At 44.0% G+C, this 121,971-nt stretch overlaps 6 protein-coding genes across 9 annotated transcripts; 2 read left to right on the forward strand and 4 right to left on the reverse strand.

The window, feature by feature from the left end:
* Nucleotides 1-10,107: 10,107 nt before the first annotated feature.
* Nucleotides 10,108-16,769, reverse strand: Atp5mg (ATP synthase membrane subunit g). Its single transcript, XM_038324437.1, has 3 exons — nt 16,615-16,769; nt 11,527-11,687; nt 10,108-10,304 (listed from the first exon to the last, which is right to left on the reverse strand). The coding sequence occupies exons 1-3, from the start codon at nt 16,664-16,666 to the stop codon at nt 10,206-10,208; spliced, it is 312 nt and encodes a 103-aa protein (XP_038180365.1). The 5' UTR covers nt 16,667-16,769; the 3' UTR covers nt 10,108-10,205.
* On the forward strand, nt 16,637-53,816 carry LOC119810784 (phosphatidylinositol N-acetylglucosaminyltransferase subunit A-like). 2 transcript variants are annotated; one of them, XM_038324435.1, is made up of 2 exons: nt 16,637-16,756; nt 51,035-53,816. In XM_038324435.1, exon 2 carries the CDS (start codon nt 51,243-51,245, stop codon nt 52,701-52,703), a length of 1,461 nt encoding a protein of 486 aa, XP_038180363.1. In that variant the 5' UTR covers nt 16,637-16,756; nt 51,035-51,242; the 3' UTR covers nt 52,704-53,816. The 2 variants fall into 2 exon arrangements, with proteins under 2 accessions (XP_038180363.1, XP_038180364.1); XM_038324436.1 differs by having other exon boundaries at nt 16,652-16,756; nt 51,041-53,816.
* Nucleotides 19,121-62,746, reverse strand: Ube4a (ubiquitination factor E4A). The gene is made up of 20 exons (XM_038324434.1): nt 62,627-62,746; nt 55,802-55,963; nt 48,141-48,314; nt 47,205-47,317; nt 45,382-45,534; nt 44,377-44,536; nt 43,622-43,824; nt 41,868-42,059; nt 40,094-40,427; nt 38,948-39,068; nt 36,608-36,912; nt 35,042-35,174; nt 33,719-33,906; nt 32,792-32,892; nt 32,581-32,694; nt 30,136-30,310; nt 27,966-28,146; nt 26,908-27,055; nt 25,200-25,357; nt 19,121-21,918 (listed from the first exon to the last, which is right to left on the reverse strand). The coding sequence occupies exons 2-20, from the start codon at nt 55,920-55,922 to the stop codon at nt 21,792-21,794; spliced, it is 3,201 nt and encodes a 1,066-aa protein (XP_038180362.1). The 5' UTR covers nt 55,923-55,963; nt 62,627-62,746; the 3' UTR covers nt 19,121-21,791.
* A 6,535-nt stretch (nt 62,747-69,281) lies between these two features.
* Nucleotides 69,282-82,109, reverse strand: Cd3g (CD3g molecule). The gene is made up of 7 exons (XM_038323038.1): nt 82,011-82,109; nt 77,427-77,450; nt 76,510-76,737; nt 75,804-75,935; nt 73,513-73,556; nt 72,885-72,967; nt 69,282-72,018 (listed from the first exon to the last, which is right to left on the reverse strand). Exons 1-6 carry the CDS (start codon nt 82,063-82,065, stop codon nt 72,902-72,904), a joined length of 549 nt encoding a protein of 182 aa, XP_038178966.1. The 5' UTR covers nt 82,066-82,109; the 3' UTR covers nt 69,282-72,018; nt 72,885-72,901.
* Nucleotides 82,110-83,499: 1,390 nt separating this feature from the next.
* Cd3d (CD3d molecule) lies at nt 83,500-88,248 on the forward strand. Of its 2 annotated transcripts, XM_038323039.2 has the most exons (5): nt 83,500-83,621; nt 86,903-87,121; nt 87,534-87,665; nt 87,865-87,908; nt 88,094-88,248. In XM_038323039.2, exons 1-5 carry the CDS (start codon nt 83,567-83,569, stop codon nt 88,157-88,159), a joined length of 516 nt encoding a protein of 171 aa, XP_038178967.1. In that variant the 5' UTR covers nt 83,500-83,566; the 3' UTR covers nt 88,160-88,248. The 2 variants fall into 2 exon arrangements, with proteins under 2 accessions (XP_038178967.1, XP_038178968.1); XM_038323040.2 differs by lacking the exon at nt 87,534-87,665.
* Nucleotides 88,249-94,852: 6,604 nt separating this feature from the next.
* On the reverse strand, nt 94,853-106,342 carry Cd3e (CD3e molecule). Of its 2 annotated transcripts, none has more exons than XM_038323392.1 (9): nt 106,265-106,342; nt 106,051-106,153; nt 103,865-103,882; nt 102,263-102,277; nt 98,766-98,783; nt 98,113-98,325; nt 96,959-97,126; nt 96,372-96,418; nt 94,853-95,462 (listed from the first exon to the last, which is right to left on the reverse strand). In XM_038323392.1, exons 2-9 carry the CDS (start codon nt 106,097-106,099, stop codon nt 95,406-95,408), a joined length of 585 nt encoding a protein of 194 aa, XP_038179320.1. In that variant the 5' UTR covers nt 106,100-106,153; nt 106,265-106,342; the 3' UTR covers nt 94,853-95,405. The 2 variants fall into 2 exon arrangements, with proteins under 2 accessions (XP_038179320.1, XP_038179321.1); XM_038323393.1 differs by having other exon boundaries at nt 106,051-106,150; nt 106,265-106,305.
* Between the last annotated feature and the right edge of the window lie 15,629 nt (nt 106,343-121,971).

Raw genomic sequence — 121,971 nt, forward strand, 5'->3', positions numbered from 1 at the left:
ATGAAGGTTGAAGGACCACGCCTGGGTCTGTGGTCCTACTGCAGCTGGCATCTATGTCGATGACTGTGGCCTGTGTTGCCACCAAAGACCACACGGATGTCTGAGGTCTAAGCTGCCATGGCCTGTGTTGCCACCAAAGACCACACGGATGTCTGAGGTCTAAGCTGCCATGTGTGGCCATGTTGATGTCTGAGGGTCATGCCACCACAGGGCCCACGCAGATCTAAGTGGTCTGAGCTGCCTGCCACTTGGGGCCGTGGTGAACATCCAGGCTCAAGCTGCTGTCAAGGATCATGTCTGGGTCCGTGGTTCTGCGGCAGCTGGGGTTTGTGTTGATCTCTTCTGTGACCCATGTTACCACAGAGGGCCACAGGAACCATGTGTGTTGAAATCCGAGGGGCATGCTGAGCTGGCACTGCCCTTTGCTGGCCCTGGGAAAGCTGACCTTCCCCTTCACTGGTGGCTACAGCAGAGGAGCTGGCCCCACACTCAGGATGGGCAAGAAGGGCAGCCCCAGTGGCCCAGACTGACCAAATCAGCTACCGCTCAGACCCACATAACAGGAGGATAGTCAAGAGGCGTTTCATTGAGGGTTCAGTGATGATGGTGTATCAGAAATTGGAGCCCTCCAACCAGGCAGCAACTCATCGCCGTGTTTGCGAGTAAAGCTGAGTGGACGGAAAGGTAGAGCAGGACACATGGAGCTTCAGTGCCACTAAGAGGAATGGAGAGATGTTGGAGTGGAGGGAAAGACAGATCATCAAAATGTTTTGTTTGTTTGTTTGTTTTGTTTTTAATTAATATATTTAGAATTTTGGGGGGATGCTATGGGGATAAGGGTGGATATGCAGGGCCTGGGAAATGGGCAGGATTGGGGTGCATGATGTGAAAGTCCCAAAGAATCAATACAAAATTATGTTTTGAAAAAAGCTGTGTGGGGGGAGATATGGGGGCATGAGGAAAGGGGAAAGGGGGGAAATGGGATTGATATGTAAAACGAAAAATTTTTAACTAAAAAAAAAAACAACTGAGTGTGAGCTGGGCAGTGACAGAAGACACCACATCTTTAATCCTAGCATTTGGGAGGCAAAGGCAGGTGAATTTCTTTGAGTTCAAGGCCAGCCTGGTCTACAGAGTGAGTTCCAGGACAGCCAGTGCTACACAGAGAAACCCTGTCTCTAAAATCAATGCTGGGCATGGTGGCACATGGCTTTAATTCCAGTAGCACTTGGGAGGCAGAGCCAGGCAGATCTCTGTGGGTTCGAGGCCAGCCTGGTCTACGAAATGAGTTCCAGGACAGCCAAAGATACACAGATATAAAGATACCTGTCTCAAAACCTGTCCCCTCCAAAAAAAAACCAAAACAAAAAACAAACAAACAAAAGGCTGCGTGCGTGCAGTGGCACGACCTCGTAAACTCAGCATGTATGAAGCAGAGGCAGGAGAGTCACTGTAAGCTGGAGGCCGGCTTGAGCTACATAAAGAGCTATAGCTTGAGATAGAGTGAGACCCTGTCTCAAAAAACTGAAATAAATATTTTTTTCTTTTAAAAAGTAAATCTAAATTGAAAGGTTGCGGAGCTAGCTCAGTGGGTAACTATGCAAGCGCGAGACCCCCAGAATCCATGTAAAAAGCTGGGCATGTTCTCATACACCTGTAACCTCAACTCTGGGAGAAGAGGGCATAGAAGAAGAGTCAGAGACGGGGGTTGCTGGAGCCTGCTGGCTGCCAGGCTAGCTCCAGGTACAAGGAGAAAGCCTGTCTGAAGAAAATAAAGTAGGGAATGACAGCGCTCTAATGTTCTGGGTTCTTCAGATGACCATAGGTGCACATCCCCACACACATGAGGATGTGCACTTATTCACATACGCATATACCACACTCAAACACATTAATACATACATGATAATAATAAATAAATGTAAAAAATTAAAGTGGCCGGGCAGTGGTGGTGCATGCCTTTAATCCCAGCACTCGGGAGGCAGAGGCAGGCAGATCTCTGTGAGTTTGAAGCCAGCCTGGTCTACAGAGTGAGTTCCAGGACAGGCTCCAAAGCTACAGAGAAACCCTGTCTCGAAAAAAAAAAGTTCAAGCAAAAAGTTTTTACAAGTAAAAAATTAAGCCAGGCAGTGGTGACACACACCATTTTAATCCTTGCTCTTTAGAGGCAAAAGCAGAGGCAGGGGGATCTCTGTAAAGTCGAGGCCAGCATGGTTGAACATAGTGAGTTCCAGGACAGCCCGGGCTATACAGAGAAACCCTGTCTTGAAAAACAAAATAAACAAAAAACAGGAATAAAATTAGTTTGCCATTGTAGGCTGTGGTAGTCACTTGGATATCCTATAACAAACCGACGTATACAAGGTAGACGAAACTTCAATAAGGCGCAAGTGAACCCCCACTCTTAATGTTTACTTGATTCCTGGTGCTTTCATTTTCCCCACGAGTCCTGCATTACATGACTTTCGCTCCATGACTCCGAGTGTCACTAGACTTGGTAGTCACTCTCCCACGGTGTTCTCATTGATGGTAGATTAGAACACTTAACTGGTTTTCTTTATGTGAAGCGGGATCTACTGTTAGCCTAGAACTCTGTTGATGGCTGGAATTGAATGTAGAGCTATCTTTTTGTCTCTGCTTTAAGAGTGCTGGCATTAGAGGTGCACACTACCATATTTGGCTTAATGAACTTGCTTTATTGAGTTCCCTACCCTCTTGAGACCCAGAGTGAGATGACATCAGGGTAAAAGTGCGGGCTGTCCTTAGGGGAAATGGTAGATAGTTTAACATGTAAGCTATAATTCCAAACCACACAACAGTGTTTTAATTGCTTTTGAATTTGACAACACGGGCACTGGAGTTTCTGAAGACAACCTTTCTTGCTTCTCACAAGAGGACCAAGGTATAATTCTCATCCATGCCCATCCGTAGGGTGCATGTTGAAAATCCTATAAAGAAAAGTATGTTACTCATGGTGTTCTCTCAGTGGCACCAAGGATGTACCCTGAAATGCAGGCTTGGCAAAGAAAGAGTTCAGATGGTAGGTTTCGGAGGCATTCCAGGGATTTTTTAGGAGTCTATTGTGTAAGTCCTCCGTCAAGGCTCTTCAGCTGCCCACCTCCTGGCTCCTCCTTCCTAGGCCGCAGGCAGAGGCATCCCTGTGTGAACAGCCAGGCAAGAAACACCGTGAACCAGCATCCAAATCGGTTTGAACGCAGGAGATTGAGATTTGGGAGTGACTCAGCTGGCACCGGCTCTGGAGCAGGCTTAGCCTGCAGGCCTTCAGGAAGTGAGTCCCCCGGGGCCTGCATCTCCCCCTGTGGCAGGCTGCCACCAAACCCTGCTGTTTATCAGCCCAGGACCAAACACAGCAAGTGGAGTCTGCTTTTCTCATCGCTTGAAACCCTACTGTATACAGGCCAGATAATGTGATAGGCTAGGATTGCAAAGAGACTTGGATACCATGTCTTCCTTAAGAAGCTTACAGCTTAGCGAGGGACATAAAGGTAAATACAGCACTGGAGTGCAATGATGTGGGCTGTACAAGGCATCATGGGCAGGCAAGGGGGCAGCTTGGAAAAATCTGAAGAGACTTCTCAAAAGAGGTGATGAACTGAAGATGGGGGACCTGTGATGTGCCAGGTAGAAGGGGCAGGTCCTGGGGCGGAGGGGGAGTGTTTATAAAGCATGGATCCTGAAGGGGTACATTCATTCTGTCCATCACAATGTGGACTGGTGAGTTCTGTGTGCTTGGAGCTTGCAATCTGCAGCTCCTAGTTCAGGCAAAGTGTTCCACTTGCTGTGTTTGGTCCTGGGCTGATAAACAGCAGGGTTTGGTGGCAGCCTGCCACAGGGGGAGATGCAGGCCCTGGGGGACTCACTTCCCGAAGGCCTGCAGGCTGAGCCTGCTCCAGAGCCGGTGCCAGCTGACTCACTCCTGCATCTATATTTATATGGGTGCAAATAGTGGTAGGTGTGTAGATGATGTCTCGGAAGTGGAAGCTCTCCAACTGCTTACATTTTCTTAGTCAAGTGGGAAGCAAGATCATCTGTCGATGGAAATAATCGTGGCCTAAGGAAAAGAAGTACAACATGACTGGCAGGTCTTATGAAGTGCTGTCTTGAGGGTCTGATTGTGGGTATGAAATGAAACCAGTCATCTCAGTTGCTTCCTCCAGCTTCACATAGCTTCATGGGTGAAGCATTGAGTAGTTAAGGCAGTTGGATTAAACCAAGGATGTGGTTTTGGCAGATGAGTTCCATGGTGAGAGGCAAGGAAATTGAGGGTGTGTTCTAAAGAATGATAACCACAGACTATAGACCATAAATACATTTGGAAAATGAGGGAAAAGTCGGGTTCTGAGGATGAGTTTGCTCATGGTCAAAGTGTATTCAGATAAATGCAGTTGAGCATTTGCAGGAATGGGCTGGCAGGTGGTTAGACAGGGATGCTGTGTTTTAAGGCCATGGGAAGCAGTGCTAACGGAAGGCGAAAGGCTAACTGTTGGGGAGTTTGGAGAGGAGCTGAGAGCTCAGGCTGTTGGATCATTTATGTGGATTTTTCTCAAAGTTAAGCATGCTTTAGAATTACTTTAGAATGGCTTTAGAATGGAAAGCCAACAAAACGCAGACTGCAAGTTTCTACTTCCAGGTTCTCTGGGATAGAACCTGGGAACTTTCATTTCTAAGATCCTTGGTGAGGGCTGGCAAGATGGCTCAGCATGTAAGGGTGCTTGCCTCCAATCTGAAGACCTGAGATTGATCTCTGGAAACCACCTTTTGGGAGAGAATTAGCTCCTACATGTTATCCTCTCTTCACCACAAGTGTTCCACAAACATATAAAATAATTTTAAAATTTATTACGTATACAATATTCTGTCTGTGTGTATGTCTGCAGGCCAGAAGAGGGCACCAGTCCCCATTACAGATGGTTGTGAGCCACCATGTGGTTGCTGGGAATTGAACTCAGGACCTTTGGAAGAGCAGGCAATGCTCTTAACCTCTGAGCCATCTCTCCAGCCCCTTAAAAATATTCTTGGTAAAAGTGATGCTGCTGTGGTCCAGGGACCATTGTTTGGAAACCAATGACCCACATCTATGTTGAAATTGCCAAGTAGCATAGCAGTGGTTCTTAACCTGTGGGTCGTGACCCCTCATGGGAGGTGTGTCACATATCAGACATCCTACATATCAGATATTTACATTACGATTCGTGACAGTAGTAAAATTACAGTTATGAAATAGCAACCAAGTAATTTTATGGCTGAGAGTCACCACGACATGAGGGACTGTATTGAAGGATCGCAGTGTTAGGAAGGCTCAGAACCACTGTTATAGAGTGATAATGAACCAGGAGACAAAATGGTCAAGAGAAAAAAGGGTGATCTGGTGATCTGGAGGTAACTATAGGCAGTAGTAGACAATCACATGACTTAATATTTAAAAGTTTGTTTTTATGAGAACTGATTAGAAACTATGAGACCAAACAATATTTGGTAGCTGAAAATGGGATTAAGGCAAAGTCAAAGATAGATTGTCAAGGGCCATACGTGCCAGTGTGCTAATTAGTATGGGAGGCTTCTGTGTGGGTACAGGAAAGTGCACTGCTATGGCGTGTCCCTGGTGCACTGTGCTGGTACTCATCACCAGAGGGCACAGTCAGGGCAATTCGTGTCCTTGTAGAAATGAAAATCAAGCTAATTAAGGGATAAAAAGTCCCACAAAGCTATATGGCATTTAAGGTTAGGAAGACTGCTGCCTAAGAGGCAATAAATCTTGGCGTAGCTTGAGAGTGGCTCAAAACAGACTTGAGGCAGTGGGAAAGCAGGATGATCTATGGAAATACACCTCAGGGGCATCAGTCTAGCAGGGATCGTGAGTGCAGCTGGGACAGACTGCAGCAGAGCACTGCTGCATGGACCCCATTCGTGCTTCCCTACTCACTACCCACAAGTTCTAGCCAGTCTTCACTGTTGCCCCTGCTCAGAGCTTGACCTTTGATCTGTTAGGAGGGTAAATTCTAAATGTAATGTGTCTTAAAGAAAGTGGAGGGTTAAATGAGACAGTCAGTACAAGTGTTTTAAAAATATAAACAGCTAGTTGGGTGGTGGTGGCACACAACTTTAAACCCAGTACTTGGGAGGCAGAGGCAGAGGCTGAGGCAGGAGGATCTCTGAGAGTTCCACATCAGCTCATCTACCATTAGTGAGCTCAATGCCAGTTACACACGCGTGTGCGCTCTCTCTCTCTCTCTCTCTCTCTCTCTCTCTCTCTCTCTCTCTCTCTCTCTCTCTTTCTCTCTCTTTTTTCTCCTGTCTCTTTTGGCAGCACTGGTGATCAAAACCAGGGCCTTGTTCATATGAGGCAGGTGCGCTACCCCTAGGGGTTGCTTTCCCGGGAGTCTCTGTTTTGTAGCCCTAGCTGGCCTCTGCCTCTGAAGTGCTGGGATTCCGTGTGCGCAGGACCATGTTTGCCTTCACATTACTCTTAAAATAATGAAAGAGTCCGAGGCTGGAGAGAGGACAAGCAGTTAAGAGCATTTGTTGATTTCGAACAGGACCTGGAATTGGTTCCCAGCACCATTTTTCACCCCAGTTCCAGGAAATCCAACACTCTCTTTTAGACCTCCTTGAGCACCAGACACACATTTGGTGCACATAAGTACTTGAAGGCAAAACATTCCTACACATAAAATGTCTGCAAAAAAGCAAAGCAAGACTCAACAGAAAGTCTTTGCTGTTTACTGACATTATTATTATTTTTTTTTCTGAGACAGAATTTCTCTGTAGCTTTGGAGTCTGCCCCGGAACTAGCTCTGTAGACCAGTTTGCCTTCAAATTCAGATATCTTTTTCCCTCAACCTCTCAAGTGCTGGGATTATAGGCCACGTGTCACAGGCCTGGTTTAGGCAATGCTGAGAATTGAGCCCAAGGCCTTGTGTGTGCCAGGCAAGAAATCTGCCAACTGAGCTGCACATCTCCAGTCCCAATCAAATCCTTTTCCTAAAAAGAAATTGTATTGGCAGACAGGTATGGCTGGGCACATGTGAAGGTCAGCGGACACCTCGCAGGAGTTGCTTCTCTCCTTAACCATGTGTGTTCCAGGGATTTGAAGTATCAGGTTTGGTGGCAAGTAGCTTTACCCACTGAGTCATCTTTCTGGCTCCACGGAATATCCAGGCTGGCCTCATGATCCTTCTGCTTAAGGATCTCAGCATATCCTGCTGCTGGACACAACCAGGCAGAGCAATTCTTAATATGGCATAAAAGGTGTTTCATGGTCTCATCAACATTCTGGCTTTACCCCATACTCCTGCCCCCTGTCCACTACTTCAGACATACTATTTTTCCAGAGTGCCCACTGTGCCAGAAATTTCAGGTGTGCTACTTTTTCTGTTCTTTTCTGATACATGGTTTCTGTGTTTAACAGCTCTGGCTGTCCTGGAACTCACTCTGTAGACTAGTCTGGCTTCAAACTCAGAGATCTACCTGCCAGCCTGGTCTACAAAGTGAGCTCCAGGATGGCCAGTGCTGTGACACAGAAAAAGCCTGTCTAAAGAACAAATTTGTCTATCTATGTATCTGTAATTTTTTTGTGTATGGATGTTTCACCTACATTGCATGTTATGTCTGCTCACTATGTGTATGCCTGGTGCCCAGAGGCCAGAAGTGGGCACTGGATCCCCTGGACCTGCAGTTAAGAGATGGTTGTTAGCAGCAATAAGGGTGCTGGGATTTGAACCTGGGTTTTCTTGGAAGAGAGCAGCCAGTGCTCCAGATGAGCCTTCAGGCCCTGACCTTGACCTTTTGATTGTCCTGTTCGATTTTCCCTGTTGGTATTACAGGTGCACACCTGTTTTTCGCCACAGACTAGCTTTGTGGTTGTCCCATACCTTATTCCCTTCTTCTTATATTCTCCTGGTTTGAGACAGGGGCTCTAAGTAGCCTAGTCTAGCCTTGTACTCTTGAACCTCTTGCCTCAGTCTTGAGTGATGTAATTGAGAGCAAGTGTGCCTCCCTGGATTTAGGTTATCTCCAGACCTCTCTTGGCCCAACTTCTCAAAGTAGTCAGGTTATCTCCAGACCTCTCTTGGCCCAACTTCTCAAAGTAGTCTGGGTTAGCCGCTTTCAAGTGCATCTTCCTCTGTTCTCATCTAAAAACCAGAATGGAGTCCCGGAAGAGGGAAGAGTCTTGAACAGGTTTCTATGTCTAGGAAGTACTCAGAACTTAGATGGTACACATAAACAACTGAACTACAACAAAAAGCACTCAGCATTCACAACTTTCATGAAACCCATACAGTTCTCTGCTAGGAGGTAAGGTATGTGGAGGCTTCGAAGGCAAGCAGCCTGGTGAAATCCAGCAATAACTACAGCAGCCCACTGCTATTCTAATCTAAGGGACTCTAGACACACATTGTTAGTCAGACAGAGGTGTGCTGTAGGGTAAAGGAGGAAGTAGTGGAGTAGAAACTGAGGGACTTCTGGTGTGACTGTTGCTTAAAAAACGGAGCATTACGTAGCACGAACTTTTGTGAGCTACAGCAGGCACTGACTGACTTCACAGCTTTGTTATGTGTTTCTCCTGGTTAATTTTACTAGTCATGTACTACATGGAAGACAAATTCCCCATAACCACCACAGAAGTCCTCGGCAGTCCTTCACTTTGATGCAACCTATACGACGGATACTTCTGGAAACAGGGTGGTTTCAGTTTTGATTACTTGTGTTCCTTCGTAAGTTGTTGAACACCACTTCATATTTTGGAAGAGTAGCAGTCTCCACAGTGACCTTGTTATCTCTAGAGAAGTTGTGCTGTTTCTTCATTAGGGTACAGGAGCACTATTCCAAATGCAGGATACAAATGTAGGATTAAGAGGACAAAAGCTGAACACTATGATCAATATTGTACTGTAGACCATATGCTTTTATAAGAAATGTACAACAACCTTGCTTATCAGCAGCTGTAATGATTAAGAATGGGTTAGAAACACCCCTCAGCCAAGCAGAGACTGTCAGGCTGCAGCAGAAGGCAATGCTGATCAGAACCTCCTCTTACATCCACAGACAAACTGATGCTAATCACTGCTTACTTCAGGCTATATATAATCCACCACTTACTCTTGGATGACACTGTCCTAATTGTTATCTACTGCATCTTGCAAAGCTACCAAAGTCATAAAACCAGATGAATATGATACGTACCAGTTAGATTTTTTCTTTTATAAGGGAGAGAGATAGGGCCTATCTACATAGTCCTGGCTGTTCTAGCACTAGGTACGCAGACCAGGAAAGCTTTGAACTCAAAGATCTGCCTGCTTCTGCCTCATAAGAGCTTGGATAAGAGGAGTATGCCACCACACCACACCATCCCATTACACAGCTCTTCCACCTTGCTTTACTGTCAAAGTTATTATAAACATATGTCTAAGAATACTACCCCCTACTAGTCTTTCTTGAGGCAAATATTCAAATTGACAAGTACCCCCAACACTTTTACAGAATAGTTAAGACAAATAATCCAATTTTTTTTGTAATTATTTTTGAGATGAGGTCTCATATAGCCCAAGTTGACCTTAAACTCCTGTCCCTCCCCCATATCTGCTTTTTAGATAAGGTCTCATCATATGATATGATCAGGTCTTGAACTCTTTGATTCAAGTGATCTTACTTCAGTTTTTTCAGTCGCTAGTGTATGCCACTACATCTGCTTAAATTTTTGGTGTCTCTTTTTAAAGATAAGAGTTTCATTGTATAACTATGGCTGCCTGGAACTATGTAGACAAACTTGTCTTTGAATCTGTTGCGATCTCCCAACTCTACCTCCCAATGGCTAAGTCTACAGATGTGGGCGACTATGCTTGCATAATGTTTTAAACCTCTGAATTAAAATTGTATCCTCATGTATTATGTACCGTGTGTGTGTGTGTGTGTGTGTGTGTGTATATATATATATATATATATATTCACATTCATCTTTTCTAACTGCAGGTTAAACAGACACACACTCAAACCTGTACCAATGTAACAAGGCCAAAGACAACACAACTTACTATCAGAAAAGGAAAACTGTGACCATCTATGCAGTACTTGACAGAGAAACACTGCTATTTGACAGTTGGTATTTTATTCAGATAGCAGTCTCATTACATGTGGTCCAAGAATATTCAAAGAACTCAAATAAAATCAGATGTGAAGGTCAGTCTTCACACATCATAGCCAACGATGCCACGTTTGCCTATGATCTCTCCGACATAAAACCACATCCACACCTCAGTGGCCACCAAACCATTCAGCACAGCTTCCTGGAAAAGAGAAAGCACAAATTTTAAGATACTTTTAAAAAATAAACAAACAAATAAAAAAACCCAACACATATTTGAAACTATTCTCTCAGATTGACAGAGAACATAAGGATGCTATTCAAAATTACAGAAGAGTTATAGCCAAAGTCAGGAATTACTGATGTTCAACTTCTGAGAACCTTGAACTTTCAATTTTGTAAGCCAAATGGGTCTGAGCTTATAAATTCTTTCAAAGGAATTTTTAAAGACCTGAACTGACTTAACCCTTTCATTATTACTTTATGAGACACTTTATGGGCCCTAAAACAACCCACATCCTGGAAGTGGTTCAAACATCAGACAGGGCACTCATAGGAAGGCTTGTCTCTGAATAGACACTTTGTCCATCAAAGATGAATTCTGTCTTCTTCCCTTTTACACCTCATTTTCTTCATTTTTATTTACTATTATTTGGTTTAATTCTTTCTAAGTATTCAATATTCATTTTATGTTCTAAGCCCTTGAAGAGAGAGGGGGAAAAAAAGCCCACACATGGTTCTAGAAAGCACTGTTTCATTCAAACACAAACTTGGATCTAGAAACTCTACTTGGAAAAAAAATAATTAAGATGCCTTTACTACTATCAATAGAGGCATTTCTGGAGGTCATTTTTCCCTTCGGTTATGCCAGAGGGCACTAGAAGCCTCCTATCACCCACTCCCCGGGTGAGGGCTCCAGCCCCAGCAGTTACTAAAACTGGAACTTAAAAGTCAAGTTCCAATTCTTGTGGCCTTTAACATACATGCAATTTGAAAACCCAGATTTTAGTATTTTTGTTCTGCATAGTAATTCTAGTGGTTTTTTTTTTTTTTTTAGCTGAAATGGGGATAATTCTAGGACCAAACCAAACCAAACCAAACCAAACTAACAACAACAACAACAACACCCAGTAAAGGCAGCCATCAGATTATACTATACTAGCTAATATTAGGAAGGAAATCAAGGCTGCCAGTTATTCAAGATGCTCACCTTTATGCTCTAAGATCAAAACTAGACCAAGACAAAGAATTAGCTGAATTATTTCTATCAGATTACAAAATTTCTTAGCAGCCAAAAAGATTATCTCTCATTATGTTGGATTCTACTTTATTGGGAAATAGATATATTAACCAAAAGAATTGGAAAAATTCCCCAATAAAGACACTTTCTATCACAAGCATACTTTTTCACAGCCCATAGTTACCTTAACTGTAAGATGTTTGAAGCTACCAGTTTTAGCACTTTGAATTATTTTTTTCGCACTCTGAATAGCTGCAGGGAGTTCAGCAGGGGTTGGGGGAACCAGCTCAACCTTGGCGTATTGCCAAAATGTGGCCAATCGAGGCTTTGAGTAAGTCACAGCAGCTGGAAAACAAAACATAACAAAACAAAAAACCCAGGATGAACTCACTAGAGATCGAAAGAAGCAGATGTGTGGGCTGGACACAAATATTTATTCATGTATCACATCCACTCACTGCTTGGGCCGAATGTGCAGTGGGTGTGAAAAGTCAGAGCTGCTGCTCCCTGGTAACAAGAAGCTTTTCAAGATGCAGAACACCTGTGTCACGGGGCCACTCAACGGACAGGAAGCTCTAAGCAGTCAATTATGCTAGGATTCATAGTGGCCAGCTAGTATTTACTCACCTCTGAATGGCAAATCTAATTAACTGTAAAGTTACTGGTCCCTAATTTGAAAACAAAGTCAAAGCAATTTATTCATTTTTCTTTGTAGAAGCACCATATTTGAAGAGAAGAAGTCCAGAAGGGTAAGAAGCTACATAGAACAGCATCCTTTAATAGTAAGATTGAAGATCACGATATTGGCCACAAGTCCTGATGGAATTATATCAATTAGTATCCATTTTTGGTACCCTTAGCAATATGTGCTGGATTAAATCTCTTTCACCAGCGCACAGCTGCACCCCCTTTCAAAACTGCACTCATAATAAAAATAAAATGTATTTGTATTGGTAACAGCAATTGAAACTAGACTATACCGGGTGGTGGTGGAGCATACCTTTGGTCTCAGCACTTGAGAGGCAGAGGCAAGGAGATCTGTGAGTTCAATGCCAGCCTGGTCTACAAAGTGAGTTCCAGGACAGCCACGGCTACACAGAGAAACCCTGTCTTGAAAGACCAAAACCAATCAACCAACCAAACCCCCAAATCTGCTAGAAATTCCCTAGAATCAGAAGCCAAAATTCCTTGATGTGTTCACTGTTTCACATCAATGAATTCAGTAGGAGAAGTAATGACGAAATCAGCAGTGTGTGGAGATGTAGCTCAGTGGTGGAGCACATGCAAATTCTGGACTGAATTTGTGGCAAAGAGAGACAGAGACACACAAACTGAGGAGAGAAACACATATAGAAACTGTAAAGACAGCTGGGCGGTGGTAGCACATGCCTTTCACAGTACTTTGGAGTCAGAGATAATCTCTGAGTTTGAGGCCAGCCTGATCTACATAGTGAGTTCCAGGACAGCCAGAGCTACACAGAGAAACCCTGTCTGGAAAAACAAAAAACAGGGCTGGAGAGATGGCTCAGAGGTTAAGAAGAGCACTGGTTGCTCTTCCAGAGGTCTTGAGTTCAATTCCCAGCACCCACATGGTGGGGCATAACTAACTATAATGAGATATGGTGCCCTCTTCTGGCCTGCATAGATAAATGCAGACAGAACACCGTATACATAATAAAATAATAAATAAAAAAGAAAAACAAACGAACAAAAAGGAAGCTGCAAGAGCAAGAAATGCTCTTAACTACTGAGCCGCCTCTATCACCATTTATTTATCTTTACAGACTAACATGCAAATATAAGCATGTGTCTGAATATCTGTTGTGTTGGCTAGTTTTGTGTCAACTTGACACAAGCTACAGTCATTTGGTAAGAAGGAAAATGCCCCTACTAGTTTGGCCCATGGGGCATTTTCTTGATTGGTGATTGGTGTGAGAGGGTTCAGCTCACTCAGGATGGTGCCATCCCTGGGCTGGAGGTCTGGGTGCTGTAAAAAGGCAGTCTGAGTAGGGTGGTGGTGGCAAACACCTCTAATTCCAACACTTGGGAGGCAGAGTGAGTTCGAGGCCAGCTTGGTTGATGGAGTGAGTTCCAGGACAGCCAGAGCAACACAGAGGAAACCCTGTTTCAGAAACAAACAAAAAACCAACCAAAAAACCAAAACAAGTAGGTTGAACAAGCCATGGGGAGCAAGTAGTAAGCAGCACTCCTCCATGGTCTCTGCCTCAGAAGCTGGCTCTAGTTTCCTGCCCTGATTTCCCTGGATGATGGATTCCACACTGTAAAGATGAAACACACCCTTTCCTCCCCAAATGCTTTTGGCTATAGTGTTTACCACAGCAAATGAAACTGTCCACTGTCAACTTTAAAAATTGACTCTAGGCAGAAAGAAAAAAAGCCCAGTACCTAGACGGTAATTTGTAATTCCATTGTTTAATAAAAGGAACTAAGGCTTCTTGAAGAAACGGCCAATTCTAAGGCTTGGCCGAGAAAATAAAAAGATTCATCATCATGTAGAACCAAAAAGATGAGGCATGTTAAGGGGCAGAAGAGATGGCTCAGCGGTTAAGAGCATTGCCTGCTCTTCCAAAGGTTCTGAGTTCAATTCCCAGCAACCACATGGTGGCTCACAACCACCTGTAATAAGGTCTGGTGCCCTCTTCTGGCCTGCAGGCATACATGTAGACAGAATATTGTATACGTAATAAATAAATTAAAAAAGATTGTATACGTAATAAATAAATTAAAAAAGGGGGGGCAGAGGTGTCAACTTAAAAGATTTACAGATGGCCACGGCTGGCACAATCTCAGCAATAAATGACACATATATGAGAAGCATGGAATAAATTTAAATGAGCCAGTGCAATGTGCAACTGAAAAAATAAATGGGGGAAAAAAGAGAAATGGAGACAGATCTTTCTCACAGAATTCCACCTGATCTACGTGGAAGATGGATCCACCCACCACTCTAACAGAAAACCCTCCTGCTCTGGTTACTAGCTTCTAAAGAATGGTATAGGGGCTGGAGAGATGGCTCAGAGGTTAAGAGCACTGACTGCTCTTCCAGAGGTTCTGAGTTCAATTCCCAGCAACCAAATGATGGCTCACAACCATCTGTAATGAGATCTGGCGCCCTCTTCTGGTGTATGGGCATACATGTAGTGTTGTATACATAATAAATAAATCTTAAAAAAAAAAAAAGAATGGGTATAGACACAAAAGAAGACATAAGGCTGGTCACCACCATTATATCATTGTAAAATAACATTTTTGGGGGGAGGGGTGAATGTAGGAGGTGGACTTGCTGAGAAGAGGTCTAGGAGAGGGAGGGGGAATGGTGTGTGTATGAAAAGGACTAAAATTCATTATATAAATGTATGAAACTGTCAAAAATAAAAACGGAATAAAAACGGGCAGAAGTGAAAACAACTGGTTAGCAGTAGAGGATCTTATTAGATCAGGAGATGGATATGAGTTCGAGGTCAGCCTGGTCTACAGAGCCAGTTCCAGGACAGCCAACCTATACAGGGAAACCCTGTCTTGAAAAACCAAAAGAGAGATGGGTCTGAGTATCATGAGCCTCCTGATATGTGATCAGGGCAACTCATCTCTGTTGTTCTTCTCAAAATCCCTATTTCCAGACTATTCAGCAGAGAAACTCAAGATGACCAGTTTGGGGAACATTCTTCAGGATATCTAGACAGATACCTCAAAGTTGCTGAATCAAGATCAGACCTAAGAAAAGGGAGACTGGAGAGACCGACAACTAATCGTAAGATAATACCCTGGACTGGGACCTAGAAGTGAAAGACATTAATGGAAAAACTGGTGAAACCCAAATAAGATCCCCAGCTTAGTTAAGGGGAGAGAAAACAGATGCTGACCTGCCTGGGGAGATCTGATGATAGAGCTACATAGCCTGGGGAATGGGAGATTAGCCACATTTAACACAGCAGCCTATGCTGTAGAGCAAAATCCACCTGGTACTCCGGCCCCATCAGAGCCCCCTGTCAGTACTTCTGGAGAACAAATTACCTTTCAATTACTCACAATAGTAGAAAGAGGTATGTGTTATATGACAAAAGATAACACTGGTAATGGGTTTTATTTTTGATTCTATCAATAAAACCAGTTTTAAATTCCTGAATACAAGCTACCTAAATGATGCAAAAATCATCTGTTAGGAAAAAAATTCCATGTGCAATATTAAAAATCGCACCTCAAACCACCAAAGTCCAAGCGTCAAGCCTTCTGGGTGTATTGATGTAAAAATCCTAACGGTTTGCAACAGATAGCGTGACTATCATAGTAAAGGGAAAGTTGAAAACAAGAAATGGTTTGGGAAAATGTGGAAAACGGCTTACTAGCCCACTAGTGTTCTGTAGGAGGGAGGCCAGTATTTAGAGAGTCTGGCACTCTACGGTCCTCAATAGCTCATTATTGTTTGGCTGCTGCTGAAGGGGAGGAGGAAACGAATTACTAAGCGTCCAAACATAGCAAAATAAGCTCAAAAGCACGTTTTTAAAATTCGCTTTCTATTCATATTTTATCTGAACATTTAGAAATTTAACTATTTGAAAATCTGATCTTCAACCACGTGTGGTACAATACAGAAGAGAAAAAAAAAGTAAATTTCACCTCCCGTTTCAGAAATACAACGAATAATCTGCTGCTCAGAAGAGAACGGTACTGACAGAATATATTACTCAGGCGTGTGACTATTCAGTGTTCATCTGCGATACGGCGGTCTACCAGGCTTTCCAAACACAGCAAACCCACGGAAGCCAAGCCACCACGACCAAGACGACTGCCTACAGGCACCGCTTATCTATGCGGACTGGGGCAGGGACATTGATCCCTGCGTTCCAACTTCCCTTCGCCGGACGCACGCTTCTCTAGGATCCGACCAAGACGGTAAGCAAACATAACTTTCAAAGGTCCTACCGGTCTTGAGAAATTTCTGATGACTTCCAGATGCTTCGCCAGACCACCTAAGGAGGCCTGACGTGCGACTTTTCCCTGTTTCCGCCGTTCCCTTCCCAGATCTCCAGGGCACGGTAAGGGGGCCTCATGGCGTTCGCGGCGGAGGGAAGCCGGGCTTCTTCACACGACCCTCTTCCCGGGAGCGGTTAGGGCCCGAAGAAGCCGGGAGCAGGCCGGGAGAAGCTGCAGCCTCACGGGGGCCTCCGGACGGCCCTGCCGACGCCCGCGGGCCTCTGGTTGCCCACCCCCCCCCCCCACCCCCGCGAGCCTCCCCCCCGGCCGCGCTCACCGGATATTAGCCCCGGGGCCTTCTCCGCGAAGTTACGGACGAACTTGGCCATGGTTTAGGGTGGAAGGTCCGTCTCCTCGAACCGCCGGCTGAATGTCACCCTCGGAAGGACCCGTGGCAGGCCCCCTGCCCCACTTCCAAGGTCAGGCTGCCCCTCTCTGTGCCTGTTCAAAATATGTAGACATCCCTCCTGTGTTTGTGGACTCTAATAAGCCAGTTAATTTTGTTTAGCACAAATAAAATGTAGATATGAATAGATGAGGCAAGAGAACATGTAGCGAATAATGACTTTTCTCGGGAAACAGGCATTTGCTTGGGGCAGCCATTCATGGCGGCCCGGAAGACAGTTGAGGTGAGGAAAGGCGCATGCGTTGTTGATTTTCTTAGCTTGATCTCCACTTTGCTTGCGGCAGTTTCGTAGTTTTTCAGAGAACATGGAAATTGAGGCTGGAGGACGTCGTGAGATGCTTGTGGGCTGATATGTTTGTTTTAGAGACATAGCAGGTCTAAGGCTGAAAAGGAGCTTTAAGGGGCCGTGTAGGCGTCACATAACCCGTCACCAGATTCACCCAATCAATGAACCACTTCTTTAATTGGGCTTCCCCACCCCTCTGTGTAGCTTTGTGCCTGTCCTGGAGCTCGCTCTGTAGACCAGGCTGGCCTCGAACTCCCAGAGATCCTCCTGCCTCTTGTCTCCCGAGTACTGGGATTAAAGGCATGCGTCACCACTGCCCTGCTAATTGACCTTTTATAGTCCCATTTTCCTCCGCAACCAGTATCAAAATTGGAACCCAACCCCGGTTTTCAAAACAAGCCACATGGAGCTATGTGGACAGGAGGAAGACGGTCATAAGTACAGTATGCCATGCATTTTGTAATTCAGTAAACGCTTTGGGTATTGTTCCCTTAAAGGCAGAGATTCCTAAATGGTCATATAAGGCGTCTCATTAGAGTTGTAAGATAAGCACAGAGAGGAACATAAGATTAGGTAGGCATGGTGCTGATCTTGAAGACCTAGAGAGCCTTGAAGTATAAAAACACATACACATTCCAGAGGGCTGGAACTTTGATATGACAGAAAAAAAAAAAGGTGTAGGAAAGTGAGATTTTATTAGAACGAGCAAAGTTTTGGAGAAGCCTAAATGTTAGAAGTAAAACGGATAAGACCGTTAGGTAGAAAGATCAGAAGTGAGATTAAGGAGTCAAGAGCATGTCAATGAGAGGGACAAACTGTCTAAGATACTGATGTCAAATTAAGGCAGGAAAGATAATTTGGGTGGTGAAACCCATGTTATTCCAGCATACAGAAGCCTGGAGATTGGGAGTTTCAGGCCGGTCTGGACTATAGGGTAAGACTATGTATTTTGGGGAAAGAAAAAACAAGCTAATTATCAGTATGAATATCTGTGACGTTAACTAGAAAGAATTCCAAAAATCTCAGAAACCAGATTGCATCAACAAAGAAATATGGAAGAGAATAGAAGTTAGACAACCCAAGGGGAATGTGGAACTCAGGGTAAACTGAAGCTTGAGAAGGGGAATTGTCAAGAACTTCAAGACAGCAAAAAAGAGAGAGGAATTAGTTTGAGAGTGGTGGAACTTTTCCTTGACTGGGCTGATGGGAGAAAAGTGAGGAATCTGACGGATCCCGCCTGAGAGTAAAAGGTAAATGGGAGGAGAGAGAATTCTAGGTGAGGGGCTAAGCTTTAGATAGAATACCTCAAAGACACATTGAAGAGTTACTGGGCAGTAGCAGAACCCACAGGTTTGTGGTTGCAGCAATCTAAACATCCAACAGTTGCCTGTACTTTAGATATTGAAGCAGAGGATAATGTTAAATGAAACCAGGCTGAGATCCTGCATGTCACAGGCATAGAAACAGGGGATGAGGACATGGTAGCAAATTATTAAAGGATCTGGTGTTTAGGCTAGATAAAGTAAAGCCATAGGGTGCAATTTAGAAAAGAAAAAAAAAAAGATTCCTTGAGACTGTTCTTCTGAGAACAGTCCCAGGGTCTCTCTAGAGGTCTGTGTGAGGCAGATTAGGCCAGCCAGGTTACACACATTTGCTAGTAGCTTGCTTAGAGAGAGTGGCAAAATCCTCTAGGTTTTCAGAGGGACTTTTGAATGTCACTAGCTTTTTCTTTCTGTGGTGGTGGTATTGGGCTTGAATTTAGCAATGTGTATGTTAGGCAAGCTCTCTACCATTGAGCTACATCCCTTTTAAATTTTAATTTGAGCCAGGCAGTGGTGGAGCACCCCAGGCAGTTTGAGGCCAGCCTGGTCTACAAAGCAAGTTCCAGGGTTGCCAGGGATACATAGAAAACCCTGTCCTGAAAAGCCAAAAGAATAAAAACTTAAGTTGGGCTGGCCTTGAACTTACTAGGTAGCCCTAGCAGGCCTTGTCCTCCATCCCTCCCACCAGTTTGTAGCTGGGATTACAGGCATACACTATCACACTAGGCTGTTGCCAGCTTTTAATACTGTAATAAAGGGATAGTAAAGGTGGTAAGTCAGGTGCTCATTTATTAAATACAAGTTTTGAACAAACACCCCCAGGCAAGTTTGACAAGAAGTAACCTTCCCGGAATGTTTCAAATATAGTTATATTGATTGAATTTGATTTCAGTCAACTTTTTTGCTGTTTTATTCTCCATTTTTCTGTCTGTAAGTTCTCTTCCAGTTTAGCAATTAGATCCTGTGTACTATTTCCTCACATGGCATGGTACAGCATCAGCCTGGCTTGTAAAGGTACCTAGCAGTCTTAGGCTTTGCCCAATGGCAGCTCAGCAACCACAATCAAAAAAAAAAAAGTAATGAAACTTGTGTAGAGTGTGGTAGTAACAGCAACTGGCACCATCAGACTTCTTGTCAAGTTTCCTTCAATTTTCACATACCCACAGAAAGCCATATTAAACAAACAAACAACTGCTCGAACCCTAAATAATTTTTCAAGTTTAGTATTAGCTTCTTGGTGAGTTAGGGGCAATGCCAGAGCTGACCGAAGTCTTCACTTTCTTTTTGTACTCCAGCAAAGTCATCACGTAAAACTCGGCATGTCAGGAAGTCTTAACAGGTTTACAGCTGCTGCTGAGTTCCAGACAAGACACCCCTTTACCTCTGCAAGTGCGTGTATGCGTCCTGTTGCACAGGACGGTAGTCTCCGGAGTTCCTTTTTCTGGATGTCTTTAAATGAGTTCACAGAAAGGAAGAAGGCACAGAGGACACTTGGTTTCCTCACCAATAGTGGCCTTAAGCTACACACGTGCTTTTGTGATCAAAGGATTCAGCAGCATCAGTGGTGCACAGCCATTCATAGAAAAGTATCAGAAGAGCACAGAAACAAACAGAACACAAACTCACCAAAAAAGGCTTACACTCTGAAGGTTCAGTTCAGAAGTAGAATACAGAAGTAGAATACAGATAGACATAGAGGCGGCATAGAGGTGGCCAGCTGGGAAGCTGCTGGAGCAGCTGTCTTCTGAGGTCATGTATCCATTTCCATCCAGTTTTCACCCGAAGAACTCCAGCCTTTCCTCTTTTTCAAACAAAAACATCCTCCCACATTAGCTTTGGAAAAATAAATGCAGTAGGTAGGAGCTTGTTTCAAATGCAGGTCATTCCCAGAGCGGAAGGAGAACAGCACACAAAAATGGAGCCTGGCTAAAGAAGAGCAGCGCTGTCAGCGGGGCGCATGACCTAACGACCTGGCGGTTCCGAATGCGTCCCAGGCGTCTCTGTTCAGACAAGACGGCAACAGCTGACACTTACTTCTCAGCCAGAGTGAGAGCGCCTCTCTGATCAGAGGTTTGCCAGTTGACACCACCAGAAAATACACAAAGGACTGCTTATAGCTACGTGTATTTGAATACTGAAACACTGCTTCTGTATATGAAAGGTTGTGGCTAATAGTAATGCTCCTTAAAGGAAGCCACAATCCCATTTCCTTGTCCTTTCACCTCTGCGCTGAGATTGATATTGATATAAAAACATCCCACCCAGGACTGAGCCTCTCATGGCATGGCACGCAAAATGGTTAAAGAAGTGGGATCAAACCACTTATTAACTACCCAGAGCTACCTGAATATTTAAAATGACTTGTGGACAAGACTTTGCTCCAATCTCTATTTTGTTAGTTGGTAAACTAAGGCTAGATTAGAAGCAGCTCTTAGGAGCCGTGTCACAGCCCAAACATTAGCTATATACATTTTATAGTCTTACAATATTACTTGACTAGAATGAATATATGAGAAGACATTGCCACATACCACATACATTTTATCATGGAGGACACAATATAATGTGGTACTCAATTCATATGAGACCAATAAAGACACAGTATCTGTGTGTATAACACATACACACTGAGATATACTGCATTCGCATCTTTATAGATACACTATATTTATTGCCTATTTTACCCAGGCCTAGTTCTTGGGGCACAAAATAAAAAAGGGCACCAACAGCTTTTTACTTCCCCCTTCCTGGACGCTCCACCACTTTTGTTACTCTTCAAGACTGTGCAGTTGAGTTTTTGGTGGTGACAACCTCATGGGAGTGCCTGTGATGGTATCTTTAAGTTACAAGATAATACAAAATTAGGAGATACCAACAGAAGCTGTATAAGGTCCCCCGTCTTATTCATCAGCCAAAAGCCTATGCGCACTAAGGTATTTGTACTTATCTGGAAAGCTGCTCTGTGATACTGCAGAACTGCGACAGGACAGGAGCTAGTAGACACAGCTGTCACTGAAGCAGCTGACGTCACAGACTTAAACGCAGTTCTCACCAAAAAATATCCAAACAGTTCTTGGGAAGGAAAAGAATAAAGTGGCAGGACATTTTTGTAGTTGGATGTATTATAATTTAGGTTAGAAAACGAAATGAGGAATAGGAAAATCAAGGCTGAAGATTAGTGATGATTTATGAAGATGCTGTGAGATTTCATGAAAGCCAGGGAGACAAGGTCTTAAGAATCTTAATTATCATAATTTGCACAAGAACAATTTTCTAATTTAGTAAAGGAAAAACAACAAAGAATAAGATAAACCAAAACCAAAAACCAAAACAAAACTAAAGAAAGAAAGAAAAAGGAAAGGATCAGAGCCAGAAAGGGAGACCACCCCAAACAACTGTTTACGCCCTGGTGCTAGTTTGGGTTGTCTACTTCACAGTATTTATTCAAGTTGCTCCTTTTGTTGTTTCCTCTCTGCGAGCCACCGCTGGATTTTTTCTTTGAGTTCTGTGTTTGGCCGGATCTGGTCCATGGTAAGGGGACTACGGTTAAAAGGATCTGTTTGGTCACTAGGACAAGAAAAGAATGGAAATGAGTTACTGTGGAAAGTTCTAACACAGAATATCTAAGCATCTCCTTGCCTTGAGTCTCGAGCCATGGTGCACTGTGACACTGGGTCAGATGCTGACTCGGGTCAGAAAGAAGGAAATGAGAAAAGGGTGACTCTCAAATCTTCAGCCACCCCATCGCTCTGCCTCATAATAAACTTTATCCATCACTACCATTCAGATATTGATTTTAGTGATAAGAGCACTGAGTGCTCTTCCAGAGGACCTGGATTCAATTTCCAGTACCTATATGGAGTTTCATGACCATCTGTAATGCCAGTTCCGAGGGAGTCAATGTCTTTTTCTGACCTCTGTGGGCACCAGGCACACACATGATACACCTACATACATATAAGCAAAATACTCATACACATAAGATATAAGCAAAATACTCATATACAAAAGTAGAATAAATAAATTTAAAAAACCTTTAAATGCTGTCTTTGTCATAAGCCTTTAGATTTCAGGTCAGAGATCTTAGTCACTGGTGTCATCATAAAGCAGCGTTTGTAGGTTTTTGTTGTTCTTGTTTTTCCAGATAGAGTTTCTCTGTATGTAGCGCTGGCTGTCCTAGAACTCACTCTGTAGACCAGGCTGGCCTCAAACTCACAGAAACCTGCCTGCCTCTATCTCTCAAGTGCTGGGTTAATAAAGGCATGAGCCATCACCACCTGGCTTTTTTCTTTTCTTTTTGAAATGGGGTTTTGTTATATTGCCCAAGTTGACTTCAAATTCCTGGGTACCAGGAACCTCCCTGTCTACATCTCCCAGGTAGTTGGGACTACAGATGCACATCGCTGAGCCAGGTTCACTACCTGTGATTTTAGTGACAGTTTCTTGGAACAGTATAAACTGTTAAGGAAAAGACCCCTGTAATCGACATTTGATTAAATAAGCTGGCTGCTATGCAAGTAAATGCAGATTATGGTTCAGTGCTGAGAGTATAGATCAGTGGCAGAATGCTAACTTAGAATGCACAAGGTTCTAGGTTTGATTCTGTGCACTTCAAAAAACAAAGCTGGGACCAGCAATATGGCTCATTGTGTAATAATAATACTTGTTGCCAATGCTGACGATCCAAGTTTGATCCCCAGACCCACATGGTTTGAAGAAGAGAACTAACTCCTGCAAATTGTCTTCTTACCTTCACACTTGCTAACACACCACACCCACACACCCACACACACCCACCAAAAAAAAAACCCAAACAAATAAATATATATAACTTAAAAAGTACAGCAAAACAAAGAAAGCCCCAAGATTGGCTGGCGATGTAGGCAGCTAGGAGAGTGCTTTCTAGTATGCACATAGCCCTAAGCTAGACCTTCAGTATCACATAAACCATGCATGATGGTACACATGTGAATTCAGCATTTAAAAGGGGAGACAGGATGATCAAAAGCTGAGTCATCCTCACCTACACAGCAAGTTCAAGCCTGGGATACACGAATTCTTGATTCCAAAACAAAACAAGATTCACGATATTTTCACAGGTATCACTTAGTGTATCATCATATAGCAAAAAGCATAAGAATACCAAATGAGGGGCTGGAGAGATGGCTCAGAGGTTAAGAGCACTGACTGCTCTTCCAGAGGTCCTGAGTTCAATTCCCAGCAACCACATGGTGGCTCACAGCCATCTATAATGAGATCTGGTGCCCTCTTCTGGCATGCAAGCGTACATGGAAGGAATGTTGTATACATAATAAACAAACAAACAAACAAAATACCAAATGAAACAGATAATTCATTTTTAATATCATATTCTTTAAACTTGAGTCAACTTAACTTACATAACAGCATTTTAAATAGGCTTCATGGTCTTTCAGTACCTCTTCCTATCTAACATTGCAGTTAGAAAAGGTAAGGGTCAAGCCAAGCAGTGGTGGCACTTGCCTATAATCCTAGCACTTGACCTGCAGGAGGATCATGATTTCAAGGTCATTTCAGCTACAAAGTAATTTTGAGGACAACCTGGGCTACATGACATGCTGTCTTAAAGGGGGAGGGGGAGCAGGGTGGATACAGTGATGTTTACCTCTGGTTCTAGTTATTCAGGAAGCTGAGGCAAGGAGATTGCTTGAGCTCAGGAGTTTGAGGCTAGCCTGGACAACATAGATAAATAAATAAAAGAGCTGGGGAAAATAGTTAGGTCAGCAGCTGGGAATACATGCTGCTCTTACAAGGAACCCGGGTTTGGTTCCCAACCTACATGGTGACTCACAACCATCCATAACTCCAGTTGCAGGGGATCCAACACCTTCTGATTTCTGTAGACACTACACATACATGTGCTGCACATATATACATATAGGCAAGACACTCAAACATAAACACATAAAAGATAAAACAAGACAGCTAGCAGCAGGGAGTCACAGCATAAACTCCAGTTACTAGCCTCCTCCTTCCCTGTAGTGTACTCTCCTAAAGAGGCACTGGCTCTTCAGAAGAGTAAAGGGATGTGTGGGTACTGACTGCCTTCAATTTATTTTTGCCTTCCTGTCTTTCCTATGGACATCTGCAGGGTGACTGTCCAAACAGCACTCAACCTGGTCAAATTTATGCTACCACAAGCTACCACACCCAAGTACAAATACAGCAACCGAAGGGAGTATAAATCCCGAGTTAAAAACAATCCCACCTTTTTTGGACATTTTTACAATTTAAATAAAATTAAAACAATTTCAGGCTATAATATATTTCATGTTGACATATTTCATAATGTGGATAAAATCATTTTCTTTTGTATTTTGAGATAGGGTCTCACTATGTAGCTCTGGCTGGCCTATATAAATTGCTAGGCAGACCATACTTCAAAGTTATAGCAAATAGTCAGGCAGTGGTTGTGCACACCTATAATCCCAGCACTCAGGAGGCAGAGACAGGTGGATCTCTGTGAGTCCAGGGCCAGCCTGGTCTACAGAGCTAGTTCCAGGACAGGTTCCAAAGCTACAGAGAAACGCTGTCTCGAAAAACAAACAGAAAAAAAAAAAAAAACCCCAAAAAACAAAGTTATGGCAATCCTCCTGCTTCTGTCTCCAAGTGCTGGAATTCCAGGCTCCTGCCACACCTGGCTAAGATTATCTTATAAATCTATAAAATCTTAAACAGGTGATATCAAAGTGCCACACCACCGAGTCTTCAATCTGTATGGTGCAAAGTGCCATGTTAAGCGACTGGGTGAGCACACACAGGAAGCTAACACAGCCACATTCCTGAGGCAATGCTGTGGATAGGCATACCTGAGTAAATGCCTGGCGATGGTGGACCTGTCCACAGTGACTCTGGAAGAGGGAAGCACCACAGGGTCAGACATCAGTGTACTCATGATGGGGTCCAGGAACTCATCACAGGCATCTGCGTATGTCTCCTCTTCCTGTTGCTGGAGGTCTGCGAGAGACTAAAGGAACAACATCTGGTTTCTATAGTGAACTCAGTGTAGCTCCCAGACTGCTGAGTAGCTACACCTTATGGTAGACATCAGCAACCCTTCCCAGACACGACAGATCTCTACTTTGTTTTTTTTTTCAAGAACAAGCCCAAGGCACATGTTTTAGAAGCAGAGGTAGTTCTGCTGCAGGTTGGCTTAGCTGCTGGGGGGTCATGGCTGGAAGTGGACGCAAGTGTCAGCAGGAGAAAGAACACATCTTTCTGGCAGCATTCTGCTGTGAATGCTGGGATGGGAAAGGGGGGAAAGGCTGTTAGCTGCATAATTACCGAGCCACTCACACAGCCTGTGTTTGAAGAGTAGTTTCTGATATAAGCAGGCACAGAAATTTAAGAATGCCTGTGCAACATTTGATCCTGTAACTCACTTCCTCAGGGCTGTGTGTCTGGCTGTGCTCTAGGCCAACATCAAGCTCAGCTCAAATAAATAAATAAATAAATAAATAAATAAATAAATAAATAAATAAATAAATAGAAAGAAACTCACTGAGGAAAGGCAGACACCAGTAAAGAATCTTTTCTTTTCTTTCTTTTTTCTTTTTTGGTCTTTGGAGACAGGGTTTCTCTGTAGCCCTGGCTGTCTTAGAACTGTATCTGTAGATCAGGCTGGCCTCAAACTCAAGAGATCCGCCTGCCTCTGCCTTCCAAGAGCTGGGATTAAAGGTGTGATCCACCAATGCACACCCTGGAAGATTCTGTGCCATATATTTTTCCTTTCTCCCATTTCTAATGAAGCTCTACTACTGTCCAGCTGGAAGGGTTAGCTGAGCATAACAGAGTATTTTAATCTCCAAAATGCATTTCAGTATAAACCAGCTACCAGTAGGAATGTAGAGAACAGAGAAAAGCAATATAAACCAGTGTCTGTGAACAACTCATCTTTGCTCAGTTTTGATTTATTTTGAGTTAGGATCTCATTATATTGCTCAAACTAGCCTTGAACTTGCAACCTTCCTGTTTTAGTTCAGCTGGGGAAGTGCAAGGTTATAGCCATGTCTCAGCAACCCTGCCCTTCTTCCTGAATTTTATTCCGAAAAGTTCTTTTGCACTAATACTAGGTTTTTAAATCTTTTCTAACACTGGGACATAAAAGTTAGTCTAAAGAGGGACTTAAGCAATACACTCTCTTTTCACTTGGCAGACGCATCTTTAGTTCTGCTCTCACTCTCCCGTGGAAGGCGTACAGTTAGTAAGATGGCTGCTCCCAGTTATTGTTTTTAAGATTTATTCGCTGATTATGTATACAGTGTTCTGTCTACATGTGTGTCTGCACTAGATCTTATTATCATTGGTGGTTGTGAGAACTGAACTCAGGGTCTCTGGAAGAACAGTCAGTGCTATTAACCGCTGAGCCTGCTCTCCAGTCCTGTTCCCAGTTACTGACTGACCTGTTTCCAATGCCTCTAGGCAGTACCCCTTTTCTCCCTGAAATAGGGCAAAAGTGGCAGAGCTGAGGTGACAGTGTGGCATTTCTTATGAGAAACATAATGTCCTTGTCCTTACCTTGATTCTCTCTGCCAAGTTACTGAAAGCTACGATCATATTCCCAGGCTTATTGATTTTCTTCAGAACTCGGACTGTCTGTGCAAAGAGAGTAGGGGAATAGGAACGTCCATCCTTGGGCACAGTAGCACAGAAATTCTCCTCATCCCTAAGAGGTAAGCATTAGAAAGGAACAGAGCGTCAGAGCATAGGTCAATGTGGAGACAGCAGATGGGCTACAGAACAATCATCCAACCCTTATAAGCCCACGTGCTCTTCTGAACTAGAAAGACATTCTATTTATTCTGTGTGCATGTGTATCTCTGTATGTGGTGTATGTATAAGCATGTGCATGTATAAGTGTGTCTGTATGTGTACAAAGGCCAGAAGGTCAATGTTGGGTGTCTTCCTCAATTACTCTCCAGACTGTATTCTTTGAGACATGGCTTCTCATTAATCCTAGAATTCATCAGTTTGCCCAGGCTAGATGGCCTGTGAGCTCCAGGGAGCCTCCTGTTTTCACTTTCCCGTTATTGGAATTACAGGTGCATGCTACCACATGTAGCTTTTTAGCTGGGTGCTGGAGATCTGAACTCAGTTGCTCATGTTTGTGTGGCAAGCATTTTACTTTTTTTTTTTTTTTTTTTTTTGAGACAGGGTTTCTCTGTGTAGGGCTGTCTGTCCTGGAACTTGTTCTATAGATCTGACTAGATCAAACTCAGAGATCTGCCTGCCTCTGTCTCCCGAGTGCTGGGATCTACCACCACATCTAATTTTCTACAAGGATATCTCTACAAAGTGTTCTATGGCCCTAAAAAATGCTTTAACAAACAGCAGTATAACTGGTAAAGTTTATCTTTGCATAGATCAAGGCAGAATGTTGGAGATCCTGAACAATGTCCATGGATCAGATAAAACTCTCTCTAAAGCTATGGAGGATTCCCTTATCTAACAGCTAGGAATGAGCCTTCCTTCCCCAACTATATTTCCACACACTAGCTAGCCAGACATTCTGTTTTCACAACATTAGCACCCCCCCTCCACCCCATCATGGCTTGCTCAGTGCCAATCTCAGATACCCAAGATTTAAGTAGATAGTGCAGATGTCTGAGACAAGCTGCTGAGGCTTGAAGTCAAATTCACTGAAGTCCTTGACTTTGAGAGCACCCATCTTGGGGCCAACCAGGTGCTGCAGGAAGTAGTTCAACATGGAGATAATGCGCTCAGCCAGGAAGGGGTGCACAAACAGTGACTTGATCTCTGGAAAAAAGCCAAAGTCTCAAAACTCAACCCATCAATAATTTTTCCCCCTCATATCTAATACATTTTCAGTGGAGAAAATATAGACAAACAGAACCAAAATCAAACAAACAAAAAGGAAACAAAAACTACTAACCACACATGAACATTGTTAAAACATTTTGTGTGCACCTGAATGTGTTACAGCGAGTGTGTGCAAGTCAGAGGACAGCTGTGGGATCCGTGCTCTCCTGCCAACGTGGGTCCCAGGGGTCCACCCAGGTCGTCAGGCGTGGCGGCTGATGCCCGCATCCAGGAACACTACACTTTACTTGTATTTCAGACTTCCTGAATCCACCATCCATTTTCTCATCCTTCCTCTTCTAATCATCTTTTTCTTTCTGCTCCATTTTAATGGGGGAATTTCTTGAGTTTATTGTTTTTAACCCTTTCATTGAATATTTAAAATTTATTTATTTTAATGTATATTGGTGTTTTGCCTACATGTATGCCTGTGTCAGAGTGTCAGAAGCCCTGGAATTGGAGTTACAGACAGTTGTGAGCTGCCATGTGGGTGCTGGGATTTGAACCCAGGTCCTCTGGAAGAACAGCCAGTGCTCTTAATCACTAAGTCATCTCTCCAGTACCTATTAAACTTTTAAAGTCACATTTTCAATATTCAAAATCTTTTTCCCTGTCCTTTGGGGCTTTTGTTCTTGGTTTTTGGCTGCCTTATCTTCTTTGATTTCCCTGACCTGATAAAAGTTTTTAAAAGAAGCTTTAAAAATATTTAAAATTGTAGTCAGGTGTGGTGGCAAATGCCTTAATCTCAGTACTAGGGAGGCAGAGGCAGGTGGATCTGTGAGTGTGAGACCAACCCGGTCTGTAGAGTGAGCTCCAGGACATCCAGATCTACACAGAGAAACTCCGTCTTGAAAAAAACAAAACCAAACAACAACAAAGTCTTTAAAACCTATTTCTGTGTCTCTCATTAGAGTTTCCGTTCACTCCTGCTCACTGGCTGTCACATCACACTAAATTTCATCACTGGATGAAAACTATTATTCTCCTTCCTCCCTCAATGGTTATTTGCCATAGGCTGTCACTAGTAGCTCAAGCTGTCCTGGGACTCAGAGTCCTGTCTCCATCTCCCAAGAGATTGCCACACTATACGTAGATTTATGTTTTTATAACACACACATACACAAAATCTCATAGTACGCATTTTACAAATATAGCACACTTTAATTTTGACTACCCATATCGTAAATGTTTAACAGCTACCTGTGGCGGGTCGTTACTGCAAAGGGCACCGTTGCTCTAATGAGAGTGGAAATAGTGTCTTTTTGAAATTTACTTCATTTAACCAGGATGGATATATTTTCCAGAATAAATGTACACATACATGAACATATATAATGTACAGTGTATATGGCACATGCATGTATGGGTGTATGTGCGCGCGCGCGCGCGCGCGCGCGCACACACACACACACACAGACATACACACACATGAGTTAATGGCAAACTCATCCTCACAAAGATTTTTTGAGATTGAATTTAGGGCTTTGTGCTGACTAAGCATGTACTCTTTCACTAAGCTACACTTGCAGCTCCATCAAGGGAACAACTGTGTTACCACCTTATATTTTCTGGCATGGCAGTAATGGACCCCATCATTCTTTTTCAAGTTTCCCTGATTTGTTTACTCTCAGATGTGGAAGTTACAGTCACCAGAAGTCCAACTTTCTTTTGGACAGGGTCTTGTGCATCCCAAATTGTCCTGGAACTTACTATGTAGATGAGGGTGACCTTGAATTTCTGATCCTCCTGCCTCAACATCCAAAGTGCTGGGATTACAGGTATGTGAGCTTCATGCAGGCTAGGCAAGCACTCTTTTATCTGAGCTGCTTCCCCAGTTCCAGAGTCTAACTCTTTTAACTTGTAGTTGGGCTGATCCCGTAAGTGATTCCTACATTTTTTGGGGAAAGCAGACTGTCATGTTCTTACCTGATGTCAGGAAGGAAAGGGTACCAATTGTTTCATTGGACATGATGTTATGGAAACGTGCCAGCTGTCCAAACATCTGCAGGCCAGCCTCTTTCTCTCGGCGGGCTTCTGGTGTCAGACTCTCCCATTCTCCTCGGTCTTTCTCGATCTGCTGAATCTTTATCTTGCTCAAATACTATGGAAACCAGAAACGTGATACGTCAGATAAGAGAAATGTAATTGAAGGATCATGACATTTAAGAGGGCTTAATTAAAATCCAGTCAACTGGGTTTAGAGAGGTGGCTCAATGGTCACAAACTCTTGCTGCTCTTGGAGGATCAGGATTTGATTCCCAGCACTAACACTGTGGCTCATAGTCACCTGCAACTCTAGTTCCAGGGGATCTGACGCCTTCTTCTGGCCTTCATGGGCACTGTATGCATTTGCATACATTCAAGAAAAACACTAATACACTTAAAAAAAAAATTCCAGAGCAGGAGAAGTGGCTCAAAGGTTAAGAACACTTAGCACTTATTCTTGCACATGGCAGCCACATCCACCTGTAACTTAGCTCCAGGAGATGCAATGGCCTCTTCTAGCCTCCCCAGGCACCTGGATGCATATGGTGCACTTACATACATGTGAACAAAATACTCACACACATAAATCTTAAAATAAAACCCAGTCAACTAAGCTGGGAAAATCATATAAAGGTCCTAAGTCTTTGTCAATATAGGGCTATAGCTTAAGAACTTCAGCAGGGGTCAGTGTGTTCTAGCACTTGTTACCAAGGATGGTTGATGACCTGAGTTTGAACCCCAGAACCCTCTTGGTGAAAGGAGAAAACAGCCTCCCACAAGATGTCCTTTGACCGCCATGTGTGCACTATAGCAAGTGTACACACATGTATACACACGTGCGCGCGTGCACACACACACACACACAGAGACGTAAAATTAAATCTTAAAGAACTTTAGGAAAGAAAAAATAGTGTCCTCATATAGATTTGTCTTGGTTTGAGTAAACTGGTAGGCAATTGCCTGGGACCAGGATACTGTCAGGAGAGCAAGGAGGTCCAGTAGAGCATGGAGTCCAAGCAAAAACACCAGGCTCCCAAGAAAAATGAATCCTCCCTAAAATGAAAACCAAAAAAAGAAAACAACACAAAATCTTCAAAACTTGCACACCAAAAACCAAAGTTCTATAAACATGCCTGGTGTCTAAAATTACTTAGAATGTCATAATTATTAAAGTCCTCATCTCTCATCATCCTACTACAGCAGCAAACAGTGTCACCCGATTTCCCGAGGATGCCATCTGCTTCACTCTCTGGATCATACTGTCCCTACGCATGATCTGTTTCTCACAGGAACTGCTCTCATTTCCTCAGAGAACCCACCTTAAGTCTCAGAGTGAAGGATGATGAAAAGAGCAGGTCTGGTCCCTCTCATAAACCAAGCCAAAGTTACTTAGTGGATTATCAATGAACACTCCTGACTGTCCAGTATGCTACCCTCACACTAAAGCTGTATCCTCTTCCTGGAGGTCACTGCCTGGTCATACTGATGCTCCTGCCTCCACCAGGAGATCCTGTTTAGCTGCAGACTCAACAGAGAGCACACAGCTAAGCCTGGACTAAAATCTCCAAAACTATGAGCAAAAACAATCCTTCCTACTTTAGGTTGTTCCTCTCAGGTACTTTGTCATGGCTGAAAATCTGACAGTGACTGACCAAAATTAAGATCCTATGATTTCTTTTAACAATACTAGCCTGCTGGTGGTACACCTTCGTTTGACTTTACCACATTTTAAAAAACAATTTATGTGTATGTATGTGCACCACAGGCATGCAGAAGTCTGTGGGTCAGAAGATGGATCCCCTGAACTGGAGTTACGAGTAGCTGTGAGCTGTATGTGGGTGATGGGAACTGAACCCAGGTCTTCTGGAAGAGCAGCCAGTGCTTTTAACCACTGAGCCATTTCTCAGGCCCCAATACTACTTTTTAAATTATCAACCAAAGAACCACCCAAGCCCATGAAGCTTCAACAAAGATCCTTGATCTTGTCTCTAATGAAATGATAAACCTAGAAAGCTGTACGATGGCAAGCACGGGGCATACTATTACACATAAACTTTTGGTGTGCGAGAATGTTCTAGAGTGAGGATTACTCTATTATAATTAAACGTGCAAAAGAATATATACTCTCTGTCAGGTGGTCAGGTGTACTGGTTCATGTGTGTAATCCCAAAACTCTGGGAGGCTAAGGTGGAAGGATTCCTGTGGGTTTGAGGTCAGCTTAGGATAAAGAGAGAAAGAAAACTAAACACACACACACACACATACACACACACACCCCAAATCAAAACTACCACCATCACCCCACTGCCACTAATGTTGAAGATTTGAAGCCTTTCTCACTGACACCACAGTTGGTATAGGAACACATACAATTCTTTCTTTTACCTGTATAGCTTCATCCAAAAGGAAGATAGCATCATTCATTAATAGGTTAAGAAATCGGAGGAACAGTGGGGGATTCATAGCTTCTAAATTCTTAGAGGCATAGTCAGCCAAATCCTGTAAGACCCAGCCCAAGAAGAAGATATTTTAGTACCAAATCACAATTTTACTGAGGCTGACCTGAAGCAACTGGTTTCACAAAAACCTCTCTTACCTTGATGCTCTCCCTATAGCTCTCTGTCGCCCACATGTACCTTAGGATGGGATACATAGGGCGGCGGTAATTAAACTTCTGTTCAAATTGATGGGGGTCCCCTGGAGTAAGGCAAGAATGAGAAACCAGCAAGGGTAGTCTATTAGAGAATGAGCAGGCGCTTATGCATGTGTATTTTATTTACTGAATATCAAAGCTGCTGCCAAAATCTTCCCTGGGGTCCCCCCAGCCCATACCCTTTGTGGTGCCAGGGATAAAACATAAACTGTAGGTACAATATTTGCATAAGATCACATCAACTATACTAGTCAACATTCCAACAGGCAGCACTAACTGGCTTAGTGGGTTGTGAGTAAGAAGAGGGGAAAGAGGAAAGGGAACATATAGGAGAACCAGGAGGAAGTGGTAAGGGAAGTTGGGGGTAGATACAACCAAACATCTTTTACATGTATGAAATTGTTAAAGGATAAATAAAGATATCCTATTAAAACACACACAACATACAAAACATAGGCCTTGCACATGTTAGGTAAGTGTGCTACCACTAAGCGACATCCCTAGACCTGGGTCCTAAGGCTCCATCTCAGGTCCTCATGTTTGCTGTGCTTGCCAACTGTATGTAGGTGGTATTTTCCCCCCGTTTTTGTTGCTTTTTTTCTGAGATAGAGCTGGTTCTACCTCTTTTAGTTGTATGATACAGACAAATAACTAAAACTTTTTGAGCTTCTATCTTCTCACATATAAAATGAGAACAATGTAGATAAACTTTCAGATAGACAAGTTAATGATATAGGAAAAATAAAGCACTCTGCATCAATACACAGTAAGTATTCAAGAAATGCTGGTTGACATTTCTGTGACATTCAAAAGTGATCAAGCTATGAAACTTAATTCTTAGCTCTAGAGTTGGTCACATGACTTCTTTACCTGTAAATTCGATGTCCACAAAAACCTTGATTAGGGCTTCTGAAAGTTGGGGAGCATATGGAAAGTTGCAGAACACACGTTTCCGGTGAAACACACTGGACACCAAGGGATTTGGGGTCTGATCCAAGTGAGGCATCACTGCTTCCAAGACCTCTGCTAGTTTGGCCCTTAGGTGGGGATTCTTCATTCTGTAGAGAGCAAAAAGCAAGATGAGCAAGAGAACTTAATTTACCCAATGTATTCTATTCTACACAAGGAGCCAGGATGTCCTATATCACTACTAAATATATAAAAGTGTTTCAACTCAGCTGATGCAGGGTATGCCATTTAACATGTTGTTTTGAGATGGTTTTATTATTGTTATGTAGTCTGGCTGTTCTGGAACTCCCTATGCAGACCGGGCTGGCCTTGAACTTGTGGCAATCTTCCTGTCTTTGTCTCCTGAGTGCTGGGATTACAGAAGTGTTCTAGTGTGCCTGCCCATTTGATTCTTGAGGTGACAGCTTACCACGTACAAGGGAGCACTTCAGTGTCCATGTAAAGCACAGACATTCAATTTTCTTCTCTATATCAATGTACTATCTACTATGTACTCTTCTTTGACAGGTTCATCTTAAAATAAGTTTGCCGTCCGAAGCTTATTTGGGCAAAGGTTAGGTTATAATCATCTGATACCACCCATACTGCCTGCCTGTGTGTCTAATCAATGCTTGTTGGCTTCTCACTTTCCTTTGGGTTTGCTTAGCTCAGTGAAAGCTTCTATATATTTTTCTATATATGGCATATATATATATATATATATATATATATATATATATATGTATACACACACACACACACACACACACACACATATGGCTTCTATATATTTTTCATTGATGTGCCTTAGAGAATTGTGGGCTTTTCTTTTTATTTTGCAGCAAATGTGCCCTTTTGTACATAAAAATTGTTCCCTTTGGCTTAAATACATAACCCCCTCCCCCAAATCAGGAAAACAATTGTAAAACCCATACATAGTACCTGTTTCAGAGAGAAGGCTAGAAGTAACTTGAACCTACGTTTACCACCTATAGAACTCAAGGTGCAGGAGCAAGCTTTGTTCACATAATGAGTAAAAGAATTTAGCACTTGGATGCCATCGGTACAGCCTCTGGTATTCTCGTTAACTATTTTAACCAGGGACTAGCAGTGGAATTCCCGCTAGGCACTTTATATTCAGGTTCAAATTCTCTGTGGGCAGAGTCCTCTGCGTATTAAGTCTCACACAGCGGACAGGATGTTTTGTAGCTCTAACAGGGATGGGGCGAGCTTCCAGCACATCACCTCTCTATGCTCCCAGTGAAGATGGTGATAAAGTTAAGGACATGCTCCAGGGAGTCTGCTGACGTCTCCAAGATGTCCTCAGCAAAGCGCCGGAGGAAAATGAGGAAATCACCCAGGTTATCTGCAAAAAATTCTGAAAAAGATTTGCTGGAATTAGCCAAATATGTGTTCACTGGTCCCAAATGACATCCCAGTCCCTCCCTTCACATTAATTAACGAAGGTTAAAAAAAAAATCCAAGTCTTTTGTACCAAACTTTTATTACCATCTGAGTACCAGAGATGGTGATGAGTTACTAACGGGGATCTCTTACGTGTGTATCAAGCTTTATTTTTATCTGAGTAGATACATAAATAGAAGTGACACACATTATTGCTAACACTAGCATGCTGTGCCCCCAAAGGCCAGTCACAATTTTTTTTTAAAATATTTATTTATTTATTATGTATACAATATTGTGTCTGTGTGTATGTCTGAAGGCCAGAAGAGGGCATCAGACCCCATTACAGATGGTTGTGAGCCACCATGTGGTTGCTGGGAATTGAACTCAGGACCTTTGGAAGAGCAGGCAATGCTCTTAACCGCTGAGCCATCTCTCCAGCCCCGGCCAGTCACAATTTAAGCCATGCTTTAGGTGTGGCCAGTTCCATGAGGTGGCTGCAGCAAGGAGCTCCAGGATGGTCTTCCAAGCATCCTTCCCTTCTGGCACTTATACCTTGGCAAAGTCCTTTCTGCATTATTCTAGGCTAGGTGATACCCTGATGTGTACAGTAGAGTACATCATTTTCAAGGCTAGTTATCAAAGTTTGCAGCTTTCATTCTGATCACTTGTGCTGCCACACCATGAGTGGCAACAAGAGATGTGTGGGGCTACTGGCAAGCAGCTGACACCTGCTCACACCACATGACTGGGCTGGAAGTGGATCTTCCAGCTCTTGTTGAGTCCTCAGAATCCTGTGGCTCTGACTGACAGCTGGCCACAAGTGGTCCTGGATTTCTGATGCAGAGAGCTATGTGTGATAACGTTTGTTGTTTTAAACTGCTATGTTTGGGGGCTAAATTGTTACATAACCATATGAGACCAGTACAGTATTCAAGAACATATAATTTGATAAGCGAACAACATCTACTGACCCCTCGCTGACACACACACACAAGTTCCCTTCTGAGTCAACACACAAGAGGTACTTTGTTTTTTTCTAAAAAAGCTCAGGGAGAGTTAGACAGACCAATTATAAGTCGAAAGACAAACAATATTAATGACAGAAACTGAAAGCTATGAAACCCTGACTCCAGCTTCTCTTCTGAAGGCTGTTTCTACCGTCACAGCAGCGGAGACACAGACCTGAAGGCTGTTTCTACCGTCATAGCAGTGAGACACAGACCAGAAGCAACCATTAGTGCCCCATGCTTTGGCCAGGAGATGATATTTGTAAGTTTGAGTGCTTTCTCGAACAACAATGGAATGATAACTAAGGATGGGTACTTTGAGGATTAAGCTTCCAAGGTGACCCAGTTAAACTTAGGTGGCTATTAATAGGATGTTCCCAAGGGACAGGCTGCTTACCTGGCACATAAGCCAAAGAGCTGTAGCCATCTGGCAAAGGAAAACTTAGCTCTATTGTCTGTGAGCCCTCATTGCCTATGGCCAGTTGAACCAGCAGAACAGCCATGGACACCTGCAAATTCAGGCAGTTTTGCAGCATCTGTGGCTCAGTCATAGCAGTCTTGGTAGAAAGATAGATGGTCATCAGGCGTTCGAACTGCTCACGGAGATTGTCAGCAGCAGGGCTAGAACTCTGCTGAGCATCCCGCCAGGCAACCTGCAGCCGATGCAGATTTTGGTTGATTTTTACCATCTGATCATGCAACCTGCCCCCAAGAAAGCAGAAGAGACCAGGTCAGGGATGCTCGTGTGGGGCAGTGTAGTACAGACTACACTGGAAAGCAAATTCTTGTCTGGTTATTCTAGTATTCTAAGGTTGTAGAAAGTTGTAGGTACAATGACACAGAGGCACTCACAAAAGTCACTGACTGGACGAAGCAAGGTGCAGTGCTCCAGGAAAATGCTACCATGTACTCAACAAGTGTGAAGCTAATTAGGAAGAGTTAGTTAGCAGCGTCTGAATGAGCAGGGTGCAGGGTGAGTAGTTATTACTGAAGACAGTCACTTTAAAGAGACAGTATGAACAGCCCAGTACAAGCTTTAGAGGACACAGGTGGGGCCAGCGGATGATCTCTGCACAGTTAGAAAACTGAGCAGACAAAAAAAAAAAAAAAAAAAAAAAAAAAAAAGAAAAAAAAAAAGGCTTGATTAAAACGACCATACATAAAGCAGCCATCACATGAAAGGAAGACCTAGAACTAAAAGCTACTGCTAATTATTTCTGCATCTACAATCCTAAATCACTCCCTTGGTTCTTTTGTAGCTGTTTATTTAATTTTGATTTTTCAAGACAAGATTTTTTCTGTGTATCTCTGGCCATTCTGAAACTCACTCTGTAGACCAGGCTGGCCTCAAATTTAGAGATCTGCCTGCTTCTGCCTCCCAAGCGCTGGTATTAAAGGTATGTGTCCCCCACCCCACAACTTTGTTCTTGTGTACAGTGACTGGGGTTACTGACGGGGAACCTGGATGCCAGGCATCTAGTCTGAATCTGGATGGTCGAGCAGATCAAGCACATGCTGAACTTCTTCCACCACATTTAAAATGTCAACAACAGATTAACAAAACTGTCTAGCAAGGACATAGTTTCAATTTTTTTCCCAGTAATTTGCTGCTGGAGTTTTGAAAAAAAAAAAAAAGCCTTACATTAAGTATCCTGAGAAGGCATTAAAAAAAAAATCGGTATTCCAGGCCAGGCATGTGATGTAGGCCTTTAATCCCAGCACCTGGAAGGCAGAGGCAGGTGGATCTCTTTGAGTTTAAGGACAGCCTGGTCTACAGAGTGAGTTCCAGAATGGCCAGGGCTACATAGAGAAACTTTGTCATGAAAATCAAACATACATACAAACAAAAATCAGTATTACTGAGATCTAGAGATCAGTAGGTAAAGGGCTTGTACTGCAAGCAGGAGGACCTGAACTTAGATCCCCAGGACCCATGCACACACTGGGTCAGGTGGTGTCCTAATGCTGGGGACACAGAGACAGGAGGATCCCTGAAGTCTTGCTGAGTCAGGGAGCTCCAGGGCCAGTGAAAGATTGCTTTTCAAAAGAGATGGTGGGGAGCGACGAGACAGTCACCTGACACCGACCTCTGACTTTTACACCACATAGTAGCATGTGTATCCTGTCCCCCCCACAAGTAAAACAAAATCAGTATTCATAATACTCTTTCTATAGATCAAAAATATGAGTGAGTTATTATCCCTCCTCCCTTATACTGGCAACCATTCTCAGCTAAATAAGAAGGGAAAGACAGTAGCTGGCTTTCTAGAAATGGACCCTTTTGGAACTTCTACACCCAGATTCTCAACCTTCCCATTTTTTAGGATCCTTTCTCTTAGGCTCACAGCTCTCTTGTGGTCATATTGGTCTTACTGGAATCCCTTCTCATCATTCTCAATTTTTTTCAGTTTTGTCTATTGGTCTTTTGGCATCAGAAGTAATTAGAATTCAAGAGTAAAGAGTGAAATGTAAAATGAAAATGATTTTATCAAAAAGATAGGGATTGAAAATTTGGCAAGATGTGGAGGAAAATATTAGCATGTTGTTGATTTTAAAAATAGATAAAAACTTAAGTAATCTGTACAAAGTGGCCTCATGTAAATGTAAACAATGCACGAGTTCTTTCCTTATGATATCCTAATGTGAGTCTTTAGACTCACTTTCAACCTTTGAGCCGTCAACACAACTAACTCGTTCTTCACAAACCCTTCTTTCCCAATGCCATCAAAGGAGTTACCTGTGAAATCCCAAGTACAAGGTATACTCTGTCAGGGCCAGGTTCTCCGTCACAAGGTTATAGCTCTGGGGGAACACGGGTTCCTGCACAGCCGGGATCAAGCAGGTCTCTTTGTCCAAACCTTGAAGAAGTGAAACGAATGGTGATGGCTTGACACAGACACCTGCCTTGGTCTCCAGGCTCCTTCACTCTTGCTCAGCCTCCACAGTGCTACAACGCTGTCTTCCTTACAGCACATCCCCAACTATTTCCCTGTCTGAAAACACTTTCTGGCTTCTTGCTATCAACAGAAATCGTTAATCTCTGTTGAACCAATGAAATCAGCAAAAACTGAAATGAGAGATAATATTGTAATTTTTCCCAATTGATAGGCAGTTATTCTGTTTTCTGGGTTCAAGCTGAGTTATTTTTGTGCAGATATTGGTTTTATAATTGTAAGAGGATTTAAAAAAACCTAGAAGGAAATCCATGAAAACTGAGGAGAGTTTTGTTCTGACAGAGTCAGGGCTGATTCACTGTCTTCCTTTCCACTTCTCTGTGTTATTCAAGTTCTTTCAGTCTGGTGTCAACTTTCTTCCCCCACCTCTTACTCTTCATCCCCTTGCTCTAACTACACGGGACTTCTTACTGTTCCTCAATAAAGACCTTCCAGCTTTTTTTTTTTTCTAGACAGCCTCAAATTCAGAGACCCACTTGCCTCTGCTTCTCAAGTGCTCAGACCAAAGGCGTGTGCTATCATGGCCCACCGCTCCTTCCACAGACACTCCTGCTACTTGTCTTTCAAGACTCAGCCACGAAGAAGACCCCAGCTTCTGCAGAGCTGGTCCCTCACTCCTTCCTCACTGCTGCCACTATGTCAACTTGCCTGCCCTTTTCTGACCTGAGTTAAAAAACGACGGCAGCAGAGCTCTACTGGATTTCTATAAAAGATGAGGGAATATCCAAGGTTGTCAAACCAGACAGGAGGTCTCACCAAGGCCTAACATTTAAAAGATAATGGTTGTTTTTGAAAATCCACATTTCAAATCATTCTCCATTGTGCCTCGTCTGTTTTGATCAAGAGGCACTTTCTCAAAGGCTGAGGGAGCAAATGCTTTAGAGGTGACCCACACATTCACTGTTTTGAAAGCCCAGTTCCCCGCCTACCTCTCATGTGTACATTTTTAATTTTTCGTTCTTCATCATTCAACTCCTTCAGGACACAGTATGAGGGATTAAAAGTGAGGAGCCGGGAGGATCTGGGTTTGCAGAATGGCTGGCACAGCTTCAGAAGAGCAGCACCCAGATTCAGAAAGAAGGCATCTGAGGCATACATTTGGAAGAAGATTTCGGGCATTTGATTGGCCCAGATCTTGGTGCGGCCTGCATTTGCATGCAAACAGTTTCCAAGCCAGAACAAGATACAGTGCTTGGTTTCTGGAGAGAGCTGGAGCAAGTTCTTCAGCATCTGGTAGATCTTTTCATGGAACTGAGCCATGAACTGTTTAACCAGAAAACACAACACAGGACATTCCAATTTCACAATCCTGGTATTTTCTTTTTTCTTTTTTAACTCCTAAACCCTGGCAAATACAAGTTTTTAAAAATATGCTAATCTTAATCTCTCCCTTCACTTTTTTTGCACCTTATTCCCTGATTCTGATTATTAAAAATACACATATTTCTGGGTACTTATGAGACATTTTCTGGTCAGCTGCCAAATTGTAGAGAGTTTAATAGGTTTTACAGTCGGGATTTCTCTGTAAGTGTTCAGGATAAATTCTCTGGCTCTGTTTGTCACAGTTCTCATGGCGGTTACTCAACTCTACCACTGTAAAATGAAACTGAGCCATAAACAAAACAAATAGACATGGGTGCAGTCAATAAATACTTTTGAATTTTTACATTTATTTAGTGTTAAGGTATTTAGTATGTGGGAGGGAAAAGCTATCAAGCATCATGTGTGAGGGTATCTGGAAACAGGTTCTCTGTTTCTACTATGTGGGCCCTGGGGACCATACTCAAATCATCAGGCTGGATGACAAGCATTTTTACCATTTCATTGGCCCCAGTGAATCTTTCTTTACAAAAAACAAAACAAAAAATCATGGGCAGTAGGATTTGGCTACTGCTGGAGTCTGCTAACAATGTTTGACAGCATTGTGATGATTAAATAGTAAATGGGACACTTAAGCTTGTGCCCTTGTTAGTCACCTAATGCCCCACAGTTGGGTTTTAGGTTTTATGTTAAGGGGCCTATACATTAAGAGAAGGATAAGGGACAAAGAGATTTATAAGGTGGCATTTAGTCAGAAGGTTTCATGAGCTAAGTGACAATAAGTATCTTGGCAAGAAGGGCAAGGACTGAGGGGGATGTGACAGTGTTGTTACACAGAGCAGGTTCTATATAATCTACAAGTTTATTCTCACCCAACACCAAAGTCCATCCTCTCCTCATAGTGAAGGATATGAAGAGGGTGATTTCTTTTTCTGTTTTTGTTTTTTGTGACATGGTTTCTCTGTGTAACAGCTCTGGCTATCCTAGAACTCACTCTGTAGACCAGGCTGGCCTTAAAATCACAGAGGCCTACCTGCCTCTGCCTCCCAAGTGCTGGGATTAAAGGCATGCACCGGGGGCAATTTCTTTGCTTCCTTCCTTTATTTTGAGATAGGCTCTCCTATAGTGCAAGCTTGTCTGGTACTGGCTATTTAGTGCAGGGTGGCCCTGAACTCCTAGTCCCAACTCTGTTTCATAAGTGCTAGGATTACACGCCACCCCATCCCTCCCAATAAGAGGGCAATTTCATTGTGTTATTACAACAAAAGCCAATCAGACCAATTTGGTTTCCCAAAGAGGTTGAAGCAGCTTTTCCCTACATGGTTCCTGAGGAAATGCTCATCTCAAATCAGGGGGCTGTGACACCCTGGAAAACAGTTCCACCTGATGAATGTTGGCCTCCTGAACTTTGATCTCCTGAGGACTGGAACGAGATGGATTCAGAAAGTAGCCATGATTTTCTACCACACCCGGCGTCTTTAACAAGCACGAGATATTCAGAATTACTCCTAGCAGGGTCTTCTGATACATCTGCCCATTGCTAGGGTCCTTGGGCTGAATGTATTCTAAAAAAACCTGTAGAAAAGGATAAAAACTACTTATTTATCTGTATAGTGAAATAAAGGGGATGAGATGCAATGCACACCCTACATATACACAATAGAACACACACACACACACACCTACATATACACAATAGAAAACACACACACACCTACATATACACAATAGAACACACACACACACCTACATATACACAATAGAACACACACACACACACACACACCTACATATACACAATAGAACACACACACACCTACATATACACAATAGAACACACACACACACACACCTACATATACACAATAGAACACACACACACACCTACATATACACAATAGAACACACACACACCTACATATACACAATAGAACACACACACACACACCTACATATACACAATAGAACACACACACACACACACACCTACATATACACAATAGAACACACACACACACACACACCTACATATACACAATAGAACACACACACACACACCTACATATACACAATAGAACACACACACACACACCTACATATACACAATAGAACACACACACACACACACCTCTTTCTTTAAAGATTTGTCTTTTATGTATATGAGTATCCTATTTGCATGTATGCATGAGTGACAGGAGACCATCAGATCCCACTGTCGATGGTTGTGATCCTCCATGTGGTTGCTGGGAATTGAACTCAGGACCTCTAGAAGAGCAACCTGTGCACTTAACTGCAGAGCCACCTCTCCAGTCCCTCTTTTTTCTTCTGGTTTGTTTTTTTCAAGTTAGGGTTTCTCTGTGTAGCCGTGGTTGCCCAGGAACTTGATCTATAGACCAGGCTGGCCTCAAACTTAGAGATCGACCTGCTTCTGTCTCTTGAGTGCTGAGATTAAAGGGATGTGCCACCACCATCTGGCTTTTTTTTCCTTTTCCTTTTCTTTCTTTTTCTTCTTTTTTAAAAAAGATTTATTTATTTACTTATTTATGCATACAATATTCTGTTAACATGTACACACCAGAAGAGGGCACCAGATCTCATTATCAATGGTTGTGAGCCACCATGTGGTTGCTGGGAATTGAACTCAGGACCTCTAGAAGAGCAGTTGGTGCTCTTAACCTCTGAGCCATCTCTGCAGTCCTTTTTTAAGGCCAGGTTTTATAAAATCCAGGCCAGCCTCAAATTATAAGAAAACAATTTAAACTTTTATTTACTTGTGTGTCTATGTGTGCATCCCATGGACACGGCGTGGAGGTGAGAGGACAACTGTGTGTTGGGTTGGTTCTCTCCTATTCTTCTTCTACCATGTGGGTTCTGGGAATCAAATTTAGGTCTTCAGGCTTTGTAGCAAGCAACTTTACCCACTGAGCCATTTCACCAGCCCCATCCTCAGGGCCCCAAGTTCACAGAGTAGCTAAGGATAACGTTGATCCTCCTGCCTCCACTTTCCAAGTGCTACGATTCTAGGCACATGACACCATACCTGGCTTTCTACAGGCAATGCTATAGTGTCATCAGGGCAGGAAGCATCAAGTACTAAGTAGTCAGTACCATGAGCATATGGTGCCTTTGAGACCTACCTTGGCCATATCCTTCTGCCTGGTGAAATAGAGAAGAATATCCAGATGCGCATACAGCAGGATCTGGCAGAGCTCCAGATCTTTTATTCGGCCTAGTAAAATATCAAACACTGGAATCATGACTTCAGGAAACGTTCGAACTTCCTCATCCAACAGCAAGGCTTCAATGACCTCTTCTAAAAACTCAGTTACATCTTCAAAATCTAACAGAAGACAGACGAGAAAGGAAGGAGACCATGTCAATTTTTATGTCTTCACACGTTTCATGTTCTCTCTGTCAGTTTATCTGTGTTGTGGTAGGAACTGAATCAAAGACCCGGTGAATGCTGGACGCTGTTCGACCAGTGTGTGACCAATGAGCTATGTGCCCACTTCAAACATCGGCTCTTTATGAGTTATTTACTTTTATTTACATGTGTGGGTGTTTTGCCTGCATGTATGCCTGTGTACCAAGTGCATGCAGTGCTCACGGAGGCCAGAAGAGGACCGTGGATCTGCCTGGAACTAGGGCTAACATATAATTGTGAGCCACCAGGTGGGTGCTGGGAATTGAAGCAGGGTCCTTTGGAAAAGCAGCTAGAAGTGCTCTTAACTTCTGAGCCATCTCTCCAGAATTCTGCTGGTACTGAGGCCTAAAGATCAAGATATAAGCTATCTTTCTTAATTTCTATCAGAATCAAATAGCTCTGAGACTCTCTAAAACCACTAGAGAAGTTTCAAATGTAGATGTTTAAAGACCTTGCTTCTATACTTACGGGCTCCCTGAATGGCTTCTAACATCAAATCTACCAGCTGTTCATGGATGTTTTGGTCAACATAGATCTCTGGAGTGAGGAGAACTGTTCGCGTGTTGGACACAGTGAGGTTCCTGCACTGCACTGCAAAGGGGAGCAGGTTTTCTGGAACTTTGGTAATCTATAACAAAGGGAGAAAAGCACAGTTTTATAACATGCAGCAAGGGTGGGTACAGTAAATAGGGTGGAAAAACATCACATCCCCAAAAGAAACCAGTATTGGTTTCGTTTCTTCTCTCTCTCTCAGACAGGGTTTCTCTGTGTAGCCCCGCTGTCCTGGAACTCACTCTGTAGTCAGGCTGGCCTCAAACTCAGAGACCCGCTTGACTCTGCCTGCCTGGGATTAAAGGCATGCACCACTACTGCCTGGCAGTATTGGTTTCTTGAGGACTGAAAATTCATGATTCATGACAGACTTTGTTCTTTGGGTTAAAAGGTCACTTGCTAAAATTCTAATCCTGACGATGTCAAGCTCAGCCCAAGTCAGTATTTTCATCTCACTGGATACGCTGTTAACAGATGGGGGTTTGCTTGGTTTATGTTGTTTTATTTTGGTCTCACTATGTAGTGTAGGCTGGCCTGGAACTCACTGTGTAGTCATGGAGACCTGGCTGGTTTTGAACTTGCAGCAATCTTTGTGCTGTGCTAAGGCTCATGAGTGCTGGAATTACAGGCATGTGCCACCACACCTGACTGATCTGGTGTTTAGTTTTCTAAGTGTGTCATTTCTGAAGAGGTAGATATAGAGAAGAAGGGATTGGCTTAACTGGGAAGAGAGATGGACCTCAAGTCACAGAGAGGAGACTAAGGTTTTCTGGCAGTCTCAGTGTTACAAACACTAAGCTGGAGACACACCATGAGATATACATGTGTACTATGACATGAAAGACACTGACCCAACTCCCACTTACATGCCAAAGCTACTCAAGAGGATGATCTAAAACTCCATAGGGCTTATTCCTTTACCTCTTCCTTGGCTCTTTGGAAACAGGAGTAAAGGTAACAAAAGATGTGCCTCTCCCCAGCATCTCTATCAGCAGAGAGATTTAACGTTGAAGAAGAAGTCATGCTGATCAAGTGGTTTCCTGGATCTTGAAGCAATAACCGAGCAAAGATGGCCTATTAACAAAAATAAACAAAAATACTAATCTATTGCAATGTTAATCCTAGAACACTAAGATATAAAAAGTTTGATACATGCTTTGGCAAGAATCAGATGTAGTTCAGAATAAAGGGGGAGGGTAGGTTTCAATATCTGATTACCTTAAAAATGTTAGGACCTAATTATATACATAGTTATTATAAAGTAGGTATCAAGTGTCTGAGATAGTTACAGCCAAAAGTCACTTGTTGAATGGTGTTAAGAATCAGTGTTGAGGGGCTAGAGACATGGCTCAGTGGTTAAGAACATTGACTGTTCTTCCAGAGGACCAGTGTTCAGCACGTACATATGTGGGAGCTCACAACTGACTCCACAGTTCCAAAGGACCTGACTGACACCCTTACACAGGTCAGACACCGATGCACATAAAAATAATTAAATTTTAAAAACTAATCACTGACGAAATATGAAATCTACTTTTCTGTGTGATTGTTGGGCTTAAAGACACTTTAAATGTGAAAGTTAAGTGCCAAGTTATCAGTTTTTCCTCTATTTTTTTTTGTTTTTTGTTTTTTTTTTTTTTTTTTTGAGACAGGGTTTCTCTGTGTAGCCTCTCTGAGAACAGACTTGCTCTGCAGACCACTCAATTTTTAAAAAAATTTTTTTTAAATTATGTGTATGTGTTATGTGTCTGTATGGGTATGTGCACATGCCTATAGGTGCTCATGGCAGTCAGAGGCATTGGTTCCCCCGGAACTGGAGTTACAGGTGGCTAAGAGCCATATGACGTGGGTGCTAGGAATTGAACTTAGGTTCTCTGTAGCAGGATATGCTCTTAATAGCTGAGCCCTCTCTCTAGGCTCCTTATTTCGTTTTTCAAAACAGGGTTTCTCAAGTAACCCTGGCTGTCCTGGAACTCATTATGTAGACCAGGCTGGTTGTGAATTCAGAGCTCTGCTTGCCTCTGACTCCCAATGCTGGGATTAAAAGTATCTGCCACCATGCACAGCTGGTAGTCAGATTTTCAAAGGTGCAGTACACTTATTAGGGCTCTGGCACCGTGGGAAACAGTTATGGCTTTCTGTCCTTGATCTCCTGAGGGCTGGAAAGAGGCCAGAGGACACTGGGTGTCCTCTCTCTCTGTCACTCCCCTCCTACTCCTCCGAGCTCACTAAACCTGGGGCTCACCACTCTTCAGCTCGCTGAAGGTCAGCCAGGCCCAGACCCTCTTCTCTCTACTCCCTCTCATTTGTTGTCCCACATGGCCACAGCTAACTTCATGTGGGGCTGGGGAACCAAACTTGCTGGTGAGCCATCTCCCAGCCTGATTTTCATTTTTTTTTTTTGAAAGTATGTGAGAAAGAGATGGGCTTGTCTTAGGAACTTAAGAGTCTAATAGGAGTGATAGGGGAGGTTCAATAACAAGCCATCAGAGACAGTGACAGTTCCCATAAGAAGTCTAAGAAGTGGATAAGGATCTCAGAGGAGGGAATGAACAACTCTTTTCTGGCAACTTTGATGGCATTTTAACTGGTTCTTAAACAATGGGTGGATTTGGATGTGTGGGCAGAGAGGAATACCACACACAATAGGAAGAGGTGGAAGCAAGTCAAGTAGTGTCTGGAAAATGAACAGGGTTTAGCAGCCTGGCTGCGGTTTGCTGAGGGCACACAACCAGAAACGGTACCTGCTCGACATTGCTCATATCAAGCCAGTCTTGATCTTCCAGCTCTACTGCCATTTCTTCCAAGTACACACAACGGCTGGGGATACCATTCCCGCTTTTCAAGTTTGGGTCACCTGTGAAACAGTTTTAATCTGATGGGTTAAGGATAATGTTCCTGTCCTCATGACACTGTTTTTGTTTTGTTTTGCCTCTTTGAGACAGGGTCTTGCTAGTTGCCTAGGCTGGTCCTTAACTTTTAGGCTCAAGTAGTCCCTCCTGTCTCAGCCTCTCCAGTAGTGGAGACTAAAGGCATGTACAGCTGTGCTCAGCTTCCAGCAACTGACCTCACTAGCAAGTCTCCTGAATTCACTACAGTGATCTCGATACACAAAGGAGCTACACAGCATACTGTTATGGACCCTCAGTATGACATTTAGGAAGAAAATTCCAGATACTAGCATTAACTTTAGGGTTGAATTATAGACAGGGCACAGAGGTAAAACATCTGGACTTCTCAGCATCCATGGAAGAAAACGGGGTTAGCTACTCTTTCTACTTCCTTTTAAAGGTAGTACAGACATGTAGTCACACAGCCCAGTAAGCACCAAAATGGCAACAGAAGTTAGATCTGTAGAAATACTGTTTGTTTGTTTTTTGAGACAGGGCTTCCTTGTGTAGCTCTGGCTGTCCTGGAACTCACGCTGTAGACCAGGCTGGACTTGAACTCAGATTCACCTGCCTCTGCCTTGCAAGTGTTGGGATGAAAGGTTGTGCCACTACCTCTTGGCTTGTTAAAAAAAAAAAAAAAACCTTACTAAACTAAACCCTGTGCTCCAGGGAGGACAGGGGTGGTTTTAACCATTGGACACAGCAATTTTCTAAGAGCCAAAGTAGTCCCTGGACCAAGCCAAGAGGGAAGAAGAGACAATCAATTGGTGGTGTAAGCCCGCAACTCACTGTTGTCCAGAGTAATGAGGAAGATCCTTTGGATCATGTGATTGATGTTGAGTTGCTCACATATTTCTTGCTGTGACCGGAAGGAGCGGCTAATCTCAGACACAGAGTAGTCAAATTCATCCAGGCTCTCCGACACACTATTATCCGAATCATCTGGGCTTGCTGGGAGCTCATCTGCCAGAACACGTAAGCTGTTACACAGTATGCTCCTCCCTTAGGATGAAACTGACTACCTAGAATGAATGTAGCCACCAGAACTGCAGGTGTGAAACATTCATCTCACTAGGGAGCAACTCAAGCCAGGCAAGTGAGTGGAGTCTTCTGAAACTGGCCTTCTATTCAGTAAGCTTTATTTCTTCTACCCATAATTGTATCCCAAACTGCCGAAATTAGCAACATTATCCAACATTTTTACAGAAAAAATAATTATCAAATAGATCAAATGACAGTAATTATTTTAAATGTACGGCCTTTCCTCGGAGAATACATTTGTTCTGGTAATTTCACACTCAGGAATATATCCTGTAGAAGGGCTCGTCAGACTGGTACCTTACAGATAGCTGCTTGATTCTGCAGTGCTCCAGGCTCTTGTGCTAGCGCTTATTACCACTGTTTTTTATTTAAAGAATCGCTATGCTTTTCAGCTGCCTTTCCTCGTCTCTGACATTGATTTTTGTGTGAGGGGAATGTGTCAGTGTGCACCTGGAGGTCAGAGATGGTTTGTAGCAACCAGTTTTCTTCTCCTATATGGGTCATGGGGATTGAACTCAGGTCATCAGACAAGGTGGCAGGCACCTTTTATCTGCTGAGCCATCTCATTAGGATCATTTTTTAGTGATGCATTTTAATGAGTATGTATGCATTGTGTGGAAATATGCATGCTGAGCCATCTCTCCATGTTTTTTTTGTTATTGTTAATGACAGATTTGGACCATACTTTAGAACATTTTTTAATCATTTACTTATTTTTGTATGTGTGTGTATGTTTTATGTGCCATGACATGCATTTGGAGATCTCAGAACAACTTGGGGAAGTTCTTTTTCTCCTTCCACTATGTAGTTTCCAAGGATCAAACTTAGGTCATCAGGACTGGAAAGCAAGTGCCTTTACCCACTGAGTAATCTTACCAGCCTCTCAGCCGGCTTTAAAGATTTTATATATTTACACACATACACACATTTGCATGTGTGTTATGTATGTGTGTGTTTTGTCTATATGTATGCTTGCACACCAGAAGAGGGCAACAGATCCCATGGTACTAGTTATAAATGGTTATGAGCTGCCATGTGGGTGCTAGGAATTGAATCCAGGACCTCTGGAAGAGCAGCCAGTGCTCTTAACCACTGGGTCATCTCTCTAGCTTCTCATCTGGCTTTAAAAATTGTTATTTTTTTTGTATAGGTGCTTTGTCTGAATGTATACATATACAATGCATGTGTGTGTCTTATGGCTGAAGAAGTCAGAGATGGCATTGAAGCCCCAGAACTGGAGTTGCCAATGGTTACAAGCCACCATGTGGGTGTTGGGAACCAAACCCAGGTCATTTGCAAGAGCATCACATGCTCTTTAACTGCTAAGCCATCTCTCCAGCCCTTCACAGGCCTTCCTGTGAGTCATTCAGAGGCCTTCTTCATTCCACTTACTGTGTTTGTGTTTTCTGAAACAGGGTCTCGTGTTGACCACACACTCCCTATAAGGATGATCTTGAACTTGTAATCCCCTTTTCTCCACCACCAAATTACTAGGATCAAAGGGACACACACGCCTGCTTTCATGTTGTACCTGGGATTAATCCCAGATTTTGTGCTTGATTGGCAAGCACTTTACTGATAGAGGAACGTCATCTGTCTATGTGTTACTTTTATTGGTTAATAAAGAAACTGCCTTGGCCCTTTAATAGGACAGAAAATTAGGTAGGCGGGATAGACAGAACAGAATTGTGGGAGAAAGAAAGCAGAGTCAGGCAGACACTTCAGGCAGACGCCATAGCTCTCCTCTCCAAGACGGACGCAGGTTAAGATCTCTCCTGGTAAGCGACCACCTCGTGGTGCTACACAGATTACTAAATATAGGTCAGTCAAGATGTGAGAGTTAGCCAATAAGAGGCTGAAATTAATGGGCCAAGCAATGTTTAAAAGAATACAGTTTCCGTATAATTATTTTGGGTGTAAAGCTAGCCGGGTGGCGGGACACAGCCCCGCCACTCCATCTACACTTTACCAACTGAACTATATCCCCAGCCTGTTTTTTTGTTTTTGATATAGTGTCTTATATTACCCAGGCCAGCCTTAAACTATGTCGGGGAGGATGGCCAGACCTTCTGATCCTCCTGCCTTAGTCTCCTGAGTAGCTGAGATTATAGGCCAGCACTAGCTGGCCCAGCCAATCTCATTTAACAGTTGTGCAGTAATGTACTTTTTGCCTTTACTATGACTTATGTAGTCACTTAAACTCCATGTTTATTCATCAGATGAACATGAGACCTGTTCCAGTGTTTCATGATCTTAAGAGATACAGCACCGAGTGTAATCTGATTGTTTTTATTCGCGTGGGTATTTTTGTAAGACAAAAATCTGGGAAATAGAATTGTTGGCTCAAAGAGCTTGAGAACCACAGGGTGGGTGAGATTGCTCAGCAGATAGAGGCACGCGCTGCCAAGCTTGGTGCCATGCGTTCAATCCTTGGAGCCCACATGGTGGAAGGAGAGAACTCAACACAGCAAGTTATTCTCATATACATACATACACACTAAATGAACGCAATACAAAAACTTTTAAAGAGCTTAAGTATTTTAAAAGTTAACAGAAGTTATTCTCGAAGAGATTGATTTTATCTACACAACTAGCTAGGAGTTTGAGAAAATGTCTCCTAATTTTAATAAAATGTGATCTAGTTACAGAGGCGGCATGGAATTAGAGGAATCTACACTGAAAACAAGGCACGCGTGGAGGAAAGGTCTACAGAACTACAAAGACGTGAAGGGAACTGAGCGCTGCTGCCCTTCAATACGGAGAAAAATGATTGCAGTATGAGCTTCAGGTGCCAGAAGACACATTTCTTAACCGGCTTGCACTGAGAACTGATTCCTGAACCAACTCAGCATGGCCTATAGAGAAGGTGGGCATGACCAGCCCCCCTCAGTGACCCCTTCCCAGTTTAGCCCTCTTAGTCTTTCCACCAACAGCACCCCAACACATAATATATGCATGGTGTCTGACTTTTTCTACCCAAACATGGGAGGTGTGGAAAGCCACATTTACCAGCTCTCTCAGTGCCTCATCGAGAGGGGGCACAAGGTCATAATCGTCACCCATGCTTACGGAAATCGAAAGGGCATCCGTTACCTCACCAATGGCCTCAAAGTTTATTACTTGCCTCTCAGAGTCATGTACAACCAATCTACAGCCACGACTCTCTTTCACAGTCTGCCATTGCTCAGGTACATATTTGTTCGGGAGAGAGTTACCATAATCCATTCCCACAGTTCTTTTTCTGCCATGGCCCACGATGCCCTCTTCCACGCCAAGACAATGGGGCTTCAGACAGTCTTCACAGACCATTCCCTTTTTGGATTTGCTGATGTCAGCTCGGTGCTTACAAACAAGCTTCTAACTGTGTCTCTCTGTGACACAAACCACATCATTTGTGTGTCTTATACAAGTAAGGAAAACACTGTCTTACGAGCAGCACTGAATCCTGAAAGAGTGTCTGTCATTCCTAATGCTGTGGATCCTACTGACTTCACCCCAGGGCCACTTCAGAGGCATGGCAGTGGGATAACTATTGTTGTCGTGAGCAGACTTGTTTACAGAAAAGGGATCGACCTGCTCAGTGGGATTATACCTGAACTCTGTCAGAAATATCCCGAGTTAAATTTCCTAATTGGAGGAGAGGGACCAAAGAGTATAGTTTTGGAAGAAGTACGGGAAAGATACCAACTGCATGACAGGGTGCATCTTTTGGGAGCTTTAGAACACAAGGATGTCAGAAATGTCTTAATTCAAGGCCATATTTTTCTTAATACCTCCCTGACCGAAGCCTTCTGCATGGCAATCCTGGAAGCCGCCAGCTGTGGTCTACAGGTCGTCAGCACCAAGGTTGGTGGGATTCCCGAAGTCCTTCCAGAGAATCTTATTATTTTATGCGAACCTTCAGTAAGATCTTTATGTAAAGGGCTGGAAAAAGCTATTTTCCAAGTGAAGTCAGGGATGTTACCAGATGCAGAAAATATCCACAACGCAGTAAAGGCTCTCTACACCTGGCGGAATGTGGCGGAGAGAACGGAGAAGGTATACGAGAGGGCAGGGAAGGAAGCTGTGCTGCCGATGCATAAGAGGCTGAACAGGCTCGTCTCTCACTGTGGCCCATTTACAGGTCACAGCTTTGCTTTGCTGGCTGTGTTCAGCTATCTTTTCCTCATGTTCCTGAGATGGATGACTCCTGATTCGGTCATTGATGTGGCAATAGATGCCACTGGGCCGAGGGGAGCATGGGCTCATGAGTGTCCTCATGATATAAAAGGAGACGAGACTGACAAGGTATCCAAAGGCAGGTGGAAGTGAGTCTGAACTGTAAACTTTGGCAGTTCTATTAACACAGTTAAAAATAACCTTGTTCCTTTGTTTTTGGGCTTTGATGTTGACTTGACAAATCATGCTATCTCTGTAGCATTTACTGTTTCATTTGAGGAAAGTGAAACACTCACACGATTTCTGATCTTAGAAACTCCTTGCACTTCTTTAACTTTAGGGAGACTGGTTTGGCCAGTCAGGTATGAAAGTTTTAGATTACTGAAATCCCTTCAATGGAGATGTTTTAACATTACATGTAGGGAGCCTTGGGTACTGGGTTAATTCTGGCCAGTTTTTAACACTATGCCATCAATTCAACATCTACCAGACACATACAAGCTTTCTTTAGGGAGATATAAATATGTGAAATATTTTAAGTCAAGCTGTTGTTTCGTTATTGGGTCCTGAGATGATACTCTTACACATGGATCCACATTTTTTTAAACTATGTATACAATGTTAGAAAAGGCCATGAGATCTCATTGTAGATGGTTGTGAGCCACCATGTGGTTGCTGGGAACTGAACTCAGGACCTCTGGAAGAGCAGCCAATGTTCTTAACCTGAGCCATCTCTCCAGTCCAGCCAACATGTTTTAAGCATCTGCTCTGTATGAAATGAGGGACTAGGCAGTACCTGTCACTGAGGACTAGTTCATGTGGAGAGGCAACAGTTAACATGCCCTGAATGCTCTGCTACTTAGTGTGAGGACAGTGCCACCATCACAAGCCTACTCAGTGCCTCTCTAACCCTGCTGTATGCATTCTCCTAATTCTCCCAGGTGGACACTTCATATGTGTGGATGAAGAGATTCTGCTTTTTAAGTCCCAGGGGCCAGTACCACTGCTGATACTAGTGTAGGCTTAAAAAAATTACTTATTATTGTTGTATGTGTAAGACATGTATGTAGGTTAAAACAATGTTTCTATATACAGACCCTGATTCTAACTGTCAGTGTTTGTGGAAACACATCATTCCACCTAGCTACTTACAATTATTTAAAGTGAAGTGAACATTAGTGAACACTGAGGAATTTTCTAATAAGATTGCATTTTTTTGTTTTGTTTTTGTTTTTCGAGACAAGGTTTCTCTGGGTAACAGTTCTGGCTGTCCTGGAACTCACTTTGTAGACCAGGCTGGCCTCAAACTCATAGAGATCCGCCTGTCTCTACCTCCCAAGTGCTGGGATTAAAGACATGCACCACCATCACCCGGCTGTATTGCTTTTTTAAAAAATTGCAATGCTTTTGATGTTATAGTTATACACATAAACCAAGGCTGTTAAAATATGTTCATGACCAAAAATAAAGATGAGAATGACATTTTAAACAAACAAACAAAAATGTAATTGTTTAAGTTTTTATTACATTTCTTTAGCGTGTATATGTGTGGTTGGTTGCATGCTTGCTACAGACAGAGCACATGCATGGTCAAAGGACACCTTGCTGTAGTCTTCTTTGTTTCCACCATGAGGGTTCCAGGGACCGAACTCAGGACATCAGGCTTGGAAACAGGTGCCTCTAGTCACTGAGCCATCTCGACAGCCCCTAACTGTAGTTTCAGTGGGCATTTTCCTATAGATTAGTAAGACTGGAATTTTTATCATTTGGTATTTAAATTACTGTCACATCTTGTCTTCTAGTTTTTAATCAACTGACATCCTTTAATGTTTTATAGATGGACAACTTTTTTTTTTTTTTCAAGACAAGGTTTCTCTACATAGCCCTGGCTGTCCTGGAACTTGCTCTGTAGAGCAGGCTGCCTTCAAAGTCAGAGATCTGCCTGCCTCCGCCTCCTGAGTGCTGGGATTAAAGGTGTACGCCTCCAGTATCTGGCTGACTTCTTTTCTTTCTTGATGAAGTGCTATTCTGAAAATCTGGACCAAACTCTGAGAAGTAAGAGATGTTTCCCTGTATAAGTTTGGCAGATTTGAAGATCAGCATAGGAGGCCAAAGGTTCTGGCAGAATACTAACTGCTGGTGACAAACAGGTTGGACTAGGTGGCACGAGGAACCCAGTGTAAACAAACTGAGGTTAGGAGGTCTCAAGCCAGTAAGAATGGCATGTTCTTGCCTTATTCCTACCGCTTGCCGCTCACAGTGCTCTCGGCTCCAGCCTGCTCACAGCCAGCGAAGAAGCCGTGTGCTTACTTCTCTAGGCTCATGCACCAGCTCTTCTGCCCCGCCTGCTGCTTCTCCCTCCTGTCTATTTGATCCTAATCGCAAAGCAAGGCCGAACTCAGCAGTGGACCCGAACTATACACTCTTTAAATAAATGAAGGGAAAATGTAAACTATTTCTCCTTTTTATCAAACGAAAAAAAAACCCACTATTTTTGGGGAAGGGAGGGTCATTTCTAGTTTGAATCAATGTGACTGTCCCAGTAGACAATGTGTTTCAAAAATATATTCTAATCCCTCTGGTCTGTCTCCAGATAGAAAGAAGCTATACTGGATCTTAAATTCAGTTCCAAATGAGGAAAGCCATTTTTTCTGGCTATTGAGAGAGATTATTCTGAGTTTTGTTTTTCTTTTTTCATATTAAAACTAAGGATTAGATTCTTAGCAGTCTGTCCTAACAGCAGTGAGTTACGGGGGGGGGGGCACTCAGCAGAACCAAAGATACTTCACCCAAGAGTGCTTACAGAGTGCTGGGTTAAGAACAATCCTTTTTTTTTTGTTAAAATATCAGAAAACATTTATGATTCTCTTATATATGGTTTCTACAACTGCATGCAGCTGGCTCACCACACCGCCTTGGTTTCTTATGTTAAAAAGCTACTACTAGACAATTCCTTTCTCCTTTAATGAAAGAATTTGACAGTTTGGGATCACAGCTGCCATCTGCCCCTGTGGAACCACCTGTCAGCCAAGCTCTTTTTACGTGAGTGAGTGGACAGCATGGGGAAGTCCCTTAAACAAAACAAGCCATGAAAAACAACAACAAACCAAGACAGACAGATAGAAAATAAAGCAAAACAACTTCTGCCCCAAACTTAAGTTCTAATTGCGGTTAATTTTCTAAAGAATCCTTCCTCTGGGAAGACCTGGTTCTAGGTCGTGGCATCTGCTGCTATTGGCTCCTCTACTTACCAGATTGCTGCTTCAGCTGCTCTTTTTGGATTGCTGCAAACTGCTTGGCATCAGCCAGGGAGCCAAAAAGAGCAGCAAAGGGGTTACTTGAGATGTTGTTGTTATTCTCCTGGTCTGTCATTTCACTTTAAGGTATCCTCCATCCAGCCCTAGGGGGAGGGGCTATGCAAAGGACAGGAGTTAGATTCAGAAGGACAGACAACACAATCACTGTAGTATACCCCCCATTGTTTCTTTTCCCATTTCTTAAGCACTATGCCTTTGAAAATGCTTTGAAGTTAAGACATGCCAATTCCTGTTCCCAAACTCAAGACATATTTGGTAAGATGGTTACAAACCTACCAACTGGACACAGCTAAAACCCAAAAGGCTTAACAGTCAGTGATTTCAATTCTCCATTAACTGTAACCATAGACCTGAGACATACCACAAGAATTATGGATTTCCCGTAAGTTTTTAAGCCAGCAGACTAGTCTTCATTCACATGCAGAGAACAAGGTGGTCCCTGCCAAGACGGCTACAAAGCGCTGAGGCTGGGAATTCCTTAGCTACACAGGAACCTAGGGCAAACCCTTTTCTAAAAGGCAGGCTTTCCTATTACAGGGGGCAGCGACACACACTCAAGCTCACTATGTAGCTGAGGAGAACCTTGAACTCCTAATCCTGCAAACACTTAAATGCTAGGATTACAAGCATGAAACACCATGCCTGTCTTGACACTCAGATTTGGAATACTGAATCAAGGCCAGAATAGGATTAGCTGTATGTTTTTAGGTCTCTCATGTATATTAAGTAACCTAATTCTACTGACAGGTTAAGACTTGGAGCTAAAGGGATTCGGAGTAGCAGCTGCTCTTCTAGAAGACTTAGGTTCAATTCGCAGCACCCACAGGGAAGCTTACTACCATCTGTAACTCCAATCCCAGGGCATCTGATGCCCTCTTTTGGCCTCCACAATCACCAGACGTGCACATGATACACAGAGATAAGAGCAGGCAAACACACCGCACACATAAAATTAATAAAAACAAAGCTACAGAACCTTTTCCAACTAAAATCATTCTTATATGATGTTTTTCTTTTCTGTCAAAGTGGGAGAGGATCTTATTATATAGCCTAGGTTGGCCTTGAACTCATAATACCCCTGCTTCAGCCTTCAGAGTGCTGGGGTTACTAGCATTTATCATGCTTGACTAGTTTTTTTTTGGATTCTATATTAATTTTTACTGCTTATCTATTTTTTTTATATTTAAAAAACAAACTCAACTGTCAGGTATACTGTCTAACATAAAATAGATGTAACACCTTAAAGATGAAGGGACAGGATAGGGTGAAGTAAGAACATTCGATCTACTTTTAGTTAATTAGTCTGTATTTTTGAGACAGGCCTCACTATACAGCCGAAGCTTTCCTGGAACTTGATGGCTAGCTTCAAACTCATGCTCCTCCTGTCTCTGCCTCCTGAGTGCTAGAATAAAGGAGGTGTGTCACCATTACATGGTCTTTCCAAGGCTGGCCTGAATTTGTGATCCTCTTGTTTCAGCCTCCCCAGTGCTGAGATTATAGGAACAAATCATTATGCTTAGCTTACCTTCAGTTCATGGAAGTAAGGTCCCTTACAAAATCACATTAACAAAAGCTAGTACAAATTGGAAAAGTTACCCTTAATTACTGGAGGAAGAGAGCTTATATCACTTCTTGGCACTTCTGAGGTATTTCTATAAGTTGCTTCATGGCCTCTGTTAAATTTCCTGCACCAGAGTTAAAAGCTAATTAGCCACAGTGACAGCTGGCCAGTCTCACCTCCTCTTAGGATGGTCCAGGGTTTTCCTACTACTCTAAGGAAATGAACTCTTAGATGCTGCTTTCCTTTCCTTTTTTTTTGCCATGTATATTTAGTTGAGCTTAATAGAAAATATCATATTTTATGTTGGAACCAACAGTCCTTGAGAGGACTTTCTCCTATGTAGCCACTGGATAAGCTCATTGTTGGCTCACTACCACTGCTGCCCCACCAAGGTATCCTGAACTCTAAAAGACAGCAAAAAGTATAGTGAACTCTTGTTATTGTCTCTGGAATAGTACCGTCTTTTCCCTCAACACCTTTGGTTTTTCCCCTAAGTATCGATTCCACTCAAGACAGATGTACAGATGTGTTGATCTCATCCACCAGCTCCAGAAAAGGGCATAGAGGACAAAGTGACTGATCCACGAATGGGCAAAAGAGCCTATCAAGGGTTATAGGAATTAGTGAACATTGTCTTTGGACTTCTGGCTAAATCCATTGAGAAGGGAACTCTTCCTTCTTGGGTCGCTAGGCTAGTAAAACAAGCCTAGAGCTGTCACTTTTACACCATCTAAAAAATGGCTACCCCCAAATTAAGCTACCATAAAGGAAAACAGAACTTTCCAGACGTCTCAGTTACAGAAGCCAATCAATTGCATATGCCTGTTTGAAGTGTGTGTGTATGTACGTGTATGTACATGTGTGTGGCATATATGAACACAGGTATAGAGGCAATGGAAGATGCTAGGGTCTCTGCTTTATCAGTCTCCTTATTCACTAGAGACAGGATCTTTTACTGAACCTGGGGCTGAGATGACGGCCAGCGAGCACCACCAGTTCCGCCCCCTGCTCCCCATAGTGCTAGCGTTACAGGGGTATGTGGACACATCTAGCTCTCTAAATCGAGGATTTAAACTCAGGTCCTCATGCTTGAATATCAATAGTTCTTACCCACTAAGTCATCCCCAGGCTTTTGCTGCTGTTAACTGAAGCAGGGTCTCACTGTGTCGCTCAGGCTGGCCTTGAACTTAGACAGATTCTTCTGTCCAAGTGCTAAGATTAGAGGCACAGATCACCATGTCTGGCTTGAGCAAATTTTTTAAAAAATATAATTGAAAAGTCGGGTGTGGTGACACATGCCTTTAATCCTGGCATTTGGAAGGCAGAGGCAGGCAGATCTCTGAGGTCAGCCTGGTCTATAAAGAGAGTTCCTGAGCCAGACCGTGGTGGCATACACCTTTAATCCCAGCACTCCGCCTTTAATCCCAGCACTCCGGAGGCAGAGGCAAGTGAATCTCTGTGAGTTCAAGGCCAGTCTGGTCTACAAGAGCTAGTTCCAGGACAGGCTCCAAAGCTACAGAGAAACCTTGCCTAGAAAAAAAAAGAAAGAAAAGAAAAAAAAGGCCCCCCAACACACAAATCTGAAGGGTCCAGATCATTAGACACGAGACAACAACCTGCATCACACGTAAAAAGGAAGCTGAAAGCCAAGAACACCCGTTCTCTAGACTATCAAGAGAGGGAATTTAGTTCCACAAATGCAGTAGTTCCTTAATCCTGTACTCTTCCATTACACAAAGAAGCTAACCTTTTATTACATTCTATCCCTGTTTATATTGGGATTTAAAAACTTCTACATTGCATTCCTACGCAACCGTGTTTTGAATAGACGTTCATACTGGATTTGAAGTCTACTTATCTGCAGAAGTACATTATCCTTGAAAACCACAAAGTCTAAGCAAATATTCACTAGATGGCCCAATCTTCAATTACTCCCGAGCCCTGCATAATCACAGTACTACTTGAAATCTGTATCAAGGTACAGACTTTTCTATTTGTCTTGAGATGCAGCAGTAGGTTAAGTTACCAGGCCAGACACTGTGGCTCTTTAGCACACAAGCATGAGTAGAACAGAGAATGCAAATAAGCCTGCTGTCACCTTGGATGTTGTCCTAGTTAGTTTTAATTGTACTTGGTATAGCCTAGAGACATCTCAGAAGAAAGCCTTGATCGGGAGCATGCCCAGATCAGAAAGGCATGTGGACATTTCTTTGTGGGGACTGTCTTGATTGTTAATTGATACAGGAGCACTCAGCCCCATGTGAATGGCACCATTTCTTAGGCAGATGGTCCTAGATGTATAAGAAAGCTAGTTAAGCCAGGCGGTGGTGGTACATGTCTTTAATCCCAGCATTCCAGAGGCAGAGGCAGGCAGATCTCTGTGAGTTCGAGGCCAGCCTGGTCTACAGAGCTAGTTTCAGGACTGACTCCATTGCTACTGGGAAACCCTGTCTGGAAATAAAGAAGCAAAACAAAACAAAACAAAACAAGCAAATCAGCTAAGCAGCAGCTAGCAAACAGCATTTCCCCATTATTTCTGCCTCAAGGCCTTACTTGAATTCTTGCCTAACTTCCCCCAATGACAAACTGTGACTAGAAGTGTGCAAATTATCCTTTTCTTCCTTTCGGTTGCTTTCGGTCCAAGTGTATTATACCACCAACAGAAAGACCAGAACAAATGCTAACAACAACAACAACAACAACAGGGTTTTGCCTACCTTACTAAACTCATCTTTTTCATATTTGCTTAAAATTGGTACAGAGACTTCTTTCTCTAGAAACAAGGCTATAGGGAGAAGGAGGGCTGATCACCTGATTGAGAACCTCAGTGGAGATTCAATTTAGATTTAGTCACTGAGCTTCCACACGTAATTAAAAGTACCTAGAAAGAAAGAACTGTCTCATAAGATGGAGCCTGGGTATTCTGCTTGCTTTCACACTCACTTTGCCTATTTTATTTTATTTTTTTTTATTTTTATTTGTTTTTTGAGACAGGGTTTCTCTGCGGCTTTGGAGCCTGTCCTGGAACTAGCTCTTGTAGACCAGGCTGGTCTCGAACTCACAGAGATCCGCCTGCCTCTGCCTCCCGAGTGCTGGGATTAAAGGCGTGCGCCACCACCGCCCGGCTACTTTGCCTATTTTAAATTTCTGTTTGAGTGTAGTGGTGTACACCTGTAATCCTTGACGTAGGAAGTGGACGCAAGAGGATCTTGACAGTGAGACCTTGAATCAGAAATAAATAAGGGATTGAAGAGATGGTTCATTTAGGAGAGCTTCTTGCTCTATCAGACGATCAGGGCCTGGACCCCAGTACCCATAACAGGACAGTGCACAGATGCCTGCAACTCCAACTCTGTCTAACAACGCCTTCTGCTCTCTGTAGGTATCCACACACTCTTACAGATACACAGCCATACACAAAAATAAAAATTTAAAAAAAGTCTTTCCAAGAAAGAAAGAAAAGCCTGGAGAAATGGCTTTAGCAGCTAAGAGCACTTGAGTTCCCAGCACCCATGCTGGGCAGCTCTTTTTTTTTTTTTTTTTTTTTTTTTTGGTTTTTCGAGACAGGGTTTCTCTGTGGCTTTAGAGCCTGTCCTGGAACTAGCTCTTGTAGACCAGGCTGGTCTCGAACTCACAGAGATCCGCCTGCCTCTGCCTCCCGAGTGCTGGGATTAAAGGCATGCGCCACCATCGCCCGGCTGAGCAGCTCTTAAGTTCCTGTACCTCCAGCTCTTGGGGATCCAATGCCTTCTACTTCTGGGGGCACCTGCACACATATGGCATACACATACACAGAAGCACACATGTACACATAAGTAAAAGTTAAATATCCTTTAGAAAAGAAACAGTAGCAGTAATAAAAATACCTTTTGTTTTCAACAGCCATATAGAAACACACCATCCATTGTTGGGTTTTGGGATGGTACAACCACCAGTCTTTCCAAGCCTTTGGTTTTGATTCATTTTTAATAAGTTTTCCTTGATAACAAATTTCACTCTGTATACCTACTGCAGAAGTCTATATCTGTAAGAAATGTCTATCATTGGTTCCATAAAATTCTTCCATCCTTTCCTGATTTAAACTTTTACTTAGGTAGAGTACTGCTAATCCTTTAAGGCCACTATTGGCTCCTGTGAGCAAACAGTTTTTACAGTGGAACTACCTGCAACACTGAAAAACGGAGACTGTTGAAACCAAGCTCTATGCGTAGGGTTGGGCGAGGTGGGGTATAGGTCAGAGCTAAAGCATTTAGTATGTACCAGCGCTTGTGTTCCAATCACAGCAACCCCTTTCCCATGCCCAAATTAAGCTGTATTAAATCATACTCCACAAAGTCTCTATTTTGGAATTAAAAATGTTTTCAGAGTAACATGTTCTACCTGAAAATACCTTCAGTGCTACACATGGTATCACAACAAAAATCCTTGTAACACATTTATCTGCAAGCTAGAAGGACCTCATCAACAGAAACACATACACTTCCCAATCAAAAACAAAACAAAACAGAAAAACAAAAACTCCACCAACCCTAGCATCCTGTCTTGGGTCCCATTTTTTAGTCTTTTTTCTGGAATCAAAAGAGTGAGTGAGAAAAAACCCATTCCTGCTTTTGAAGACAAAAACGCATCCTAAAGGGAACACCACTAAATACAACGCTTATGGGCTGTGGTCACATAATCTGAGAAATGATTTCTCAATCCAAGAAACACTCGAGCAGAATTCCAGAAGTTACAGCGATTAACCCATCACTCGCCTTAAACGTCAACATCTTGCTACATACATCCAACTGGTTTAACTACTCTGACTCGAGTTTCATTTCTTCCCGTTAGCATCTGGTTTTCTGTCGTCTACTCCATATATTTATCTCGGGGTTTGACAAGAGATTCGTGGGGAGGAGGGAGACCCGGAGACCCACCCACCCTGCGCAGGTCCTAGATAAAAGAAGCCAAAAGACAGTCACAGCCAAGACTCAGGCCTTTTCTAGCGGGGGTTTGGTAAAGAAGAAAAACACGTGCAGAAACACCTGACGCTGGAGCACCGTAAGGGTTTCCAGATCAGACAGGGTCGAAGTTCAAGAAGAGGAACCCAGGTCAGGCAAGCACTGAAGAACAGCAAGTGTGCAGAAGCCTGGACAGGCAGCTGCTTAGCTGAAAACCCCGGTCACAGTCCTCCTCCCCTGAAGATACCTCTGTCTTACCAGAGCCTGAAAGGGCAGCAACGACGACACCTCACAGCCACAGCGACCAAAAGGTTCCTACTTCCGACTCAGCAAGGCAACCGGAGCTGACATCATCGCTGAGCGCCACGCCTGTCTACCCCGCGCCGGAAGTAGGGCGTTGTCGGTTCTCGCTTTCTAATGGCAGGCAAAACACCGGCAAGGCGCACGCGCACGCTAGCTGATAGCAGGCGGGGGGGGGGGGGGGGGGGGAGTGGCCTTGGGATTGGGCTAGGCGGCGGGGCGGGGCGGGACTGGCGATGGTGCGTGGTTTGGAGTCTAGCGGGAAGTTAAGTTGTACCACGGAAACCCATTTCTTTTTTTCTTTTTTTTTCTTTTTTTTTTTTTTTTTTTGGTTTTTCGAGACAGGGTTTCTCTGTAGCTTTAGAGCCTGTCCTGGAACTAGCTCTTGTAGACCAGGCTGGTCTCGAACTCACAGAGATTCGCCTGCCTCTGCCTCCCGAGTGCTGGGATTAAAGGCGTGCGCCACCGCCGCCCGGCTGGAAACCCATTTCTTGAGGGCAGATACAATATTGTTATCTCCGGCATGCTCACAGACTGGCTTTCTGCTTTTTTATGCTCCCATCTGTCCTATGGCGTTTTGGAGCCGTTCCACTTACTCTTCGTAGCTTAAAAGAAGTAATAATGCCAACATAGACAATGTCTAAGAAGTTTTGAGCAGGTGTTAGGTGCTAAACAGTGTGCTATTTTGGGTTGAACTTAGTTTTATATATACATACGGTATACACCCCACTAGTCTGTTTTGAGGTACACAAAAGTATTGAAAGTAGCAAGAACTAAAAGCACTGTTCACAAAATGAGAAAATGAGAATTTTTTTTGCATGTCATCATCAAGGATTAATATTAGGAATATATACATTATGTGTGTGTGTGTGTGTGTGTGTATGGCTATATAAAGAACTACAGCTCACTGATGTGGTAGTCCATACCTGAAATCCAAGCCCTTTGGAGGGAGGTTAGACAGGAAGATGAATTCAGACCAGCATGGGCTATATCAGTGGTTCTCAACCTTCCTAATACTTTGACCCTTTAAGACAGTTCTTCATGTTGTGGTGACCCCCTTCCCCCACTATAAAATTATTTTTGCTGCTACTTCATAATTGTAATTTTGCTACTGTTATGAATTGTAATATAAATCTCATATGTGGTACGCCACCCCCTCCATGAAAGAGTCCTTTGGCCCCTAAAAAGGTCTCGGTCCACAGGTTGAGAGCTTATGGGCTACATAGATTCCAGTCTTTCCTGGGTGATGTAGCAAAAATCTTTCTCAAGAAGTGTGTGTGGTGGGGGATAGGAAGAAGAGGTGCAGAGAGAAAGACTGGAACTCTTATCTTTTTTGTTGTGTTGTTTTTTGCTTCTTGGTTCCCCGCTCCCCCCGCCAGACAAGGTTTCTGTGTGTAACAGCCCTAGCTGTTCTGGAACTAGCTCTTGTAGACCAGGCTGGCCTTGAACTCACAGAGACCCACCTGCCTCTGCCTCCCAAGTGCTGGGATTAAAGGCGGTGCACCACCGCCACCTGGGTGAAACCCTTATCTTTTGATAATGGGAATTTAAAATAGTACATCCTCTTTAGAATCCAGTTTGGTGATTTCTGAAGACGTTAAACATAGCATTATTATATGAATCACATGATCCAGTAACCTAAATTTTCTGATGTCCCTTATGAACTGAAAGCAGGTTTAGATAGGTACTTGTCCCCAAGAGTACAGCAGTATTTATAGTAATCAAAAAGTAGAAACAACCCCTAATGCCCATTAACAAGTAAATATTAAAGTAGCTTAAATAAGCCTAACAGGCTTATGGTGTTAAAAATGAATAGTGCTCTGATACGTGCAAAAACCGAATAGACTTTGGAGACACGCTACATAAAGGAGGGCAGACACAAGGGGACACAACATGTGTTGCTAAGGGTCAGGGATGGTGGGGAATGGGTTCGGAGACTCTGTTCACGGTGATGAGGAAGTTCTGGAAGTGAATGGTGGTGACAGTTGCATGACTGTTGGAAAACATTTAATGCTACGGAATGGCACACTTAAAACGTGAGTGTAGTTTTCATTACTGGGATTAGTACTTGAGGAAACAATGCCAATAGGCAAAGGTTTCTTTTGGCTCCCAGTTTCAGACATTTCCGTCTAAGGTCAGCCAAGTCCAAAGCAAAATATCACTTTTTTTTTTTTTTTTTGGTTTTTCGAGACAGGGTTTCTCTGTGGCTTTGGAGCCTGTCCTGGAACTAGCTCTGTAGACCAGGCTGGTCTCGAACTCACAGAGATCCGCCTGCCTCTGCTTCCCGAGTGCTGGGATTAAAGGCGTGCGCCACCATTGCCCGGCCCAAAGCAAAATATCATGATAGTAAGAGCTCATGGCCAAGACTGCTTACCCATGGCAGCCAAGAAGCAGAGAATACTTCTAACCATGGGTTTCTCCTTCCCTGCTTTGTTACATTTGAGCTCCTGGGCTATTGGATGGTCTATCCAGGGTAAGTGATACATCAAGAAGGGTACTTTAATAATCATCAGGATCGCTAAAATGGTAAATTTAGTCAGGCATGTGCAATATGCCTATAATCCTAGCATTTCGGAGATTGAATCAGGAGGATTCTGACTGAGTTAAAGACTAGCCTGGGTCACATAGCCAGACCTTACCCCTAAAACACAAACATGAACCAAAACAAAATACAAAAGTCTATAAAACACCAAATTCTGTACCATGCATATTTTATCACATACATAAAAGCACTGTGCAATATTTGAGTAACTACTGCTGTTCTATCTCCTAAAGACATCTTATAGGGAAACATTTGGGTGTGTGGTATATGTGTGCATTTGTGATACGTGCATGTGAGCACAGGTGTGTAAATGTGTGGAGGTCAAAGACAACCCTTGAAATTTGAAATTTAGTTTTAAAAATTTTGCCGGGTGGTGGTGGTGAACACTTTTAATCCCAGCACTCAAGAGGCAGAGACAGGCAGATCTCTGTGAGTTCGAGGCCAGCCTGATGTACAAGAGCTAGTTCCAGGACACCTAGGGCTGTTATGTAGAGAAACCCTGTCTTGAAAAACCAAAACCAAAAAAGAAAAAAATAATAATGTTTCAGGGCAGGGGAGATGACTCAGCAGTTAAATGCACTTGTTGCACAAGGCAAGTACCTAGAGTTCAGTCCTTGGAACCCATGTAAAGGTAGGAGGAGAGATCTAGCCACAAAGCTGTCTTCTGACTGCCACATGTGTGCCATGTCACACACATGCACACATTTACTTCATGCATACATGCAATTGCAAAGTTGGTGTTAGAAACTGGGCATAGTGGTGCACACCTTTAATTCCAGTAGTCAGGAGGCAGAGGCAGAGGCAGAGGCAGATGGATCTCTGAGTTCAAGGCCTGTGTGGTTTACAGAACGAGTTTCAGAACAGCTAGAGCTACACAGAGAAACCCTCTCTTGAAAAACCTTAAAAAAATTGGTGTTAGAGGTTATGAATTATGAACTGGAGGCTAGCTGAACATCACAGGAAAATTCAAGGCCAGTCTGAGTTGTACAACAATGTGCTGTCTCAACAAAAATTTCAATGGGGGGCTGGAGAGACGGTTCAGACAGAGGTTGTGAGCACTGACTGCTCTTCCAGAGGGCCTGAGTTCAATTCCTAGTATCTACATGGTGACTCACAATCTGTAATGAGATCTGGTGCCCTCTTCTGGTCTGCAGGCATACATGCAGGCAGAACACTGTATAAATAATAAATAAATAAATCTTTAAAAAATTTTAATGATTAGAAATTTTAAATAAAAATCTTGATGAATGTGGTGACACATGCCATTAATATCAATACTTGAGAGGCAGAGACAGGTAGATCTCTGTGAGTTCAAGGCCATTCTGGTCTATAAATTGAGTTCCAGGTTAGTCAAGGTCACACAGTGAGACCCTATCTCAAATTATATATATATATGTAATACATACATATATATATATATTTACAAATACAAAAGACAAATGAAATCTTTTATAGGTATTTGAAAATTACATAAAACATAAGGAAAATTTTAAAACATTTACAAATATCACAAAAGATATTTGTAAGATAAGATAATATAAAATAAGATAGTTTTCCCAGGTATGTATAGGGCTGATACAAGTCAATAAGGAAAAAGACTCTAAAAATGTGTGAGCCTTGTATTCAATGTCAAAGGAAAACAAATAGCTGATTCTTAGTTTTAATAAGGAAAATGAAAATTGAAGTTATACTGAACGGGGCATGGTGGAGAATGCTGTAATTCCAGAGCTTGGGACGTGGAGGTATTCAGGGTCATCCTCTGCTATACAGTGAGTTTGAGGCCAACCTAGGCTAACAAACAGAAAACACATGCTATACTGATATCCTGTTGTAATATTTTGTTTGCCTGAGGATGTGAGTATGGAGTGATCCACTAGTTAGCCATAGAAGCCAGGCAGTGGTGGCACACACCTTTAATCTCAGCACTCAGGAGGCAGAAGCAGAGGGATCTCTGCGAGTTCAAGGCCAACCTGGATTCCACTAGATTGACCCAGTCTCAAAGAGAAACAGAGCCAGGCAGTGGTGGCTCACTCCTTTAATCCCAGTACTTGAGAGTCACGCGTTTTTAATCCCAACACTAGGGAGGTGGAGACAGGAAACGATATGGCTGGCAGAGAGAGGAATATAAGGTGGAAGGAGATAGGAGCTCAGGACATCAAGTCTGAGGACTTGTAGAGACAGAATCACCCATTTGGTCTGAGAATTTCATAGAGGTAAGAACTAATGGCTAGCTGCCCTGCTTCTCTGATCTTTCAGCTTTCACCCTAATATCTGATTCTGGGTTTTTATTATTAAGGCTAAATTTGTGCTTCATCACCCCCTAAAAATTATATTGGCTATTGTGGAATATTAATGTTATATTTAATGTGTTATATTTATTTATGCTGTGGAATATTTGTTTAATGATGCAAAGATGTGCTGCATTCTTTTATGTTGCATTTGTTTAATTTTGTAAATCTGTGTTTCTTTGCCTGTCTGAAACACCTGATTGGTCTAATAAAGAGCGGGATGACCAAGAGCTAGTCAGGAGAGGGATTGGTGGGACTGCCAGGCAGAGAGAAAATAGGAGAAGTCTAGGCTCAAGTGAAGAGCGAGAAGCAAGAAAAGGAGGAGAGGAGGATGACAGGAGCCACCAGCCACCCAGCCATCCAGCCACCCAGCCAGCCACAGAGTAAGAAGGACAAAAAGACATACAGAATAGAGAAAGGTAAAAAGCCGAGAGGCAAAGCATAGAAAAAGAGAAACAGGATAATTTAAGTTAGAAAATCTGGCTAGAAACAAGCTAAGCTGAGGTCAGGCATTCATAAGTAAGAATAAGTCTCCATGTATTTATCTGAAAGCTGGGTGGTGGGCCCCCAAAGAGTAAAAACAAGACCCAAAGATATTACAATTGGTACAGCTCAAACCTCAGCAATACATTGGTAACACACATGCATAGGAATAGCAGGCACTTGCTATAGCTGGTAGTGTATAACTACTATGATGTAACTGTTACTATTGACATAGCTACTATGATGTAACTGTTACTATTGACATAGCTACTATAATGTAACTTTTACTATTGACATAGCTACTATGATGTAACTGTTACTATTGATATAGCTACTATGATGTAACTGTTACTATTGACATAGCTACTATGATGTAACTACTACTATTGACATAGCTACTATGATGTAACTGTTACTATTGACATAGCTACTATTATGTAACTGTTACTATTGACATAGCTACTATGATGTAACTGTTACTATTGACATAGCTACTATGATGTAACTACTACTATTGACATAGCTACTATGATGTAACTGTTACTATTGACATAGCTACTATGATGTAACTACTACTATTGACATAGCTACTATAATGTAACTGTTACTATTGACACAGCTACTATGATGTAACTACTACTATTGACATAGCTACTATGATGTAACTGTTACTATTGACACAGCTACTATGATGTAACTGTTACTATTGACATAGCTACTATGATGTAACTACTACTATTGACATAGCTACTATGATGTAACTGTTACTATTAACATAGCTACTATGATGTAACTACTACTATTGACATAGCTACTATAATGTAACTGTTACTATTGACACAGCTACTATGATGTAACTACTACTATTGACATAGCTACTATGATGTAACTGTTACTATTGACACAGCTACTATGATGTAACTGTTACTATTGACATAGCTACTATGATGTAACTACTACTATTGACATAGCTACTATAATGTAACTGTTACTATTGACACAGCTACTATGATGTAACTACTACTATTGACATAGCTACTATGATGTAACTGTTACTATTAACATAGCTACTATGATGTAACTACTACTATTGACATAGCTACTATAATGTAACTGTTACTATTGACACAGCTACTATGATGTAACTACTACTATTGACATAGCTACTATGATGTAACTGTTACTATTGACACAGCTACTATGATGTAACTACTACTATTGACGTGACTACTATGACTTAACTACTACTATTGATATAACCACTATGAAATGAACTTCAGTAAAATTACAGATGCAGAGATTTTCCAACTATACCTTTTATTCCTATTTGTTATTAATTTTTTACACAATTCAAAAACATTTTATACTGTTAAACCTAAAACAGCAAAGCCCAAAAATACAATAAACAAGACAAAAAAGCGACAATCTGGTGATCGTATTGTACTACAATGACTCTCGTTTGTACTTTTAGACTTCATACTTTTTAATAACTTTTCTGTATTTTTGTACTATTCCTGACAAATTAGTATTAAAAAGAATTTCTCATTTAACGTATATACCTTAACTTTTTTTTTTTTAGTGGCAATCAAGTCTAACATTCTAAGATTTGGGAGAATTGTTGCTGTCCATGAATCTATTTTATTCTGAAGAGTGACTGTATTTTCCTGAATGATAGTTAAGTGTTTCTTGGTCTGAGTAGAGAGCTGGCTATGTTGAACTTGTTGGCTGACTATTGCTATTGTCGAGTCACCGGTGGTCATGAACCCTGCCAGGGCCATTTCTAGCAGGACTAGTACAGGAGTTCTCTTATTTCTCAAATCTAAGGGGTATAAATATTGTTGACCTCACTTCCTGGGAGCACATCTAAGTCAGGGCCAAAAGTATCAGTCTGCAACTGTCTTCCGGCGACAGGTGTAAGCACCCTTGGGGTTTCCCTCAGTTGACACATTGGAATGAGCCCATCCCTGGAACACAGATGTCCAGAGTCTAGCAGAGTTGCTGCTGGATGAGGTTGGTGAGCATTGCATCAAGGCGTATGCCACCGCAGGGGCAGGTTGAGGAGGTCTTGCCCCGGAGCTGGTAAGTAGGCAGTAACATGGGCAAAATTTCATTCTCTGGGGAAGCTAATGGGGATGCTTCCTTCGTTCTCCAGGCTTCAATGTTTTTGTAAGACTGCGGGGTCTCACAGAGGGATTGTGCAAACCCCATGATGAGAAGAATCCCTAACCAGGAGCTGGGGGAGTGGCTATGTGCCTAGCCCTAGCTGTGAGACAACTTAAGGTCTTACCTAGGGGCAGCATGGATATACCTGTCACCTCTTGCTACTTGAGGTGAGTGCCCATTCAGGTTAAACCGCAAGTTAGGGCTCAGTCAGACCCAGTATCCACACTGCTGTCGAGCCACTCCAAGCATTCGCCACTCATTCAGAAGTTACACATTCTCATTTTAGATTCTCAGTCTGTCCATCTCCCCGGAGACAAATCTAACGTTTCCTTAGAGACTAGTGCCATCTCAGTATCCCATCAAGGCTATGGATGCAAAATCTGTGGGGTGATGAACCCCACGTCAGTTTCCCCACCTATCTCCCCAGGTTCTGAATGACCTGCCTAATCCCACTGTATCTCCCTGGGTTCTGAGTGACCCACCTAATCTCACCTTCTTCCATTTGGACACTCCAGTTCTGGGTCTCACAGTCCCCTTGACCATTAGAACAGGACCCTGGAATCCTACAGGCTTCCCAGTCCCAGAGGCCTTGGTGGACTGGGAGATCCAAGAGTGGCAACTTTCTGGACCAACTAGGGTCAAGGTGAAAGAGATCTCATGGGCCAGGGGGCTCCAGAAACGTTGCTGATATCTTTCAGGAATAGGCACCCTAACCGCAATGAGAGTAGAGTGGAAGAGAGGAGATGTCACCAGCGGAGTGAAGCCAGGACAACTCCTGAAAGGCTTTGTTCCTGGGTCCCGTCTGTATTCTCATTTTACACTTTAGAACCACAAGGTGGGGTGGGCAAGCAAACAACCTTTAATAGATGCTTATGTGGCAGCCAGTAGGCTGTTAAGGGCAACGACTCATGCTTTAGCTATTTCTTCATGTCATTCTGTTCCCAGAGCAAGTGAAGTCATGCTTGGCAAATAGGTAGTACATGTAGTGCTGTCAGTGAATCACTAAATAAATCAATAGCCAGTAACCGGTCTTTCTACCTTATTCTGCGCTATCATTGTATGAAGAATAGGGGAAGACTAAAGTGAACTTAAGAACTGTTCTTACATGCTTAAAATATGCCCAAGAACATATGTATGAAACTCATTTGCCTGTGGGGAAGGTTACTCTGGTTGGGGATCCAGGTGGAAGAAAACCTTTCACTACATACTGCATATATAATTCCCTGATATTATTATTATTATTATATTATTATTAATTATTTTTTTATTATAGTGTGTGTGATATGTATGTATAGGGTGTGTATATGCTTCTCATGTGTGTGGAGGTCTGAGAACAGCATGGTGGAGTAGGGTTTTTTTTTTTTACTTTTTGGAGATTGAGCTCAGGTCTCTAGGCTTGTGTGGCTGGCAAACCTGATGATCCACCCCATTGCCATATTGGCCTACTAAATTAGAAACAGCGTAAGACCCTGATAAATGTTAAACCAGAAAATGTCTATTTGGCCAGAGATAGGTTATACCCGATCTTTTAATTTTGTCGTTTACATTTTTTCCCAATAGATGGCGCTCTGCAAGCCCCATGCTGTATGTTTTCCCCTTCACTGTTTTTTGGGGGGGGGATCTGGGGGAGGGTGCCGTGACTTTACCACAGCGCCTCGAGCAAGCTTGACAAGTACTCTACTACTGAGCTACACCACCACCTTCCCCAAGCTTGGACTTTTATTTTATTTTGAGAAAACCCCAAAATTTCTCTGACAGTTCTTCCTCTCTGCTTGTCACCTCTGCAGATTAACGGTAGGGCTGAGGATCTCTCTACTGGGCTCCCTCTAAAACACATTGCTTTGATCCTGGGCACTGGATGGAAAGGGCAATACCTGGAATGAGAAAGAAAATTTGTAATTGGTCAGAAAACCAATTGATGTTTTCAAATCTGCATTCCTGATTGGCAGTGGTGAAGGGCTGATTGGATCAGAACTTCTGATTGGTTGTTAGGCTGATTTTCAAAGTTAATAAGGTGTCTTTTGTTTTTTGTTTTTTTCCCCTAGATCAAGATAGCCAAGAACTCACAGGGAACTACCTCTGCTTTCAGAGTTCTGGGGATTAAAGGCATGCTTCACCATACCCAGTTTGGTCTTTAGGTCTTAATGGCAATTTTGCCTTAGAGGGGACACTAGGTAGTATCTAACACATTTTTGCTTATCACACGGCAGGAGGTGGAGTGAGGTAGTACCAGTGTCATCAGGAAGATAGAAGCCAAGGATGTTGCTGTAATGGCCAAGAAGTCCCTCATTACAAAGAAAAACTGTGGATGTTGACAGACTTTTTTTTTTTTTGGTTTGGAGAGACGGGTTTTACTGTAGCTTTGGAGCCTGTCCTGGAACTAGCTCTTGTAGACCAGGCTGGCCTTGAATTCACAGAGATCCACCTGCCTCTGCCTTCCAAGTGCTGGTATTAAAGGCAGGTGCCACCACCGCCTGGTTTGAGACTTTAATGGGGTTAAGATTAATGTTCAGCATCTCTGTGGCTAGGGCTCTACTCTCAGAGGATTTACAGTTGCTTATGGCTCCCAAGTATTCACTGAGTCCTGGTACCAGTGACTTTAGGAGAAAGACTCCACACTCCTCTACCCACACCCTGCTTCTCATCCTTATTGGAAAGAGATTTGGCAGCTGCTGGGAAGCATGCAGGTCAAGCAGAGGCAGAGCCCTGTCCCAAGATGAACGGCGAAGCATCCACTTACTTCGAGTACTGTTGAGCTCACTTCCTCCTTGGTTGTTTTCCTTGGAGATGGCTATATTGATTATCATCCCGATCCCTGAGGGGCTGAAAAGGACAGCATAATCATCCACTCATGCGTCTATCCTTTATTAATTAGTGTAAAGCATATTCATCAAATATTTTTATGAGCTGGGCGATGGTGGCGCACGCCTTTAATCCCAGCACTCGGGAGGTAGAGGCAGGCGGATCTCTGTGAGTTCGAGGCCAGCCTGGTCTACAAGAGCTAGCTCCAGGACAGGCTCCAAAGTCACAGAGAAACCCTGTCTCGAACCCCCCTCCCCAAAAATATTTTTATGAACAAAACTTTGGGTGATTCACAGCTCTAGGAGAGAAAAGAATGAGGAGAGGAAGGGTCCCTGTGGAATTTCCTCGTGTATCTTTCTCAGTCAGTGTGTTCTTCAGCTTTTTCTCACCAGATCCTTACCTCAGTCTTTATGTTTCCCATGCTATCCAACACAGCAACCATGTATTAAGTAGCATGTCATAAGCGGATCTTTATCTCTACAGTAGCTTCCAGAGAACTTGCCCACAATCCTTAACGTCCACCCCAACAAGCTGTGGCACTGTTTTTCTCTTCCCTGGTTCTTTACCTGGTAGAGCTGTTCATTTGGCAACAGAGTCTGCTTGTCCGAAGCTGCACAAAAAATAGACAAAATATACACTTAAAGACAGAATGATAATTGAGTTATTCACACGATGGAATTCTAAGTAGTATGAGAATCAGCTGCACACAAGAATATGGATCATTCTCAAAAGCACATTGTTGAGCAAAAGGAGCTACGCACAAGACTACGTGTTGCACAAGTCCATTTCTACAGAACTAGGACCGCACAGAACATCTCTGTGGCCAGAGGTCAGGATAGCGCTCATGCTCAGGGACAGGTAGTGGCTGAAAGTGACTGTCAGTGGGACTTTGATATGGTGTTGGTAATGCTTGGTTTCTTAAACTGGGTGTCGGATGCACAAGTGTGTTTGTTATGTCTACTTTATTTTAGCTGTATTCTTGTGATTCACTTTTCCATATGTAGCTTTTACTTCAATAAAAAGCTTCCTCCTGGGGGATTGGGGATGCAAATCAGTTGGCTGGGTGCTTAGTATGTGTGAGGTCATGAGTTTGATCCGCAGCATGACTTGTACAGGGCACGTTGAAGCATATGCTTGTGATCCCAACACTTGGGAGGTAGAAGCAGGCAGATCAGAAGTGCACGGTACAGTTACGTAAGACTTATTTTTTTAAAGAATGTTTTCCTTCCTTTTTTCTTTCTTTTTTTAAAAAAATATTTATTTATTATGTATACAGTGTTCTGTCTGTATGTCTGCCTACAGGCCAGAAGAGGGCACCAGATGGGTGGTTGTGAGCCACCATATGGTTACTGGAAATTGAACTCAGGACCTCTGGAAGAGTATCCGCTGCTCTTAACCACTGAACCATCTCTCCAGCCCCTTCCTTTTTTCTTTCTTTGGGACAGGATCTCACAATGTAGCTGCCTGGCCTGGAACTTTCTATGTAGACCAGGCTAGCCTCAAACTTAAGGTGACCCTCTTGTCTCAGCTTCCTTAGTGCTAGGATTGTCTATGTGAGCCACTATATTTGGTTTCCATAAATAATTCTGTTTTTGAGGTTGGGTCTCACTATGTAACCTTTAGCTGGCCTGAAACTCAGTATATAGACACCAACCTCGAGCTCACAGAAATCTGTCTGCCTCTGCCTCTGGAGTGCAGGGATTAAAGGCGTGCACCATTATGCCTGTCCTCAATAAAATATTAAAACACACAGAGAGAGATCAAGCATGGTAACTCGTGCCTATAATCTCACTCCTTGTGAAGAACTGCAGGGATTTGAGTCAGCTTGAGCTACATAATGAGTTCCAGCCAGTACTACCTTACAAGACCCTGTCTCAACAACAACAACAACAGAAAAAAAAAGAAAAAATAAATTTAAGAAAAAAGGCCAAATCTTAGGCAAATCCCAAATATGCTAGGATAATAAGAAATATCTTTACTTCTTGCCCTACAGAGACATAGGGTCATCAATTATGAACATTAGCAATATGCACCAACAATCTCCCTGCTGGGTCTATTTTGATAAGAAGGAAGCCAAGGGTCTTATTTGGTCCCATCTCTCAACTCAGGATATTCTTTTTCTTCCAGGACTGGGAATGATCTCAGGGATTCACACATGCCACCTAAGTGTTTTATACTGAGCTACATTATATATAATTTATATTTATATTATATATAAGTAACCTCAATTATTTATTTGTTTTTTTTAAAGATAGGATCTCATGTAGCCTAGACTGGCCTTGAACTCACTACATAGCTTTGTATGACCTTGACCTTCAGATCCCTCTTTTTCCACCTCCCAAACCCTTGGACTACAGGCTCGTGTCACCATAGCTAGCTTTATTCAGTGCTAGGGACTGAATCAATTCCGAGCTTGAAGCAGTCGAAGCAGGTGCTCTAGTACTTGTGACGCATCTCCAGCTGTTCCTCTTCATTTTGAGACAGGGTCTTATGTAGACCAGGTCGGCCTCAAACTCTCTATGTGGCCAAAAATTATCTTGAATGCCTGATTCTCCAGCCTCCATCTCTTGAGTGTTGGGATTATAGGCATGTGCTACCACATCTGGTTTGAGCATTCTGGGGCTTGAACCTTAGGCCTTGTGCCAACTACGTATACAGTATTCTAATTGAGGCCCCTATCCCTTTACAAATTTTATTTTAAGACAGGGTATTAAAATATACTTATATTATATTATATTGCATTATATTATATTATATGTAAGGTTGCCTTGGCAGCCTTGAACTCAGGGCCCTCTGGCCTGAGCCTCCTAAGTACCTAGGATTACAAGCACGTAGCACCACATCTAGCTTCTTTTACCTCGTGAGTGCCGAACTCCATCCTGCCCAGCAATGAAGTATACACCAACAGCAAGGAAGAAGATGCTGATGATTTCAGCGAAGATAAAACCGGTTACGGTGCCCAAACTGAGCTCAATGCAGTTCTCGCACACTGTGGGGAACAAGACACAGGGAGGGCTAGACCTCTCTCGGAATGTAAGGTGTTATTGCATCTTTCCTTTCTTCTGCCCACCACCATGAATGCCTCTACCCTGGGTAGTAGGAGCTTCCCTCTCTGTGTGGTATGATAATAGAGGATCCTTGCCCCAAGAACTGTTGCTTGCCAGTGTTCCTCTCTGAGAAATTCCAGGGACGGCTAAACAGTTCTATCATTGGGAACTAAGTGAAGGAGAAGGAAGACCTGATCTCTAGTCTCGACAACCACGCTCTCCTCTCCACTGCACACCAATCCCAGGTCCCCTCCTCCTAACTGATTTATTTGCTGAGCTGCTCTAATCCATGTGGTCCACCCAAAGGTTAAACAGGTCATACAGGGTTAAGCTTTCTCAAGATGCTGTGGGAAGTGTCAATTTAAAGAGTAGTAGCCCTAGACAAAGAGAACTAGTTATTATTATTACCATAAATCACTGCTTAGCATCTATTCCCACCTCGTCCTAGACTGGTAAGCCCACATGAACAGTAAGTTCTGCTGAATTCCCAACAAGTATTGCGAAGGGGTTACATACTTCTGTAATACACTTGGAGTGGCTTTGACTTGTCTTTTGCTCCTTGACACCAATACATGCCTCGAGGGTCTTTGGTACTGCTTCCTAGATTCCACGTGTTTTTAGTTGCATTCGGAGGACTTATTCTGTTTCCGTCTTTAAGCCACGTGATGGTCTTGTCTTTCAAGTCACACATCAGAAGTACAGACCCATCTCCTCGACTGTCATCCACTTTTACCAAATGGTTTTCTGGAAAGGGGTAGGTTGTGGTTCTGTTAAGGGGCTTTGTGATCATACCAGACTAGTAGAACACTCTTTCTCCATCGTTATGGCACATGCAAATCACATGGGGACTATAGTAGATTTCCAGGTCTTATTTAGAAATTCTGGGGAGGTGAAGTCTGTTACTAAGATGCTAATGCTGCTGGTTCAGTCATGTTTTAAGACATTCTTAGTTACTAAGATCCTGTTTCTACTGCAAGAACCAAACAATTCATTGCTTACATCCAGGAAAGCTGCCCAGAATGGGTCCCAGCAGAACTCTGATTTGGTTGATAATGGAAATGTCAGCTCTCCAACTCTTACCACCTTATCTTTTCAAACTTGTTCCTTTTCTAAATTACGAGACTATTGGTTTTTAAAAAATGAATGTGTGTGTGTGTGTGTGTGCTCGCGCGTGTGTGCATGTGTGCATGTCATGTATGTGCAGGTACCCACAGAGGCCAGAAGAGGGTGTCGGGTGTCCTAGAGCTGGAGTTAACAGACAGTTGTGAGTCATCCTCTGTGGGTGCTAGAAACTGAACTTAGGTCCTCCGGAAGAGTAAGAAGTGCTCTTTACTGTTAAGCCATCTCCTCAGCCCTACAACTTCTGTTGCAGGAAGCCGTACTTCTGTGGAGTTCCTCATAATTTGAGAATAGAGAGGAACCATTTCTCTTACCTTGTTTTTTCTGGGCCACAATACCTGGAAAGATAGAAGAAAGATAAAGAATCAGTTTGGTATGGGCTTGTTCTGATGGGCCAAGGTATTCACATGGTCACATGAGGTCAAGATCAAGAGAGATACTAGTACATGGCAGTGGCTCCATCTGTGTTCCTTTCCTGGATGTAACCTAAATCACCAAACTCAATTACACATTGCTGTGTTTGGTCTTTGCACTACCTTTTTGGGTGGGATTTTTCTTTCATCCTTTTTAAAATATTTATCTTATTTTTAGTTGTGTGTATCTGTGTATGGACATCAGAACAAGTTCATGTGTGCATGAGAATTCAGTTGCCTGTAGAGGCATCAGATCCCTGGAGCTGGAGTTATAAACAGTTGTGAGCTGCCTGGTATGGATGCTGGGAACCAAACTCTGGTCTTTTGCAAGAACAGTAAATCCTTAACCACTTAGCCATCTCTCCAGCCTTGCTGCGTGTGAGTTTCTAAATCTCTGGGATTTTTGAGTGATGAGTGTGCCTTTGCTGTTCATGGTAGACCCTTGGCTATCCTGACTTTATGCTAAGGAGATGATTTGAGAAGGAGCTGGTAAAGTTTTACCATTTAGGGAATGAAGATTTTGAAGCTGCTATTAATACCAGTGCTTATACAAATGTATATGAATGATAATATAAGACTTCATGATACAGCTTCTAAAAGTTTGCTATCCACAATGGGGTGGGGATTTACAGTGATTACAGCTACCCACAATCCTGCAATTAACCTCTCACCCTTTCTCTGTAAATAAGCTGACTAAACTGATTCTCTAAGCTGGACTTTGGTGGAATTATTTTGATTTGCATCAGTGTCCTACCTGAAGTGAACAGATCGTTCATGTCTCTCCAGGAACAAGATAGCATAACAAATTGGTGCTTAAACATGGGCGTGGTAGTACCAAAGCGCTAGGGAAGCTACAGGAGCTTTTCATGGCTCTTACTTTGGGTAGTAAGGCATGGCCGAGGCTGAGCCATCTGAAGGTCAAACATCGTGAGAGCAGTTTCAATATGGCTGTCCCTTCCCCCATGTGGAGTGTAGTGATGTACTTTTTGCTATGGTAACAGTTGCATGGGCCTCACTATAGGTAAGGCTGGACCATCAGAAAGTAAACTGTCCATGGGGGATATTCTGGGGTGGCTGTCTTAAGGATTTGGTAAATCTCAGCCAGGTGGTGGTGGCTCACACCTCTAATCTTGGCACTTTGGAGGCAGAGGCAGGTGGATCTCTGTGAGTTTGAAGCCAGTCTGGTCTACAAAGCAAGTTCCAGAACAGCAAAGATTACACAGAAAAATCCTGTCTCAATAGACCAAAAAAATTAATAAAACTTATAAAAAATATGAGAAAGAGAGGTGTGAATGAACACCTTTAATCCCAACACTTGGGAGACAAGGTGCAGAGATATCTGAAAGTCTACATATTGAGTTCCAGGCTAGCCAGGATACATAGTGATACCCTGCCTCAAAGAGATGGGGGGGGGGAGAGGAAAAGAGAAATAATTGATTCATTGATTCTGCTCAAGAAAAAAAAATTAGTAGAGGAAATGACATTTGGCTTACATTGAAGAACAAGTAAAAACTTACCAGATAGGGAAAGGCATTTTTGGGTGGGAAAAAATAGCTAATTAAATATGCAGATTTGGAAGAGTTGAGGGAAGTGGTAGGGCTCGATGTGGAGTTAGTGACGGGGGAGTTAGTCATGAGTCCAAGTCTAACAGAAGTAATTGGAAGCATCAACTGTCCTACAACTTCTGCAGGGTGATGCTGTTTATGACGCCAGCATACTGTCTAGAACATGGGAGGAGCCCCATTTGCCAGGTGAAAGGTTATGGGAATGAATCATGTAGGTGGACACAACAGTTAAATATATTACTATTTTAAAGATATATTTTATGTGTATGAGTGTTTGCTTGATGTGTGTATATGTGCACCGTGAGCGTGCCTGGTGCTGGTGGAAGCCAGAAGAGAACGTCCCAATTTCCTGGAACTGGAGTTACAGACAGTTGTGAGCCACCTTGTGGGTTCTAGGGCTCGAACCCCAGTCCTCTACAGGCAAAGTAAGCATGCTCTTAAATGCTGAGCCATCTCTATGGCCCCAAACATGTTTTTACTAGTCCTTATCTCTAATCACTTGGCTATTGTAAGAGAGCAAGGAGATTCTTCATTCTGCTCAGAGTCAGTAGGAGCGGAGATGGTAGTCACCACTGACATTGTTGACATTTGCGTATCTGAGTGTGGTCTCTTGAGACTCAGGAGCCCATGTCGCCAAATATCCAATAGACTGGTATGAGAATTGAGTTCAGAGGGCAGTGGTGTTCAAGTGTTCACAACTTACTGGTGGCTGAGCTAGATCAGGACTTGGCTTTTCTGTTGCTCAACCTGGTATTCTTTCCAGAGCCCTCTGTCTGGCTTTTGGTTTTGCCCTTTAGCCTGTGCTGTCTGTAGCTTTCTCCGCTTTCTCTCAGCAAAGGCTGCTCCCCTCTCTCCATCTTCTCCAAGTCTCCCACTCCGCTGTCCTCCATTGAATGTCACCATAGTGCCACTGTCTCCCTCCCTGCTTCAAGAGCAGAGGTGCTGTTGTGGCCCCGTCCTGCTTCCTGTCTGAGACAAACCCGCCTCCTGAGAGCCCCTGCACCTGCTTTCTGTTGCCCTCACCCATACCCTTGCCTTCCTGTGTGTGCCCTTGACTCCACCCTCTGTCTTTCTGAATCTACTCTAGACTTTTATTTTGCGTGTCGCCATCTCCTTTAGCTAAAAAAAAAAAAAAAAGTATTCACCCATTTTTTAATTTATTTTATTCTCAAGACAGTCTCTGTGTAGTCCTGGCTGTCCTGGAGCTCTCTCTGTAGACCAGGCTGGCCTTGAACTTCTGAAGATCCGCCTGTCTCTGCTTAGAGTGCTGGGGTTAAAGGCGTGTGCCACCACTGACCAGTCATTGCTTATTTCGTATGCTTCTTTTCTTTTTTACGCCACCTCTTCTGCCTCTCACTCGCATCCTCTCCAGCACAGTTCCTACCTTGTCACACTTTATCACTCACCCTCCACTTTTTTTTTTTAGTCAGTCTGGCATCCCCTCACACCGCTCTCCTGAAACCGTGCTAATCAGTCATGACCTCCATTTCGCCAAATTCCACAAATTTAAAAATTAACTGTATCCTTCTATTAGCGGACTATGTTCGACACTGTGTACCCTGTTTGTTGTTGTTGTTTTGGGACAGGGTTTCCCACTGTCTGGGCTGACCTAGAATTTGCTGTATAGCCCAGGTTGCACTGGAACTATTGACTTCCCTGCCTCTGCCTCCCGAGTACTGAGTTCACATGCTGCTACATCCAGCAACTATTTCATACTCTCGGCTCCTCGCTGCTCCAGCCTCAGTTCTTTGTTCTTGACACGCCACAGAAGAGTTTTGTAGTTTCAAGAACTTTCACACCTTTAGCAAGATATGGTGGCTTATGCCTCTATCACCAGCACTCAGGAGGCGGAGGCCAGAGGATTGCTTACGAGTTGGAGGCCAGCCTGGGCTACATAGTAAGACCCTGATAAAAAGGAAGGGAGGGAGGAACACTGTGACGTGGCAGGTAAAAGGACTTGGTTTTGATGCTAGGCCCCACATAGTGGAGAGAGAGAACCAGTTCCTTCAGGTTGTCCTCTGATTTCCATGTATGTACTACGGCATGCACATACACCTGCATACTCAAAACGAACAAGCAAACAAATAAATAAGATACTCTTCATGACTTTAGCTTCCCCCAGGGTACCCAGGTTCAGTCTAGTTCACCTACTTCCTGTTGGATATTTCACACAGGTATGCCCATGCTACATCTTGTACTCAGTGCGTCAGCAGTGAAACCCATCTCTCCAATGACACCTGAGCTCTTGCGAACAGAAGGTTTTGGTTCATCTTTTTATTCTCTGGAGTCTCACATATCTGGATCTCGGCACGCTTGTGGACCGGTTAAACAGCTTTGTGGGCAAATGTTTCGTAGATCCACCGACTGTACCCCTTTCTCCCAATTTTCTCACCTGGGCCGTGTGGTGTGTGTGTGGTGTGTGTGCGCACATGCGTGCGTGTGTGTGGTGTGTGTGTGCCTGATTGAGCTCAAGGTGGTGATGTGTTGAGGCTGGCTGGCCTGCTAGAAAGCCTTGGGACCTGTCAGTCCCTGCCTTCCCAGCACTGTGATGATAAGAGTCAGCCACCACACCCTCATTTTAAGTGGGTTCCAGGGATTGAATTCAGATTCCCTTGCTTGCCTGCTAAGTAATCACCTTCTGACTGAGTCACTACCCCAGCTGCACGGCCCTTCTGAAGTACATTCAAGCCTAAGATGGCGGCAGTGCAATCCTCTCTCTAGTCAGTTTAGCCCTCAGGTCCCTGTGCTTCTTTCCGGCAGAGAACAGCTGGAGGTTTCATTTTTGCCTCTCCTTTGAATTCTAAGATGACAGATGAAGACAGCTCAAGGTTAATTAGGATTTCAATAACCTTGCCTTCCCTGTCATGGCCTCGTCTCCGGAGCCTTTCCCAGGCTGTCAGACCCTCCAGTGAACTCTTACCTTGAAGAAGAAAGATCGCCAGGATGAGGCCAGTCAGACCCTTCTCCTGCTCCATGTTGGTTTCTTTCCTTCTCTAGTAAAAGTGTGGAGGTTCCTCAGCAGCAAGCCAACCAGCCTGTGTAGCCGCTAGCCTGGCTCCGCCCACCCAGCATCCTTTGAGCTGGGGCTCTGAGCAGAGGCAAAACCCAAAAGTGTGGGCACAGGGGCCCCAGCAGGGATGATGTTACAAGGCATATCTCTTGTTTTTGTTTGTTTGTTTATTTGTTGTTGTTGTTAAGACTTGCACGGTGTCGGTCAGGTAGCAGGGAGGGAGAGTGAGAGTTCTGGATTCCCACTTGGAAACCTCCTTATCCTTAGAACTTCTTTGCATAAAACAGGTTGAGGACTTGTTTGTAGTTTTTGCTGGGACTAGACTTGTTGGTCACTTGATCCCAGAATTCATGGTTTTGGGTAAGGCTTTTAGGTGTGTAGGGCTGGAGTTCAGAATGGAAAAAATATCTTACTTGTGTAAATCTTCATTGAGCAATCTTGTCACTGTTCTTTTGGGAACATCAAAATGGAACCTACCTGAAAATAGGTAGGCCCATCCCAACAGGACAGCTAGCATATCTCTTGGTTCACAGCCCTGTGAGATTTCCAGGATCTCAGGCCACTGTCTCAGTCAGTCAGTCAATGGGTAAGAGAAACTCATAGAACTCTATGTGACACCAGGCACAAGCATAGTTCTGTCCCCAAGCAGATGACCTTCTGACCATGGCAGAGTAGAAAGTTTTAGATCCCCACAGCCTGTCATTAAAAAAAAAAAGTTTATTGTCTGCTTAGGAGGCTCAGTTTTACAAGTGAGTGGATTATATCATTTTGAAGAATCTCATATTGAGAAGGCTTGAGGTGGCAGGCACCATGGAAACACCCTCCCCAAATCCTTGTGGTGACACTGAGTGAGACCAGCTCTGAAATACTCCATGCTTGGTGCCGTGGGCACTACATGCTCAATCTAGGATTCAGATATCTGGCCGAGGGGTTCTGACGTCCATCTGGCTAGCAGCAGATTGATGCGGTGGCCCAGATTGCTCCGGGAAGGGTCCCGAGACTGGCCAGAAACGAATGGGAGGAACCGCTAGTGTGGCTTGTGTAATGGGGCTCATAGCTTTTCTCAGTGGATTTGAAGAGGTAACACTCCCTTGTTTGTAAGTAAATGTAGTGGTGTTGTCAACAGGAAGTCTGACATTTTTTTGCATTTGTTACCAGTGTCCCAGGAGAGGCTAATTCCCAATCTCCTTTCCCCTCCTATAAGTCGGAATGAACTTCCCTCATAGTCTCTCCTCGGCCTTCTGCCTTTTCTCCAAAACTCTGCTCCAGAAAGAGCAATGTACACCTGCTTCCTTCTTACCCTACCCCTGGCCTAGTCTTGCCTTGACAGCCTCCTATCATCAAAGGCAGAGAGTTAGATTTCTTCTAGCTCCTCCCCCACTCTTCCTTTTTCTGAGTACCCGTGAGTCCGCAGGTGGAGGGTAGTGTTCACCGTGGCTGATCGTTCCGTGGCTTGCCTCTGGAAAATGGAACATAGTAGGATTCTGGCTGGCCTGATACTGGCTGCTTTTCTCCCTCAAGGTAAGTGAGGCATCTTCATCTGTGAGGAAGGGACACCAGAAGGGATGGTGTCTTTGGAAAAAGTTCACTGGAAAGTGCATCTCGATGCTGGCTTCTGTTTACCAGGCAGGGGAGGGTCAGAAGGGCGGGGTTGGGGAATAGGAAACAAGCATTCGGTTTTGACCGACTCCAGTCAAGGCTCACAGTGGTCTTAATGGTATCTCCAATGACCTTGGACCAGACGTCTGTAGAAAACGGTTTCCCATTGCATGTGCCTGGGCCTAAGGCTGGTAATGTAAAAAGTTCCACCCATTGCATCTTCTAAGGCAAATGGCTTCCTAGAATAGGCTCTTGGTCACTGATCATCATTATGTGTTTGTTTGTTTGTTTGTTTGTTTGCTTTTTGAGATGGGTTTCTCTAGCTTTGGAGGCTGTCCTGGAATTTGCTCTGTAGACCAGGCTGGCCTCGAACTCACAGAGATCTGCCTGTCTTTGCCTCCCGAGTGCTGGGATTAAAAGCATACACCACCACTGCCTGGTTGGCCATCATTATATGACCACCAGAGCCACAGTTCAGAATTCAGGAGCAATCTTAGAGAAACGTTAACTTTAGCTGAGTGGGAAGGACAGACAGGGTAGATGTTATATAAGTCAGTAGATGCCAACTCTTCTCAGTTTGTTCACTTTTAAAACAGAAAATCGGGCTGGGTAGATAGCTCAGGGGTAGATCTCAAAAAGTGCAAGAGTACAAACCAAACTAGCCCCAAAATAACCCTGGAAAGCTCACATCTCAGAAACTCAGCAGTGCCTAGGAAAATGAGTTAAATGGTCACTCTAAAAGTTGTCCTGGCCACCAGCGATTTCTACTGGAAATAACTCCAAAGAAGATAGATAGGACTGTAAGAGGGGAGGGGCTCTATGCACCCTTGTCTTCCTTCATTCAAGCTCCTGCTTTGGAGGCAGGAGGAGCAGCCATTTTGGAGGTTTCTGGAGGACACTCTTGCGTTCATATTGGTGACTAAGCATGAAGCTCAGAGACACACAGAGTCCGTCTTTGCCGCTGGTGGTGGTAGACACGGCAGTGCCCTGTGAGCTGTGAGATGAGCTTGGGGTGTCTGGGAAGGCCCGCTGTGCTCATCTCTGGCTCCTACACCCCTCAACAGACTTGACATATTGGGAGCCTCAGAAATAGATTTGATATGCCTTTTATTTTTGTGGCCCTTTCCCCTTATGCAAGTGTGGCACCAAGGTAGGCTAGAAAAACAGGAGAAATTGTAGGAACACAGAAGGGAAAGGAACCTGTCACCCCAGAAACTAGTTAGAGCCTCTCGCTAGCTGAGGCTTGAGAATTTCAGCACTATTAGCGTTTGCTGTGTAAGTTGCTCCCGTACCGTTCTTTATCTATACAGGCATTTTGTGTTAAAATAGCAACCAGACAGGCTTACTGCCTGAGTGTGTACGACCTTGGGGTAGGGCCTCATTCCTCTCTGGAACATTTTCTAGATCTTCTGTCTTCTGGCATCTACAAATCTAGACTTTTACTGAATCAATTGTAATCCTGTCAGATGCCCATATCAACCACCCTGTGAACTCACTTAGGTTTCTTAGCAACTCTATGGGTAAAAACTTCAAAACCCACCAGAATTGTGTCTATGGCTGTTTGTAAAGACAATGGTGCATCTCTGGGAAACTTATGGGGTGCCTCTTTCATTAACATGCTTGCTTAAAATCTATGTTAAAATACCCTTATATTAATATAATGTAAGTAAGTTATATTAAGATAAGCCCCAATTTGCTTCATTACTGGTTCATCCTAAAATTTTCTGTTGAAGTAGAAGATCTGGATTTTACTCGAGTTAAGTTTCCTCAGAGATGAAAGGGAGTCCTCAGGCTACTGCAGGTGACAGTGTCCGTATCTCTGTCCCAGCTGCCACTGACAGAACGACTTTTTTTTTTGATGGGATCTCACTTACTCTGTAGCCCAGGCTGGCCTTGCTGTCTCAAGCCTTCTGTCGCAGCTTTCTAAGTGCTGAGCTCATAGATGCAAATCACTGTCTCCAGCAATACTGGAGATCGAGTCTAGGGCATTGTACATGCCTCTACCACTGAGCTATGTTCCCAAAGAATCTTCTTACATGGACTTTGCCCTGGGAAATCTGGATCACTGGGCTGGTAGTTCATACAGCTCCTTTCTGTCCCAGAGGTCAATGGCCCTGGAAAAGACTTTCATAGTGAGCCTCTCATTACTCTGGCTGATACTGGCATAGAGAAAACAGAGGAGGAAGAGGATGAGAAGTTGAAGTGAGAGAGTTACTGGCTGGGAAGAGGAATTAGAAGTCTTTAGTATAAAAGGCACAATTGGCCGGGTGGTGGTGGCACACGCCTTTAATCCTGAGTGCAGGTGGATCTCTGAGTTTGAGACCAGCCTTGTCTACAAGAGCTAGTTCCAGGACAGGCTCCAAAGCTACAGAGAAACCCTGTCTCAAAAAACCAAAAATAAATCAATAAATATAAAATAAATAAATAAATATATTAAAAAAAGAAATAAAAGGCACAATCTCTAGGCTAAGAACATCCTTCTGCCTTCCCAGGTCTCTTGGGGTACCCAGTGGTCTAATTGGTCTGAACTTATTTTAAGGAAGGTTCTTGAACCAACCCAGTGGCTTGGTTTTCTCGTTTGCCCCCAAGTCACTCAGGATCCATGTCCTAGTTTGAATTTTGTCATAATAAAATACTTTGACAAAAAGCAACTTAAGGGAGGAAGGAATTTATTTGGCTTCCAAGTTCAGGTCAGTCTATCTTTAAGGGAAGTCAGGGCAGAAACTCAAATAGGAACTCAATGTAGAGGCCATGGAAGAATGCTCTTCCTGGTTCCCTTACTGGCTTACGCTTGTACAGCTAGCCTTCTTATACAGCCCAGACCCACCTTCCTAGGGAATGGTGCCACCTATAGTGGTCTGGACTCTTCTGCATCAATAAGGCAGTCATGACAATCCTTTATACTAGACATGTTCACAGGGCCAATCTGATGCAAGCAATCCCTCTTCTCAGGTGACTCTAGGCTGAGTTAGGCTGACAAAGCTAATTGGGACAATCTGTCTTCTGCTTGGACTACAGCCCCACGTCCTTCCTAGCCCTACAGTTTCTGGAGAACATCCTGAAGTCTTCCTCTGGTCGCTTCTTCCCCTTTCACTAGGAATCATATCGTTTACCATACAAGTGATCCATAAATATTCATTTCGGCAGAATGATAGGTCACCTACACACCAGAGAGCTGCCTCTGATTATGTTTTTCCTCTTAGGAAGCTTCTTCAAGATAGAAGTGACCGAGCATGAGGACCAAGTATTTGTGAATTGCAATACCAGCTTTGTATATGTAGAAGGAACGGTGGAAGCATGGTTTGCAAAAAATAAAACACTGAACTTGGGAAAAGGCATCCTGGACCCACGAGGGGTGTATAAGTGCAATGGGACAGAGAAGCTGGCGAAGGAAGTGTCTACCATACAAATATATTACCGAAGTATGTGCCTCCTGGACCTCCTGGGATGAAATCATGGGTCCCCTGGATGTGAGAATGTTTCTGGCTAAAAGCAGACTGTGGTGAACCCATTTATTCTCTAAACAAACCAAGGGCACTCATGGCAGTATGAACCGGATTTGTCAGGGAGTGCTTCAGAATGGGAGAGAGTTTGACTAAGCCAGGCAGGAGGCAGGGACTGGCTTGGAGGGGGGGCTCAGTCCATTCCTCAGTTAAAGTCCCATGAATGTCATGTTTCTCTCCAGCAATTCCTTGGGATGAGGGTGGAGATGGAAGTAGCAAGGTCATCACCGTCTCACTGAAGTGTGGGTCTTGGAATGGGAAACCTAGGGTCTTTCTAGGAGCAGAAACAGTTCCCTTACCTTGAAAACTTTCTTCCTCTCCTCCTCCATAGTGTGCCAGAACTGTGTGGAGCTAGACTCAGCCACTGTGGCTGGCGTCATCATCACCGACCTCCTTGCCACTCTGCTCCTGGCTTTGGGAGTCTACTGCTTTGCAGGACATGAGACTGGAAGGCTCTCTGGGGGTTAGTGGAAGGGCTCTCTCTCTCTCTCTCTCTCTCTCTCTCTCTCTCTCTCTCTCTCTCTCTCTCTCTCTCTCTCTCTCTCTCCAGTCTTCTGAGGGTGAGGGAGGGTGTGACTGGCTTCAGAGTCCCCCTGCAGTGTTCACAAGTCTCATTGTCCCATCTTCTCCAGATCCCAATGACTCTCTTTCCTTGCTTCTAGCTTCTAACATTCAAGCCCTGTTGAAGAATGAGCAGCTGTATCAGGTAAGCCCTGAGTGAGGAGTCAAGAATGGGAGAAGGGAGTGAGGACTAAGGGACCTGGCAGGGAGGGTCTGAGATACGTGGAGAGTCCTGGGGAGCAGTGGCTCATCCTTGGATGTCTGGAGAAGTCAGATGTGGGTACCAAGAAGAGTTCAGATGCTGACTAGGTGTTGTGTTTCTCATCTCAGCCTCTCCGAAATCGTGACGATACCCAGTACAGCAGTCTTGGAGGGAACTGGCCCCGGAACAAATGATCCTGAGACCGGGAGACTGGGGCTTCTCAGAGTGTCATTATCAAGTGTGCCTTCCCTCTGTGCTCAGCCAATAAAGCTGTGTTCTTTCAGTCAGCAGGCACCTGTGTTTTACAAGGCATGGGTTGGGGGTTGTCCTAGCTTGGCTAGGATCTTGCCCACCTGTGGTCTCCCTTCAGGGCTTCCTTTCCTCAGTCCCACACAGGCAGTATGATGGACAGCTTCCTGTCCATGCTGGCCCTTTGGTGTTTCTAACCCGGTGGGTTTTCTGTGGGGAGGGTCAGCCTAGCCACTCTCCTTCAGCTGCATATTGGTTCCATTCCCTATCATAACAACTCTTTGGGGTTTTGCTGCCTTACCACAGCTGGGGGTAGGCTGTCGTGTTTAGAAGCTGAGCCACAAAAGTTTCCATGACATCGTGAACGGGGGTGGCAGAGCACCAAAGAGTATTGGGACTCAGAGGGTGTGCGTGCAGGCGTGTGTGTGTGTGTGTGTGTGTGAAAGAGAGAGAGAGAGAGAGAGAGAGAGAGAGAGAGAGAGAGAGAGAGAGAGAGAGAGAGAGAGGAAGAGGGAGGGGAGGGGAATCTACTAGGCTTGTGGAGCAAGCACCTTTACCTGCTGAGCCGTCTTGCCCGCCCTGCACCCCAAATTAATACAAAATAACAACGAATCTAAGATAATTCTCCCAGTGCTTTACTGTCTTACACTGTGCAAAGTCATTCAGACTCCATCCTGAACACACAGCATTTGCACCAGGCATTTGTCCCATCAGGCTACTCAACACCAATCAGCATTTCCTGAACCACCTTGTTTGAGACCCTTGACCTGCACTGATCTGAATGGCACTGTTCTCTCTGTACATTCAGTCTCCTGCCCTTGTAGAGACACAGTGGTTTCACATGGAAACAAACACTTCTAATATTTTCCCACCGTTATCCCTCAGCATCTAAGTATCAAGTGAGTACGTATCAGTACTGTGGTAGGACGCTTGATTTTTAAATTGTTTGAGCTGCTGGGTTGAGTTTCAAAAAGAAAGTTAAATGAGTTTTAGCTAGCGTGCAGGACAGAATTGCCTATAAATTTTGAAATGACCCTAAGTATACTTTGCTATTTTATAGAACATATTTATGTAAAATGGTGTTCCCATCATTGACAATAATAACATTTTTGAAAATTGGAGATTGAGTTTCATGTAGCCCAGGGTAGTCTCAAACATATTATGTAGCTAAGGGTGACCTGCAGCTTTTGCTTTTAGAGTGTTGAGATTATACGCACACACGACCACACCTGGTTTTGGCAGTGGCATGGATCAAACACAAGACTTCATGCACAGCAGGCAAGCACTCTACCAACTGCGCTATATTTCCAGCCCTAAAAGTAAAAATGCTGATCAACTCTAAAAACATTGACGATGCTATATGTTCTTGATATAAAATATTCAGCCAAGATTTTTCTTTATTCAGAAATAAATGAACATATCTATCTTTCATCTTAAAATAAAGACGTCTTTTTTTGACATTTTTATTTTTAATTAAATGTGTATGTCTGTGTGTGGGTTTGTGCAGTACCAGCAGGGGCAGAGGAGGGTGTCTGGTTTCCCAGACTGGAGTTACTTGAAGAGGGTACTGGGAGCCAAACTCAGTTCCTCTTAATCACTGATCCATTTCTCCAGACCCCCATCTTTCACCTCTAATAAATGGTAACACACACGTATACCAAAGAATTGTTTTAATTTTTGTAATTAAAAATATTTGCACGTGCCGCATGCCCATGTGGCAGTCAGAGGACAGCTCTCAGGAGTTAGTTCTTTCCTTCCACATGTGAGTTTCTGGGGGAATCTGTCTTCAGACTTGGCAGTACACCACTTTACAAACTGAGCCATCCTGCTGGCTCCCAAAACTTTTTCTTAAATAAAAATGCTTATGATTTACTGTTGGTAAATATTTTATTTGTATACCTATTTTATATACCTATTTACCCAGGGTTGTGTAAAAAATTCTTAAGCGAAAAGGGGTTTTGAGTAGAAAAACAATGTAAGAAGCCCTGAAATATCTTCCTTATTATCCAAGGAATGTATCAGTTTAATTTAGGCTGTGAAATCTATTAACCTTCAAGTTATCATACTGTTAAGGACTTGCATATTTGTACCCTCTCCCAGGAATTTATTTTTCGACACAAGCTTTCTTTATCTATTCATGGCTGGCTTGGACCCTGCCCATGGTCTAGGCTGCCTTAAACTTGCAGCAGTCCTCCTGCCTCTTGTTCCCAAGAGTTGAGATTACTGGAGTGTATGGCCACACCCAGCCTATCTCATCTTTGTTTTCCCCAACTCAGATTATTAGCAGATGGAACCTTTGTAAGAGGTTTAGGTGCTGAGGACAGAACCCTCCTGAATGGGATTGGTGCATTGGCTTCCACGATTACTTGCCTCTTTTGCCATGGAGCCTCCAGCTCTTCCCAGCCTTGTGCTATGAAACTGTAGCAACTATATCCAACCCTGGTGGCCACAAGGCTTCCTCCAGATCCTTCCAAGTAACTGCAGTGTTTTCTGTGTGTTGCTCAGTCTTCAGCTGAAGATAGGAGGGGCTCCCCCTCAGATTGTTAGACCCCTATGCTCTCCAAAAACACTACAAGTCTTGCCCTCTGTCTCTGCCTGCTTGCTTCACAGAGATCTCTAGACTCTGCCTTGGTTCTCCCTTCCTGTGCCACGGCAGGGAAGCTCTTTCTCGGGGTCCTCTTTGTTTACTATCTCAGGGACACTGTCTATTGTTGCCTATTGTCCAACTTTTTTCTTTTTTTTAGTTTTTTCTTTTCTTTTCTTTCTTTTTCTTTTTCTTTTTCTTTTTTCTTTGAGACAGGATTTCTCTGTGTAGCCCTGGAACTCACTTTGTAGACCAGGCTGGCTCTGAACTCACAAAAATCTGCTTGCCTCTGCCTCCTGAGTGCTGGGATTAAAGGCGTGAGCCACCACTGCCTGGCATTTTTTTTTAAAAAAAATGTATAGTCCAGGCTGTTCTCGAATTCGTGATCCTCCTGCCTTCAGTTCCTTCAGCAAATCCTACCAGTGTGTTCCACCACAACCGGCCCAACTTCTTACATATTACAGTTTTAATCTGTCTGTCTCATGTTTTAATGCCCCAGGTAGGAGGGCAAATTCAATTCCTGTTATTCATTCTCTTCTTGATTTTCTTGTAGCCTGAATTCCTCTTTCCCACTGTCTCACCTATATGTTGCACCTGCAATTCTCTGGTCCTGAGTAAGGTAAGGTGCATTCTGAATCCCACTTAATCTCCAGCCTGCTAGCCTTGGGACGTGGCATTCCCTGAAGAAGGCCTATCTATGTTGAAGACTGTGCAGACTGATTTGTGCCCTGTGACTGTGGAGAGCTGGAACGCTGCAGAATTAGCAGCTCGATTTTCTTGGGCCATCAACAGCCCAATAACTTCCTCCAACCCCAAAGCAAGAATGTCATCAGATTGGGTCTGAAATCTAGACATTCCTTTGTTGTAGCTCGCCTACCTGCTGTTTCCACCAATGCATTTGGTAAACACATTCATTTATGACTTTATTTTGTTTGGTGACTACAAAGAAATAATGACGGCTGGGGTTGGAAAGATGGCCTGGTGGTTAAGAACGCTTGCAAAGCAAGCATGAGAACCTGAGTTCAAATCCCCAGCAGCAGTTTGAAAAGCTGAGAATGGCTATGACAGAGACATTGGACCCTAAGAGCTGTCTGGCCAGCCTCTCTTAAGGCAATTAGGTGGTGGATGAGAGAGACGCTTGTTGTCCTGCTCTGGCCTTCAAGCCACACCCGCCCACACACAGGTTCCAGAGTGGAACATGACAGGAAGGGCAACCTGGATCAGTGTTTAGGGATGAGGCCCTCATATTTGGCTCAGGATAAGTGATTTCTCTTTTATTTTTTCCATTTTGAAAGAGGTCTGAGAGAGTTTCCTGTGATGAGGAACTTGGGAAAATTGGCCTACCTTGACGTAGGCAAAGTAGGGCAGTCAACCCAATAGCGTCCACCATTTGTTCAGGGCCCTGGAAGTAGCTTTGTATGTTGCATGTGTGTAGGTGCCCAAGGAGGCAGAAGGGGGTTTAAGATCTTTTGGAGCAAGTGACAGGAGGTTGTGAGAGGTCTCACATGGATGCTGGGATAGGATGCAGATGCCGTGATAGAGCAGCAAGTTCTCTTCACCACGGAGCCCTCTCTCCAGGCCCCTCCCTTTCTTTTCATTTTAAGAAATTGTGTGTGGGGCTGGAGAGATGGCTCAGTGGTTAAGAGCATTGCCTGCTCTTCCAAAGGTCCTGAGTTCAATTCCCAGCAACCACATGGTGGCTTACAACCATCTGTAATGAGATCTGGTGCCCTCTTCTGGCCTGCAGGCATACACACAGATAGAATACTGTATACATAATGAATAAATAAATATTTTTATAAAAAGAAATTGTGTGTGTGTGTGTGTGTATGTGTGTATGTGCACTTCATGGTACACATGTGGAGGCCATGTTAGGGTTAAATTATGTTTTAAGTTTAAATTACTCTGCTTAAGAGATCTATAAAGCAAAAACGCCCCTAACCTCTAAATCCCACTTGCCCAAGGACAGAAAACTTCCTGGAACATTGGGGGCTGTTGTTCATGTAAGATAACAAGTCCTGTGTTTTTGCCTCTGTAAATAATTGAACATGGCTGTTCAATTGCACGTGATGTGCTTGATCACACATAAGCAGGAAGTATGTCAGGATGTACTCTTGCCTTTGATTGGATGAAGATGGGAAGTATGTAGTCTTGTGGGTTTTGCCTTTATAAACTCCTAGTATAATTTGGAACTGTACTCTGGAAATCCCGAGTATGGGCCTGGCCCCGGTGAGATCAGACCATCCATCCCAATTCTAAAGCTGAACCCTTACTCTGAGACTCCAGGGCTGAAAGGCCACCTCAGGAAGTGAGCACTTTGAGACAGCCCAAGGCTCTGAGGTGTGCTTTTGGTTTCTCAGACTCTCAGCGTGAACTGCCATGCTGAGAAAAGCAGCAAACATCTCCAGAGGCCTCCCCTGGTAGGTCATAGGAATATTCTGTGATGTCTGATTCTGTCAGGATGCCAGTTTGGGATGAGGATAAACTTGCTTCAAATTTGGCTTAAAATTTGTGGTAGTGATCTCTTTTCCACCTAGTAGGACTAACAGTCAGAGGACAATTTACGTAAGTTGGGTTTCTCCTTCTACCATCTAGGTTCTGGGGAGCAAACTCAGGGCTTCAGGCTTGGTGGCAAGCGCCTTTATCTGCTGAGCCATCGTGCAGGCTCTAGAATAAGCTGTTGCTCTATGGAGCAAGCGCTGTGATCCGCACTGACATCTACTGTCCTCCTTGACGCAGCATCTGCCTTCATCCACCCCAGGTAGAAAGTGGACCCTGGGTTTCAGCTCCACGTCCATCTCCTCCCAGGAGAAAGAGCATTGCTTATGGTCACAGTCATAGTGGGTAGGTGTCTGAGTGCTGGCGTTAGAAGCAGGGCACAGCAGTGCACACTTTTTGTTTGTTTTTGTTTTTGTTTGGCAAGATACGGTTTCTCTGTGTAGTCCTGGATATCCTGGAACTCACTCCGAGATCCAGAGGGCTGGGACTAAAGGCGTGCACCACCACCACCCAGCTGGCAGTGTATACTTTTAATCTCAACACTCAGAAGGCAGAGGCACGAGGATCTCTGCTAGTCTGAGGACAAATGACTTAACTTCTTTGAACCTGCTATAGATGGAAGATGAAAACATCTATCTTGTGGAGTCTCTATGAAGATGAAGCGAGAAAACACACATGGGGCTAATAACAATTTCTGGAGCATAGAAAATACTCAGCGAACACCAACCGTTAATGCTTTTGCCATGCTGAGCTATGAATGTCTATGACTGGACACAATCAAATATATGCTGAACAAAATCTCCCCCTACCCCAGCCAGCCTGCCTATTAGCCACTGTTGATAAGCAAAATCACCAAGGCCTTGAGAGAAAAAGTGACACATCAGTGGAGAGCAACAAATAGTGGCTGTCTACTAACAAGTCTGAGGCTGAGCAAGAACAGCATGCAGAGAGCAGCCCATCTCAGAAGCCAGATGTCATGTAAGAAGAGCCCTGAAGTTGCAGGGATGTGTCTAAGGGCAGAAAGGGAGAGAAGTAAGCCTGGGCTCTGGATTCCACTCTCCAGCAAGCAGTGTGTGTGGGAGACTGAGAACCAAACCCTCACCCCATGGGCCTCCAACGTCTGCTCTCTGGCTGCCACTGTGCCTCTCTCAACCTCACTCCCAGCGCAGCCCACATCCTGCTGCTTAACCACTGTCTGGGGCTTCAGGCAGCTGCCTCCAGGGCAGGAGCCAGCTGAGAGCTGAGAGCTGCCTGTGTTCCCTCTGCTCCAACTCCCTCTGCACCCTCCCTTCTTTTCTGGTACCTCCACCGACCTTTCAGGTCCCCTCTGTCTTATTCATTTTATGGACCAACCACTCCATCAGGGACCCCCCCCCCATCACTCTAGACACCTTTGATGATTTGATGCATGTGGAGGGCAGTGAGTGCCCACCCCCTCCAATAGGCAAGCACTGTATTGAGTCCCTGGGGAGAGTCTGAATTGCTTTAGGACACAGGCTGCTTCTTAGGACCTTCCAGAAAAAAGGGACGGTAACTTTTCTAGTCAACACACTTTATTGCTTTGCCATTAGCGGAGAGGATTCTGGTATATTCACAGAGATGCAGATGACTATCTAAAGATTTAAGATAAAACCTGGAAAGGGGCTCACAGCACCTGCTGGGCTAGGACCTCTGCCAAAGATCACCCATTCCATTCTCAGAGAAGGGTGTAAAACATAGAGTTGGAAATACAGAAAGCTATAGGGAAGGGCTGGGGAAGAGGGCCAATTTATATGCAGGGAAAGGAGGGGACTGGCGGCTAAGATAACATCTGTGCAAAAGGAAGGAGCTGGTAGGGACTGAGGGGCTGGAATAAGCATCCCGACAAGATGGCTGGCTGAGGGTCTGATCATCCATGATGCTTCAGAGGATATCGAGGCAGCAATGTCCCAGTACTGAACACTAGCAGAGGAGGCAGGAGAGGAAGCAGAGGCAAGGCTCCAGAACGTGTTCACCAGATGGCTGAAGAACAATTCTGTGGGGTCCACAATTTGTCCAGAGAACAGGGAATAGCAGGGTGCTCAGAGGGCTGGATCTGAGTCCACGGAAGGCAGCGTCCCTTCTTTCTGTCAGACTGCTCTCTGATTCAGGCCAGAATAGAGGCCCTGCTGGCCTTTGCGGATGGGCTAAGGGTAGAACAGGAGCAGTGATTAGGAGGGCGGGAGGAAGGAGATACGAAGGAAGAAGCACTGGGGTGTAGGCTGTCTTCAGGGTAAGACCTCTGGGCTTGGAGTCAGGGGAGTCTAGTTGTAACTTGGTACAGATTTGAGCCAGCCACCTCCTTCTGGAAGCTTCCTAACCCAGTAATGAAGATTGTAAGAACTCACCTCTAGCACTTTTGTCAAACTTAACTGGAGTTCCTGAGGGAACACTAAATACCCCATTCCTGGTGGTCAAATTTTGTTCAATTTGTCCAGCGTGATAGAGAAAAATTTTAGCAATTGCTAGTGCACGGTCACAAAGAAGGAAGCCCCGGCGCCAGGTATTAATTAACTCTTTGGTTGCGAAGTCAGATGGTGGCCTGGTGGGGAAGAGCTATAGTGCCTGACTGTGCATGCATGTGGTGTGTGTGTGTGTGTGTGTGTGTGTGTGTGTGTGGTGTGTCATGTGTACATGTGTGTGTGTGTCTGTGTGTGCATAATGGAGGGAAACTAGGGGCTATTTACTCATCAAGCACTGCCCTGTTTTAATGACCGGTTGACAGCACTGGAGTCTGCCAGAACACCATTCTCATCTATCAGGTTAGCATTTGCGTAGGTGTTATCCTCCACGGCCGAATCTCAGACAACCAACAAGTGAGAGAAAGAGAGATGTCTCTCTTCCTCTAATCCCCTGGCTCTACATGGTTGTGGAAGCCAAACAGCCTTGGAGATAGTCCTGAATAATATGAAGAAGGCAGAGAAGGCACAGGGGTAGCCTGTCTGGGAGCCCTGGGTGAGCAGCTTAAAGTGTCTTTCAGATAACATGGACCGTCCCAGCTGGACTCCTCTCTAGAAGGAGCCCCCTCCAACTTTCTGCCCACTGTATCCCGTTACCTCATAGTCTGGGTTGGGAACAGGTGGTGGCCGCTCCTTGTTTTGCCCTGCAGAAAAAGAAGGAATATATTGTTTCCGTGCTGAACACCAGTCTTGCAGTGAAGATGGTAGCTAGGGGATCCAGCCCAAGGGAGGGCGGGTCATCTCTGTCCTTTCTTCTAATCTCGCTTTTCCATCCAGCCATCTGTCTTCCTTTCTTTCCTTTGCCCCATCCCTGAGGCCTCCCACTCTGTTCTCATCACTTGTGATTTTGCTCCAGCTCAGGTCCTCCCATTCTCTCTCCAGGCAGAGAGAAGGGGAAGAGGTGGGAACCAACATCCTGAGATCGTTCTGCTTGGGGGTCGAATCTGCTTCCTGCAGGGCACTGTCAGGCATCTGAGGAAGCCCACTGCATTGTTGGTCAGCACTGTTTTTCAGAGGTTTTTTTTAGGGTGGAAGTAGAGGAATGATCTTGAACGGGAAGCCCTCTCTGTATGGGTCTTGGCATCACAGAGAATGCACTATGGAAGCTGTTTAGAATCTGCTGTACAGTTGCTGCCCATCCTGGCCCGGGCCAAATCTTCCCTGACCCAGCTCTATGGTTTTACCTCTGGGCCTGCCACCAGCACCGGTTGCTCGGGTCACAGGCTTGGCCTTGGCCTTTCTGTTCTTGCTCCAGTAGTAAACCACCATCAGCAAGCCCAGAGTGATGCAGATGTCAACGAGGATGATGATGGCCACTGCCGTCAGGTCTACTTCCACACAATTCTCACACACTACAGAGGCAGGGGCCGGGGGAGGGAGAGAAGTGACCCAGAAAGGAAAACACCAGGACGTGGGAGAAGAGGAAGAAACAAAGGAAGACAAGTCTTCCTTCACCACCTGCACGCCTGCCAGCACTAACCAGAGCCCTGCCCTGCGACAGCGTCCAGCGAGAAGGACAAGCGATATGGGTGATTATGGTTGGGGGCTCCGGAGTCAGTCTCGGCTCCATCACTCAGGAGTGTGGGGATTTTCAGCCCACTCTGTTTCCCCATCATCTAATTAGGAATAAAACATGTGCTTAAGCTATATGGTTGATGTGGGGATGGCAGGAAAGGTTCCCGCAGTATAAACCTTGGGGGTGGAGTTCAGTGTGCCCCATTCCCTTGAATAACTGAGGCATGTGTAGGGATTACAAATACACTACTTAGCCGGGCAGTGATTGCACACGCCTTTAATCCCAGCACTCGTGATGTAGAGGCGGGTGGATCTGAGTATAAAGTCATCCTAGTCTACAGGGTGAGTTCCAGGACCGCCAGGGCAACACAGAGAAACCCTGTCCCAGAAAAACAAAAATAAAAACAAAAACAAACAAGCAAAACAACAACAAAAACAACCTCCAAACCAAATACAGTGCTGGATAAATGCAGCACTTCCTATCGTCTATTGTGATGCCTTGGTTAGACTTTCAGGTAGTGGCGCTGAGTCTCTCTGCAAGTCCTCCTGATGAAATGTATCTCTGATGCTGCTCAGTCTTGATTCTGAGTATGTCACAAGGCAAGTGACCCAAGCTTGCCTCTGGGGGAACTTGCTATTTTACGCCTAGTACCAACTGAAGTGACCCAGACAATCCCAGGCCACTGTTTAACCTGTTTTTCAGAAAATGCTGGTACTGTGTGGCCCCAGAGAGCCAGGGACAGAGTTCAGCTTTGAGATGACAGGGACTGTGGCTGGCTTGGGGGATTCTCGAGAAAGCTGTTTGGGGAGGAACCTGAGTTACCTCTTGCTTTCAGGTAGAGGTACGTGTTCTTCTTTGCGGCGTCTGCGTAGCAGACGTAGTAGCCGCTGTCCTCAACTTCCGAAAAATCACCTAGCACCAGTTGTTTGTCAGTCTCTCCAGACAGTTCTTTGTCATTTTTTTCCCATTTTACGTCATCACTGTCTAGAGGGCATGTCAGTTCGATCTTGGTTCCTGAGATGGAGACTTTATAATCTGAGGAAAAAGAGAAGAGGGAAGGAGTTTGGAGGGGAAATCCATAAAAATTTCACAAATGGTAAATTGGTTCTTAAGAGGCAGCCAGGTACAGGAGATTTTTCAGCACTGGGGTTGAGATTTGCTTGGTAGAGGGAGGTATCCTGACTAGAAAAATTGGGAGAGGGGAGTGTGTGTTCAGATGGAGGGGCTGAGAACCTTCTGGAAGGTGGCTTTAGAGAGTAGACAGTCACATAGGGAGTTGGAAAGGGGAAGGTAGACGTGAAGGAAAGTCCACAAAAGTCCTCATTTGATATCTATCTAAAATAGATGTTGGGAATGTAACAAGGGGCTCTCAGTTCTTGGGGCTGATCTCCCTCAGTCTGTCTCTTCCCCTCCACCCATCCCCTCGTCTGTATCTTTCTGGCAGGACATAAATGAAGGAAGTACTGTAGACTCACATTTCTGTGGCTCAAAATCTGCAAATGAGAAAAGGAAAGAACAGTAAGAAAACAATCCTGGTTTACACTTCCATTTGACATAAATATTTTTCTAGAGGGAGTAGGTACCAACACCCCAAGAGAGGTGAGGTCTGGAGTAAACCCCCCAAATATACTCATGAATAATCCAGATTCAAAATACAGGAGCTTGTGCTCCCAAGCCCGAGCTATGGAAATTAGAGCGTTAGTTATAAGACAGAGAACTCTCAGGCTGTTCCTCATTCAGCCAGAATCATCTTCCAGATAGCTGTCACAGGTCTTACAGATAAAGACCGCCGTGCGTTGGAATCACTGATTCTCGGGCCTATATGTTTCCCATGATTTTTGTCTTTTTGTTTGAGACAAGTCTCATGCACTCAAAGCTGGTCTCATATTTGTTATGAAGCTGAGGGTGATTTTCAGCTTATGATCCTCCTGCCTCCAACTCCTGAGTTCTGCAATTCTAGGTGTACACCATCATGTCCCGTTGATGTGGTGCTGGGGCTTGAACCCAGGACTCTGTGCATGTCAGGCAGGCACTCTGCCAACTGAGCCACATTCCCAGCCTCTGATGTTTTCCCTTAAAGCTAATGAAGCTGCTTGCAATGGAGACCAAGTGTCTTATTCAATATACTTTCCTCCACATTGCCTCAGAATGGCCCAAGGAACTCTGCACAGATTAAAGAGGACGGCTCTTTCTGGAAGGAGCGACTTGGCTTTACCCTATCTCTGAGCATAATGAACTCTCCCTTATTTGGTTGGAGGGGGAGCTACAGATACAGACAACAGAAATTCACTCATAAAAACCACTATAATTCATAAACACTATAGCAGGCATCAATGTCCTAAGAGGTGGGCTGGCAGTGGTCCTTCTGGAAGACCTGTGGCTGGATCCTGGACACTACTGATATACGCCACAGCCCTGACACGACAGAGTCTAAACTGGAAGAGAGAAAATGGTGGTGGCATTTTCTCAGACACAGCACGTTCCCGGGGAAGGACATGAATGACGAGGCTGTGTGAGGAGGAGCCAGGCGCTCAACCTCTCTGAGCTTCAGTTCTTTCTTTTTCTTTCTTTGAAGTCTTTATTATTTAAGACAAAGTCTTGCTATGTCACCTGGTCTGGCCTCACATTTTCAGCCTTCCTGCCTCACTCTCTCGAGGGCTGAGATTACAGGCCTGCACCGTGGCTCCCAGCCTCAAGTCTTTTCATCAGGGAAGTGGAGATAAAATGACCACTGCAGAGGGCATTTGAGAGACTCAAAAGAACCCCGGAGGAGAAAGAGGACGCACATAGCAGATGCTCGTGAAAAATGTGGCTTTCTTTCCTCCCTTCCATCCATGGAAAACAGCTGAGCTCTGACCCAGCCACGCCACAGCCTTCTGCCTGGGACTTCACACAGCCCGCTCTGCCAGCCAGCAGCTGGGAGCTGGGTATAATCCCAACAGAGGATGACTTTGACTTAATAATTTTATCATTCATGTTTTCTAGAAAGCTTTTGTGAATCAGAAATCACAAATAAGATAGACTAAAAGTAAACAGACATTGCTCTATGTTTAGGAGGTTTTTCTGAAAACATGTAAAAAATTGCTTACATCTGTACTGGTCCAAATTCAACATCAAAGTGTTGATTTACAAGGACCAGGAAGTCCATGTTTAGAAACAGACGTGTTCACAGACAGTTTGTACACATCTATGGCATTTCAAAATGGTTAAGAAATTGAGTTTCAGCCGGGCGGTGGTGGCGCACGCCTTTAATCCCAGCACTCGGGAGGCAGAGGCAGGCGGATCTCTGTGAGTTCGAGGCCAGCCTGGTCTACAAGAGCTAGTTCCAGGACAGGCTCTAAAAAAGCTGCAGAGAAACCCTGTCTCGAAAAACCAAAAAAAAGAAAAAAGAAAAAAAAAAAGAAATTGAGTTTCCTATAGATTGCTTATCTCTCATTAATTAGATTATTTATTTGTAAGTTTTCACCCCCCTTATTTAGGGCAACAGCTAGAACATATATGCACAACAAACTTTAACATTTATTCTTCTACTCAAGTACTAACCAGTCTGTCTGTGCTTAACTTCCAAGCTATATATCTCCCCATCCCCTCTCTCTTTGAGACAGGGTCTCACTGTGTACGCAGCTTTGGCTGCCTGGAACTTGCTATGTAGAATAGGCTGGCTTCCAACTCACAGAGCTCCATCTGCCTCTGCCTCCAGAGTGCAGACCACCATGCTCAGTTAATCCCTTTTAAACAATTTAAAAGAAACTTTATGTGCATGTATATATGTATGTTTCCTTGTTAGTACGCACACATGTACGTGGGTGCTCACAAAGGCCAGAAGAGGAGGCCGAGTTCCCTGAAACCGAGTCCTGGGAACTGAACTTTGGTCCTCTGAAAGAGCAGCAAGTGGTCTTAACTGCTGAGCCAGTTTGCTCTCTATAATATATATATATATATATATATATATATATATATATATATATTATATGGAATAGCTAAGTGCCATCTACTGACTTCTGTCTTGCACGTACTGTTGCGTCTTAAATGAATCAGTCACCAAGTCCTCACATCAATGCTACAAGTTGTTTCCATTGTACACACAATGGTTAAATGGCACAGATATTAAGAAGTTACCCACTGCCGGGCGGTGGTGGTCCACACCTTTAATCCCAGCACTTGGGAGGCAGAGGCAGGCGGATATCTGTGAGTTCGAGGCCAGCCTGGTCGAAAAGAGCTAGTTCCAGGACAGGCTCCAAAGCTGCAGAGAAACCTTGTCTCGAAATCCCCCCCCCCCCCCCCCCCCCCCCCCGCCACCCAGCAAAAAAGTTATTCATTAACACCCAAGTAGGAAAAGAAATCAGGATTCAAATAAGGCCGTCAAGCCTCAGGGTTAGATTTTTGTCTCCTCTGCCTCAAGCATCCTCTGATCGTAAAGTACAAGTGAAGCCTTTTCAACTTGGCTGAAGACGCCCACCTGAGCCCTCCTCAGCTCTTTGCAGAGTTTGCCACTCTTTTTCATACTTCACGTTTTCTCTGCACCTACCCATTGCAGGCAGCACACTGTAGTATCAAATATTTGCTTCTTTTAAAGACAACTGGCTTCTTGAGGACAAAGAACTAGCAAAATATTAATATTCTGTTCATTTATTCGTGCAAACACTTCACTGAGAAGCCACTATGGGCCAGACACCAAGGACAGGCAAATGAAATTCCGTCTCTGCCTTCAAAGAACTTAGAGTTCACACAAAAGCAGGCGGAGAGGCTGCCTGACCCACAATCATGCGTGTGCCTTTCCCTAGCAGCATGCTCAAGGATGCATGCATGCATAGCTCTAGCAAGACATGGAAGATAGTGGCCACACCCAGCACATCTCACATAGATGCCCCAGCCTGCCTCTGCTAGCTCTGGTTCCCACTGTGCTCTTGCTCCCATGGTGTCTGTCGTCTGATTAGTTTGTTCCCCAGCTGAGAAGAGCGAATCCTCTTACCAATGTCCTCGGCATCTGAAAGGGAAGCAACACGAGCCATCAGTTACATTCTTATCTGCTGCTGAGATCCGTCCCTGCTCCGGTGGGCGAGGACACTCCCCTCAGTCTCAGCATAATGGGTTTTGAAGTTTCTTTGACTGTATGTTACAAGCTGTTTGGAGTCTTACGTTATACAGCCTGTATCTCTTGGCTATGCAAAAAATGGCTGCTGTGGACACTGGTTATACATTGAAGGGGAAGGAGCCTGCTTTGAACACACTGTTGCTTCTCTCTGTTTGGAGGCGCTGATTGAACAGAGAAGCTTCCAAGATTAGGACAGTCTTGATCTAACTGTTCTGACTTAGAATGTAAAGTTCAGGCTAGTGCACACATAGATACTCACATTCAGATTATGGTTGTGGGTGTGCACCCAAATGCCACCCCAACCAGGATCACCCTAGACACGCATCTGGCCAACCTCACATCCTCTCCTAACCTCATATCAAAGAGGAAAAGCAGAAGAATGAAAACCATTGGTACTTTGAACTTTTTTATGTGTATGTTAGTGTCCCTGTATGTGTGTTTATGCATGCATGTGTGTATGCATATATGTGTGTGTGTGTGTGTGTATGTGTGTGTGAGTGCATGCATGTGCATAGAGGCAGACATTGGGTACCTTCTGCAATAGCTCTCCATCTCATTGCTTTTTCAGACACAGTCTCCCACTGAACCTAGAGCTTGATGACTTGGCTAGTCTGGCTAGCTAGTCCCAGGGATCCTCCTGTCTCTGCCTCCTCAGTGCGTGGATTGTGCTTGCTTTTTTTTTAGTGTATGTTTTGGGAATCTAACTCAGGCCCTCATTCTTCTAACACAAATATTTTACTAACTGAGCCATCTTCCCAGCTCTACTGAAAACTTTAACAGTTTTAAGTTGTTCATCATTTTCTGCAGTCTCTTTCTTCCCTAACCCGGGGCACATCTATGAGGCAAAGGGGGAGAAAAATCTCTTTCACTGTTGCCTGTGGAATCTCGATGGGAAGTCTTGATAAAACTGCACCCTAAAGACAGTCAGTTCTGAGAAACACACATTCTTCAGTGACTTGGTCATTGAATGAATGTCATAGTACACGTGTATACAACAAACCTAGAGAGCACAGCCTGTTCACCTAGACTATAGCATAGTGCTGTGCCCACTGTTCACTTATAGTGTAGTGTGTGTCCACTGTTCACCTAGACTATAGTGTAGTGTGTGTCCACTGTTCACCTAGACTATAGTGTAGTATGTGTCCACTGTTCACCTAGACTGTATACTGTAGAGCGTTGTGTCCACTGTTCACCTAGACTATATACTATAGAGTGTTGTGCCAGGCCTATAAACCTCTGAAGTATGTAATTACACTGAACAGGGAATCACAACACAATGGTAAATATCTGTGTCTCTACACACAGAAAAGATACAGAGAAATACCAGGTGATGGGACCGTTCCAGCTCCATTATAATTGCATCGGCTACTGTTGTATATGCCATCCCTCAGTTACAGACTGGAACATTGTTATTTAGTGTGATGGCTGAACCAAGAACACTGGCTTGATTTCATAGCAAAGAAAGAAGTCATATCTTACCATCCTGCCAAGTGCCATCTGGAAAACAAACAATAAAAAAGAGTTAGTAAATGTTGTGAATGAACGAAATTCTAAACCAAAAGGTAGTGTTCCTGTCTCATTGTCACTGGCACCTAACGTCCTTTCCACCCACCACCAGCTCAGTCATTTCTATGCACCATACAGGATGTTTACTGCAGGTTATTGGGCAGGGGTTTCCAGCCAGTTCAGGGGAAGCTGAGCAGGGAAACAACTGGCATTAAACACAAGTGCATGGTGTTTAACAAGCAGAAGTTAATCAAGTTGAGGCTCCTTTCTAGGTGGCTCAAGAAAGAGCAAACAAGGGTTGAAGCAGACTCTCCATTTTGAAAACTGTACTTGGACTTCAGAAGTAAACAAGCCCTTGGTAGGTATAGGTGTTGGAGTTCTCTCGGTCTCTGGCTCCTGAGAACTGGACAGCTCAAATTTTCCATTTGTTTTCTGCTTGAGACAGAGGTAGGAATATTTGAAACCCCGACTACTCATCAGTTAGAGCCTGTGCATCCGGGGTCTTCTGGTCCCCTCACTCAGCACTGACTAGAATCTGTTACAGTGACCAGCCCCTCACCCCCGCACTGCGTGAACCCTTTGTTTAAGAACAGCTTCTGTATAGGGTGAGGTGCTTTCCTAACCCCATAGCAGGCAAGGCCTATTACTAGGGAGCTTCAGTCTTTAACAGTCTCCTTAACTTCCCTTTTCCTCTTTATTCTTCCCTTCATTACATTTGTTAACATTTACCTATTTTGTATATAGGTATGTGGGCACATACCTACATGTGTGATAGGTAAGAGGACAACTTACAAGAATTAGTCCTCTCCTTTCGCATGTAGAACCTAGGGATGAAACCCAGGTCGTCAGCCTTGGCGGAAGGCACCTTCACCCACTGAACCATCTTAGAGGCTCTCCTCCTTTTTTTAAAAATTGTGTTTATCTATCTATCTATCTATCTATCTATCTATCTATCTATCTATCATCTATCTAATCTATCTGTTGTTTTAATTAAAGAGAGAGTACAATTTACCATAAATCCCTAAGAAAATGCCTTGGCTGTTTCATGCAGGAGTAATATTCTGCCTCTTGGGACTTCAAGTGTGTTCCTTGAACCAGTCTCAGATTAATAAACGTAAAAGCTTTTCAGAAATGTGGAATGTTGAGGTAGGGGACTGCACGAGCCTGTAATCCTAGAACTCTTGAGGCTAAGGCAGAAGAATGTTTTTACGAGGAGCCAAGCTAGACTGCATCACGAGGCTCTGTCTCACAAGCAGCAGCCACCTCACCCAGCACCCCACTGAAGATGTGAGTATACTCAAGCTTAAGGAAGCCAAGGCTGAGCAGGAAATGGAGGCACAATGGCTGTGGCTCTCAGAGAGGAGCCCAGCTGCGGCAACAGTGTTCTCTAGCTCTTTGACAGAAAACTCTCATGAGCCATTTTGGCTCACAAAGTGCAACCGTTCCGAGCACAGGTCTTGTAGACGGGGTTTCCCAGATCAACTGCAGGACTTGCTGACCGTTTAACATTGAACAATTATTCAACCCTGCCGTGATAACTTCTGTAAGCCAGGGCCTGTACCCTCTTTCTTCCAAAGAAGAAGTAAGAACCGAATTGGTTAACCCGTGTAAAGCATTTTCTTTACACAGCGCACACACTTAGCAAATGACTGCTATGCACTCATGCATTATTTATATCGCATGTGCATGTGCAGATATTTATAATTTATACCACGCCTTGCTTCAGAAAAAGGACTAAACTAAGTGGAATCTCTTGGTCACTTTCAAAAGACTGGGAATGACAAAGGGTTTGTCTCAAAGCTACTTAAGCTGGGCAGGACTCAGATCTACCTATTGCCTCTCCCCCAAACCAAGCAGAACTAACTCTGCCCATTCTTTTTGCAGTTCTAAAGTGTTGCAGAGTTTATAGCCCGATGGGTTCATTCTCAAGACAGACAGACCTGTTGATGTGATCGACCCAAGCGGTTTCCTCTGCCTGTCTCCTGAACGGTCTCCTCGGCACCTGGGCTCCAGCCCTCATCCCCTACCCCCCTTAACAACGACATCACCAACAGTTCCTTGAATCTTTTAGTGAGTGAAGCACCAGCTGCACCAGGCAAGGCTACGAGCCTTGCAATGGCCTGGGAAAGCACCACCCTTCTTCATTCTTGCCTACTCACCTACTAGGAGGCTGAGGCCCAGAACACTCCAGAAAGCGTTCCACCGCATCCTTCACAGAAGGCTCGCTCTACTAATATGGCGGACACAGCCAACTCATTACTTCTGAAAAGGAAACCGGAAAAGTTTTCAACGAGCTGGCTGCATGTAAAGACTCTGGATCGCTGTTTGCAATAATAGGATGAGAAGGAGGGTGCTTTACGAGGAGAGACTTACCATTTCTGAAGAAGGCACCCGAAGTAGGCAGGGGAGGCAGGTGTCTGAACCCCACACAGGAAGTGTAGCAGGGCCTCTAGGTCCGCCTGCTCCACGTCACTTGAAAATGTTTGAAATGTTCCAAGCAGAGGCCTCCGCCTCGGTTGACTGAGGAAATCTGGGCCTTACGGCCTTTCTATCAGGATGAACAAGGATGCTCTGGCAAATTTTGTGAGTTCTGTGAAAAACACCTTCCTGTACCCTACCCAAAGCATCTCAACACTAAGGGCGTCTTCCTTATGCATAACCCTATTAGCTGAGGCAGGAAGACATTGAAACACTTAGTATCTGTCTTCTTCCTTGGCTTTGAACAAGTGGCAGGATGGAGCCAGCTCAGTAATAAGATCTGTGAGAAGCTTTGCTCTTTCTTTCTTTGAGACAGGATTTTGCTATAAGGCTCCCCCTGGCCTTTCACCGAACATGCTAAGCAGGTACTGAACCCTGAGCTACCTACACAGCTCCCTTCCTATGCCCTGACGTCATGTTAAAGGCTTTACCTTTACACACACCAAGGGAGCTGTTATTATTATTATTTAAAATCTAGCAAAATCACTTCCTGAGTTATAAGCAATGATCTCTTTCTTTGGAAAAAAAAGCTTTTATTGAGTCTGTTCTCTGATAATTTCATACATGTATAACATGACTTCTGATTATTCTTTTCCCTTTCTCAACAAGTCTTCTTCATACATTCAGGTTTTTAATTAATTTTTACATTATTGATTTGTTGTATGTGCATATGTGTGGGCACATGCATTCCTCAGTGTGTGTGGAAGTCAGACGACAATTTGAGGGACTCAGTTCTCTCTCCATCACGGGAGTCCCAGGTTCAAATTTAGGTCTTTATCTGTTGAGGTATCTCTCTGGCCTTTTTATTTTTATTTTTATGATATCTACTGAGTTTAACCAGGATTATCTGGGTATCAGTGAGGCAGTATGTTTGTAGTAATCTGCTGGCACCTCAGTTGGTACAGGACTGAAGAAAATGACTGCCCCTCTTCCAGATTTCCTCAACAGCCTATAACTCAGCGAGAAGGCTTAGGGCTGCACAGGTACCTCCCCAATTCATGATTGCTGATAGGCCTAGTCACGTGCAGATTAACCGCTGGCAGCCACAGCTACTGCAATAGAAGGTCCTGACTGCATGGCTGTGGCAACCCTAGAAGATTGCATGGCTGTGGCAGCCTCAGACGACTGCATGGCTGTGGCAGCCCCAGAAGACTACGTGGCTGTGGCAGCCCCAGAAGACTGCGTGGCATTTCTCAGCCTTTCTCCCATTTCCCTACTCATATTCTTTTTTGCCCATCCCCTGTCCTAGAAAAGCAATAGTGTCAGGTCCTTTAAAAATTATTTTCGTGTGTGTGTGTGTGTGTGTGTGTGTGTGTGTGTGTGTGTGTGTGTGAACATGTGCAGAGGTGTTGTGGAGGCCAGAGGCTGATGCTGAGTTCTCTTTCTCAATCCCTCCACACCTTATATTTGAGTCAGGATCCCCACTCCCCACCTTGCTACCTCACTCTCTGGCTCTTGCTCCTTCTCCAGAATGATTACCCTTTATTTATTCCTTCACAATTCCATGCTGATATACAATATATTGTAATCCTGTCCACCTCCATTTCTCCCTTCTACTCCCTTCAGACAGCTCCAATACTTCTCTCCCCGCTTGTTTTTGCTCCTGGAACACATTGAATCTTACTAATGCTGCCCGTTGGGATGCCGCCTGACCTTACTGGCTTTGTCTCGTGCAGGTAACCATGGCTGCGGTGAAGCTCATGAGTGCAACGGCCATGCCGTGTCCAGAACACAGCATCTCACAGCACACCCCCCTATCCGCGGACTCTCACATTCTCTCTGACCTCTCTTCCTCAGTGTTCTCTGGGTCCCAGGGGATTGAACTTGTGTTGTGAGGCTTGGTGACAGGTTCCTTTTTCCACTGAAGCATCTCACTGACTTGATTCATTAAGATTTTTTTATATAAAAAGGTGTAATTATGGAAGCAATATATGTGCATATTAATAACGTCGAAGAGCTCAGGAAGGCTGGAAAAGAGGAACATCATACCCCACCTCCTCCCACCCCATGCCTTTCCCCGAGGGGAACCATAAGGAACCCCTTGCCCTCTGGGCATATCTTCACATCTCTAAATGTGCACTGTCCTCCTTTGAGGTCTCTGGGAAGCGAACCTTGAGGTGAAGATTTGTGTGCAGGTGGCTCATGGGAATGCAGAACACCTGCAAGGCAGGGGCGGAAGTCGCCTGAAAGAGCGAGAAGGTCAGCTTCAGAGAGGCAACCACACAGGCCTCAGCCAACACCGCGGTGCTTTCCACCATAATGAGTCTGGTGTTGTCTTGAATTAAGGCAAAGGGCGCACCACCCCATGTAAACATAAGCTGTTCCTAGGAGGGGTGTGGACTTGGGTGAGGCAGCAGGTTCTCCTGAGGGGTGGCTCACAGTCAGAGATTCAGTCCATTATCATTATGTCAGGGAGCATGGTGGCAGGCAGGCAGACAAGGTGCTGGCTACATCTTGATCAGAAGGCAGTAGGAAATGGACTGGGACACTGGGCGGTATCTTGAGCATAGGAGACCTCAAAGTCCACCCCCATCAGGCTGCACTTCCTTCAATGCCACGCCTACTTCAACAGGGTCATCCCTCCTAATAGTCACTCCCTAGGAGATTATGGGGGCTAGTTACATTCAAATTGTCACACATCTCTCCAACAAGATGCTTTCTTTAAAAAAATTTACTTTGTCTTTGAAAATTTCAAACACATATTCAATGTATTTTGATTTTTATATATCCCTACTGTCTCCCCCAAATCCCTCTGGGGCTCACCAACCTGCTTAGGACTTCATGTCCTATTATTATTATTATTATTATTACTCTGAGCTCAGTAAGTCCTAATCATGTGTGAGTGAGCATAGGACTATCCACTGGGGCAAGGCCAGCCTACCAGCAGCCACACCCAGAGAAAAGGGGGTCTCCCTCTCTTAGCAGTCATTAACTGTCAATAGCTCCTTAACTAGGAGTGGGGTCTCTGGACTCCCACCCCCATCCATGTGGGGATCTGACTACTCTTGTGCAGCTGTCATGCAGGAACCACAGCTGCTTGGAGCTGATGTGTGCCTCAGTCATGCCATTTCAGAAGACAGCACTTCATCGTTCTCCTTCCCATCCTTGGCTCTTTCATCCTTCCCGTCCACTCTGCTGCAGTGTTCTGCCAGCCTTGGATAGAGGTTTGGAGGTGAGGTGCAGAGGATGTTTGTTAAATCCATCAGGCTGGCAACTCCAGAAGGATACGGCATGTGACGGGACCCGTGGAACCATGTTCATCTGGACACTGACATGCCTTTTCAGTAAAGTGCATCTGGTTGTTGTAGGGGGATAAGGGCCCAGGAAACGCACCCTGACTTGACCCCAGAACCAGAGCTTGAAATTGCATTAATCCCCAAGCTTGCCACAGAGTCAGGCTGCAGAATCCCGCCAATCCCTGAGCACAGAATCCCACCAATCCCTGAGGTCCCTGAGCTTGAAATGCCACCAATCCCCCAAACCATCCCAGAATCAGACCACCAAAAATCCACCAATCCCAAACCACCCTGAAAAGTTTCATTCCCCCCAAAATCCTCTATAAGGTCTGTACCCTATTCTGTTTGCTGTTGTTTCTCACCCAATACAGTCACCATCCTGGATTCTTCCTTCCCAATAAATCTCTTGAGTGAGATTTGTTGTGTGGTGTGACATTTTCACCAGAGCATAGAAGTAACAACTTTTGTTGGAGCTGGTTAGGAACAGGATGAGAGGCGGGGGGAATCTGTAACATTTTCACTGGGGATACCTTCCCCTAGTGGAGCAGAGTTGTTTGTTATACTCAGGGGGACCCAAGAAGAGCTATACCAACTTTGCTGGGGAAGTGCTCTCTTGCCTGGGCAGAGTGGTTTCATTGGGGGAACCTTTCCATGGAGCAAAACTGTGAGCTGCTGCGCTTACAGTGACTTTGTGGTATTTCTTGGCTCCCGACTGCCAGGGTACTTTTCCATCCGAGCTGCTGTGCTTACAGCTGTGACACTATGTAAGAGACAATGGCGATGGAGCTGCTAGCATAGGATGCTTAGATGGTAGGACTAATTGAGGTACTGCATGCAAGAAATTGAACCCTTAAGCAGGATGTGCAAATAATTTATTTTATCAAATGAGTCCACCTTGGTGTGGTGGCTGACAGTTGCAATTTCAGCACTTGTGGGACTGAGGCAGGAGGAGTGCCACCAGTCTGAAGTGAGTCTGAGCTACGTAGTAAACTTTATTCCAGTCTGGGATACAGAGTGAGAGAGACCCTGTCTCAAACCAACGGCGGTAACAACAATGGCAGCATCAATGACAACTGGAAAGATTTGTTGGTTTGCCCCAGGATGACACCAGCTCAGGGGCTCAGTTCTGGTACTCTGTCAGTGATGGCAGGAGCTATGACGGACTTGATGGGTAAGAGACTACCCTACTGTGCCCAGATACAGCTCCACCATTGCCACCCCAGTTCCTGCATAAGCCTTATTGTTCCAGTATTGAGATGGTCGCAGGCAGAGATAGTTGACAATAACTGACTACATCATTTTTTCCTACTTTGTGTTGTGTGCTTTGTCATACATATACTCCTCCCCCAGATTTCTCTGTCCCCAGTCTTTCATTGTCACTTCTAGGCCTTGACCAATGCATCAAGTCATTCACCACTGCTCACAAACCTCTGCCTATTCTGGCCACTTGTCTTTCCATATACAGTGGATGATCATGTTCATGGCCAGCAGGAGGGTTTGCCCCTCACTGGTGTCTTCAAGGCTACCCACGAATTGGGGCTGCACAGTTGTAGCCATTAATATTTGATTTTCACTTACATACTTATACAACATTTGGCAACAAAGTTCAGGCTTCATTCTCCTCTCTCAGCCATTGCTCAAGGGGTAGCCCATCGTGCAAGCAGCCACAGGCTGAGCAGAGAGTGGAGAAGTGATAGGTGACTTGGAAGTCTGTGATATGAACTCTATGAACTGTAGCTTTTATTCTTGCATTTGTACCCCATCTAGAGTTCATTCATTCTGTCTCATAGTGGATTATTGCTGCACCCCTCCAACCTTGTGACTCAGTGGTTCTGACGGTACCTTGTTTGTATCCACTGATATCCTGTAGTAAGGCACTCGGCCTCTACAAGTGTATTTACTGTTAGGTCCTGGTGTGGCAGGACCGTGGAAGTTAATAATGTATTTTATACATAGGTCATATTGTTTTAATGAACTTTTGTATAGATAACTGATCTTTCTTTCAGTCACCAAGTCCTGGGAATAAGATTTGGCTCAATCAATTCTGGAACTCAGCAGGAAACTGATTTTCCCTTGGGGAAGCTCACTCAGCCATTTTCTCATCCAGTCTTGGCTCTCTCTTTTATAATTTTTTTCTGGTTTTTCGAGACAAGGTTTCTCTGTAGCTTTGGCACCTGTTCCAGAACTAGCTCTTGTAGACCAGGCTGGCCTTGAACTCACAGAGATCCACCCACCTCTGCCTCCCGAGTGCTGGGATTAAAGAAAGGCGTGTGCCACTACTGCCCAACTTAAAGTTTGTTTTTAATTGTGTGTGTGTGTGTGTGTGTGTGTGTGTGTGTGTGTGTATAAGTGCAAGTGTCCCTGGAGACCAGAAGTAAGTATCAGACTCCCTGAGCTGAAGTTGCATGTGGTATGGACCGAGTGCTGGACGTTGAACTTTGGTCCTCTGGAAGAGCAGCCAGTACTCTTAATTTCTGAGTCATCTCTCCAGCCCATAGTCTTGGTTCTGTTTTGGAGCAACGCAAACACACGTTGCCAGATATGCACAGAACACACATATAAAAAATTATTTGTGGCTTATTTGAAATTAAAATTTAACTGGAAATGTCTTTCTATCCTTTTCAGTTCCAGAGAGAGAACAGAGAGCCTTGCTCGTGTAAGGCGTCCGCTGTATGACAGAGTTTTTATCCCAGTCCAGACTATATCTGTATCAAAAGTATTTATTATTTCTATTTTATGTCCCTGAGTGTTTTGCTTGAGTGTATGTATGTGTGTGTATTGTGGAATATTAGTTTAAGATATGTTACATTTTATTTATGCTATAGCATATTTGTTTAATGATGCAAAGATGTGTTGCATTCTTTTTTTTTTTTTTTTTTTTGGTTTCTCGAGACAGGGTTTCCCTGTAGTTTCTAGAGCCTGTCCTGGAACTAGCTCTTTTTTTTTTTTTTTTGGTTTTTCGAGACAGGGTTTCTCTGTGGCTTTGGAGCCTGTCCTGGAACTAGCTCTTGTAGACCAGGCTGGTCTCGAACTCACAGAGATCCGCCTGCCTCTGCCTCCCGAGTGCTGGGATTAAAGGCGCGCGCCACCACCGCCCGGCTCTGGAACTAGCTCTTGTAGACAAGGTGTTGCATTCTTTTTTGTTGCATTTGTTTAACTCTGTGAAGCTGTGTTACTTTGCCTGTCTAAAACTCTTGATTGGTCTAGTAAACAGCCAAATGGCCAATAGCTAGACAGGAGAGAAGGATATGTGGGGTTGCCAGGCAGAAAGAATAAATCTATCATGAGGAGAAATCTAGGCTGAAGAGAAGAGGGAGGGACAAAAAAAGGAGAAGGAGAGGAGGACAGCAGGGCAAGCCACCCAGCTACCCAACCAGCCACAGAGTAAGAAGGAAGGAAAGGTATATAGAAGAGAGGACAGTAAAAGCCCAGAGGCAAAGGGTAGATGGAATAATTTAAGAAAAACTGGCTAGAAATAAGCCAAGCTAAGGCCTGGCATTGGTAAGACAGACATTTCCGTGTATTTATTTGGGAGCTGGGTGGCTGGGCCCCAAAGAGTATAAACAAACAAAAAACTACATGTGTACATTCTGCAGGAGATAGGAGGTGATGCTGGAGTCCCTGAAAGTGGAGGTAAGGACGAGTGTAAGCCACCGTGTGAGTCCTGAGACCTGAACCGGAGCCCTCTGCAAGAGCAACAAGCACTCTTATTAACCACAGAGCCGCCTCTCCACCACGCCCACTATATTTTTATTTGTTAAATTTGACAAACTAATCTTGGTTATCTAGCAAACTGTTGTGGTTTGAGATGGCAATAGCTCCTGCAGGCTCATGCTTGGAAAGCCCGGTTCCCAATCAAAGGTACTGCTCTGGGAGGGATGTGGCCAAGCTGGCAGAAGTAGACGGTCATGGCAAGCTTTTGAACTTTGTACATGGTGTCTGGCTACTGTCATGCTATCTTTGCTTTTTGGGTCATCATAGTGTGAGTGGCAATCACCACAGCCTCCCACCACCATGTCTGAGCTGCTGCCCACCATACTGGACTGAAACCATGAACCCAAATACATCTTCCTGAATGTTGTTTCTGTCTGGTCTTGTGGTCATCGCTGTAGCAGGCTCTCTCAGACTGCCAGCAACCAAATCATGACACGGAGACTTCTTATTAGTTATGAATGCTTAGCCTTATCTTGTGCTTGTCCCACTAGCTCTGATAACTTAGATTAACCTGTTTCTTTTCATCTACGCTTTGCCTCAGGGCTTTATACCTTTCTTTCATTCTGTATGTCCTACTCTGTATCCGGTTGATTGGCGGTTGTCTGGCTGACTGGCCTCAGGCATTGCCCTCTTTTTCTCCCTCATTCTCTTCTTCCTTTCTCCTAGATCCCTACTAATTCTCTTTGCCCACCAGCTCCACCTTTTCCTCCCTCTATTGCCTAGCTATTGGCCATTCAGCTTTTATTAGATGAGGCCATCCAGCTTTTTATTAGATGAATCAGGAGCCTTAGGCTGATGGCGAAACAGTAACACATTTTTACATAATTAAATAAATGCAGCATAAGCATCTGTAACACATCTTTACATAGTTAATGTAATATTCCACAACACATAGCTGCATGGAGACTAATAATCTCCTACTAAAGAACTTTGGTTTATGGGTTTTCTGGTATGATGTATCAGATTCATTCTAGAATGTTCATTTTCTGAGCCCCTTCAGCTCTTTGTCGTCAGCTGCCGCAGCAATGCTGACTATTTTCTTCCATGTAGATTACCCTTATCTTCCTTCCTTCTTGAGACATAGTTTCATTATGTAGCCTTGACTGGCCTGGAACTCATTATGTAGACCAAGTTGGCACTGGGCTTGCAGCAATCTCCCAGCCTCTGGCTTCAGGATGCTGACATTACAGGCATGTACTACCATGCCTAGCTGCTAGACCGCCACTGTTGCCAAACTTTCAAGAACCTTTCTGGCAATTATTAATGAAATGGCTTGTGGGCTATGTCAATCCTGAGTCATGAGACAAGGGCCTCAAAGTGACAAAGGTTCCTCTATGTGGCTTTACCTTCCACTCTACTGGATCCATGTGCCACTCATAGGCATGCTCACCAAGCTCCAGCCAGGACTTGGCAATTAACCTTTCTCTTCTCCTGGTAGCCTCAGTGCTTCCCCAGTTGAGTCATCTTGAGATTTGACTCATAACTGATTTGATGGCCAGGAAGGGGGGGGCTAGTGGTGCCTTGTAAGACCCATCCTCATATTAGGCCTCTAAATGAGTGGGCCCATTCTGTAGGCCTAATGGTTCAAGGAGGAACTGGAGAATCAAACCTCAGATCTCCTCCCCTCCTCTGTCCTCTCATCCCTTTCCTTTCTCCTCCGTTCCCCTCCCCTTCCTTTCCATCCCATTCCATCCTATTCCATCCCCTCCCCTCCCATCCCCTCCCCTCCCAAACCCTCCCACTCATCCCATCCCACCCCATCCCATCAGTCTCAGGGTCCCAAGTTTTTCCTTCCATTCCCTAACTCTGGAATAAGAAACTGTCCTAGCTCGGAATTTACCATCTGCCTTCATTACTTTTCTATCACTGTGATAAAACAACATAAGCAGCTTCTAAAGGGAAGCACTTAATTTGGGGCTCACAGTTTCAGAGAGTCCGAGTCTTTGATGGCAGAGCAAAGACACGCAGTCAGGAGCAGCTAAGCGCTCCCTCCTTGATCTAAAATTAGGGAGCAGAGTAAGCATACACTGGGGATGGTAAGAAGCCTTCTGAAACCTCAAAGCCTGCCCCCAGTGATATACTTACACCTCCTCCAACAAGGCGCACCCCCCCCAACCCTTTCCAAACAGTCTGCCAACTGGGGGCTAAGTAGCAAACCCATGAGCTTATGGGGGCCATTCTTACTCCATCCACCACCAGTCCTCTGAAGAAATTCTTATTTTGGTGCTGGGGGTGGGGCAGGGTCTCACTATGTAGCTCTGGCTGGCCTAGAAGTCACTCCTAGACCAGGTTGGCCTTGAACTTGAGGTGATCCTCTCTCCTCCCTCCCCCGCCCCCCGCCTTCTGAGTCCACATGTTACAGGCAGATGCCACTGTGTCTGACTTCCCGGAAATTCAACTTGTGCATTAAGACCCATGACTGAACTCAGCCTGCCCTCTGGCTGCAAAAGAGGAGGCTCCCATATGCCGTGGAGAAGGTGGCCTCTGAGCCTCACACTTTCTTTTACTGGTGAGAAATTAGCCTGAACCTGTCATTTCCACCTCTTCATCTTGTTTTCCTTCCTCTCTCTTTCTTTCTTCTGCTCTCCCTCCTTTGAAGTTTTTAGTCTTTTGCATTTCCGTTTAAGTTTAGAATCATCAATCTCTACCAATTTAAAAAAAAAAACCCTGAAATTTATTATTTGAAATTTTTATTAGTACACATTACAGTGAGTCTGGCAATCAACTCGGTAAAAATAGACATGTTACCGATACTGCATCTGCTGCTCCACGAACACACTATTTATAATTTATTTCATTCTTTAAAAAATGTTTATAGCCTTTTGTGTAGATATTTTTCCATTCCTTTAGTTAGAGTCAGGTCAGAGTCTGTGTTTTATTAGACCTATATCCATCCTTCCGTCTGTCTGTCTGTCTGTCTGTCTGTGTCTGTTTGTGTGTCATATTTATGACACTGCAAATGTATAGGGATCAGTGGACACATTCTGAAGTCATTTATCTTCTTCTACCATGTGGGTTGCCAGGATTGAACTTAGGTTGTCTAGCTTAACACCAGGCTCCTTTACTTGCTCGGTCACCTCACTGGCCCCATCCTATGTCTCTGATGATGTTATAAGTGATACTTAAATGTTTGTTCATTTCCTGCTTCATACAAGCACATAGAAATAAGCTGAAATTGGGTACACTGAATGTGATGGTCTCTGAATAGGGTTGACCACAGGAGAAAAACCTGCCCAGATGATGGGGAAGTCCCAGAAGGCAAAACAATTGCTGTTGACCTCAAATGCAAGTGTAGGTCAGGTGTTTTCAAAGCAGCTTGAATGAGATCTTGCAGACCTCTGGGCTGGACTTGTGGGCCTGGGCAGAGGTGGACTTGCAGCTCCCTGAGTCCTGGTGGGGCCTTTACCTTGGCTTCTTTGGGCACTGGGCCCAGTATGCCTTTCATAGCGGACCATCTGTGGAGTGAAGTGGAGGCCTGGAGACTGGATAAGGTCAATGTGAAGTCTAGGGGCTGAGAAGAAAAGACTCCAGACTGAGCATCAAGGGTCAGCTCCCCTTTCTCGTCCCCTCCTGCTCATCTCTCCTCCCTTGCCACCTGCCCTGTGCATACAGCAAGGCTTGTAGGAGTCACAGTCACACTGACACTAGTTTACCAGTTCACAGTTACATAGAGTCAAACTTCCAAAATGAACCCTTCACTTTATATAACCCCCGTGGTTCTGGTTCCCTGCACACCTCTCTCTGGTATACGAACCTTACATCCATAACTCTGGGACATGCCTGTCCACTCTCCACCATCTGGGAGAGGAGTGACTGTATTTCACTATGGACCTCAGGCTAGCCTAGAGCTAGCCTAGCCTAAAGCTCTCCATCCTCTTGCCTCAGACTCCTCTGTACTAGGATTACAGGCGTTTGTCACTGTGCTTGGCCCCTGAGATTTCATGTGACGGTTCTCTCCTAATGTGGATGGTCTCCGGCTTCAAATCGTTACCTCCTGGTGATATGAAAGGAACTTCAGGAAACTGCAACCAAGTCTTGGTGGCTGTGTCTGCTGATTGTCAGAATGTCCCTTTGTGGTTAAACATCCTTGAAGCTGCAGGTGGGTCCTCCCAACTCTGTCAGAAGCTGAATGGTCAGGGAATTTACGTTGGCCACGCATGTGTGAAGAGCGCTCTACATCTAAATGACCCTGGCTTCATTTTATAAAAGGATTCCTTTTATCTTTTTGAATTATGTGCATATGGGGGTGGGGTGGAGGTGGGGTGGGGGTGGGAGGGTGAGAGTATGTTTGTGTGCAGAGGCTTGCCATCCCCAGAAGAGGGCATCAGGTCACCCGGAGCTGGAGTTACATGTGGGTGTGAGCTGCCTGCCCTGGGAGCTGGAAGCTGAACTCTAGACGTTTGCAGGGCTGTCTGGTGCTCTTTGTGACTGAGCCCTCTCTCCAGCCCTCAGTGCTCCATTATAGTACTGTTGTTTTGAATTCCTTCTCCCCACCCCAGGCCTCATGGGATTTCAAGATGATCATAGAATCTTGCCTGCTATGGTTTAGGAAGGGAGAGGGGTCACCTTATCCCCTTGCACCTACCTATCCATATTTATTGAAATCCTTAACCCACAGCACAGAACTTCCACGCCCCCTCTGATCAGCATGCTGCAATTATGCTCTGGAGTTCTCTATTCCCCTGCTTTGTTTTGTCACACTAAGAAACAACTTCTGCTTAAACTGTTGGCGTCTCTTTCCTTTGGGAAGAGAATCACCACGAAGAAATCTTCTGGGAACAAGAGTCATACATATTTAGTAGAAACCATACTTTACATCTCAGTTTTAATCTTTCCCTGAGCTAGCAGTGGGCAGTGCCAGCCCGTGATAACGAAGTAAAGAACTGGTAGTCTACGGTGGACTGGGCTGTTTCCATGCATCCAACATGCCCATCTGTGCATGCATACGAGACGTCCAACACACCATTTCAGCAGAGACTTTGTGTTACACAATCATGACCAATGTATGTGGGGCATGGGTAAGTGCTTTGAACACGTTTAAGGTAAGTGGGGGCAAGTCAGCGCATTTGGTGGCTCAGATATTTTAAACGTGTATATGGTGGTGTATTATTTGTATTTTAATAAATAAAGCTTGCCTGAAGATCAGAGTGCAAAGCAGCCATACTAGTCAGCCATACAAGCCAGGCAGTGGTGGCACCACCTTTAATCCCAGCACCAGAGAGGAATATAAAACAGGAGGAGACAAGTCTCAGCCCAATCTCAGTCTGAGGATTCATGGAGACAGGATTGTCCCATTTTGGACTGAGGTAGAGGTAAGAGACAGTGGCTGGCTGCTTTGCTTTTCTGATCTTCAGCTTGATCCCCAAATCTGTCTCTGAGTTTTTAAATCATTCATGCTGCATGTGTGTTTAATGAATAGTATTGTAAAATTAGAGTGAGCTCATGGGGCCATAAGTGGAGAAGTATCTATATGTGCATTTGTACCTATAAATAAATACTCCTTTGGCTGCATCCCATGCATTTTAACATGCCATCTTTTATCTATTCAGTTACCATATACTGCCATTTCTGCCAATTTATCTTTGACCTATGGGATATTTTGAAATGTATTGCTGGAGTTAGCATGAGAAAAATATTTAATTCAGTAGAACCGAATGCAGGGTTCAGAAATACACCCCAACACAGAGAGAGTCAGTTGGTTTTCAGTGAAGGAGTCAGGACAATGCAGAAGGACAAAGGGCCTCGGAGACACTCAGCAGAAGCCGGGCACAATGGTGCACGCCTTTAAATGCAGCATTTTCCTTTTGCAGAGGACCCAGGTTCAGTTCCCAGCACCCGCCTGGCAGCTTACAACTCTCTTAATTCCAATTCCAAGAGATTCATGCCATCTTCTGACCCTTGCAGGCTTCTGATAGCAAGTAATGCACAGACATATATGTAAGGAAATTACTCTTAGACATAAAACAAAAATAAATAAGTCTTTAAAAAACACTAAATATATTTCTCAAACCATATGCAAAAATGAACTTGAAATGACTCAAACATAACGGTGGAAGTTAAGTCATAAAACTTTCAGAATAAAATATAAGATAACATCTCAACAGAATGGGAGAAAGGATTTATAACACACAAAAGTGACAAAGGACTTATATCCTAAATACAGAACTCTTAAAACTTAATAGGAAGGGTTGATGTGATGGTTTCATTAGGTATGGCCCCCATAGACTCATGTGTTTGAATATTCAGCTCATAGAGAGTGGCTCTATTAGGAGGTGTGACCTTGTTGGGGGAAGTGTGTCACTGAAGAGGCAGGCTTTGAGGTCTCATATACGCTCCAGCCATGCCCACTGGGACATTCTCTCCCTGCTGCCTGGGGATCAAGAAGCAGAACTCTCAGCTCTTTCTCCAGCACCTTGTCTGCCTGCATGGCTCCTACCATGAAGATAAGGGGCTAAACCTCTGAAACTGTAAGCCAGCCCCAGTTAGTGTTTTCCTTTATAAGAGTTGCTGTGGTCATGATATCTTGTCACAGCAAGAGAAACCTGAAGACAACTGGAAGGTTGACTCAGCATTTATCATAATTTCCTAAACCTGAAAAACCCTAACCGTCAAATAATAGACTAAGATATAAATAAATTATAGCATGCTCATACAAAAAAATACCACGAAGCAATAAAATGCAAGGAACTATGGATGCATGCAACAAGAGTCAGTCTCAGAGACTGCTTTAGGCACAAGAAGCCAGACGCGAGAGTACGTGATAGGTTCCTTGTTGGTGGAATTTTGCAACACTGATTGAACTTAAGGCAGCAGGCAGGAGATTATCAGTCACTTGGAGCTGGAGCAAGGTGGAAGGCTGGTCCCAAAGGGTCTTGTGGGATCTTTACAGGTAACAGAATGTCTAACATCTTAATTGTGGTAGTGTACATATTTCCCAATATTCCAGAAACAATAAAGTTGAAATGGGAGCATTTTCTTCTATGTAAAATATATACTTCATGAAAGAAAGCAACAAATATAGACAAATACACAGGAAGCTGACTATAAAACTATCCCACAATACTGAAGTGAAGAATGAATAAAGAGGAGCAGGTTTTCATTTATTTTGTGTTTTTCATGCTGCTTTCATCAGTTTTTTTTTATAGATTTTTGTTGAGCTCTACATTTTTCTCTGCTCCCCTCCCTGCCTCTCCCCTCTCCTTCAACCCTCTCCCAAGGTCCCCATGCTCTCAATTTACTCAGGATCATCAGCTGTTTATTAAAAGCTGTCTTTGGGCTGGAAATATGGCTACACAGTTAAGAGCACATACTACTTATAAGGAAGCCCTGAACTCAGTTCCCAGCACCTATATCAGACAGCTTACAACCACCTGTAACTCCAGTTCTGGGGGATCTGACACCGACTTCCATTTTCCTTGGGCACCTGCATATGGCTCACACACATACACTCAAGCATACAGAAGCACATTAAAAAGGAAAAAAATCCAGGTGTGGTGGCACAAGTCTTTAATTCCAGAATTTGGGAGGCAGAGGTAGGCAGATCTCTGTGAGTTCGAGCCCAACTGGTTTACAAAGTTAATTCCAGTCCTGAAAGAGATGCAGAGTGACACACACACACACACACACACACACACACACTCACGCACACACAAATGATGTTTTGGTGCTGGAAGAGCTCTTAAGGGCACTTGGTGCTTTTACAGATGACCTGGGTTTGGTTCCCAGCTCCCCAAACAGTTGTTAACTGTTGTATGTAACTCTAGTCCCAGGAGATCTAACTAATACCTTCTTCTGGTCTCTGTGGGCTCTGCTTGCATGTTTATGCAAGCACTCATACACATAAAATAAAAATACTTAAGTCTAAAAGAGAGTGTTGTCTTTGTGTTTCTTTACTAAGGAGGTAAGAGTTAGGAGGGAGTTATGGCAGAAAGGAGAGCAGAGGTCAGCTGGAAGGGACTAGACATAGTGGGAATTCTTTTTTTAAATATTTATTTATTTATTATGTTTACAATATTCTGTCTGCGTGTATGCCCGCTAGCCAGAAGAGGGCACCAGATCCCATTACAGATGGTTGTGAGCCGCCATGTGGTTGCTGGGAATTGAACTCAGGACCTTTGGAAGAGCAGGCAATGCTCTTAACCTCTGAGCCATCTCTCCAGCCCCGGGGATTCTTTTTAAAATGATAAACACATAAAGCCAGGTGTGAGTTTATTGTGTTTATCCTTTTATATGACTACAAATCCAAAGGGAATTTACAAGTTAAATCTAAGCAAAATGCCCAAATCAGTCCAATTTGACAGTGAAATAGTTTGCTGACTTCCAGGTAGTTCCAAACAGTATTCACTTTTCAGAACCTAGATGCTGGATTTTACCTTTGTGAAAAATCCTATATGTTTTTAAGGGTTGATTCTTTGAAAATGCAATCCTGGAAAAAATATTACCTAGTGGAAATCAAGACATAGACAGGCCTCACAAGTTAAAAAATAAACGTATTAAAGGCTGAGCTTCACAGTCTAATCTTTACCATGTGAAATATGAGTGCATATTTAGGAAAAATGATTGAAGAAAAGCCATCACAACGCCTCCAAAGATGGCCCCTGGTATAAACAGAGCAGTCTGAATTTTCATCCTATATTTTTCTACATGTTTAAA

Source organism: Arvicola amphibius, chromosome 3 (assembly GCF_903992535.2).
Source record: "Arvicola amphibius chromosome 3, mArvAmp1.2, whole genome shotgun sequence".
NCBI classification, from domain to species: domain Eukaryota; kingdom Metazoa; phylum Chordata; class Mammalia; order Rodentia; family Cricetidae; genus Arvicola; species Arvicola amphibius.

Coding starts and splice junctions, on each gene's coding strand:
- LOC119810784 (XM_038324435.1), top strand. CDS start 51,243: ATGGCCTATAGAGAAGGTGGGCATGACCAGCCCCCCTCAGTGACCCCT.
- Cd3g (XM_038323038.1), bottom strand. CDS start 82,065: ATGGAGCAGGAGAAGGGTCTGACTGGCCTCATCCTGGCGATCTTTCTT. Junction 75,936..76,509: donor ACTCCAAGTGTATTACAGAA/GTATGTAACCCC, acceptor TGTTCCCCACAG/TGTGCGAGAACTGCATTGAG. Junction 73,557..75,803: donor TGGAGTTCGGCACTCACGAG/GTAAAAGAAGCT, acceptor TTTTTTGTGCAG/CTTCGGACAAGCAGACTCTG.
- Ube4a (XM_038324434.1), bottom strand. CDS start 55,922: ATGACAGACCAGGAGAATAACAACAACATCTCAAGTAACCCCTTTGCT. Junction 39,069..40,093: donor TAAAAATGTACACATGAGAG/GTAGGCGGGGAA, acceptor CACTTCTTCAAG/GTTTGGACAAAGAGACCTGC. Junction 33,907..35,041: donor TTCACTGGGAGCATAGAGAG/GTGATGTGCTGG, acceptor TGCTCTCTACAG/AATGAAGAATCCCCACCTAA.
- Atp5mg (XM_038324437.1), bottom strand. CDS start 16,666: ATGGCCAAGTTCGTCCGTAACTTCGCGGAGAAGGCCCCGGGGCTAATA. Junction 11,688..16,614: donor GGCCCCGGGGCTAATATCCG/GTGAGCGCGGCC, acceptor TTTGTTTTCCAG/CTGCTGTGACTTACTCAAAG. Junction 10,305..11,526: donor TCAAACATCTTACAGTTAAG/GTAACTATGGGC, acceptor TCTCTTTTCCAG/GAAGCTGTGCTGAATGGTTT.
- Cd3d (XM_038323039.2), top strand. CDS start 83,567: ATGGAACATAGTAGGATTCTGGCTGGCCTGATACTGGCTGCTTTTCTC. Junction 83,622..86,902: donor GGCTGCTTTTCTCCCTCAAG/GTAAGTGAGGCA, acceptor TTTTCCTCTTAG/GAAGCTTCTTCAAGATAGAA. Junction 87,122..87,533: donor CATACAAATATATTACCGAA/GTATGTGCCTCC, acceptor CCTCCTCCATAG/TGTGCCAGAACTGTGTGGAG.
- Cd3e (XM_038323392.1), bottom strand. CDS start 106,099: ATGCGGTGGAACGCTTTCTGGAGTGTTCTGGGCCTCAGCCTCCTAGTA. Junction 97,127..98,112: donor CCTCTACCTGAAAGCAAGAG/GTAACTCAGGTT, acceptor CTGCCTCTGTAG/TGTGTGAGAATTGTGTGGAA. Junction 96,419..96,958: donor TGCTGGTGGCAGGCCCAGAG/GTAAAACCATAG, acceptor CTTTTTCTGCAG/GGCAAAACAAGGAGCGGCCA.